This window comes from Leucopleurus acutus, assembly GCF_964270905.1.
Source record: "Leucopleurus acutus genome assembly, chromosome: 11".
NCBI lineage: Eukaryota > Metazoa > Chordata > Mammalia > Artiodactyla > Delphinidae > Leucopleurus > Leucopleurus acutus.
In genome coordinates this window covers 27,366,647-27,510,825 of record NC_139152.1, presented here as the reverse complement: position 1 = coordinate 27,510,825, position 144,179 = coordinate 27,366,647, and the positions used below count along the sequence as shown (strand labels likewise).

At 38.1% G+C, this 144,179-nt stretch overlaps 2 protein-coding genes and 1 pseudogene across 6 annotated transcripts; 1 reads left to right on the top strand and 2 right to left on the bottom strand.

Annotated features, from left to right (window-relative positions):
• The first annotated feature begins 47,062 nt into the window (after window positions 1-47,062).
• Window positions 47,063-55,633, top strand: YARS2 (tyrosyl-tRNA synthetase 2). Its single transcript, XM_082851105.1, has 5 exons — window positions 47,063-47,853; window positions 48,706-48,873; window positions 54,218-54,373; window positions 54,684-54,854; window positions 55,464-55,633. The coding sequence occupies exons 1-5, from the start codon at window positions 47,072-47,074 to the stop codon at window positions 55,621-55,623; spliced, it is 1,437 nt and encodes a 478-aa protein (XP_082707231.1). The 5' UTR covers window positions 47,063-47,071; the 3' UTR covers window positions 55,624-55,633.
• A 2,942-nt stretch (window positions 55,634-58,575) lies between these two features.
• On the bottom strand, window positions 58,576-119,844 carry DNM1L (dynamin 1 like). Of its 4 annotated transcripts, XM_082851101.1 has the most exons (20): window positions 119,702-119,844; window positions 89,800-89,947; window positions 84,466-84,512; window positions 83,986-84,057; window positions 82,657-82,743; window positions 76,708-76,870; window positions 74,177-74,297; window positions 72,656-72,787; window positions 71,522-71,728; window positions 67,895-68,015; window positions 67,508-67,663; window positions 67,171-67,260; window positions 65,691-65,783; window positions 62,948-63,004; window positions 62,198-62,275; window positions 61,870-61,902; window positions 59,558-59,734; window positions 59,290-59,399; window positions 59,002-59,161; window positions 58,576-58,708 (listed from the first exon to the last, which is right to left on the bottom strand). In XM_082851101.1, the coding sequence occupies exons 1-20, from the start codon at window positions 119,801-119,803 to the stop codon at window positions 58,652-58,654; spliced, it is 2,211 nt and encodes a 736-aa protein (XP_082707227.1). In that variant the 5' UTR covers window positions 119,804-119,844; the 3' UTR covers window positions 58,576-58,651. The 4 variants fall into 4 exon arrangements, with proteins under 4 accessions (XP_082707227.1, XP_082707228.1, XP_082707226.1 ...); XM_082851102.1 differs by lacking the exon at window positions 61,870-61,902; XM_082851100.1 differs by lacking the exon at window positions 62,198-62,275.
• Window positions 119,845-137,125: 17,281 nt separating this feature from the next.
• LOC309968483 (large ribosomal subunit protein uL1-like) lies at window positions 137,126-137,772 on the bottom strand (annotated as a pseudogene). The gene has a single exon. The product of its transcript is annotated as a large ribosomal subunit protein uL1-like (transcript).
• Between the last annotated feature and the right edge of the window lie 6,407 nt (window positions 137,773-144,179).

Genomic DNA, 144,179 nt, shown 5'->3' with positions numbered 1-144,179 from the left:
GTTCTTGGATTGGAAGAATCAACATTGTGAAAATGACTCTACTACCCAAAGCAATCAATAGATTCAATGCAATCCCGATCAAACTACCACTGGCATTTTTCACAGAACTAGAACAAAAAATTTTGCAATTTGTATGGAAACACAAAAGACCCCGAATAGCCAAAGCAATCCTGAGAACGAAAAAAGGAGCTGGAGGAATCAGGCTCCCTGACTTCAGACTACACTATAAAGCTACAGTAATCAAGACAGTATGGTACTGGCACAAAAACAGAAAGATAGATCAATGGAACAGGATAGAAAGCCCAGAGATAAGCCCACACACATATGGACACCTTATCTTTGATAAAGGTGGCAGGAATGTATGGTGGAGAAATGACAGCCTCTTCAATAAGTGGTGCTGGGAAAACTGGACAGGTACATGTAAAAGTATGAGTTTAGATCACTCCCTAACACCATACACAAAAATAAGCTCAAAATGGATTAAAGACCTAAATGTAAGGCCAGAGACTATCAAACTCTTAGAGGAAAACATAGGCAGAACACTCTATGACATAAATCACAGCAAGATCCTTTCTGACCCACCTCCTAGTGTAATGGAAATAAAAACAAAAATAAACAAATGGGACCTAATGAAACTTCAAAGCTTTTGCACAGCAAAGGAAACCATAAACAAGACCAAAAGACAACCCTCAGAATGGGAGAAAATATTTGCAAATGAAGCAACTGACAAAGTATTAATCTCCAAAATTTACAAGCAGCTCATGCAGCTCAATAACAGAAAAACAAACAACCCAATCCAAAAATGGGCAGAATACCTAAATAGACATTTCTCCAAAGAAGATATACAGACTGCCAACAAATACATGAAAGAATGCTCAACATCATTAATCATTAGAGAAATGCAAATCAAAACTACAATGAGATATCAGCTCACACCAGTCAGAATGGCCATCATCAAAATATCTAGAAACAATAAATGCTGGAGAGGGTGTGGAGAAAAGGGAACACTCTTGCACTGCTGGTGGGAATGTGAATTGGTTCAGCCACTATGGAGAACAGTATGGAGGTTCCTTAAAAAACTACAAATAGAACGACCATATGACCCAGCAATCCCACTACTGGGCATATACCCTGAGAAAACCAAAATTCAAAAAGAGTCATGTACCAAAATGTTCATTGCAGCTCTATTTACAATAGCCCGGAGATGGAAACAACCTAAGCGCCCATCATTGGATGAATGGATAAAGAAGATGTGACACATATATACAATGGAATATTACTCAGCCATAAAAAGAAACGAAATTGAGCTATTTGTCATGAGGTGGATAGACCTAGAGTCTGTCATACAGAGTGAAGTAAGTCAGAAAGAAAAAGACAAATACCGTATGCTAACACATATATATGGAATTTAAGAAAAAAAATGTCATGAAGAACCTAGGAGTAAGGCAGGAATAAAGATGCAGACCTACTAGAGAACGGACTTGAGGTTATGGGGGGGGGGGAGGGTGAGCTGTGACAGGGCGAGAGAGAGTCATGGACATATACACACTAACAAACGTAATAAGGTAGATAGCTAGTGGGAAGCAGCCGCATGGCACAGGGATATTGGCTCAGTGCTTTGTGACAGCCTGGAGGGGTGGGATAGGGAGGGTGGGAGGGAGGGAGACGCAAGAGGGAAGACATATGGGAACATATGTATATGTATAACTGATTCACTTTGTTATAAAGCAGAAACTAACACACCATTGTAAAACAATTATACCCCAATAAAGATGTTTAAAAAAAAATACCAATGGCATTTTTCACAGAACTAGAACAAATAATTCTGAAATTTGTATGGAAACACAAAAGACCCCCAACAGTCAAAATGATCTTGAGAATGAAGAACGAAGCTGGAGGTATCATGCTCCCTGGCTTCAGACTATACTGCAAAGCTACTGTAATCAAAATAGTATGATACTGGCACAAAAACAGACACATTGATCAATGGAACAAAATAGAGAGCCCAGAAAGAACCCACAATTAGATGGGCAATTAACCTACATCACAGGAGGCAAGACAATACAATGGAGAAAAGACAGTTTCTTCAATAAATGGGGTTGGGAAAACTGAACACCTACATGAAAAAGAGTCAAATTGACTACTCTCTCACACCATGCAGAAAAATAAACTCAAAATGGATTAAAGACTTAATGTAAGACCTGAAACCATAATACAATACTCCTAGAAGAAAACATAGGCAGTATATTCTTTGACCTTGATCTCAGCAATATTTTGGGGGTATGTCTTGGGGGAATATTTTGGGGGTATATTTTGGGGGAAACAAAATCAAAAATATACAAATGAGACTACATCAAACTAAAATGTCTTTGTACAGTGAAGGAAACTACCAACAAAATGAAAGGGCCACATGCTGAATGGAAGAAGATATTTGCAAACAATATATCCAGTAAGGGGTTATATCCAAAATATACATAGACTCAACATTTTATCTTCATGTTGTTTGTGGAGGGGAATATATGTAATGCTGTGGAGTATGTGAGTCGTATGTAGAAGTACAGGTTAAGTAGTGCTGTGGTGGCTATAACGTAGGTAAGATAGTAGCATTGCTTTTTGTTATTTCTTGAATAATCATTCATTTAGGCATGAATCCTGATAGTGGCGGGAGTCCTCCTGTTAAGAGTAGGGTGATTATGGTGAGGGTTGTGATGACATGTGTTTTGTTCCATGTGTGTCATAGTGATAGTGTGGTGGTGGCTGAGCTGTGAATAAATAGTATGAATATAGTGAGGTTATTATGATATAAATTACTAGGTTGCAGAAGGTTATAGTTGGATTATACAGTAAGATGGTTGTCATTCATCCTATGAGGGAGATTGGTGAGTAGACCATAATTTTTTTTTTTTTTTGACCATGATTTTTTGGAGTTGTGTTTGAGTTAATCCTCCTCAACCACTGACTAGAATAGAAAGTATGGATAGAGATAGTATTAGGCTTAAATTAATTGATGGTGAGATTTGATAGAGGATTGATAGGGGTGCCAAGTTTTCATCATGTTAATAGGATTAGACCTGCTGGGTTTTTTTTATTAGTTATCCATTTTATACATATTAGTGTATATATATATATATCAATCGCAATCTCCCAAATCATCACACCACCATGACCCCCTACCACTTTCCCCCCTTGGTGTTCCTACGTTTGTTCTCTACATCTGTGTCTCAATTTCTGCCCTGCAAACCGGTTCATCTGTACCATTTTTCTAGGTTCCACATATATGCGTTAATATACGATATTTATTTTTCTCTTTCTGACTTACTTCACTCTATATGACAGACTCTAGATCCATCCACATTTCTAAAAATGGCCCAATTTCATTCCTTTTTTATGGCTGAGTAATATTGCACTGTATATATGTGCACATCTTCTTTATCCATTCGTCTGTTGATGGGCATTTAGGTTGCTTCCTTGACCTGGCTATTGTAAATAGTGCTGCAATGAACATTGGGGTGCATGTGTCCTTTTGAATTATGGTTTTCTCTGGGTATATGTCCGGTAGTGGATTGCTGGGTCATATGGTAATCCTATTTTTAGTTTTTTAAGGAACCTCCATACTGTTCTCCATAGTGGCTGTATCAATTTACATTCCCACCAATGGTGCATGAGGGTTCCCTTTTCTCCACACCCTCTCCAGCATTGGTTGTTTGTAGATTTTCTGATGATGCCCATTCTAACTGGTGTGAGGTGATACCTCATTGTAGTTTTGATTTGCATTTCTCTAATAATTAGTGATGTTGAGCAGCTTTTCATGTGCTTCTGGGCCATCTGTATATCTTCTTTGGAGAAATGTCTATTTAGATCTTCTGCCCATTTTTGGATTGGGTTGTTTGTTTTTTTAATATTGAGCTGCATGAGCTGCTTGTTTATTTTGGAAATTAATCCTTTGTCAGTTGCTTTGTTTGAAAATATTTTCTGCCATTCTGAGAGTTGTCTTTTCGTCTTGTTTATGGTTTCCTTTTTTGTGCAAAAGCTTTTAAGTTTCATTAGGCCCCATTTGTTTATTTCTGTTTTTAATTCCATCTCTCTAGGAGGTGGGTCAAAACTGATCTTGCTGTGATTTATGTCATAGAGTGTTCTGCTTATGTTTTCCTCTAAGCGTTTTATAGTGTCTGGACTTAAATTTGGGTCTCTAATCCATTTTGAATTTATTTTTATGTATGGTGTTAGGGAGTGTTGTAATTTCATTCTTTTACATGTAGCTGTCCAGTTTTCCCAGCACCACTTATTTAAGAGACTGTCTTTTCTCCATTGTATATCCTTGCCTCCTTTGTCATAGATTAGTTGACCATAGGTGCGTGGGTTTATCTCTGGGCTGTCTATCCTGTTCCATTGATCTATATTTCTGTTTTTGTGCCAGTACCATATTGTCCTGATTACTGTAGCTTTGTAGTATAGTCTGAAGTCAGGGAGTCTGATTCCATCAGCTGCATTTTTTTCTCCTCAAGACTGCTTTGGCTATTCGGGGTCTTTTTTGTCTCCATACACATTTTAAGATTTTTTGTTCTAGTTCAGTAAAAAATGCCATTGATAACTTGATAGGGATTGCATTGAGTCTGTAGATTGATTTGGGTAATATAGTCATTTTCACAATATTGATTCTTCCAATCCAAGAACATGGCTTATCTCTCCATCTGTTGGTATCATCTTTAATTTCTTTCATCAGTTTCTTATAATTTTCTGCATACAGCTCTTTTGTCTCCCTAGGTAAGTTTATTCTGAGGTATTTTATTCTTTTTGTTGCATTGGTAAATGGGATTGTTTCCTTAATTTCCCTTTCAGATTTTTCATCAGTGTATAGGAATGCAAGGGATTTCTGTGCATTAATTTTGTATCCTGCAACTTTACCAAATTCATTGATTAGCTCTAGTAGTTTTCTGGTGGTATATTTAGGATTCTCTATGTATAGTATCATGTCATCTGCAAACAGTGACAGTTTTACTTCTTCTTTTCTGATTTGTATTCCTTTTATTTCTTTTCCTTCTCTCATTGCCATGGTTAGGACTTGCAAAACTATGTTGAATAATAGTGGTGAGACTGAACATCCTTGTCTTGTTTCTGATCTTAGAGGAAATGCTTTCAGTTTTTCACCATTGAGAATGATGTTTGCTGTGGGCTTGTCATATATGGCCTTTATGATGTTGAGGTAAATTCCCTCTATGCCCACTTTCTGGAGAGCTTTTACCATAACTGGGTGTTGAATTTTGGTTTTTCTTCTTCAATTTTTTAATATGGTGTATCACATTGATTGATTTGTATATATTGAAGAATCCTTGCATCCCTGGGGTAAATCCCACTTGATCATGGGGTATGATCCTATTAATGTGTTGTTGGATTCTGTTTGCTAATATTTTATTGAGGATTTTTGCATGTATATTCATCAGTGATACTGGTCTGTAATTTTCTGTTTTTGTAGTGTCTTTGTCTGGTTTTGGTATAAGGGTGATGGTAGCCTTGTAGAATGAGTTTGGGAGTATTTCTTCCTCTGCAATTTTTTGGAAGAGTTTGAGAAGGATGAGTGTTAGCTCTTCTCTAAATGTTTGATAGAATTCACCTGTGATGCCATCTGGTCCTGGACTTTTGTTTGTTTGAAGATTTTTTTTTTTTTTTTTTGTGGTACATGGGCCTCTCACCATTGTGGCCCCTCCTGTTGCAGAGCACAGGCTCTGGACGCGCAGGCTCAGCGTCCATGGCTCACGGGCCCAACTGCTCTGTGGCATGTGGGATATTCCTGGACCGGGGCACGAACCCGTGTCCTCTGCATCAGCAGGCGGACTCTCAACCACTGCAACAACAGGGAAGCCTCTGTTTGAAGATTTTAAATGACAGTTTCAATTTCATTACTTATGATTGGTCTGTTCATATTTTCTATTTCTTCCTGGTTCAGTCTTGGAAGGTTATGCCTTTCTAAGAATTTGTCCATTTCTTCCAGGTTGTCCATTTTATTGGCATAGAGTTTCTTGTAGTAGTCTCTTAGGGTGCTTTGTATTTCTGCGGTGTCTGTTGTAACTCTCCTTTTTCATTTCTAATTTTATTGATTTAAGTCCTCTCCCTCTTTTTCTTGATGAGTCTGGCTAATTTTTTATCAATTTTGTTTATCTTCTCAAAGAACCAGCTTTTAGTTTTATTGATCTTTACTATTGTTTTCTTTGTTTCTATTTCATTTATTTCTGCTCTGATCTTTATGATTTCTTCCCTTCTGCTAACTTTGGGTTTTGTTTGTTCTTCTTTCTCTAGTTCCTTTAGGTGTAAGGTTAGATTGTTTATTTGAGATTTTTCTTGTTTCTTGAGGTAGGCTTGTATAGCTATAAACTTCCCTCTTAGAACTGCTTTTGCTGCATCCCATAGGTTATGGATCATCATATTTTGTTGTCATTTGTCTCTAGGTATTTTTTGATTTCCTCTTTGATTTCTTCAGTGATCTCTTGGTTATTTAGTAACGTATTGTTTAGCCTCCATGTGTTTGTGTTTTTTACCTTTTTTTCCCCATAATTCATTTCTAATCTCATAGTGTTTTGGTCAGAAAAGATGGTTGATATGATTTCAATTTTCTTAAATTTACTGAGGCTTGATTTGTGACCCAAGATGTGGTCTATCCTGGAGAAAGTTCTGTGCGCACTTGAGAAGAAAGTGTAATCTGCTGTTTTTGCATGGAATGTCCTACAAATATCAATTAAAACTATCTGCTCTATTGTGTCATTTAAAGCTTGTGTTTCCTTATTAACTTTCTGTTTGGATGATCTGTCCACTGGTGTAAGTGAGGTGTCAAAGTCCCCCACTATTTTTGTGTTGCTGTCGATTTCCTCTTTATAGCTGTTAGCAGTTGCCTTATGTATTGAGGTGCTCCTATGTTTGGTGCACATATATTTATAATTGTTATATCTTCTTCTTCGATTGATCCCTTGATTATTATTATTATGTAGTGTCCTTCCTTGTCTCTTGTAACATTATGTATTTTAAAGTCTATTTTATCTTATATGAGTATTGCTACTCCAGCTTTATTTTGATTTCCATTTGTATGGAATATCTTTTTCTATCCCCTCACTCTCAGTCTGTATATGTCCCTAGGTCTGAAGTGGGTCTCTTGTAGACAGCATATATATGGGTCTTGTTTTTGTATCCATTCAGCAAGCCTGTGTCATTTGCTTGGAGCATTTCATCCATTCACGTTTAAGGTATTATCTATATGTATCTTCCTGTTACCATTTTCTTAATCGTTTTGGTTTCTTTTTGTAGGTCCTTTTCTTTTCTTGTGTTTCCCACTTAAGGAAGTTCCTTTAGCATTTGTTGTAGAGCTGGTTTGGTGGCACTGAATTCTCTTAGCTTTTGCTTGTCTGTAATCTTTTGATTTCTCCATCAAATCTGAATGAGATCCCTGCTGGGTAGAGTAATTCTGGTTGTAGGTTCTTCCCTTTCATCACTTTAAATATGCCATGCCACTCCCTTGTGGCTGTGGAGCTTCTGCTGAGAAATCAGCTGTTAACCTTATGGGAGTTCCCTCATATGTTATTTGTCGTTTTTCCCTTGTTGCTTTCAATAATTTTTGTTTGTTTTTAATTTTTCCAATTTGATTACTGTGTGTCTTGGCATGTTTCTCCTTGGGTTTATCCTGTATGGGACTCTCTGTGCTTCCTGGACTTGGGTGGCTATTTCTTTTCCCATGTTAGGGAAGTTTTTGACTATAATCTCTTCAAATGTTTTTTCAGGTCCTTTCTCTCTCTCTTCTCCTTCTGGGATCCTTATAATGTGAATGTTGTTGCGTTTAAGGTTGTCCCAGAGGTCTCTTTGGTTGTCTTCATTTCTTTTCATTCCTTTTTCTTTATTCTGTTCTGCAACATTGAATTCCACCATTCTGTCTTCCAGGTCACTTATCTGTTCTTCTATCTCAGTTATTCTACTATTGATTCCTTCTAGTGTAGTTTTCATTTCAGTTATTGTACTGTTAATCTTTGTTTGTTTGTTGTTTAATTTTTCTAGGTCTTTGTTAAACATTTCTTGCATCTTCTTGATCTTTGCCTCCATTCTTTTTCCGAGGTCCTGGATCATCTTCACTATCATTATTCTGAATTCTTCTTCTGGAAGGTTGCCTATCTCCACTTCATTTCATTGTTTTTCTGGGGTTTTATCTTGTTCCTTCATCTGGTACATAGCCCTTTGCCTTTTCATCTTGTCTATCTTTCTGTGAATATGTTTTTTGTTCCACAGGCTTCAGGATTGTAGTTCTTGCTTCTGCTGTCTGCCCTCTGGTGGATGAGGCTATCTAAGAGGCTTGACTGGTGGTGGGTAGAGCTGGCTGTTGCTTTGGTGGGCAGAGCTCAGTAAAACTTTGATCCACTTGTCTGCTGATGGGTGGGGATGGGTTCCCTCCCTGTTGCTTGTTTGGCCTAGGGAACCCAACACTGGAGCCAACCTGGGCTCTTTGGTGGGGCTAATAGCAGACTCTGGGAGGGCTCACACCAAGGAGTACTTCCCAGAACTTCTGCTGCCAGTGTCCTTGTCCTCATGGTGAGACACAGCCACCACCACTCCCACCTCTGCAGGAGACCCTACAACACTAGAAGGTATGTCTGGTTCAGTCTCCAATGGGGTCACTGTTCTTTCCCCTGTGTCCTGATGCACAACTACTCTGTGTGTGCCCTCCAAGAGTGGAGTCTCTGTTTCCCCAGTCCTGTCGAAGTCCTGCAATCAAATCCCGCTAGCCTTCAAAGTCTGATTTTCTAGGAATTCCTCTTCCCGTTGCCAGACCCCCAGGTTGGGAGCCTGACATGGGACTCAGAACCTTCACTCCAGTGGGTGGACTTCTCTTGTATAAGTGTTCTCTAGTTTGTGAGTCATCCACCCAGCAGTTATGGGATTTGATTTTACTGTGATTGTGCCCCTCCTACTGTCTCATTGTGGCTTCTCCTTTGTCTTTGGATGGGGGGTATCTTTTTTGGTGAGTTCATGTCTTCCTGTTGATGATTGTTCAGCACTTAGTTGTGATTCTAATGGTCTCACACGAAGGAGTGAGAGCACGTCCTTCTACTCTGCCATCTTGATCCAAAAACAGACCTGCTGTTAATGGTGCCTTGTGTTACTTCGGGCACTCAAAAGTGAAAAGGGGATAGTCCTAGTTTTATGGCTAGGGCTATCATTATTATGGTCGATGCTGTTGGGTTGAATAGTTTTGTGATAGTCCACTGGCCAGAGTGTAATAAGTAATGATGACTGCTATTATAAGTAGTATTATTGTGGTAGCTTGTGTTAGAAAATATTTAGTGGAGGCTTTTATGGCTCATGGGTTAAAGTTTTTTATTATAATAGGGATGATGGCTATTATATTTATTTCAAATCCAATTCAGGCTAGTAGTCAGTGAGAGCTGGTTATTACGATTATAGTTCCTAAAATGACAGTTGTTAGGATAATGACGGAGATGATGGGGTTTATTAGTACCGGAAGGATGTAAACCAACATTTTCGGGCTATGGGCCCAATAGCTTGTTTAGCTGACCCTACTGCAGAATGTAGTGTACTATGGTAGCATGGAGAATATTGAATTCTTAAGGGTACATTCAATTCCTATAATTCTAGAAACAAGAGGGCTTGAACCTCTATTATTTACTCTATCAAAATAATTATTTTGTCAGACATATTTCTTATGTTTGTGGGGGGATGCTTGCCATTATGATGGGTAGTGATATGTGTCATATGCATAGGACTAGTGTTAGAGGCAGGAAGCTTTTTCAGAGTAGGTGTATTAATTGCTCATATCAGAATCGAGGGTAGGATGCTCGAATCCATAGGAAAGATATTGTTAGTAATAATGTTTTAATGGTGAAATTGATTGTGTATAGTTCTGGTGTATAGGGGTTGTGGAATTCTCCTAGAAATAAGATTGTTGTGAACATATTTATTATAATGATGTTGACGTATTCTGCTAGGAAGAACATGGCGAAGGGGTCTGCTGTGTATTCTACATTGAAGCCAGACATGAGTTCAGATTCTCCTTCTGTTAAATCAAAAGGGGCTCGGTTGTTTTCTGCTAGGGTGGAAATAAATCATATTATGGCTAGTGGTCACGATGGGAAGATCAGTCATAGTTGTTCTTGTGTTGTGGTTAGTGTTGATAGGGTGAAGGACCCATTTATTAAGAGCTCTGATAAGAGGATGATTGCTAGCGTTACTTCGTATGAGATTGTTTGTGCTACTGCTCATAGGGCCCCAATTAGTGTGTATTTTGAGTTGGAGGCCCATCTAGATCATAGGATAGAGTATACGGCTAGACTTGTTATTGCTAGTATGAATAACACTCCTAGGTTTATGTTGATGAGGGGGTATGTCATGGGTAGGGGGATTCATATTGTTAGGGCTAGGGTTAGGGCTAAGATGGGTGTAATGATAAATATGGAGGTGGAGGACGTGGCTGGTCATAGGGGTTCTTTAGTGGATAGTTTGATTGCATCGGCAATAGGTTGGAGTAGGCCGTGTGGTCCTACAACGTTTGGCCCTTTTTGGAGTTGTATGTAGACTAGGATTTTTCATTCTATTAATGTTAGGAATGCCACAGCTAGGAGAATAGGAACGACGAGCATTAGAATGTTAATTATAAACATTCGTTAGAAAGAGGATTTGAACTTCTGGGCATAAAGGTTCAAGTTTTACACAATTCCAAGCTCTGTCACCCTAACTAAACCCTGGTCTCGGGTGATTGTTTTGTGCTTGTTTATTAAGTTGAGGTTAGATCATTAATTGTTTTGAAGGTGCTTGTTTAAAGTGGGCCTTATTTCTCTTGTTCTTTCGTACTGGGAGAAATGCATAATAGATAGAAACCAACCTTGATTACTCAGGTCTGAGCTCAGATCACGTAGGACTTTAATCATTGAACAAACGAACTCTTAATAGCAGTTACACGATTGGGATGTCCTGATCCAACATAGAGGTCGTAAACCCTATTGTCGATATGGACTCTAGAGTAGGGTTGTGCTGTCATCCCTAGGGTAACTGTTCCGTTGATCAATTTTTTGGATCAATAAGTGATATTATGCTTCGGCTAGTGGGTCTAGGCTTTAATCACTAGGAGGGTTTTTTTGTGCTCTGAGGTCACCCCAACTGAAATTGTCAACTCATGTGAAATTTTGTTATTCCTTGGTGGTTTAAGATTATGATTTTGGGGGGTTGATTAATTGAAGCTCCATAGGGTCATCTCGTCTAATTTTGTCATCCCCACATCTTCATGGGGAGGTCAATTTCACTGATTAAAAGTAAGAGACAGGGCTTCCCTGGTGGCGCAGTGGTTGAGTCCGCCTGCCGATGCAGGGGACACGGGTTCGTGCCCCGGTCCGGGAAGATCCCACATGCCGCGGAGCGGCTGGGCCCATGAGCCATGGCCACTGGGCCTGCACGTCCGGAGCCTGTGCTCCGCAATGGGAGAGACCACAACAGTGAGATGCCCACGTACCGCAAAAAAAAAAAAAAAAAAAGTAAGAGACAGTAAAACCCACGTGTAGCCATTCATACAAGTCCTTATTTAGAGAACAAATGATTATGCTACCTTTGCAAGGTCAGGATACCACGGCCGTTTAACGGTTGTCAGTGGGCAGGCGGTGCCTTTAATACTGGTGATGCTAGAGGTGATGTTTTTGGTAAACAGGCGGGGTTTATATTTGCCAAGTTCCTTTTACTTTTTTTAATCTTTCCTTGGGTGCACACCTGTGTTGGATTAACAGTGTATTTAATTAATAGTTTAGTGTTGGATTGTATTCATTTACTGTTAATTATCAGTATATTATTAGTTGCTGATGTAAACTTGTGCAAGGAGAAATATTTCTTGTTACTCATATTAGCAGTATTGCTTCTATAATTTTATAGATTAGTCCAGTAGTATAACTAGGAGTTGATTTACTTAATATTGGAATTGAGATGTGTTTTGTTGTTGGGCTGGAACACTTTCTTAATTGGTGGCTGCTTTTAGGCCAACTATGGTGTTGTTTTTACTCTCTAGTTAAGGTTGTATCCATTTCTAAAAAGCTGCACCTTTTTAGACTAACATTTAAATATAAGTTGAAGCTTATTATGGGTTTTAGTATTATTTAACGTTGAACTGAATTCTTTTCCTGGTCAACCAACTATCACCAGGGTCGTTAGGCTTGTCACCTCTACTTATAAATCTTCTATTTTGCCACATAGAGGAGTTTGTTCTAGTAACTGTTCATAAGTAGCTCATCCGGTTTTGGGTAGTTTAGCTTAAGTTCTCTTTGTTAAGTTGTTGCTAGTTAAGTCATTATGCAAAAGGTACAAGGGATAAGCTTTGCCTTTTAATACTTTTAATGTTTCTTTCATCATTCCATTATGGTACTTTCTCTATAGCACCATCAATGTCTAAATTTCTATCTTCTATACTTTAGATGTCTGATGAATGTTTTATTTGACTAGCTTGTGTTAGTATGATGGGAAGAGTGTGGGCTAGGCTTAGTTCAAGACATACATAGGTTATGAAATCTTCTAGGTGTAAACCAGGTGCTTTATTTAAGCTATGCCTTGGTTTATCCAAGCACACTTTCCTGTATGCTTACCCTGTTACGACTTATCTCCTCTCATATAATTGTTTAGCTTATGTTAATGAACTGTGGCTTTGTCATAGCACTTGAGGAGGGTGACAGGAAGTGTGTGCATGCTTCATGGCCTTATTCAATTAAGCGCTCTATTCTTACTTTACTACTAAATCCTCCTTTTGTTTTTAGGTTTCATAAAAACTTTCATATAAAGGGTATTCTTGGTGTAGAAAATGTAGCCCATTTCTTCCCACCGCATAGGTTACACATTGACCTAACATTTTTATGCATTATAATTGTGCTTACTTTTGCTTCTTTTTAGGATTTGCTGAAGATGGCGGTATATAGACTGGATTAGCAAGGGTTGGTGAGGTTTATCGGGGTTTATCGATTATAGAACAGGCTCCTCTAGAGGGGTGTGAAGCACCGCCAAGTCCTTTGAGTTTTAAGCTGTTGCTAGTAGTACTCTGGCGAATAGTCTAGTTCTTATGATTATTTGGGTTTAGGGCTAAGCATAGTGGGGTATCTAATCCCAGTTTGGGTCTTAGCTATCGTGTGATCAGGATACGTTAAAGTCACTTTCGTAGTTTATTTTTACTTTAATTATGGCTTTTTACAGCTTAATTAAGGTTTAACTTTATCTTGTATAATTCTTTAACATGCTTTATGCCATAATTCTATTAATTCGGGTCAATCGTATGGCCGCGGTGGCTGGCATGAAATTTACCAACCCTGATTAATATGACTTAGTCAAACTTTCATTTATGGCTTAATTCTTGTCGCTGTTGTCTCCCGTGAGGGTGTGATTGAGCAAGATGCTGTGAGCTGCTGGTGCGGCATGCTTGTTACCTGCTCCTTTGAATCTCAGTGATTTAGAGGGCATTCTCACGGGAGTGCGTATACTTGCATGTGTAATTCTATTAAAAACTAATAGAGGGCTTCCCTGGTGGCACAGTGGTTGAGAGTCCACCTGCCGATGCAGGGGACGCGGGTTCGTGCCCCGGTCCGGGAAGATCCCACATGCCGCGGAACGGCTGGGCCCGTGAGCTATGGCCGCTGAGCCTGCGCATCCGGAGCCTGTGCTCCGCAACGGGAGAGGCCACAACAGAGAGAGGCCCGCGTACCGCAAAAAAAAAAAACTAATAGAAAGGCTGGGACGAAAACTTTATTTTCATGGGGACAGTGAGCCCATCTAGACATTTTCAGTGTCCTGCTTTAAGAAGTGTTTAAGCTACATTAACTTGTTATATATAGGTGGTATTTGTATGGTTGTGTTGTGTGGTTTATGTCAGGTTTAGTATTAAATTTTTGATAAAATGGCTGGCGAATCTATTTGTCTGTCTATATGGGTGGTGAATATCTAAGTAGCTCATTGGTAATGATGGGGGGGGGGTTAAAGGTTAATTTATGCTGATAGGTAAATATTTTAAATCAGGGGGAGAATGGAGTGCTATATCCTGAGACCACTGAATTGCACAATGAAGGTTGTTCATGCTAGTAAATAATTTTAATTAAGTCCAGCTACCGTTTGCTTGACTGTGTTAAGAACTTTTAAGGTCATAGCTGAGCCCAAGCATCACCCCTCCCAAATTAAAAAATACCAAATGCATGAAGCCATAGTTATGTGTGAGCATGGGCTGATTAGTCATTAGTCCATTGAGATGTCTTATTTAAGGGGAAAGAGTGGGAGATTTTAGGTGAGATGGCCCTGAAGTAAGAACCAGATGTTTGATAAAGCTCACCAATAGAAATTCCCACAAGTTATGGGTCTGGAGCAAGAAGAGGGACATCAACCCACTCAGCAGGGTTGATGGTTTCATGCAGCCTGGTGATCAAGCTCATGGTCCAATGGACAGGATTATAGGTACATTGGTTGAGACTGATTTAACCTAATGTATTATGTATGACCAATAAATTATATGTACGATGCAATATCAATGATTTAATGTACATGCTTATTAGGCATGTGGTGAATAATGTAATGCACGGTTATACATACAATTTATATATGTATGTATGGAACGCATGTATTTATTGATGTGACAGTGCAGGCATGCACAAAATATATGACATGTATGTGATAAAATGGGTTGTTTTAGTACTGACATTGTACTGTAGTTTTATGAATGTCTTATAACATATTTCAGGGAATAGTTTATATAGAATTTCAGCTTTGGGTGCTGGTGGTGAAGTTTAGGGCTTCTTCCTTGAGTCTTAGGGAGGTGTGTCATTCTCCTTTTCTGGTTTACAAGACCAGGGTATTGTGTTATACTACAACTCTTCACTTTAGAAATTTGTTTTCAATGATAGTAGTTACTGGTATTAACACTAGGATTAAAAAAAAGTATAAAATAGATGCAAGTTGTCCGATAATGTATGGATGTTCTACCGGTTGTCCTCCAATTCATGTTAGTGTTAGTAAGTCTGCTACTAACATTCAAAATAAGAGTTGGCTGAAAGGTCGGAATATCATGCTTCACTGTTTGTATGTGTGGAGTATTGGAATAAATGCCAGGGTTAGGACTGAGAGTAATAGGGCTAAGACTCCAACTAGTTTGTTAAGGATTGATCGTAGGATTGTATACATGAATAGAAAGTACCATTCTGGCTTGATATGAGGTGGTGTATTGAGTGTGTTTCCTGGGGTGTAGTTGTCAGGGTCTCCTAACAAGTCAGGTGAGAATAGGGCTAGTATTAGTGAGGCTAGAATTAGTAGTAGGGCGCCTAGGATATCTGCTTGTGTAATAGGGGTGGAATGGGATTTTGTCTGTGTTGAATGGGATTCCTGTGGGGTTGTTGGATCCTGTTTCATGAAGAAATAGTAGGTGGACGGCTGCTAGCACTGTGATGATGAAAGGGAGAATGAAGTGGAAGGCAAAGAACCGTGTGAGTGTTGCTTTATCTACAGAAAAGCCACCTCAAATTCATTTGACAAGGGTGGTGCCAACATATGGGATTGCTGAGAGTAGGTTTGTGATGACTGTTGCGTCTCAGAATATTTGTCCTCAAGGTAGTGCGTAACTTATGAATGCGGTAGATATGACTCTAAGTAGTAGGATGATTCTAATGTTTCATGTTTCTTGAAAGGTGTAGGACCCATAGTATAGGCCACGTCCTACGTGAGTGTAGAGGCAGGTAGAGAATATGGAAGCTCCGTTTGCATGTATATATCGAATATTTCATCCATAGTTGACGTCTCGGCAGATGTGTGTTACTGATGAGAAGGCAGTTGTTGTGTCTGGTGTGTAGTGTATTGCTAGGAATAGGCCTGTTAGGATTTGTAGGATCAGGCAGATGCCTAGTAAAGAGCCAAAGTTTCATCATGACGAGATGTTTGACAGGGTTGGGAGGTCAATGAATGTGCTGTTGACGATCTTCATCAGCGGGTAGTTTTTTCGAATGTTGGCCATTGGTGTTCTTATAGTTGAATGACCATGATTATTCTTCATGTCATTGGTCATGGTTGGAGTCCATGTGAGAATAATAATGACATACATTGTATTTATTTTAAGTATTATTTTTGTGATTAGTTCTGTGGGGGTTTCTTCAAAACCTTTGCCTATTTATGGGGGTTTAGGGTTGATTGTGAGTGGTGGTGTTGGGTGTGGGATTGTGTTGAATTTTGGTGGCTCACTTTTAGGTCTGATAGTGTTTTTGATTTATATAGGGGGAATGTTAGTCGTGTTTGGTTATACAACAGCTGTAGCCACTGAGTATCCTGAGGTTTGAGTTTCTAATAAGGTTGTCTTGGGGGCATTTCTTTTAGGGTTAATAGTAGAGTTTTTAATGGTATTTTATATTTTGAAGGATGAGGAGGTGGGAATTGTGTTTAAGTTCAATGGGTTGGGGGACTGAGTTATTTATGATACTGGTGATTCTGGTTTTCTAAGTGAGAAGGCTATAGGGATTGCAGCCTTATATAGTTATGGTACTTAGTGATTGTTACTGTGGTTGGTCATTGTTTATTGGTGTTGTGGTTATTATGGAGATTACTTGGGGTAATTAAATAAGGGTATGCTAAGGGTGAGGGTGATGAGAAATGATGGGAAGTATAGTTTAATAAGGTCTTTGTGGTTTGAGATTAGCGTGGAGGATTTTAGTTGAATGAGGGATGTGGTTTTTAGTAAGATAGTTTCTAATCCGATTAAATATAGAAGAGAGGATGCTAATTTTTGGCTCATTAATAAGTTTAGATAAGGGGGTAGGTGGTGTATAATGGTGGGGGAATATCCTAGGAGAGTCGAGAATTTAAAGGAGTTTGAGGGGTAGGTATATTTTAAGTTTTGTGTGTTGAGGTTAATTTCGAGTGCTAGCACGAAGCCCAGAGTTGTTACTATAAAGGCAGTTAGTTTTACGTGCAGAGGTATGGTTATTAGGGGGATGGCTGTTGGGGGAATGTTGTTGGAGATGATGAATCCAGCAAAGATACCTCCGATTAGTAGGCGTTTGATAGAGTTAATTAGGAGGGGGTTGTTTTCATTGATAGGAGCTGAGGGGGAAAAGCGGGGTTGTCCCAGTAGTGAGAAGAAGATAATGTGAGTGCTATAAGATGGCTGTGAGGGAGGTGGCAGTTAGAGTTATTAATAGGGCTCAGGCCTTGTTATAAGACGTGTTGGCGGTTTCAATGATCAGGTCTTTAGAATAAAAACTGGTGAGGAAAAGCATTCCTGTCAGTGCTAGGCATCCAATGATAAGGGCTGTTGCAGTAAAAGGTAAGGTCTTGAATAGGCCTCCTATTTTTCGAATATCTTGTTTGTTGTTTAAGCTGTGGATAATAGATCCAGAGCACATGAATAGTGTGGCTTTGAAGAAAGCATGTGTACAAATATGCAAGAAGGTTAGATAGGGCTGGTTGATGCTGATTGTTACCATCATTAGGCCTAATTGGCTTGAGGCAGAGAAAGCAATAATTTTTTTAATATCATTTTGGGTGAGAGCGCATATAGCTGTGAATAGAGTGGTAAGGGCTCCTAAGCATAACGTTATTGTTTGAATAAGTTTATTGTTTTCTGTTAGGGGGTAAAATCGGATAAGTAGGAAGACCCCTGCTATGACTATTGTGCCTCAGTGGAGTAGGGCTGATACGGTCATGGGACCTTCTATTGCTGAGGGGAGTCAGGGGTGAAGTCCAAGTTGAGCTGATTTTCCGGCTGCGGCTAATACAAGTCCTGTAAGGGGGAGGTTGAAAGAGTAGGTCGAGTATAAAACTTTGTTGTAGGTCTCATGCGTTTGAGTTAGATAGAAATCATGCTATTGATATAGTGAATCCGATAACCCTGATGCAGTTATATAAGATTGCTTGGAGGGCAGCTGTGTTTGCGTCTGCTCGTCCATATCATCACCCGATGAGTAGGAAAGATATGATTCCGACTCCCTCTCACCCAGTGAAAAGCTGGAAGAGATTGTTGGCAGTAACAAAGATTAGTATGGGAATGAGGAAGAGGAGTAGGAAAGAGGAAGAGAGTAGAATTGATTAATGTAAGGATCTAAATGTATGTATCATATTGAGAATTCTATGATAGATCATGTAATAAACAATGCTACTAGTACATATATTATTGAGAAGTAATCTATTTTGAAGCTGAGCATTAATTTAAGGGTTTGGATGGTGATCCAATGTCAGTTTGAAATGATTATTTCTTGGCCTGTGTGAAGGAATATTATCATTGGGATTAGGCTTGTAATAAAAGCACATGAAACAGTATTTTTTACATATGATGGGTATTTATCACAGAATCAGGATAATTAGTACTCAACATCAAAAAAACAAACAACCTGATTAAAAATGGGAAAAGGACATGAATAGACATTTGTCCAAAGAAAACATACAGATGGCCAATAAACACATGAAAAGATGCTTAACATTGGTAATCATCAGAGCAATGCAAATTAAAACCACAACGAGATATTATTCACACCTGTTAGAATGGCTATCATCAAAAAGAACACAAATAACAAATGTTGTCAAGGATGTGGAGAAAAGGGAACAGTGTACACTGTTGGTGGGAATGTAACTTGGTTCAGCCACTGTGGAAAACAGTATGGCAATTCCTAAATAAACTAAAACTAGAACTACCATATATACTGAGTATATGTCTGAAAAAAAAAGAAAACACTAATTCCAAAGGGTACTTGCACCCCAATGTTCATAGCAGCATTATTTACAGTTCCCAAGATATGGAAGCAAACTAAGTGTTCATCAACAGATGAATGGATAAAGAAGATGTGATATATACATAGAATGGAATACTACTCAGCCACTAAAAAGAATGAAATTTGCAGCAACATGGTTGAACTTGGAGGGTATTATTTCACTGAAATAAGTCAGACAGAGAAAGACAAATACTGTATGTTATCATTTATATTTGGAATCTAAAAAATAAAACTAACTAGTGAATATAACAACAAAGAAACAGATGCACAGATATAGAGAACAATTTTGTGGTTACCAGTGGGGAAGGGTGGGGGGGAAGGGCAAAATGGGGGTAGGGGATTAAGAGGTACAAACTACTATGTATAAAATAAATAAACTACAAGGATATATTGTACAGCACAGGGTTTATAGCCAATATTTTATGATAACTATAAATAGAGTATAATCTTTCAAAATTGTGAATCACTACGTTGTACCCTTGGAATTTATATCATAAGTCAACTATACCTCAATAAAAAATAAGACAATGAACAAACATAACAAAACAGAAATAGAGTCATAGATAACAGAGAACAAACGGGTGTTTGCCAGAGGGAATGCAGGTAGGGAGAATGAAAGAAATAAGTGAGTGAGATCAAGAGGTACAAACTTCCAGCTGCACAGGAAATGAGTCATGGGTATGAAATGTACAGTGTGGGGAATATTGGCAATAACTATATAATATCTTTGGTGACATTGTAACTAGACTTATTCTGGTGATCACTTTGAAATGTATAGAAATAACGAATCACTATGTTGTGTATCAGGAACTAACATAATGTTGTAGGTCAATTATGCTTCAAAACAAACATAGAAAAAGAGATCAGATTTGTAGTTACCAGAGGCGGGGGGGTGGGAGGAGGTGGAATTGGAGGAAGGTGGTCAAAAGGTACAAACTTCCAGATACAAGGTAAATAAGTGCTAGGGATATCATTTATAACATGATAAATGTAATTAACATTTCTGTATGTAAAATAAGAAAGTTGTTTAGAGAGTAAATCCTCAGTTCTCATCACAAGAATAAATTTTTTTTTCTATTTCTTTAATTTTCTACCTATATGAGATGATGGATGTTCATTAAACTTATTATGATAATCACTTCGTGATATATGTAAATCAAATTATTATTCTGTATACCTTAAACTTATACAGTGCTGTATGTCAATTATACTTCAATAAAACTGGAAGAAAAAGAAATCAGGGGACTTCCCTGGTGGCACAGTTGTTAAGAATCTTCCTGCCAGTGTAGGGAACACAGGTTTGAGCCCTGGTCCAGGAAGATCCCACATGCCGCAGAGTAACTAACCCCGTGTGCCAGAACTACTGAACCTGCACTCTAAAGCCCAAGAGCCACAACTACTGAGACTGCGTGCTATAACTACTGAAACCCTTGCACCCTAGAGCCTGCACACCTCAACTACTGAGCCCATGTGCCACTACCACTGTAATGTCCATGCACTCTAAGGCTAACGTGCCACAACTACTTAGCCCACGTGGTGCAACTACTAAAGCCCATGCACCTAGAGGCCATGCTCCACAAGAGAAGCCACTGCAATGAGAAACCTGTGCTCCACAACGAAGAGAAGCCCCCACTCGCCACAGCTAGAGAAAGCCCATGCACAGCAACGAAGACCCAAGGCAGCCAAAAAAAAAAAAAAAAAAAAACGAACTGTCTTGAGGGGAGCTGGTTTTAAAAAAAGAAAAAGAAATCAGTATGAGATGTCACCTCATGGCTGTTAGAATGACCATCATCAAAAGACAAGGGATAAGAATTTCTTGTGTGAATGTGGAGAAAAGGGAACATTTGTGCACTGTTGGTGGGAATGTAAATTGGTATAGCTCATATGGAAAACAGTATGGAGGCTCCTCAAAAAATTAAAAACAGAACTACTGTATGATCCAGCAATTCTACTTCTGGGAATATATCCAAAGAAAATGAAAACATTAGCTCAAAAATATATCTGCACCCCATGTTCATAGCAGCATTATGTACAATAGCCAAGACAGGTAAACAATCTAATGTCTACCAATGGACCAATGGATAAAGAAGTCATGATATATAGATATATACTATAGATAGATAGTATATATATATATATATATATATATATATATATATAGTATGAAATATTATTCAGCCATGAAAATGAGGAAGTCCTACCATTTGCAACAACATGGACAGATGGTGAAGGCACTATACTGAGCAAAATAAGTCAGACAGAGAAAGACAAATAGTGTATGATCTCACTTGTATGTGGAATCTTTTTATATTTTATATATTCATTATATATATATTTTATATATATAAAAAAACAAACTCATAGAAAAAAGGAATCAGACTTGTGGTTACCATAGGCAGAGGTTCAAGGGAGAGAAACTGTAGGAAGGTGGTAGAAAGGTATAAACTTCCAGTTATAAGATAAATAGGTACTAGGATGTAATGTACAACATGATGCCTATAGTTAACACTGCTGTGTGATGTATAGGAAAGTTGTTAAGAGTATATCCTATGAGTTCTCATTACAAAAAGAAAATATTCCCCTTTCTCTTTTTTTTTCTTTCTTTTCTTTTATTGTATCTTTATGAGAAGATGGATATTCACTAAACCTATTGTAGTAATCATATTACAATATATGTAAATCAAACTATCATGCTCTATGCCTAAAACTTATACAGTGATGTATGTCAATTATTTCTCAATAAAACTGGAAAAAATTACAATCATTTAGCTTTGTAAGAAATGGCAGAATGTAGCCTTAATAATGGTCTTCAGACTTGAAACGTTTTTGCCAAAACAGTAACAATTTTGAATCTCTCTTGGGTACAGAACAAGAAATGTTTTTGAATGCTCAGTGTTAGCAAATACACCCGCCACTTTTCCTTGTGACCCTTTGCACAAAATAGTCTGATGTTCTTATCTGTAGTTTTCTTGGTCTGTATATTAACTGATGCTTATTGGCCTTCTCAATGTAAGGATATTCATGAAGAAAAAGTGATTTCTAATCTGCTTCCCCCTTATACTACTGTATTATGGAATACAAAAGATAATGATAAGGAATGTTGGTGTGTGAGCTCCATGCTGAAAGCCTGCATTTTGACAGCCAGGAAGAACCTTGTTAAAGGCTATTTCTAGCACTAAAAAGAAAACTCAGGCTGAGACCTCCCATAGAAGACCTTCTCTCTTGACTTATGAGAGGACTGACTGGGCCACACCCCAACAGGGGGCTTGAGAAAACTTTTGTCTTTTTACTCAGGATCATGAAGAGAAAGAGTCCACACAGCTGCCATATTGGAAGAGAAAAAAAGGAATGCTTCCGTTGATGACTTGTATGTCTCTTTACAGGCATACATGTCATCAAGACTGCCCACAGCCCTCATAGATTGGAGGGGAAAAGCAGTCTCTGGTCAAATGTGGCTGCATAAGATAATAAAGTGCATAAAATAATCGAGTCCATAAAATGTGTCAGTCTTTCACCAAAAGTGTAATGCACATTATTGCTTCCGGTCCTGTCAATAAAACCTCAGGAAGTAGAACCTACTCCCACTTTATTACGGGTGAGAAAGCTGAAACTCAAAATAGCTAATTAACTTAAAGTCACAGCCAGAAAGAATTTAAACTGAGATTTAAGAACATGATTGTCTTCTTAACCACACTATATGGCTCCCCTGATTCACAGGGACTCTAATCAGAACACTCCGCCAGGAAAGCTGCTAGAGCAGGACACAGGCTACAGGGTCAGCATGCACCAGCTCTCATGGAAAGGAAGCACAAGGTTACCTTGACTTCCAACAGCAAAGCAGAGATTAAAAAGTAAGTATTGAGCTTCCCCTGGCCTGAGGCCCCTGCAAAATTCAAACCCTGTGTAAGGCCAGAGTGAAGAATTAAAGCCCCTAGGACTACGATCATGGATAAGAAATCAGCATGCAGCAGCCTAAGTTAAGTATTGTGGAGTGAAATGTCCAGGCTGACATAAGGCTTAAGCCAACTCTGAAAAAACAGGAATAGAACTGAGTTTAGACCTGTTTGGATCAGCATCACAGACTCTTTAAAAATAGAGGGTATCCACAGAAGAGTAACATTGGTCAGGACCTCACTACCCCAAGGACAGGGCCTTTCTGTCCTATGCTCTCACTTTAAGTTGCTATATGTGGGTGAATACAGCCAAGTCAGTGTGTTTAGCTATCAAATCAAGGCAAGGTTCTGTGTATTCCCTTTAGAGAAGAAGATTTGGTCTTCTGCAGAGCCGTCTTAGTTCTAATGGAGCTGATGTAAACATAAAAGAGATGACATTTATAATAATCTGCACCATTTGGAGTAAAGGTACAAATATTGCAAATTAACATATATATATGCAAACCCAAATGCAAGAGCACCAGTTTTCTTACCCAACAGTTTTTTTTTTAACATCTTTATTTGTTTACAATCTTGTGTTAGTTTCTGCTGTAGAACAAAGTGAATCAGCTATACATATACGTATATCCCCTTATCCCCTCCCTCTTGCGTCTCTCTCCCACCCTCCCTATCCCACTCCTTTAGGTGGTCACAAAGCCTGAGCTGATCTCCCTGTGCTATGCAGCTTCTTCCCAAGAGCTATCTTTTTTACATTTGGTAGTGTATATATTTCAATGCTACTCTCTCACTTCGTCCCAGCTTACACGTCCCCTTCCCCGTGTCCTTAAGTCCATTCCCTACGTCTGCATCTTTATTCCCATCATGCCCTTAGGTTCGTCAGAACTTTTTTTTTTTCTGGATTCCATATATATGTGTTAGCATACGGTACTTGCTTTTCTCTTTAGGACTTACTTCACTCTGTATGACAGACTCTAGGTCCATCCACCTCACTACAAATAACTCAATTTCGTTTCTTTTTTATTTTTAACATCTTTATTGGAGTATAATTGCTTTACAATGGTGTGTTAGTTTCTGTTGTATAACAAAGTGAATCAATTATACATATACATATGTCCCCATATCTCTACCTTCTTGCATCTCCCTCCCTCCCACACTCCCTATCCCACCCCTCTGGTGTCACAAAGCACCGAGCTGATCTCCCTGTGTTATGCGGCGTCTTCCCACTAGCTACCTATTTTACATTTGGTAGTGTATATATGTCCATGCCACTGTCTCACTTTGTGCCAGCTTACTCTTCCCCCTCCCCGTATCCTCAAGTCCATTCTCTAGTAGGTCTGCATCTTTATTCCCGTCTTGCCCCTAGGTTCTTCTGACCACTGTTTTTTCTTTTTCCTTTTTTTAGATTCCATATATATGTGTTAGCATACGGTATTTGTTTTTCTCTTTCGGATTTATTTCACTCTGTATGACAATCTCTAGGTCCATCCACCTCACTACAAATAACTCAGTTTCGTTCCTTTTTATGGCTGAGTAATATTCCATTTTATATATGTGCCACATCTTCTTTCTCCATTCATCTGTCGATGGACACTTAGGTTGCTTCCACGTCCTGGCTATTGTAAATAGTGCTGCAATGAATATTGTGGTACATGTCTCTTTTTGAATTATGGTTTTATCAGGGTATATGCCCAGTAGTGGGATTGCTGGGTCATATGGTAGTTCTATTTTTAGTTTTTTAAGGAACTTCCATACTGTTCTCCATAGTGGCTGTATCAATTTACATTCCCACCAACAGTGCAAGGGAGTTCCCTTTTTGCCACACCCTCTCCAGCATTTATTGTTGTAGAATTTTTGATGATGGCCATTCTGACCGGTGTGAGGTGACACCTCATTGTACTTTTGATTTTCATTTCTCTAATGATTAGTGAGGTTGAGCGTCCTTTCACGTGTTTGTTGGCAATCTGTATATCTTCTTAGAGAAATGTCTATTTAGGTCTTCTGCCCATTTTTGGATTGGGGTGTGTGTTTTTTTTGATATTGGCCGCATGAGCTGCTTGTATATTTTGGAGATTAATCCTTTGTCAGTTGCTTTGTTTGCAAATATTTTCTCCCATTCTGAGAGTTGTCTTTTTGTCTTGTTTATGGTTTCCTTTGCTGTGCAAAAGCTTTTAAGTTTCATTAGGTCCCATTTGTTTATTTTTGTTTATAATTCCATTTCTCTAGGAGGTGGCTCAAAAGGGATCTTGCTGTGATTTATGTCATAGAGTTTTCTGCCTATGTTTCCTCTAAGAGTTTTATAGTGTTTGGGCTTACACTTAGATCTTTTTTTTTTTGTGGTACGCGGGCCTCTCACTGCTGTGGCCTCTCCCGCTGCGGGGCACAGGCTCCGGACACGCAGGCTCAGCAGCCACGGCTCACGGGCCCAGCCACTTTGCGGCATGTGGGATCTCCCCAGACTGGGGCACGAACCCGAGTCCCCCACATCGGCAGGCAGACTCTCAACCACTGTGCCACCAGGGATGCCCACATTTAGATCTTTAACCCATTGTGGGTTTATTTTTGTACACAGTGTTAGGGAGTGTTCTAATTTCATTCTTTTACATGTAGCTGTCCAGTTTTCACAGCACCACTTATTGAAGAGGCTGTCTTTTCTCAATTGTATACTCTTGCCCCCTTTGACAAAGATAAGGTGACCATATGTGTGTGGGTTTATCTCTGGGCTTTCTATCCTGTTCCACTGATCTATATTTCTGTTTTTGTGCCAGTACTATACTGTCTTGATTACTGTAGCTTTGTAGTATAGTCTGAAGTCTGGGAGCCTGATTCCTCCAGCTCTGTTTTTCGTTCTCAAGATAGCTTTGGCTATTCAGGGTCTTTTGCGTTTCCATAGAAACTGTGAAATTTTTGTTCTAGTTCTGTGAAAAATGCCATTACTAGTTTGATAGGGATAGCATTGAATTTGCTTTGGGTAGTATAGTCATTTTCACAATGTTGATTTTTCCAATCCAAGAACATGGTATATCACTCCATATATTTGTGTCATCTTTAATTTCTTTCATCAGTGTGTTACAGTTTTCTGCATACAGGTCTTTTGTCTCCTTATGTAGGATTATTCCTAAGTATTTTATTCTTTTAGTTTCAGTGGTAAATGGGAGTGTTTCCTTAATTTCTCTTTCAGAATTTTCATCGTTAGTGTATAGGAACGCAAGAGATTTCTGTGCATGAATTTTGAATGCTACTACTTTACCAAATTCATTGATTAGCTCTAGTAGTTTTCTGGTAGCATCTTTAGGATTCTCTATGTATGGTATCAAGTCATCTGCAAACAATGACAGTTTTACTTCTTCTTTTCTGATTTGTTTTCCTTTTATTTCTTTTACTTGCCTGATTGCTGTGGCTAAAAATCCCAAAACTATGTTGAATAATAGCGGTGAGAGTGGGCAACCCTGTCTTGTTCCTGATCTTAGAGGAAATGGTTTAAGTTTTTCACCATTGAGAGCGACGTTGGCTGTGGGTTTGTCATATATGGCTTTTAATATGTTGATGTATGTTCCTTCTATGCCTACTTTCTAGAGAGTTTTTATCATAAATGGGTGTTGAATTTTGTCAAAAGCTTTTTCTCATCTATTGAGATTATCATATGGTTTTTGTCCTTCAAGTTGTTAATATGATGTATCACATTGATTAATTTGCATATACTGAAGAATCTTTGCATCCCTGGAATAAACCCAACTTGATCATGGTGTATGATACTTTTAATGTGCTATTGGATTCTGTTTGGTAGTATTTTGTTGAGGATTTTTGCATCTATGTTCTTCAGTGATATTGGCCTGTAGTTTTCTTTTCTTGTGACACCTTTGTCTGGTTTTGGTATCAGGGTGATGGTGGCCTCGTAGAATGAGTTTGAGAGTGTTCCTCCCTCTGCTATATTTTGGAAGAGCTTGAGAAGGATAGGTGTTAGCTCTTCTCTAAATGTTAGATACAATTCATCTGTGAAGCCATCTGGTCCTGGACTATTGTTTGTTGGAATGTGATTTTTAATCACAGTTTCAATTTCATTGTTCGTGATTGGTCTGTTTGTATTTTCTATTTCTTCCTGGTTCAGTCTCAGAAGGTTGTGCTTTTCTAAGAATTTATCCATTTCTTCCAGGTTGTCCATTTTATTGGCATATAGTTGCTTGTAGTAATCTCTCATGATCCTTTGTATTTCTTCATTGTCAGTTGTTACTTCTCCTTTTTCATTTCTAATTCTGTTGCTTTGAGTCTTTTCCCATTTTTTTTGATGAGTCTGGCTAATGGTTTATCAATTTTGTTTATCTTCTCAAAGAACCAGCTTTCAGTTTTATTGATCTTTGCTATTGTTTCCTTCATTTCTTTTTCATTTATTTCTGATCTGATCTTTATGATTTCTTTCCTTCTGCTAATTTTTGGGGGTTTTTTGTTCTTTTTTCTCTAATTGCTTTAGGTGTAAGGTTAGATTGTTTATTTGAGATTCTTCTTGTTTCTTGAGGTAGGCTTGTATTCCTATAAACTTCCCTCTTAGAACTCCTTTTACTGCATCCCATAGGTTTTGGATCATTGTGTTTTCATTGTCATTTGTCTCTAGGTATTTTTTGATTTCCTCTTTGAATTCTTCAGTGATATCCTGGTTATTTAGTAGTGTATTGCTTAGCCTACATTTGTTTCTATTTTTTACAGTTTTTTCCTGTAACTGATAGCTAGTCTCATAGAATTGTGGTCAGAAAAGATATTTGATAATGGTTTCAATTTTCTTAAATTAACCAACACTTGATTTGTGACCCAAGATATGATCTATCTTGGAGAATGTTCCATGAGCACATGATAAGAAAGTGTATTCTGTTGTTTTTCGATGGAATATTCTATAAATATCAATTAAGTTCATCTTGTCTAATGTGTCATTTAAAGCTTGTGTTTTCTTATTTATTTTCATTTTGGATGATCTGTGCATTGGTGAAAGGGGTGTGTTGAAGTTCCCTAGTGTTATTGTGTTACTGTTGATTTCCCTTTTATGGCTGTTAGCATTTGCCTTATGTATTGAGGTGCTCTTATGTTGGGTGCATAAATATTTACAATTGTCGTATCTTTTTCTTGGATTGATCATAATGTAGTGTCCTTCTTTGTCTCTTGTAATAGTCTTTATTTTAAAGTCTATTTTGTCTGATATAAGAATTGCTACTCCAGCTTTCTTTTGATTTCCATTTGCATGGAATATCTTTTTCCATCACCTCACTTTCAGTCTGTATGTGTCCTTAGGTGTGAAGTGGGTCTCTTGAAGATAGCATATATATGGGTCTTGTTTTTGTATCCATTCAGCCAGTCTATGTCTTTTGGTTGGAGCATTTAATCCATTTATATTTAAGGTAATTATCGATATGTATGCTCCTATTACCATTTTCTTAATTGTTTTGGGTTTGTTATTGTATGTCTTTTCTTTCTCTTTGTTTCCTGCCTAGAGAAGTTCCTTTAGCATTTGTTTTAAAGCTGGTTTGGTGGTGCTGAATTCTCTTAACTTTTGCTTGTCTGTAAAACTTTTAATTTCTCCTTCAAATCTGAATGAGATCCTTGCTGGTTGAGTAATCTTGGTTGTAGGTTTTTCCCTTTCATCACTTTAGATATGTCCTGCCACTCCCTTCAGGGTTGCAGAGTTTCTGCTGAAAGATCTGCTGTTAACCTAATGGGGATTCCCTTGTATGTTATTTGCTGCTTTTCCCTTGCTGCTTTTAATATTTTTTCTTCATTTTTAATTTTTGATAGTTTGATTAATACGTGTCCAGGTGTGTTTCTCCTTGGCTTTATCCTGTATGGGACTCTGTGCTTCCTGGACTTGATTGACTATTTCCTTTCCTATGTCAGGGATGTTTTCAACTATAATCTCTTCAAATATTTTCTCAGTCCCTTTCTTTTTCTCTTCTTCTTCTGGGACCCCTATAATTTGAATGTTGGTGTGTTTAATGTTTTCCCAGAGGTCTCTGAGACTGTCCTCGATTCTTTTAATTCTTTTTTCTTTATTCTGCTCTGCAGTAGTTATTTCCACTCTTTTATCTTCCAGGTCACTTATCCATTCTTCTGCATCAGTTATTCTGCTATTGATTCCTTCTAGAGAATTTTCAGTTTCATTTATTGTGTTGTTCATCATTGTTTGCTGTTTAGTTCTTCTAGGTCCTTGTTAAACATTTCTTGTATTTTTTCCATTCTATTTCCAAGATTTTGGATCATCTTTATTATCATTACTCTGAATTCTTTCTCAGGTAGACTGCCTATTTCCTCTTCATTTGTTTGGTCTGGTGCGTTTTTACCTTGTTCCTTCAACTACTGCGTATTTCTCTGTCTTCTCTTTTTGTTTAACTTACTGTGTTTGGGGTCTCCTTTTCGCAGGCTGTGCGTTCGTAGTTCCTATTGTTTTTGGTGTCTGTCCCCAGTGGGTGAGGTTGGTTCAGTGGCTTGTGTATGTTTCCTGGTGGAGGGGACTGTGCCTGTGTTCTGGTGGGTGGGGCTGGATCTTGTCTTTCTGCTGGGCAGGGCCATGTCCGGTGGTGTGTTTTGGAGTATCTGTGAACTTAGTATGATTTTATGCAGCCTCTCTGCTAGTGGAGGGGGGTTGTGTTCCTGTCTTGCTAGTTGTTTGGCATAGGGTGTCCAGCACTGGAGCTTCCTGACCACGGATTGGAGCTGGGTGTTAGCATTGAGGCAGAGATATCTGGGAGAACTCTCATCGTTTGATATTATGTGGGGCTGGGAAGTCTTTGGTGGTCCAATGTCCTGAACTTAGCTGTCCTACCTCAGAGGCTCAGGCTTGACACCAGGCCGGAGCACCAAGACCCTGTCAGCCACACAGCAACAACAACTCTGTCAATATGTTTTCATCCACCAAATGAGCAATGCCAATGTGGGACCCAGGACCACTCACTCAGTGCAAGAATCCCAGGTTCAGGCAGGGGACAGGCAGAGTGCAGGTAATATCTGGATATTGCTTGATATCACTCCTTCATTCATTCAGTCAGTATTTGTTGAGAACAAAGTGTTGGATGCTTTTCTAGGACGTTTACAGACTGTTCTCAGTGGATTTACCTTCTTTGCTGAGCTTCAAAGCTTCCACGATCTTGGCAGCTGGGAAGTGAAAGGCAGAGGGAGGGAATGCAGGGCAGGAGCAACTCCTGGCCCTGTGCCCACAGGGGTGGCTGCCTGAGGGACCCTCTTGCCCTTGCAATAGTTGCAACCACCGTCCACTCTTTAGCCTTTGTATATTTTCAGTTCAGAGCTCTGGACATACTGTTGCCATCTTCCCTGCCAATAGGACTTCATTTACACCCTAAATGTTTTCAACTGGAGAGAACACTGAACTATATCTTTGCTCAGTAGGGTGACTTCATTTGAGGCATTAACAGGAATATCTTTTTATCCAAAGAAGCACACCTGGAAGCTTTGTTCTTCATCTGAACAAATAAGTCCTATGAAAATGACTTATTCTTGCTTTTTGGTTTATAAAACCTAACATTACTCTTCTATCTTAAAGTGAATATATTTTGAAGCCAAAGCCATTGCAGTTAGTATGATGCAAGTTTATAGGCTTAGGGTGAAGTTTAGATGGAAGGCTCACTTCTGTCATCTCACTGTGCCCAGGCCAGGACAAGGAAGCAATAAACCCATAAACTCATTTGTCTAATAGGAGCTGATTTTGAATTTATTATTGAGAATAATCATAATGCTTTAGTCTTAAAAATTATATATTTCACATTTCCACCACATATATTGCTTTATGTGATTTTACAAAGGTTAATTGGAGGTTAATTGAATCAACAAATGAATACGTGAGTTCCTCCTAACTATAAAGCACAATACCCAGTATTATTAAGGACACATTATTCACTCTCATATTCCTGGCAAAAATTGCCAATACCTATAAAACTTAAAATTACATATCTTTTGATCAGCAATTGAATTCCTAGGAATTCATACTACAGATGCATTAGTACATATATCAAATAGCATGTGTAAGATGATTCATGCAGCAGGATTTGTACTAGCTAAAGATTAGTGCTATTGATCATCAGTAAGTATTGGTTATACAAATTAAACAAAAGACAAGACATGGAAGCAACCTAAGTGTCTATCAATAGATGAATGGATAAAGAAAATGTGGTATATATACACAATAGGATATTATTCAGCCATAAGAAAAAGAATGAGGGACTTCCCTGGTGGTCCAGTGGTTAAGACTCCATGCTTCCACTGCAGGGAGCACAGGTTCAATCCCTGGTCAGGTAACTAAGATCCCACATGCCACACAGTGCGGCCAAATAAAAAAAAAATAATAATAATAAAATAAAATAAATAAGTCATGGGAATGTAATGTTCAGCAAATGACTATAGTTAATAATACTGTATTGTGGGGACTTCCCTGGTGGTCCAGTGGTAAAGAATCCACCTTCCAATGCAGGGGATGCAGGTTCAATCCCTGGTCAGGGAACTAGATCCCACATGCCACGGGGCAACTAAGCCTGAGCACCACAACTGCTGAGCTCGTGCACCTCAACAAGAAAGCTCATGTGCCACTAACTGCAGACCCCACGTGCCCTGAAGCCCATGCAACCACAACTAGAGAGAAGCCCACGCACCGAAACAAAAAAGATCCCACGTGCCTCAACGAAGATCCCACGTGCCTCAACTAAGACCTGGTGCAGCCAAAAAAAAAGAAAATAAATAAATAACATTTAAAAAAGAAAAAAGAAAAACTATCACAAACAATTTTTTTAATTAAAAAAAATACTGTATTGCATATTTGAAATTTGCTAAGTAAGTAGATCTTGAGTTCTCATCACAAGAAAATAACTTTGTAACTATGGTGACGGATGCTAACTAAACTTATTGTGGTAATCACTTCACAATATACAAATATCAAAACATTATGTGTACACCTGAAACTAATATAAAGTTATATGTCAATTATATTTCAACTAAAACAGAAAATAAAGTTACAGCTTTCATGAGATTATAAAAAAGAATGAGGGTGCTCTTCCCGTACTGACTAGTAACTTTGCCAAGATATAATGTTAAATAAGAAAGAAAGATGCAGAACAGTCTGTATAGCATGTCATTATTAGTGTTATATATGATGTATTTGAAAAGATACAAAAGAAACTTATAGCAATGGTTGTCTTCTGGAAAAAAACTGGACCTATCTAAATGCCTCAAATTTGATCCATAGGCTTTTGATGTTGATCCTGGGATATGATGGCCAAATGGCTGAGGTCAGAGGTCTCATTATGTATTAAAGATTTACCTTTCTCATTCTCAGAGTTCCTGGTACATGCCTCTTCCCTTGGGTGGATTCTTGGCTTTTCTCTCAGCATGGTCCCCAAACACCAGTCTTCACTTCCACCCCAAGCAAAGAAACCGAGACTGACTCCTGCCTCCAGGCCAGAGGAAACGTCTGCTTCTCTGAACTTGCTGAAGGAAGAAAAAGAACTGCAAGAAGCAATTGAACGTATTGATGAAGTACAAAATGAAACAGACAGACTTAACGAACAAGCTAGTGAGGAGATTTTGAAAGTAGAACAGTAATATAACATACTCTACCAACCATTTTTTCAGAAGAGGTCAAAATTGATTGGCAAAATCCCAAATTTGGGGGTAATGACATTTGTTAACCATCCACAAGTGTCTGCACTGCTTGGGAAGGAGGATGAAGTTTAAAATAACACTTTTAAAAAAAATTCTCTCCTAGTGAAAAAATTAAAAATAATAGTTATGTTTCTAGTGAAAAGTAATTGATGTCTTATTTCTATTCATGCCTCTTTAATATTTTTTACATGTGGGAAATCCCAATTTACTTTCCAATGTTCCAGCCAATTGGCAATTTAACCAGTCTTTGAATGGCTTCCAGGTCCTTTCCATCTTGTGCTGAATCCCAGTGGTGTCTAAAAGAAATCATTCCCTTCTTGCTTGCATGTGCATCCTGTCAATTTTTCTGGGAACAATATTTTGTAAAACCAATGTAAGTGCAGGAATTCCTTGGCTGTCCAGTGGTTAGGACTCCATGCTTTCACTGCCAAGGGCCCGGGTTCAATCCCTGGTCAGGGAACTAAGATTCTGCAAGCGATGGGGCATGGTCAAAAAAAAATTCAATGTAAATACATGTCTTTAAATGTTAAAATGTGATGGAAAATAGACTGCCTGAGAGAAAATAAGACTGCAAATAAGAAGACATACAGATGGCCAACAAACACATGAAAGGATGCTCAACGTCACTAATCATTAGAGAAATGAAAATCAAAACTACAATGAGGTATCACTTCACACCAGTCAGAATGGCCATCATCAAAATATCTACAAACAATAAATGCTGGAGAGGGTGTGGAGAAAAGCGAACCCTCTTGCACTGTTGGTGGGAATGTAAATTAATACGGCCACTATGGAGAACAGTATGGAAGTTCCTTAAAAAACTAAAAATAGAACTACCATACGATCCAGCAATCCCACTACTGGGCATATACCCCGAAAAAACCATAATTCAAAAAGAGTCATGTACCACAATGTTCACTGCAGCTCTATTCACAATAGCCAGGACATGGAAGCAACCTAAGTGTCCATCGACAGAGGAATGGATAAAGATGTGGCACATATATACAATGGAATATTACTCAGCCATAAAAGGAAATGAAATTGAGTTATTTGTAGTGAGGTGGATAGACCTAGAGTCAGTCATACAGAGTGAAGTAAGTCAGAAAGAGGAAAACAAATAACGTATGCTAATACATATATATGGAATCTAAGAATATGTATAAATAAAAAGGTTATGAAGAACCTAGGAGCAGGACAGGAATAAATATGCAGGCATAAAGAATGGACTTGAGGACATGGGGAGGGGGAAGGGTAAGCTGGGACGAAGTGAAAGAGTGGCATGGACTTTTATATACTACCAAATGTAAAATAGATAGCTAGTGGGAAGCAGCCACATAGCACAGGGAGATCAGCTCAGTGCTTTGTGACCACCTAGAGGGGTGGGATAGGAAGGGTGGGAGGGAGACGCAAGAGGGAGGAGATATGGGAACATATGTATATGTATAGCTGACTCACTGTGTTATAAAGCAGAAACTAACACACCACTGTAAAGCAATTATACTCCAATAAAGAAAAAAGTAGACTGCTAATAAGAAGAGTGAGCAAAAGAAGTCAAAAAAGAATGAGAAAAATCAAGGATTAAGTTAGTTAAGGCTTGAAGTAAGAAGGATTACATGTATGCCTTAAGAAACTAAAATGCCATTAAAAACTACTATGTGTGGTAAATTTAAAATTGTTTTTTATCCTAAGAAACTTAGTGTCATCCTGGTGGTGATTTGGGATCCAAGACCTGCAGGGAAAAGATCAAAGGGACAAGAATTATAATCTTGACATTTTAGACTCAAAGGAAGAGCCATCTTCAGTGCCTGAGGAGCCACAAAAGAAATTTGGTAGAAGAACAGAGATTATGTTCTAATAATTCCTCTCACATTTTATGATTCAATCAAAAATATTTATAGAGGCACTTCTACTTCCACCAAGATGAAGCAACTGGTAGCAGACTTGTCTTTCCACTGTAAACAACTAGAAAACTAAACAAAAATATGTGAAACAACTGGCTTTAGACCTGAGACAACAGACACTCCAGGACTTTGATCACTGAGAGAAGAGAATAAAATGAAGCAAGCCCTACAATCCCCTCTGCTTTCTGCCTGTATACATTTTCCAGTCCACAGCATAGTGAGGGGGGTCCAACCAGAGAACAGCAGTTGTCACCAGGTAAAGAGAGAAAATTATTCAGGAAAGTTGAGAAAATATCATAATCAGTTGAGCAGTTAGAAAATGGAAATGTATAAAAGTTTGTGAATCATTTTGCTTTTATTTAACAAATTATAGCAGAAATTACAAATACATATATACATAGATGTATTGCAATAACAATGTCATTTTTGCTCATGGTGAATTCTAACATGCTTTCTGGAATGAGAGGTAAAAGCAAAGGTCATGTGGTTTTCATGCATGTGAATGTCACCCATTATGTATGTTGTGGAAAATTGTTCTAAAAATTATTTTAACGACTACAAAATATATCATCTTACAGATATATAGTAACAGTGATGTCTAAGAACAGGGCTTTGATTAGGTCATGTCCTCTGCTTTGAGAGTCCAAAGAAAGTGTGTGAAAGTCAGACACATATTAGTAATATCAATAACAATAACTATAGGAATAACACAACTGTCATTTATCAACTTTTATTATGTACAAAGCACTTATACAAGGTGGCATTTAATCTCCGTGACAACCCTGTGAGGTACATTAGCATCACTATTAATATTTTACAGTAAGGAAACTGAGACTCCTAAAGGTTAAGTGACTTGCCTATGATCATTGTAGAAGAGCTGATCCCAAATCTGATTCCAGAGGTTAGACTTAGACATTACACAGACTGCCTATCAAATCATGATAGGATGGCTGCTTAGGGAGCATGAAACTAGAACCAGGAGAGTGAAGTGAGTCAAATGAGAATTGACATGTCAGTCAATATTCAGTGCAGGAAACAAACAACTCCAGGTATTTAAGACAAGGGATTTAATAAGGAATCATGACTGTTGGAAGGAACAAAGGGGTAAGAGTAAAGGGGCTGCCACTGGAGCTTCTGTGGTTCAGTAATAGGGGGATCAGAAAGCTGGAACCAGCAAACCATAGCTGCTTCTACTACTTCCATAACTGCCTCTCAGCACTAGACACCAGAACACTGAGTCTGGCCCCTACAGTCACCCTTTTCACCTCTTGACACATTTCCATGGCTTGTTTGCCAGCAGAAACAGCACCAGAAAGATGGCTTCAAAGAATAGACAATGGGGAAAGGATAATCTCTTTAATAAATGGTATTGGGAAAACTGGACAGCCACATGCACAAGAACTAAACTGGACCACTATCTTACACCATACACAAAAATCAACTTAAAATGGATTAAAGACTTTTTTATGAATTAAAGCTCTATAAGGACAAGAGTCATCTGTCTTCCCCTCTGTTAAGTTCTCATGAACCTAATACAGGTCTAATACATATCTCTTGAGTGAAAAACTACTTAAAAATCTTATATGTTCTTTGTTGTCAGAAAGATCTGGATTCAAGTACTGATGTCTCTTCATCTGTGAACTAAATACAAATAATGAAATTTCTCTCAAGAGTTTTTGGTGAGAATTAAAAAATGCATGTAAAGCGCTTACCACAAGGCCTAGTACATAGCATTCAATGTTTGTTGTTATTATTGGTATATCATTATTATTATTCCTGCCCCTTTTATCTAACTCTACATTATGGATCAACTTGCCAGTCATCATCATGGATGTACTCCAAGTCAGAAGGCTCTATCTCCATGTCTTCCCTGGACAGTGGCTGAGTGAGCATTACCAAGGCTCTCCTTGTGGATCTTCTACTCTGTGCTTGCAAGGCTGCCCAATCTCTCATCTGAGTAGTACTGTAGACTTATTTATATAGAGATATGCTTTAAATCTTCTATATCTTTAGTTTTATAAGATCAACTCCTGCTGCCTTATAAGTCAGTCAGTCACTTCAAACACCAAAACATTTTATATGAGGAAAATATGGCTTTAAACTACAGTTCTTTAATAACTGGTGAGCCTGAGCATTTTCTAAAATTATTTTATTGGCCACTGGGCTTTGTGTGTATGTGTGTTGTGATTTCCTTATTCATTTACCTATTAGAGTATTAGCCTTCTTCTCATTAATTACTAAGTACTCTTTACATATCTGAGATATGTTTAATAAGTTAGATGTTTCTTGTATGCATTATATTTTTATTTTTATCATTGTATTTTTTTACAAACATAAATTCTTAATCTCTTCATGTATGTTCCCACCATTATTTTTAATCTTAGAGAATTCTTTCCCACCTTAATATGAAATATGTATACTTTTTTTTTGTTTGCACCACGCATGGCATGCAGGATCTTAGTTCCCCGACAAAGGATCAAACCCATGTCCCCTGCAGAGGAAGCGCAGAGTCTTAACCACTGGACCTCCAGGGAAGTCCCAAAATAGGTATACTTTTGTTTCTGATTTTACTTAACATTTTATAACCATAATTTTAGTGGCTACAAAACATACCAGTAGGGTTTATGCTGTAATATAATTAATATAATTAATCAGTCCTCTATCTTTAGATATTTCATTTTCTCCCAACAGTTCACTATTAAAATAATAACCTGATTCAATCCTTGTGCCCATCCTCCTGTATTCCATATGAACAAGACCAAAATACATAAACATTCCATTATTCTTTAATATTTATTTATTTATTTATTTATTTTATTTATTTGGCCATGCCGGATCTTAGTTGTGGCACGCGGGATCTTCATGGCCATGTGTGGGATCTTCTTTGCAGCATGTGGGACCTTTTTTTAGTTGTGGCATGCAAACTCTTAGTTGCAGCCTGTGGGATCTAGTTCCCTGACCAGGGATTGAACCCTGGCCCCCTGTTGGGAGCACGGAGTCTTAGTCACTGGACTGCCAGGGAAGTCCCTCATTATTCTTTATACATGTTGCCATTTCAGTATTGTAGGACTAACCTACTAACCAGTTCTGTATGCCCATTCACCCTACCATTTTTTTTTTTTTTTGTGGTATGTGGGCCTCTCACTGTTGTGGCCTCTCCCATTGTGGAGCACAGGCTCTGGACATGCAGGCTTAGCGGCCATGGCTCACAGGCCCAGCCACTCTGCAGCATGTGGGATCTTCCTGGACCGGGGCACGAACCCGTGTCCCCTGCATCGGCAGACGAACTCTCAACCACTGCGCCACCAGGGAAGCCCCACCCTACTATTTTGACTATTAAAAACTCATATTAATATGGAGAATAAATTCATATCCAAGAATCCTCCAAAAAATATATTAAAAACTCCTAACTAATAAAATAAATTTGGATTAACTGTTTTCCAGGGTAGAAACTTTAGATAGAAATACCATATAATTTATTGTCAAAACAGCACACTTTTGAGAGTAAAAGGGACATATTAAGAATTAGTCTGAGGTGGCCAAGATGGCAGAGTAGGAAGACTTCCTCCTATGGGCACTCCAAAATTACAACTATTTACAGAGCAAGTATCAATGAGAACAACCTAAAGACTAGCAGGAACAAAATTTCCACACCTAAACACATAAAGAAGGAACCACAACAAGACAGGTAGGAAGGGCAGAGACATGGTATAGTTAAGACTCACACCCTCAGAGTAAGTGACTTACAAACGAGAGGATAATCACAAGTGCATACGTTCTCCCTAAGGTGCAAGGGGTTCAGACTCCGTATCAGGCTCCCCAACCTGGGGGTTTTGCACCAGGAGGATGAGCCCCCTGGGAAAGCTGGCTTTGAAGGCTGGAAGGTGGGGTGGGGGGCGCTACATACAGGAGAGCTGGAGGGCTATAGAAAACAGAGACTCCATTTTTTTTTCAATTTTTATTGGAGTATAGTTGATTTACAATGTTGTGTTAGTTTCAGGTGTACAGCAAAGTGAAGCAGTTGCACATACACATATATCCACTCTCTCTCTTTTTCCTTTTTTTTTAGATTCTTTCCCCACATAGGCCATTACAGAGTATTGAGTAGAGTTCCCTGTGCTATCAGAGACTCCACTCTTAAAGGCATACGCAAAACCTCACATGAAATTCTCACACACTCAAGACCCAGCACAGAGGGAATAATTTGAAAAAAGATTAGATGATAGTTGATTAGATGATACAGAGGAACAGATCAGCAAACTGGAAGACAGAGTTGTGGAACTCATCCAAGCTGATGAGAAAAACTAAAAAAGATTTTTTAAAAAATAAGGACATGGCGCTTCCCTGGTGGCGCAGTGGTTGGGGGTCCACCTGCCAATGCAGGGGACACGGGTTCATGCCCCGGTCCGGGAAGATCCCACATGCCGTGGAGTGGCTGGGCCCATGAGCCATGGCCACTGAGCCTGTGCATCCGGAGCCTGTGCTCCGCAACGGGAGAGGCCACAGCAGTGAGAGGCCCGCATAACGCAAAAAAATAAAAAATAAAAAAAAATAAGGACAGTTTAAGAGACCTCTGGGACAACATCAAGCATACTAATATTCACATTGTAAGGGTCAGAAGGTGAAGAGAAAAAGGGGCAGCTAACTTACTTTAAGAAATATTAGCTGAAAACTTACTTAACCTGGGAAAGGAAACAGACATCCAGGTCTAGGAAGTACAGAAAGACTCATTTACAAAACAATCCCAGTTATAATTGCATTGAAAAGAATAAAATACTTAGGAATAAATCATATAAGACATTGAGAAAAGAAATTGAAGATGACACAAAGAAATGGAAAGATAAACTGTGCTCATGGATTTGGAATAATTAATAGAGTTAAAATGACCCTACTACTCAAGGCAATCTACAGATTCAATGACATCCCTATCAAAATACCAATGGCATTTTTCACAGAACTAGAACAAATAATCCTGAAATTTGTATGGAAACACAAAAGACCCCCAATAGTCAAAACAATATAGAGAAAGAAGAACAAAGCTGGAGGTGTCATGCTCCTTGACTTCAAACTATTCTACAAAGCTACAGGAATCAAAACAGTATGATCCTGGCACAAAAACAGACACATAGATCAATGGAAAAGAATAGAGAGCCCAGAAATGAACCCACACTTAGACTGGCAATTAACCTACATCAAACGAGGCAAGAAAATACAATGCAGAAAAGACAACTTCTTCAATAAATGGGGTTGGGAAAACTGGACATCTACATGCAAAAGAATCAAATTGACTACTCTCTCCCACCATGCAGAAAAACACACTTAAAGTGGATTAAAGACTTAATGTAAAACCTGAAACCAGAAAACTCCTGGAAGAAAACATAGGCTGTAAGCTCCCTGACATTGATCTTGGTGATGATTTTTTGAAAATGTCTCCTCAGGCAAGGGAAACAAAAGCACAAATAAACAAATGGGACTAAATCAAACTAAAAAGCTTTTGCACAGTAAAGGAAACTAAATTAAAAGGCTGCCTACTAAATGGGAGAAGATATTTGCAAACCATATATCTGATAAGAGGTTAATATCCAAAATTATACAACTCAACATTAAAAAAAAACTTGATTAAAAAATGGGAAAAGGACATGAATAGACATTTTTTCAAAGAAAACATACAGATGGCCAGTAAACACATGAAAAGATGTTCGATATCACTAATCATCAGGGAAATGCAAAACAAAACCACAGTGAGATACCACCTCACATCTGTCAGAATGGCTATTATCCAAAAGACAAGAAATAACAAGTGTTGGTGAGGATGTGGAGAAAAAGGAACACTTGTACACTGTTGGTGGGAATGTAAGTTGGTGCAACCACTATGGAAAACAGCATGGAAGTTTCTGAAAAAATTAAAAATTGTACTATCATATGATCCAAGAATTCCACTCCTGGGTATTTTTCCGAATAAAAGGAGAACAGTAATTCAAAAAGATATACCCACCCCTATGTTCATTGCAGCACTATTTACAATAGCCAACATTTGGAAGCAACCTAAGTACACATTGATAGATGAATGGATAAAGAAACTGTGGAATGTGTGTGTGTGTGTGTGTGTGTGTGTGTGTGTGTGTGATGGAATCTTAAAAAAGAATAAAATCTTGCCATTTGCAACAACATGGATGGACCTAGAAGGTATTATGCTAAGTGAAATAAATCAGACAAAGACAAATACCATATGATTTCACTTTTATGTGGAATCTAAAAAAACAAGGGAACAAATATAACAAACAGAAACAGACTCACATAGAAAACAAACAAGTAGTTGGCAGAGGAGAGGGGAGTGGGGGATGAATGAAATAGGTGAGGGAAATTAAGAGGTGCAAAATTCCATTTACAAAATAAATGAGTCACAGGGATGAAATGTACAGTGTGAGGAATATAGTCAATAATGTTGTAATAACTTTGTATGGTAACAAATGGTAACTAGACTTATTGTGGTGATAATTTTGAAATGTATAGACATATCAAATCACTATGTTGTGCACCAGGAACTAACACAGTGTTGTAGGTCAATTGTACTTCAATAAGAAAGAGAGAGAAAGAGAAAGAATTAGGCTGAGACAAGAGGCCTCGAAACCAGGGCTTATGGTCACCTACTTACAGGATGCAATCTCAAGTGTGTAGTATAAAGTAATAATTAGGAGTTCATAGGGAAGGTGTCTCAATTAGTATATGTATTTGGTCACAATCTGACACCAACAAAAGTGTCCCTGATTCCCGCTACCTTAAATCTTCCTTAAACTCCATGCTTGGAGAAAAGTTTCATAAAATGCATAATGAAGAGGGGCATGGGTACCTAAGATTTCCTCTGGTTTCAGAAAAAATAGCTCTGAGCATATAGAGGAGTCATTCTCATTTGCCTTCTCTGTTAGTGAGACCCTTCCAGTTTGATTTCTCATCCATGGACAGCTCTGAATGAGATCACTGTGGACTAAAACTAAACATTTCTGCAAATATGATCCATGTTTCATTGGTTAATTGTCACTTTCTAAATCTTCATTTTTCAAATGTTATCATAAAACAATTTGACTCTAATTACAGCCATGTAGACATTGACTTAAACTTGCTTCTACTACTTCAGTAAATCAATAGGGGAGGAGACAGATGAACACACTTTTGACGTCCTCTCTTGTGTGGCAGCTTAAATAATGAAGATAAAGTTAAGAAACAATAAACTAGAACTTTGACTAATCTAATAGCAAACAGGCATCTCAGAATTTTAGAGCTGGATGGGATTTTAGAGATAACCTACTCTAGCCCTTTTATCTGTAAAATGAGGACACTAAGGCCTATAGTGTTAAGTGGCTTATCTAAGGAGTACAACTAGTGGAGGCTGAGCTGAGACAACTACCCAGTTCTATGGCTCCTAGTCCTTTGTACCACAAATCAGAACTACGTTTTCTTGTTGTTCTGAGGATAAAGGAAGTGATGTTTGACTTTTCTGTTTGAGACAAGTAAATGTAAGGTATTTGTTCTCATTATAGAATAGTTAGAAGATGTTTCCTGACTTGCTTCTTATTCGATAATTGGACATAGTGCTTACACAGAAGCACATAAAGCCTATACGGAAGACACTAAAAAGAAAAATACAAAAATAGATTGAATCAAAATGGAAATGCTCTACAAAACATAGACTGATTGCTTATTGTATTACTTCTTCTCTCATGGAGACATAAATTCAGTTGGCCATGATGGAAAGACAATGATGAGTTGATTGTCTCATTTGTACACTATGTCGAAGAGACAGAAAATTACTAAGGTAAATTGAGAAATAGGAAAATTCAAAAATTATCTTGCCTGAAGACATTATTTTTTTGCACTAATCTTTTCAAAATACAATCAAAACTGGTGTCTCCAAGATTCCATCACATTGTCAAACAAATAAGTAGCTCCCGTGGCTTGACAATAACCCCTGAAGCATGATCCTGTGAAACAAAATGTTGGTGTGGACTGCAGCAGCTATCACCAAACTCAGAGCAGAAAAGAAGGTGTTGGGGAAAGAGTTACTTTAGGAAAAAAAATTCAATGCTGCAATATTGAAGGAAGACATAACTGCAGATCGAAAGGGGAAGATCAGTTTGAATTCTTTGGCCCAGGATCCCTTTAACTCTACATCACTCTTCCACAAGGGGTGTCCTTCTCTTGTCATATTCTCCACAATGCTTCTCTCCCATAGCCCCATCCTAACTTGCATGTTCCTGGAACAATAACCTTGGAGTCATTCCCTCTCTCTGCTCCAAGGCCTAGGGGTGGAAAAGGACCCTGGGTCAGAAAAAGGAAGTTGGTGAAGAATAGGACCACTCAGCGAAACATAACTTCATAAGCAATTTCATCTCCACTAGGGCTGGGATCTTTCTTTGGTTGAATGTGTCTGAGACATTAGAACAGTGCCTGATTCATTGAATACTTTTAATAAAAATTTGTTAAGTGAATGAACAAACTTCTGAGTCCTTAACAACTAGAATGGTGGAAAATTGCTTCTCCATCATCATTGGGCTTCTTTCTCTCCCCTTCCAGGTTTTCATCAAAATTTGATCATCCTTCATGAGTCCCAGGAAATAATAATCTCCAACCTATTCTGATCACTCTAGCCATCTTTGTTGGTCAAGCCCACGGCAGTTCTCTGAGGCCTCCAGTTAGTGCTGAGGCACTACCCTGTCTCAAATGGAGCAGAGGCATCTTTGGTGAGGCCAGGAACCCCAGGCCTGAGGTACATCAGGACTATCTCCTTGAGGCCAGGCAGCACTGCATAGCTCCTCTTGCAAACAGGGCCAACAGCCCAGGCTCTCCTGCCCAGGATTAGGGCCCTCCTTAACAAGGAGAATCCTGTCACTTTCTCCAAGCTTATTTCCTCAAACTTTAGCCTGTCCCTAGGTTTTTGACTTTTGGAAATAAAAGCCACAAAAATTCCAGACTTATTCTGCATTCCTCCCTGACTTCCCCCAGGCACTGACACATGGAACTTTCTGTCAGCTTAAATGGATAGAATAGAAAGGGGAAAATGAAGGATTAAAAAAAAAACCCATAAATGTCTCAAAATATTATCCAGCCACATCAGTATGGGATCAGGTGCATATACTTAAAGCCACTGTGAACCCTATAGGTTATTCCACTGACTACAAAAGTAGCATAACAAAGAATGAACACCTGTTTGTGTCCTTTAAACTCCAGTACAGAAAGAAAATTCACATTTAGTAACAGGTTTTGGGGGGGTTTGTTTTTTGGTCTAATATGCTTCTGCAACCAACAGCTTCAAAGAACTAATCTCTTCTGAAAAATGTTTGGATGTTAAGATGACCACCAACTCAAAAAGCATCAGAGCCACTTCAATAAAAGGATGTAGACTAGGTTTCAAGGCACTTGATCTGCATAAATTTATACTTTTAACCAAATTTAATGGACTTTCTTGTGAGAAGGGTGAGCATTATTAATTTCACATTTTAATATATTTTAGGGACATGAAAACTTGGATAGTGAAAACATCCCACCTAATGCAAAGGAAACTTCCTAGAAGGAATTTGTTTGGAATGAAATGGGAAGGGTTGGCTTACAGGTAAGGGTGGACAGGGTGGGAGGATTCTTTAGGATTTATGGTGTTTCAAGAATATTTGCAACAGTGAAGCCATGAGAGAAGATGAAATTATGAGGCAGACTGACATTAATTATTATACAAAGGCTCAAAACCAGCCTTTAGAAATTATTTTTTTCTTTTCTCAGGTAGTAGGAAATAGAAATATCATGGAAATACTTTATCTGGAAGGAAGGCCATCACTAAATACAATTTCTATTCCTTATTCCTAGCCACTTCTTTCTGCATCCTATGTCACCACTTATGTTCCAGAACAAACGTATACTTGCAGTCTCCAGGAGAAAAAAGGAAACACAAGTAAGAACAATATTTTATAGTAATTATAATGATCAGAATTCCTCATCCTCCTTTCTGCTGTCATTTTGCTGTGACCTTTAGATAAGCTCATATTTCAGCCCCAGGCAGATCTCTGCTATAGTCTGAATATGTACCATGTTACAGATAAACACTTCAGAATTAAGTAGGAGTGCCTAACTTTAAACTGTAGGGCATAACTTGTGAGAGGCCAGTTAAAACACTATTAATTTTTACTCTTTTTATGCTTTTTAAATGCTATTATATTTATAATTGTTTACATTTTGAAAATCAAACCATATAAAATATAGATTCCTTCAAAATGAATATTTATATGGCATTTTGTTTCAGGAAAGAGTAATTATGAAATACATGTCCCCCTAATTCAAGGTTAGCTAACCTCAAGTTATCACAGTTGAGATAAACCATATTTTCTAAAATACATTTTAACATTGTTCATTCACTTCTGAAGCCAAAAAACCCAGCAAGAATCAACTGTGCCCCTTTACTTACCCCAGGCTCAAATCAAGTTCCAGCATCATAAAATTTCAGCCATGTATATAATTCCAAAGATTTTAAAGTCCCACCTTCTTCAGTTGCTTCCATTTTTTAGACAAAGCTGCACTCTTCCTATTACACCAAGACAAATTATTAAAAGGAAATAACTTGCTGTTATTGAGCCACTGTCAAGTCTCACATAGCACCTGTTCTGATATTACCTTCTGTACCAGAGTTCACTACCGGTTCATGAAATACAACTAAGTTTAAGAAGACACCAAGCAGAACTCAAATCTATAAAGACCTTATAATAAGTTCTAATGTCAGATAAAATTTTTCTATTTTTCATTGTTCACAAAAGTTCTTCTCCATTAAGCACAGGCAATCAAGGAATGGTGAAACAGGTAGAGTTCTATAAGAAGTATGATCTCCTGAAGTGACTAAGTAACTAAACCACAATATGAAGTCATAGATTCTGGTATAAAATTACTAACATACCTGTAAAAGTCACAGATAGTTACTTGTCATATTAACCAGAAACCTCAAGAATGAAAGATACTCCTTTGAAAATGTTCAAATCTTCCTGTGTGTTAGGTACTAAATAGGAAGCACCATCTGCTGTGTGCTCAGGAGACTTTCCTGCTACACATACTGAAATATGTCCCTGATCAAAGTGGTGTGAAACAAGACTGCAGCTAAACTGGTTATGATGGCAAATTTTAAGATATTTTGAATAGCAACATGAGAGTTAGAACATGCCCTGCTTAGTTCCTTCAGGAGCAGAAGGAACTGTAAATATTTTTTAAGCTAGCATCTTTTAAACTGAGGCAGGAAGATAATGATAGACATTCAATGAATTACATTCAATGCAGTTTAAAATATCACTTTAATTCACAGAATCAAAATATAAATACAAAACCTTGTTGCAAGAGGCTGTCTTTTACAAATAAACTTTTTTTAAAGAAATGTTTCTTCCTTCAAATGTTCATTTTCTGGAGGAAAATATTGCTGTGTCTTCATTTTCATTATCAAGATTCAGTTTGGCTCTTGCTGATATTAAATTAAATTATTCAGTTTATGTGCTTTGGGGAAAAAAATTATGGGATTTGGGATACAAATACATAGCCTGATGAATAAGTATCTAAAATTCCTACTGAAGTTACTGTTTGGCAATGAGAAACTCACTGATAATCACATATACAAAGAAACTAATTTTTAAAAATAATATTTCATTCTGTTAAGTCACTTTATAATGTTAAGAAATGGAAAAGATCCTTTAGGGAACAGTTTGGAGCATGGCCCAGATGCCGGCTTCAGGACCAATGCACTTAATCTCCCAGCCGCTGAGAGTACTGGTTGCCGATGACTCACAGCGGGGCATTCCACATTTAAGGACAGGTCAATAACAGGGTACAAAGGCATGCCCCCTTGCCTCTAATCAGGATGACTCTGAAAGGAAATCCCAGCTCCAGAGCCCCCTATGGAGTTGCCTGAAGAAAGTGTTCATAGAGCAACCCCTCCCTCTGCCCAACCCTGCTTCCATCACTTCAGTACAGGTGTCGTTTCCAAGGGCACACCCCAATAATTCTGCACACAAATCTCCCACTCGAGTCTCTTTCCCAGGAAACTCTATCTAAGACAGTTAGCATTGCAAGTGATTCCAGAAATGAGACTTTAAAATGGAGTTTTGGAGTTGGATCCCTGCCAGCCAGCTGCCAGACAGACCCCCATCCCTAGTGCTTGGAGAACTGTTAGCACCTGGTTATTGCTGTACCAATGTGATTACTAATTTGAATCCACTTATGCCAAAGCTGTGTCCCACCTGGTTACCTGCAATTGAAATAAATTAATAAAACTGGGCTTTCTGCATTTATTGAATTTTATCTCGTTATAGCTTGGACAAGACTGCCACCTCCTGGAGAGGCTAATGAATACTGGGGGCTGAGGTGTTCTCATCCATTTGGAAATCAGTATTACGAAATTGCGTCTCGACGCCAACCCCGTATCTCTCCATGAGGTTAAACCAATTCCTGACCCCTCACAACTTCTGTGAACAATTTTTTGCATAGGACTGAGATTTCAAACAACTTGCGCAACACAACTTATTTTTACGTGAAAGTTTAAACAAAAGCTAATATTTTAGAATGCTCAATATGTGCCAGGTGCCTTCTTAATTCTCACAACATTCATCTGAGATAGGAACTATTATCATAAACATAGCCAAGTTACGGATGAGGAAATTAAGTTTTAGTGTACTTACGGTGACCAGACTTTAAGCGGTAACTACACCCAGGTAGTCAGAACTCCAAGGCTGCGGAGCTCCGTAACTAACCGCCCCGCCCTACGTGGGCATGCGCAGAAAAAAAGCACAAGTAAATTCCGTAGGAATTGTAGGAGGCGGGCACTGAGGGTTGTGGTGGGCCTCTAAGATCCCAGCATTCCCTTCGTGCCGCCGCTAACATGGCGGCGCCCATCTTGCGGTGCATTTCCCGTGGCCAGGGGCTTGGTACCCCAGGCCTGTCAGGAGTTTTACCCCTGGGGCTGCGTGAGGCCCACTCGGGCGCTCAGGGGTTGCTGGCGATGCAGAAGGCTCGGGGTCTGTTCAAGGAGTTCTTCCCTGAGAGGGGTACGAAGACAGAGCTCCCAGAGCTCTTCGACCGTGGCACGGCGGGCAGTTTTCCCCAGACCATCTACTGCGGCTTCGACCCCACGGCCGACTCGCTTCATGTGGGGCATCTGCTGGCACTATTGGGCCTGTTTCATTTCCAGCGAGCGGGCCACAACGTGATCGCCCTGGTGGGCGGCGCCACGGCGCGCCTGGGAGACCCGAGCGGCCGTACCAAGGAGCGCGAGGCGCTGGAAGCAGAGCGCGTGCAAAGCAACGCGCGCGCCCTGCGCCAAGGCCTCAAAGCCTTGGCGGCTAATCACCAGCAGCTCTTCGCTAATGGGCGGACCTGGGGCAGCTTCACCGTGCTGGACAACTCGGCGTGGTACCAGAAGCAGGACCTGGTGGACTTCCTAGCGACAGTGGGCGGCCATTTCCGCATGGGCACGCTGCTAAGCCGGCTGAGCGTGCAGACTCGGCTCAAGAGCTCCGAAGGCATGAGTTTGGCCGAGTTTCTATACCAGGTGCTCCAGGCCTATGATTTCTACTACCTGTTCCAGCATTATAGATGCCGGGTCCAGCTGGGTGGATCTGATCAGCTGGGCAATATCATGTCCGGATACGAGTTCATCCATAAGTAAGCGACTTTAGACCTGGAGAAATCCTAGACCAAATAATTTACACACGAAAAGCCTGTGTTGCATTGTTAGCATTGTGGAATGACGCCCTTCGTTCCTGCCCTTGTTGGTTCTATCTCCATTAAGGGTCCGTAATGGGATTAATTTCATATCACTGGCTAATGAGAACTAAAGGGCTGAAGTAATGGTATTAGGTATGGGACATATTATAGAGCTCTGCAGGAAATAGACCCTCCTAGTCAGGATTCGGATTGTATGTGTTTGCTGCTTTTAAGAAGCTTTTTCTGTGTTTCTGATTTGAAAGACTGCTTGTCTTCATTTATAACCTGAACGTGACTGGGCCTCTTTGAGAAGTCTCTGCTTTGCTCTGCACCTTCCGTGAAGCTAAGTGTTAGTCATTGGTTGGCATCTCAAAAAAATTTTTTTCAGCACCAAATATTTGGCGAATAATGTAGATTTCAGTGGCACTTGCTTGAGGGAGATGAACTACAGGACTAGCTCATGTGCTACTGATGTTTAAAATCCCTTTAAGACACCTCTTTTGGTGTCTCTACCTGACTCCTCTTTACCCAGTTTTCTCTCCCCTTCCTACCCAACCTTTAAAAATGTCTAGGCCCCAGTTATGCAGCACTTCCCTTTGGCTTGCCCAGAGTCACTGGTTCAATTGCAGCTCAGAATGACAAATGTCACAATAGAGTGCTGTGAAAGCAGTAAGATGGACAGGAATCCAGGTTTAGGAGGTCAAGGAGGTTTTCTTAGATCAAGAAACCAGACTGAAATCTGAGAATGATTAGCAGAACCTACCACCACTTGAGCTTAAAGCACATAATAAAGTTCTTCTTTATGCATAGGTTGACTGGAGAAGATGTATTTGGAATCTCTGTTCCTCTAATTACAAGTACAACTGGAGCAAAACTGGGAAAGTCTGCTGGCAATGCTGTGTGGCTAAACAGAGATAAGACATCTCCTTTTGAATTGTATCAATTTTTTGTCAGGCAGCAAGATGATTTGGTAGAAAGGTGAGTTCTTAATTGTGTGCTGAGAAAAATTAAGTTCATTAAAACTCATGATAAATTTTAGCCATTGAATCTCCCTGTACCCTTCATAGTTTTTTTGTTTTGTTTTAACGTAGATTCTATTTAAGGCTAGTACATCACAGAACATTGTAGTTAAACACTTTTTGTTGGTTAAAGCAGAAAACCACTGTGAGTGCTAGAAAACTTAGAGCCAAGTTTGTCATCTACATCTAGCAGGTTCTTAGGACATTATTGCTTGCATATTCTAGTTTTTTACTCCTTTCATCTTGACTTTTATTTCACCTTTGTCTCTAAAGTTCCTTTTCTTTAACATAAAAGAAGATCCTTTTGAAGGTCCTTTTTTAAAGTGATTTTCTTATTAATTCACAATATCTTAAACTCTTAGAAAAATATAAATTAATGAGAAATACACCTGCAACAAAGGAGTGAATTTTTCAAAAAAATATCATTTGACATAACTATCATCAAAATAACTTAGGAATAATTCTTAAAAATTTTTAAATGTATAATACTTGCCTGCAGAACATTGCAAACCACTATTGAGCAAAAATAAAGAACGCTACATGAATGGAGAGTTCTCTTGGAGGGTAAACGCTTGAGGATTGCCAGAGGTGACCAAAAGTGGGATTTGGATGTGTGCATAACAGTTGGTATATAGGGTAGGAAGGCCCAGGAGGCAAGAATTAAACAAGATGAGGGCCTGGAGTGAGAGTTCAGTCCATTTGGGGGACCACTTGCCTAAAACTAATTTCAGGAGTGTCTCTTTAAGGAGGCCAGTGATGCTCAGTGAGGCCAGCTGCCTGGGGCTATAGCCTAGATGGAAATTCCAAAGAATATTATGTTGGAGAGCCCTTTGTTTAATCTCTGGAGAGGTAAAGTGGGTCAGAGTCAGTAATGTCTGGCGATCCAAAGGGAACGAGAATAAATTTAGTGAGGAAAGAGATTTGGGAGTTGCCCAAAGGAGTCCCGTGTAAGTATTAATGACTGTGAAGGCGTATCTGGAGGCCCCAGGAGAAGGGGGCAGTGGCCAGTGAAATCAGCCTGCCAGTGGGAGCATGGTTGGTCTCCCCAGGGGATATGTCCCCATCTGGATATCCTCCATTGTTTGGTTTGGGAGCAGAGAATAGTCGTCTATCACAACTTTGGCTGCTGCTGAGGAGATGGGAAGTCCCCTCAATTAAGCCCAAACTGTTAAGGCATTAATTCCTTGGTGACCCAAGGTTGTGTGGGCCCATTTTTCAAGCTGGTAGGAAGGATCTGTGCTGGGCAGGGTGGTGGCTTAGTGAGGGAATCTGCAGTACTGTTGAAAATGGCTTCCAGCATAGAGCAGGTAGTCTGAGCGGAAACATAAGACTTAACAATGATAGGAACTGGGGACTCCTTCCATGTCTGGGCCAAATGGGCTTGTCTTATATGAGAAAATTGTCCCTTAGCCATTGGCCAGACGAAACCGCGAGGCCATTAGCAATAACCCAGGAGTCTGTGAAAATGTGGATCTGCCAGAGGCCTCTTTATGGCTCTCTAAGGGCTAAGTGAACAGCTACAAGTTCTGCCAATGGGGCTGAGCCGGGACTGCCTTCTTCAATTAGAGAGGTGCCTGAGACCGGGGGAATGCTACAGCCCTCCAGCAAGCTGCAGTGCATACATGGTGGTGCTGCCATTGGTGAAGAATATGGATTCCCTGTCCGTCTCAGACAGTTGGTTCCAACGGGCTCCCCAAGCAGCCAGAGGAAGAGGAAGGAGCTGATCATGAGGGAAGCTACACCCTCCTATAATTTTTTTTTGATTTTTCAGATATATAATTATAACTCTGAATCATAATATACTTTTCCCTACTTTTTATTTATTTATTTATTTTTGGCTGTGTTGGGTCTTTGTTGCTGTGCATGGGCTTTCTGTAGTTGTGGCGAGCAGGGGATACTCTTCGTTGCGGTGCATGGGCTTCTCATTGTGGTGGCTTCTCTTGTTGTGGAGCACGGGCTCTAGGCGCACGGGCTTCAGTAGTTGTGGCACGTGGGCTCAGTAGTTGTGGCTCCCGGGCTCTAGAGCGCAGTCTCAGTAGTTGTGGTGCACAGGCTTAGCTGCTCCCTGGCATGTGGGATCTTCCCAGACCAGGGCTCAAACCCGTGTCCCCTGCATTGGCAGGTGGATTCTTAACCACTGCGCCACCAGGGAAGCCCCCTCCTGTAATATTTAAAGGCTTTGACATCAAGGTTAGCCCTCTCCTGAAGGTACCATTTTCATTTTACCAAGGAGGCATCAGTTGTGGTGTTAAGCTTCTGCCAGAGGCATCTCTAACCCAGGGCGTTAGGGAGTAGTATTGATTGGGGGCCAGTTAGGACCTCAGTTTCTAAAAGAACCCTGTAGAATCCTTTGGGGTTAGGCACTTAATCCAAAACCCCATAGGAAATCAGGTAGACTTATGTTTGGTCCAGAGACTCCAAGGGGGCATAGTCAGATATGGTCAAGCACTGACTTGGAATGTGGAGCCAGGTGGGACTAAAGGTAGGGCTCCTTGGACTGCCTGCTGGGCAGCTTCCAAAACACATTGTTGTGCCTCGCCCCAGTGGAAGGTGGCAGACTTGCATGTGATTGTGATTGTGGCAAAGAATTAGTGAGCAGTGAGGGCGTTGCCTGCAGAACATGAAAAGGCCTGTTACCTGTTATATCTGAGTACAGTGGTGGTTTAATGAGTAATTTCCTCCATGTATAGGAACACTGTCAGTGCTCTCCAGTGCCTTTTGAATGGTTTTGACAGTCCCAGTAAGATGTAGGAGCACTACCCCGTGATTAGAGGAAGCACTTTGTAAAAAGAATTCTCTGGACTCAGGGTCAAATGGGACTTCTTCAGGGTTAGAATGAAGAGGGGGTCACTTGAGTGAGTCTGGTCATAGAAGTGATAAACCCACTGGACCGTGCCACTTTTGCACAGCAGGAGACAGGCCTAATCTCATGTTTTCCATTCACTGTGAGCCTTGGAATGTTGGTACTCAGCGACACTAAGCAACATCCAGGAAGCATCCATAGGGGTTCTGTATTATCGAGGAGCTGGTGTACCTCCTCAGGGGTCTTACGAGGCATTGGCACAAGATGTTCAGGACATTTATATTTGTCCATTGTTTAGCAACATCATACCAGGTACTGGACCCACGATATCCCATCGAGTTTGGGGGACAGAGAGTGACAGCAAGCCTCGACTGTATTTCCCCTTTTGCTCTGCCAATAGTTTCCTGATACAAGGCTGTTCCATTCATCCAGGTTAGGAAGTGTAATCCCATTAAGACACACCAGTCCCAGGGGGGAGGTCTCCCTCCTTCTTACCTGTGGGAATTATTCTTTCCTCTTGCCTTTAGCTCAGAGCCTCAGCTTGGGCAGTGATAGTAGCCTTGGGGTCCATTCCACCCTCATTAGCTTTCCTTGGCCTTGAGATGTGGAGGACCTTCATGTACTCATGTACTCAGTCAACGTCTGTATAATTTGTGGTCTGATCATCTCATTAGACCATATGGCCTTGATCACTGATCACACTGCTCTGCGGAGATCATTGAATTATGGCAGCAGTGACGTTTGGGGATGGATACCGCTGGCAGCACAGCAGAGGCAATATGCAAAAGGCATAGAATGATAGACCTCCAAGCATGCATTGCTGTCCTCCCAAATGGTGTTGCCCACCTGGGTTAGCCAGTTAGTAAACTAGTCAAAGCTAAAGGGCAATCATGCAGTCCTGCCGACTATGCCATTGCCAGTTGTTGTGTGGGCCTCAGCCTGTTGGTAGTGATACCATGAGCTAGAAATGCCTGGGGGTGCTCACCTCGGTCCATACTGTGTAGGAGCCCTCACAGACATTTCCTGGGCCAGAGCCAACCTTGTGGCTGGACCAGTGCTGTGGTCCTTATGATTGTAAGAGACAGCTCAGCAATAATCATCAGGGAACTTTAAAAAAAGATTTGTTACTTACAGTTTCTGGAGGGCACATGGCACTACAGGGGCCACACAGTGAGTCAAGGATGGGGAAGGAGGGAGCATGGGCCCGGAGCTCTGTCCTTATTGGGGTGCCTAGGATTTCGCAGGTTCACTCTTCACTGGCTAATTTAAAACATAGAGTGAGAATTAGGGAGTGGGAAAGGTGAAGAGGGGTCACTCAAGCAGTCAGTTATCTCGGCTACCCAGGGCTTTCTGAAAGGGGACTTTCATGAGTGGCGGCAGCCTGGTTCCTTATCTGGTTGGTTTGGTACTAGCTGTGTCATACATTTGGCAGTATGCTTATTCGAGATCGATGTCTTTGAAATGGATACCTTGGCATTAAGCAATCAAAAGCTTAATGTCAAGCACTTACATTACAGGTATAGAACCACTTGGAAAAATATGTGGCTCTGCCTACTCAGGTCAAATACTCATGACTTGTGATCAGCAGTCCCTCCCCCTGGGCACATCCCTAACGGATGAGTGCACATGTGCACACCATCAACCACTGTCCAAGAGTAGGAACAACACAAATATCCACACTAGAATAAATACATTACGAAGCATTCATAACATGGAATGTGTACTCAGCAGCTGTACACACAGCAACATGGGTGAATCACCAACATAATGGTGTGCCAGAGTAACCAAAAGATATATATTCTGTATGATTCTGTTTATATAAAGTCTAAAAAGAGGCAAAACTAAGTGATGCTGTTTAGGGAGGCATATTGAGATGGTAAAAATATAAAAACAAGGAAGTAATTACCATGAAAAGTCCAAAGAGCGGTTACCTTGGAGGGGTGAGGGGATTTGGGTAGGAGCAGTGTTGTATACCTAGACAGGTGATAGTTACACAGCTATTTGCTTTATGATTCATTAAACTATGTCTGTTGTTTGTGTATTTCTCTGTGCTTTTCACCAAAGATAAGATTTTAAAAGTTGATACATATAAAATATTTGTCAGTTTTTAAATTACAGTTTTTATTTATGAGTACATACACAGAAAACAAAAATATAAAAACATGCTTGGGAAGGATGCCTACAAATTTAGATTAGTGGTTGTCTCTGGGGCAAGAAAGAGAATATATCTGAGGTGGATGGGGCCCTCATCTATATCTATACTATTTTATGACTTTTTTAAAAAGGAAGGATTTGAAACAAAGATGGCAAAATAGTAACATCTTCAGTCAGGGTGGTGTGTGTATTATTGTCATTTTCAGTACATTTCTGTATGTTATATTTCATAATTAAAAATAAGTTCTAAAGTAAGCAGGATGTTCTTTAAAGGGTAAGGGAGCTGGAGATAAAAATTAGGTATGTTATATAAATCTAACGGGATTTTTTTTTTTTTGTCCCAAAGGTACCTGAAGCTCTTCACTTTTCTGCCCCTTCCAGAGATTGACCACATAATGCAGCTGCATGTCAAAGAGCCAGAAAAGCGGGGTCCTCAGAAACGACTTGCTACAGAAGTAACAAAGCTTGTTCATGGACAAGAAGGGCTGGACTCTGCTAAAAGGTGGCCTCTTAGAATAATGAACACTTGATTAATTAGTTAAGAGACTGGAGGACATTTGGAGCCAATGTTTTAGTCATCTTTTACCACTAACAAGGACTGTCAGCGTTAACTGCTTTAAAGTACTAGCCTACATTTACTAGAAAGAAAGATTATCCTGAATTAAGCTTATAAATTATACAAGATCAATGTTGCTGTTTGAAAAACTTTCCATCTGGAACATAATGGGTACTTCATAACTGGTTTTTGGGTGTTAGAACACATGTCTAAGTAAGCACTCAACATGATGTGGCTCTCAAAATGTGTTTTTCAGGTGTACACAAGCCCTTTATCATAGCAGCATAGAGGCACTGGAGGTCATGTCTGATCAAGAGTTAAAAGAATTGTTTAAAGAAGCTTCATTTTCTGAATTAGTTCTTGACCCTGGAACAAGTGTCCTAGATACGTGCCGCAAAGCAAATGCCATTCCAGGTGGTCCCCGAGGGTAAGATTGTTTAACTTTTAGGTTCACAGTTATAATTCACAACCTGTGTTTCTAGAGGTGGTGTTTTTCCTGATAATGGCATCTCATTCCTTGTAGAAGTTAAGTTAGTCTGAGAATCAAGTGAAAACTGAGTACTTACTGCTGAAAATACCTTAAATTTTCTTTAAAATCTAGTATTACTATACTCTCTCTAATTAGTCTAACCTGGTCAGTTTTTTCTCCAGCATTGGAAAAGGCTTACGTTTAAGTGACCACTATTGTATAAATACACTGGGATCAGTCAGCTTAGGGATTGTCACAATTTGAGAGGATCACAGGAACAGAGGCCCTAAGTAAACAGATTCACACACCCCTCTCACATTCAGTCTGTATCCTCTTTATTCTGGGGAGTAGTGGGGTTGCCCAACCTATTTAAAATATTAGTTGAATTTCTCCTTTAGAACGTTAAAGGGGAGGCAGAATCTAATAAACATGAAGATAACAATTCAGTGCTAAATGGTTTCAATAGGAGAGCCTTTGAAATTAAATGAAATAATGATGTATCTGTATTATTGGGAGCGGTCAACAGTGATTAGATTTATCTAATTACTGAACATTTTTATTTTTCAGGTATCGGATGATAACAGAAGGTGGAGTCAGTATAAATCACAGACAAGTAACAAATCCTGAGAGTGTTTTAGTTGTTGGACAACATATTCTTAAGAATGGGCTTTCGTTACTTAAAATAGGAAAAAGGAACTTCTACATTATAAAATGGCTTCAGCTATGATGAAAACTCCTTCCAGTGGTTCAAACTTATCCATCATTCATTCTCAAGATGTACGAATTTATACCTTCACTTATGCAACTCAAAGACAAAGAATGGAGTGTACTCTAGGCCTCACAGTGTGAGTAATTTCATTATTTATATAGGTTGGATAAGTTTGTGTAATAGTGGGATATTTTATTTCCTGATCCTTAAACATTAAGGACTACCACAGAAAAGCATGATTTCTAGGGTTAATCTCTATTTTAATAATTACGCTTTATGAAAAACTAAATGCTGTCTTTCCTATCCTGTCCTTGCTGTTTTGGAGATAAGGAGGAACAATGAAAAAGAGGTAGTATAAGTAATCGTGGATACTTTTATATCAGGTGTGTATCTCATTAGAGGTTTTTTGTTGTTTAGGAAGCAAATACAGCTCTCCGTAAAAAGGGAGAAAAGTTAGAGGAAGCTGTAGCTGGCATTAGAAATTACAGTAGAAATAGTTTCTTTTCAAGGAAAAGAAAAGTCAGTACTTGACTTTTCATAAAGTTTCTAATTCAGTTTTCCAGTCCCTTGACTGTGTTTCCATAAAATTAAATTTACTCATAGCCTTGTTTTCTAAAATTCAGTAAAAAAAAGGTAGCAATGTCTTATAAATTTATCAACTTTTAAATTAGTTTTAAGTTTCAACTTATGTCCCCAAGCAGATTGCAGCTTGAGATGAACTGAAAAGTTAAGTAACCAACAAGATAAAATAGAGGCAAAATATATACACTAAATATCTAATCATTTGAGAATATCAAAAGACATTCCAGTAAGGGAAGTTTTCAGGTCAAATTTAAAGGATTTGGAATCAAGACTTAGTTAAATTAAGCTCTACATTCTTTAGGCAAGTTGATTCTCCAGAACTATTTCCAACATCTGAAATACTGAAGGTAATAGCACCCCTATTTGCCCTGAGCATCAAGTGAAGCACAAACATAAACACAAAATGGCTTGCAATCAGATGTGTTCTGGAAAAATCTTACAGGCAGCAAAGCATGGCTTTAGAGTTCAAATTCTAGCTATTTACTACCTGGATTACTTGGAGCAAGTCATTATCTTCATATGCAAAACATGGAGATGTAATAATACCTCAGTCAATTATGAAAATCTAAAAAGAAGAAAGTCATAAAACTTTCATACAGTGTAAGCTGTATTGCTATGTTCCAAAGTAGATTTATATGTTAAAAAAGCTATAGTTTATCTAAACCTTCTTCTGGGAGTAAAGTTAGGAAGAATTCATTTATTGACAAACTTTAATGTCACTTCATACCAGCAAGTTTATTTACATAGTAAGAACATACAGGTATCCATTATAAATGTCAGAGATCATCTCTGCATTTCAGAACTTTACTCAGTTTAAGTGTCAACAAAAGGAGGTTTTCTCTTTGCATACCTCTTGTCTCTGTTTTTCTTTGTACACGGTGTATAGTACTAGCAAGTGCATTATCATAGCAGGTAATGTTTTCAATTTGAAATTTGCTGGAGAAAGGTGCATTGTAAGTTTTCTTCCCCTCTTACAAATTAAAAAAGCTAGACTAGAATGGAAGTCATCTGATCTATCTGAAATAAGTAAATCATGGATGGCTATAATTTCAAAACTGAGGTTTAATAATGGCAGAGTGATTTTAAAGTATGCTAATAAACATTCTGGAAGCATGTATTCTATGAAGATGGTACTGCTAAGTATAAGTAGTACCATATCATATCAGACTGAATCTGTTTTTTTATGTTTGAGATCAGTTGCTGAGTCTCTTGTGTCTTAGTACAGTAAATGGGTGCCATTAGCCAAGAGTAACAGACATATTCATATGTTCCTGCCAATAGTCCTTCATAAATGTCGTAACTTAAAAATAGACTTTAATATCTGTAATATGTAATTTATCATTTTAAAACTTATAATGTAATTCATATCAAGAATCACCTGGGGAATTTTGGTAAAATGTATATATGTTCTAAACCTTACTCCCAACCCCTGAAAGCCTTTAGGAGTATGTGTGTGTGTCAGGATGTTTTTCCTTAAATAATAAAGCCCCACCATTACTTTCTATTCTAATGTACTTTGTTGGTGTGAAGCAAAAGTAACTATTAACAACTAATAGGAAGAAGATACACTTAAAATCGCCACAGTATTTGGTTTTAAGTCCCACCTCCAAGTGAATCTTGAAGCATGGTCTGAGGGCTCCAATTTAAAAATGTATCTGAATTATTACTATTATATTTGAAAACCAAGGGGAATTTATTAGGACTTCTGAAAACTAAAAGGAAAGATGGTCATTACCAAGTCTTACTAGATAATCAAGGCTAGATGTTCTTAATGCAGGAAAACATAACTCATGCTTCCAGGTTTAAGTAAGATCAAAGATGATATTGTAATTTTTAACGCACCAGGGGAATGTGGATCCAGAAGTGGAAGGACTAGCTACACATTATGCACATCACATCATTGTCAATGTTACAGATCCTCTCGTGTGTTCAGCTTTCTTACAAACACATCAAAGGTTTCAGAGAAGCTCAATAAAACTAAATCAAAGAACAGGTGGAATAGTGACTGACTACTGAGTAACTTGTCAACCCACCTCTTTCAAAGCCAGTTCGGTTTAAATAATAGTGCATGCATTATAGTCGTATGACATGGTGTCTTGGTGCATTCTTCTTGAAGGGCTATGGCAGCAGCTTTAAGACTACTAGCAGATTACACAGGTCATCTTATCCACAGACAAACTGCTTGTACAACTAGAATTATTAACAGTTCTTTTTAAGTTCAGATGAAACTGTCACAAGATAGACGATGTATTTTATATATACTAGGAAATTTTAGAAACAGCCATTTATTATTTGGATTAAATGTGTGATTCGTTCTGCAATACAGAGTATAATTTTCAGTTTATAGCCAGTCTTCACATGAGCAGATTCATACCATTGCAATACACAGGAGTTCATAAATAAAATTCTACTCAAGTAGGCAGTAACTAGCAAGTCAGTGAGTCTCAGTATTACATAGTTCTCTTCACCAAAGATGAGTCTCTCGGATTTCAGCAATAATTTGACTGGCTCCTTGTAATGCCTGCATTAAAGAAAATTATAAAAATTATAAATGCTTAAGTTATAGTAACAAGGAATATCAAAGAAAGAATCTGAATTAATGTGGGATAACCTCTCCACTTTATATGTGGTTGATTTATACTAACCAGTGTCTTCTCTGAAATTTGAATCTAATCAAGTGCCAAAAGAAAAAAAGATTAGCCATCATACAAAGACTATATATATGTATCTCCAAGGATCAGAATGCATTTTAAACAATAAATGTTTATACCTACAACCCAAGTAAGAAAATTCAAAGAAATTCACAGTAATTACCTTCAGCATATCAGCTGCTTCTTTCCTGCGCTGTGCCATGTCCTCGGATTCAGTCAGAAGATCATCCAATAAGGATGATTTATACAGCTGTCCTACTAACTCACTCTGAAGAGTATCTTTTACATGATTAACCAAAAAATGCATTACTGCCTTTGGCACACTGCAAAACATCAGATAATCCATTTGATTTAGAATAAAAACGTAAATTTTTAAAAATATTTGTATTTTCAAAACAGATTATGAAATCATCTCGCAGTATTCTAGTCTGATTTATATAACAGTACTAACCTGTCTTGAATATTCTTTCTGACAATAAGAAAATAAGATTTGATGAGTCTTTCAATAACTTCACAGTCTCGCTGTTCACGGGCAGATAGTTTTCGTGCAACAGGTACTGGCTAAATGGGGTGAGGGGGAGAAAAAAGTTACTTTTGTGCCATTTTGAAATGACAACATTTAACATTCAATAAGTTTTTGAGACTTCAGTTCCTTTTGTCTTTTAAAGTGTTTTCCTGGTAATTTGGTTATTTGTCCTCAAGCAAATTCTGCAGCTTACCACATCCAGCAAATTCACAGCATGGCCTTTTTGTGGACTGGCTGGCATAATTGGAATTGGTTTTGATTTTTCCTCAGCTAGTAACTCCTCAGCTTTTGAAGTTTTCAGCATTCCTCTCCAGTTGCCTGTTGTTGGTTCTTGAACACCATCTCCAACCCCACCACCTCCAGATGCAACCTGAAAAAACATATTCCAAAACCTATACCAACCATATCAAACTGATACTAACTAAACAAAGTTAATTTAATTTCCTTTGACAGCAGTCAAGGAGAATACACATCCAGTAACCACCTGGAGTTTAATCTATTCAGAGAGATGGCAGGGTCAGAAAGAGATGATGGGTGGCACGTATAACTGGAACCCTGAGCTGTGTAAATAAGAGGTTTGGACTTCCCTGGTGGTGCAATGGTTAAGAATCCACCTGCCAATGCAGGGGACACGGGTTCGAGCCCTGGTCCAGGAAGATCCCACATGCTGCAAAGCAACTAAGCCTGTGCGCCACAACTACTGAGCCTGAGCTCTAGAGCCCGCAAGCCACAACTACTGAGACCTCGTGCCACAACTACTGAAGCCCATGATGCCTAGAGCCTGTGCTCCACAACAAAGAGAAGCCACCGCAGTGAGAAGGCCGTGCACTGCAACGAAGAGTAGCCCCCACTCGCTGCAACTAGAGAAAGCCCACACGCAGCAACGAAGACACAACACAGCCCCAAAAAAGTGTATTTGTAAAGAAAATAAAGAATGGCAGAAGTAACACTGTGGTTTATAAATAAATAAATAAGAGGTTCTGTTGTAAACTGTTTGCAAGGCCTCAGCCAGTATATTTTAAATTCCTTTTTTATTATTTGCTAACTTCTCAAAATTTTTCCTCTTCTCCAACTCCTCTAACATTAGAGATTGTGGAAAATGTAGAAGCTGCCCTTTAAAATAGGACTGCTCATTAAAAGCACAAGAAAAACCAGAACTGCTATTCACATTATTTCTTCGAAGTAACTTTAAACACTGTTGAACTATGATCTCTCTGAAAGGTCAATGAACTCATTCTCCAAAACTTAAGACTTTATATATTTCTCAAATCACTTTATGTTCCTAATAGTCAATACCATAGGATAAAAGTAGAAATCCTTTACTTGAGAAAGGATCTACTGAAAAAAATCTAGTGCTACCATTAATCACAAGTGCTCTTGCACCTTCTTTTTTAGGATATCTGTTAGTCTTGATTTCTAAAAGAAAAATAACTGTTTAGGATAATGGGGAAAACAGTAATTCATCAACATTTAAGAGATGTTTTTAGATGTTCTTTAAGGTTTTACAATCTAAAATGGAGATAAAATGGCATCCAGAATTATAGATAGAAATAAAAATGGCTTATATAAATTTAACAGAGGAGTGTTACAGCAATTGTTAAAAAATGTTTGGGGTATCATTCTGAATCAAAACACTGGACAAAATTTGTCTCTAAAATGTAGTTAAGATAATGTATATCAATATACAAGTAGTATATTTATACATTACTTTTAAAATGAGTGTATTTTTAAATGCGTGTTAACTATACATGAATGATAGATCATATGAAATCTTAAGGAAAGTGAGCAAATTCAGAGTGATACCAGGAGTTAAATAAAAAGCAGTGATTTAGATGGTTCTCTTAAGACCTTAGCACAGTGGGCTGAGAGAAGATAAGACATTTATAAGGTTTTATTTGAGGTTCAGAATCTTAAACCTGGACAATAAGTAAGGAAAGGAGCTAAATGGCAAAAAAAAAAGCTAAAAATAAGAATGGATCTGAATAACTTACAGATTAATTTTTTTAAAGGTTATCAAGAATTGGCAACAGTCTCAAACTCTCACAGTCCCCCTGTTTGTTCTGAATTTGCTTAAGCTGTTGAGGCACATGTTAAACTACTAAATATATTTAGGGTGAAAAGAGCAAACTGAATGAAAGCATAAGAAAGAAGCCTTAGAGGATTCTCCATTAGCACTGGACAGATCGCAGAACCTTTAAAGAGGAAAAGTCCAAAAGTACAGTTTCCATCTCCAGAATTTTAATTCCCTACCAAAATATTAAATTCAACACTATTCTTGAAGGTAATAGAAAACAGTGGGAAAGGCTGTTGTTACTATTTAAAACAATATTGAAACTAGAATTAATACCATCTTAGAAGTTAGTTAGATAAGAGAAACATTAAAAACATAACACAGACAACAAGAGATAGATGCCACTGTTACAAACAAGTTCTTTAGTGGTTTTGAAGACAGTGTTTTGGTGAGAACCAAAGGTACCAACGTTTTCATTCTGAAGCAAGACTCACATTTTTAGTTTCTCTTCTGCTGTCCTGAATTAACTGTTAAAAGATACGTTAAAACATGCAGTTTAACAAGCAAAATTTAAATACCAATGGCTTGAAAATTTCCTCTTTAAATTCTTTTTCTGTGTGCATTGTCTATATTGCAAGCAAAAGCATGTCAACAATAATTTATGAAGTATACATTGTTAAATGATTTTAAATTTCTGTTAGACTAAAATTTGACCTTAGCACAATATCCCATATTAATATTCTGCTGTTCCGTGTATTGTTTCCAGATGATTATGTTGCACCAAACTAGGCATGCAGGCTTAGATTAAGAATCAGAACAGACCTTGCCATCAGCCTCAGCAGAAGCAGCAGGGGAGGGCTCCTGGGAGGCAGGTGCCAAAGCACTTGGAACTTTAGAAGACTAAAGGCAAAAAATGCAGGGAAAAAAATCAAGGATGCCAAAAATGCATTCAGAAACATTCTGTAAATATGAATTTTCCCCTCTGTATAATAACATGAAAAACAAAAGTAATGGGACATAAAATTAATGTTTATTTTGCCTTATTTCCTGTACTATTGTCACCTTTGTTTAAGGCTTTCTTCAGATGAATTCCTAAGAAAAATCCAAATCCAAAAACTTCATTTTGATTTTTGGAAGTTGATAAAATCTTTTCTGGTAAAGAATTCAAGGTAACAGATTTTTACACAAAAATTTTAATATCTGCAACTATTACAGGTAACTAAAACCTGGTATGTACATAATGTCATCTTCCCTCTCCAAAAAAACCTTGTTATAATAAAGTCATTAGTCATTTCAACTAGTTTTACAAAGTTGATAAAGTCATTGAATTTCTGTTAAAGCCTTGATACTTAAAATCCACCTTTAAGCATTTATTCCTATGTATTCAAAATATTTTATCTTTAAATTACTCAAAGCCTATTTTTAAACTTGCGTACCTTTACTCAAACAATGAAATAGTGCCAATGGAATATTAAAGTGAGAAGAAAAAATTACTCCTAGAACTGAGTAATATTCTGAGGCTTACCAGTCCATCTTTGCATATTGGGAATATGCTTTAAAAACATTTTTTACCTTGTCTCGTGATACAGCTGAAGGTAATTCTCTTGCAAGCCTGTTTCTCCTTTGTTCCTATAAATCACAACCAAGCAGAAGATTCATGATTATCAGAACACAGAGATGTAAGCCTACTTTAAAAAAATGTTCAGCTTAATTGAAAAGTGTGAATAACTTACAGTATATCCTCTCACTGTTCGGACTCATGCCATAATTATATTTTAAAACAAACAAATCATTTAACCCAATGCTTCTCAATCTTTTTTTCTGCCCCAACACACCTGAGGGATATAATACAACGTCAGTAACATTGGCTTCCTGTACCAGGGGTTCTCAAGCGGACCAACATCATCTCTGCCTTTCCCACCAAGTTAAGAATCACTGATTTAAACTGTTCCCATATCAAAGTGTACATAAGCCTTCAGCATACCATATAGAATTTGAAGTACACAGATCACAGAAAAATTAAGTAAGCAAAACCTTTAAAAATCATTCTAACCTGCACACATTTGTGTTAAATTCACACACAAAACCATAAGAAATATCTATAAGAGTGTTCTGTTTTCTTTATCCTTAACTATCTCCAGGAAATAAATGTAATGTTGAAAACTGACAGTCCTTTCTGTAACCTGGCTAATTTTACAGACTGATCACCTGCCCACTCTTCTAATCTGCTAATATTAGCAATGTAATTCTGATACTGAGCTAAAGCAACTGTAAATTCAAATTAATAGGTACTGAACACCTACTGTATGTCAAGCACCATGATAGGTGCAAGACTATGAAAATATAGAAAGATGTAGGTATTAATAGTGGCTCTCTCAAGAGCCAATAGTGGCTCTTCAGGCAGCATCAAATACAGTAGGAAAGTATTTACATTAAATGAAGTCAAAATGCTCCTGAGCAGAAAGCATTTCATGAACACTCAAACTTGCAAAAAGGTGTAAAATTAACAAAGCTTCACTATGATGTTTCTGGGTAAGAAAATTTTTTAACAGAAATTTTACCCACTTTTCATTTATCCAGTGATAAAAAAATATAGCAGATAATAAAAATATATGGATTTTAACAATCTTCAGAATAAAAAGTTAGCATTTAAATATACATTTTGAAGAAGGACACAAAGGAATCTAGAGACTAGAAATTCTCACCCTAGTCTGTTACCAACCATTTATGACCTTAGCTGGCCCTGAAGACCTGGCTTACTTGCTTTGTTAACTGTATGGGTTACCAACTCTTAACCCCCAGTTTCCTAGTCTATTAACATTACCCTCATAGGGTTGCTATAAAGATTAAATGAGAATATCCGCATAAAGTTCTTTGACACAGTCTTAAAACCAGAGACATTCATTTGTACGAAAAATACTGATCTGAAATCATATCATAAATGACCTTGTCAGTATTAGAAAAACTGTTCCAGACACAAATTTTCCATGAAGGCTTCAATGTTACAAGAACTAACTCCTATCTTAAGATAGTGTCTGCATGCTAATTTTTAACATAATAACTATTATCTAGTCCACTTTCTGAGTGTTTTAAAGTGCCTTACTTATATGCATTTTGGAATTTTTTCTTTCTTGTTTTTTCTGGCCGTGCCACACAGCTTGCAAGATCTTAGTTCCCCAGCCAGAGACTGAACCTGGGCCATGGCAATTCCCTGGAATTTTTTCTGACAGTAGGAGTCACCTCAACTATGTAGCTAAAAAACAGTTCCCTGTACCTGTTACAAAGCAGATGCCCAGCAAAATAAGCACTAAAGTAACAGCTGTTATCATCTGTGGATCTCAGGTTCCTCATCTGTTTAACCAAAGGGTCCCTTCCAGTTTAAACCCAGGGTCCCTTCCAGTTCCCAAATTCCACGTTTACAATATTCTCCCCACCCATATGCATAAGAGGAAATTTGATACAGAAGGGACTCAGGTCTTACTGGACTATGGAATTGCAGAAAATTTTACTGTTTTGGATAAAAGTGGCAGAGAAAAAACTGCATCCAGATAAATCACTCTATCCACCAGCCTTCGCTCCAGCTGAGCTATTATGCAACCTACAACGTTAGCCTCAAATGGAAAAAAAAAAAAGGATCCATGAAATGCAGGAACCACAGTAATGGTGAAACAGTACTGTCTTTCCAAATTTACTATAATTTAGGTAATTCTTGGAATGTTTCCTTCACAGCTTTCAGAGTCAAATGAAAACAATTTTAAACATCCACTTTGGGCTTCCCTGGTGGCGCAGTGGTTGAGAGTCCGCCTGCCGATGCAGGGTTCATGCCCCGGTCCGGGAAGATCCCACATGCCGCGGAGCGGCTGGGCCCGTGAGCCATGGCCGCTGAGCCTGCGCGTCCGGAGCCTGTGCTCCGCAACGGGAGAAGCCACAGCGGTGAGAGGCCCACGTACCGCAGAAAAACAACAGCAACAACAAAAAAAACATCCACTTTGTTTTACATACTTCAGTCTAATAAACTGCAACAATAGTTACTGAAATGGAGCCAGGCAGTCCTTCAACACTAAAACAATGAGTCCCAGATCATTTCCGAGTTACAGTTTCACAAGCAGAAAATGAGAACAATGCCTCCAGGTGGTTTTGAGAATTAAATTTAAGAAAACAATGTAATGCCCTCAGCATACTTCTTAGCATATAACAGACAATAATATGGTGCATATATGTCTTATAGTTAGTTATTCCTTGCCCAGTAAATTTGATATAACTGAGCTAAAACAGATTTTCTCTCAAAAAAAAGACAAATTCGAATTGTATTTACCTCTATATTATTGTTCATTAACCCACAAGCATCAGCAAAGTCTGGATGTTTTGTGTTGATATAAGCCAATTCAATTGCCACTAAGTTATGGACCTAGAAAAAAATAAAATTAGGCTATATACAAAATATGCCAACCTAATTTTACTTAAGGAAACATATAAACTTATTAAACAGATAATTCTAAAAGACAGTACAGGAAACTGATGCCTAAATAAATACTTGATAATTATACTCCAACTGACAGAGTTTATACCAAATAACAATTTGCTCTATCTTTTGAATTATCTATATTTTAGCATCTAAGATTGCATTTCTGACACTGAAGTAGTTAGAAGTATTTGTTAGGGAAAAAAAAGTTATCTACCTGATGCATATCTAACTTCCAAGCAACTTTGCTATTAAAACCTTAGATCATCCACTATTCCATGTCAAAAGTTCAGGTTCAACAATAAGAAAACATTTCATAATCAGATGTAAGTTAAAGATTTTAACTTTATTTGGGTAAAGGATACATTTAACGACCTGAGATAATGATTGATTAGCCTTAATTATGAAGCACCCAGTTTAAATATATGTGGTTCAATTGGGACAATTGGGACAATAATCAAAAAGGAAAGTTGAAATTAATTTCTCTAGCGTTGTAGAGAGATTAAACTAACTCCTTCATTTGCACTGTCCTTACAAATCTTAGGTATCAGAACAGCACTAAAAGATCAAGAACCAGTGAAAATTATTTATTTAAATGAAATTCCAATGATTCTGATATCAGTAGGTAGAGTCTGAGATCAGGCTAACCATGTTCTTACTCATTTCAATCTGGTGGTTATGCTTGCTAGGGAAACAACTAAGCAGCAGCACTTACATTCTATACTTCCAAGGATGGTTTTGTACTCTTTAAGTAAATGTCCATTGGGGCTCACCATCCGGAGCCAAAGACCCAAATGCACTTTTAGAGACCAGAAAGGAAAAAAAGAAACCAGCCAACAATTAGAGGCATACGGACAATTTCAAATGCTTATTCCATATTTCTGCCAATTTCAGGATTTTTATTTTTAAGGATAGCAACCATGATATTATGGTATTAGGTCATCAAACAAGGAAACTGTACAAATGGCCAAATTACCCTGATGTACATCAGAGTTAAAAAAAAAAGAGCTTGCTATATGAAGGCTCAGTTTACTGAGGCTAAAGATAAAACTAACTTTCCATTAAATCAGTGCTGCTATATAATAAAGCAAAACTACTCACAATCCTCAGCAATAACTCCATTTTCAGGAAAATCTGTGGCTGCAGGCTAACAATGATTAAAATATGGAGAAAAATGCATTTTATACCAGAATTACTGAAGTTTCCTTTGAAATAAGACAAACTTGCTTCTTTTTCTTTTCAATACACTGGGAATCATTATGCCTAAATTCATAAAGCTGTACAAAATAACTTATTAACAGTGATTACAATGATTTATGAAATAATAGCTCACCATTTCATTTGTAACAGGCAACCGTTTACGAAGAAGACAAGTCACTACTTCAACTATGGCATCATGAAGTTTAGGGAACCGCAACAACTCCTACATGTGGTGGAAGAAACAGTCTGTTTTGTTTAAAGGAAAATTAAATAATCTCTGAAGTACTGCATCAGATTTGGACTGAATCAGATTTGGAAGCTACATTTAACTATACTATTTCAAATCACTTTTAGATAAGGGAACTACATTTTAACTTTTAGCCCATCTTCTATATTTCCTCCTTCCCCTTGAAACCACCACCTCATGTCTTTTACTACTTAATCTGAAACCTGTTACATTTCTCAATTACCTGTGTACTGTAATTGCTACAGTGCTGAATGATCCTTTGCATTTCTTCATGAACCAGTTCCACACAACGGAGGCTGGGCTCTTCCAGACGTTTGATTTGCCGTTTGACCAGCAACTCAAATGAAACTTCAGGCACAAACAAAGCAGGACGAGGACCCTAAAAAAATAAAACTATGAGCTCTTATTATAGCCACATATAATTTTGGTTCTTCCTTAAGTTTAAAATAAATCACGTTTTTGGTATTTTTCATAAAAAAGCACTTCGTAATTTCAAGAATGAGAGCAAAATAACAAAGTGTACAATTCATTAAAAAAAATAAGAGTTATATGGATTAAAAAATAATCTTTAACCTCATTTCAAAAAATTCTAAAAGTTAAGCATACTTACAGTTGCATTTCTAATGGCAGTCAAAATGTCAATAGTGTTAAGGCCACCTAGTGGGTCAACAGATTCTAAGGTTCGCCCAAAAGTCTCATGGAAAATATAACATATTCTAGCACCACCGCATCTGAAAGGCAATGAAGTATATGACTTCTAGTATTACTAAAAGGGAGGAAGCTACAAGTTAGAAGTCTCACTGTAAGCTTTAAGACTGTCTCAGATGAACAATCACACTTAGACCATTTCCATGTGTTCTCAAATCCATTATGAACCAGTTTCTCTAATTTTTTTAATGGGGAAAGGAGTCATTTCACAAAAGGCATTCACATATGGACATGCACACTGAGTAACTGTTCTTTCAGAAAACATCAGTTATCTAAGAACTACTAAACATTTTTCTCTGCCCTAGTTTTCTTCAACTAGACTATGAGCTCCTTAAAGATAAGAAACAATGTCTTATTTCTATTTATTCACAATCTGGAGATCAGCAAACTTTTTCTGTAAAAGGCCAGATAATAAATACTTTAGACTTTTCACAACTCTGTCACAACTCGCCAATTCTGCCATTGAGCACAAAAGCAACTACAGACAGTATGTAAACAAATAAGCACAGCTATGTTCCAATAAAACTTATGCCCACTAAAATTTGAATTTTATATAATTTTTGCATTACAAAATATTCTTCTTTGAATTTTTTTCAACCACTTAAAAGTGCAAAAGTCATTCTTAGTCAATGGGCTATATATAGTTTGCCTATCCCTGCTTTAAACAAATTAAATCTCTGGGCCTACATACTGGACACCTTGTGTTTCCTATCTTAATGACTAGAAACCCTGGTTATTATCTTTTATTTTTTTCATTCAAGTCTAGTTGAAAATTTACAAATACATTTACATCTCCCCAAATCATCCCATCTTCTCTGTTTTCACCATCACTATTCACTACTTTCTTACAGTGATCTAGGCAGAAGATACCAGCATAATAACATTATGCTAAGTGAAATAAGCCAGACACAAACGGACAAATATTGTATGATTCTCCTTATATGAAATATCTAGAACAAGGAAATTCATAGACAGAAAGTAAGTCAGAGGTTACCATGGGCTGGGGGAAGAGGGGAACACAGAGATATTGCTTATTTGGATACAAAGTTTCTGTTGGGATAATAAAAAATTTTGTAAATAGATACTATTTGATGGTTGTACAATACTGTGAATATACTTAGTGCTACGTATTATACTTTAAAATAGTTAAAATTACCAATAACTGGTCTCTCTGCCTCCAACTTTTCCCTTCTCCAAATAGTTTCCATAATGACCAGAATATCTTTCTAAAATGGGTTACTCCTGTGACCAAAAGTGTTTTATTTTTTTATAGTAGGAAGTTCTTCAAATTCTGAAGATACTAGACTTTCCACAGTCTTGTTCTTAGACACCTTTCCTGCCTTACCTCCTGTTACATCCCGTCATTGTATATGCCATTCTCCAAATTCGCCCTGCGTTAATCTTTTTTGTTCCAAAGCCTAAAATACCCTTCTACTTACTGCCTTCCCATATTCTATTCAGAACCCAACCCAAATGCATTCCTAACTATGGAGCTCTCCCAATCCTTGAAAGAAATGAAAGTGGTCTCTCTTCAATGTTCTAATAAGGTTTGATTAGGTAATTACAAAGATATTGCTTAATTAACTACTTATAAAACTGTCCATATGTTATATGCACTTTTCTGGTTATGTATTATATTTAATAAGAAGTATTTAATTAAAAATTATACTCCTTTTGCCACCTAATCAACCCTTGTGTTACCGTGACCTACCTTACCCACTGAACTCTTTAAAGGTTTATCTTAGTAATCTTTACTTCCCTTAATATGCATACATTTAAAACCATTCAGTAATTAGTTTGTTAAATATTCTACAGTATTAACTCACATAGAAGGCTACCTGGGTCACACGAAAGTACATAGAACTTTATATACATACATACAAACACACAGACATGAAGTATGTGTATAATTGGAGAAATCTGAATAAGCTGTGTGGATTGCACCAATGTCCATTTTCTTGCTTTTTATTGTACTACAGATATGCAAGATGTCAACGCTGGGGGAGATGGGGTGAAAGGTGAATGGGACCTCCCTGTACATTTAGTTGCAACTTCCTATAAGTCTATAATTATTTTTCAAAATTAAAAGATTTTTTTAAAGGTGAGAGTTTAGAGAAATGGATATTCTTTTATATTGCTAGTAGTACAACAATACAATCGGGGCTTCCCTGGTGGTGCAGTGGTTGAGAGTCCGCCTGCCGATGCAGGGGACACGGGTTCGTGCTCCGGTCTGGGAAGATCCCACATGCCGCGGAGCGGCTAGGCCCATGAGCCATGGCCGCTGGGCCTGCGCGTCCGAAGCCTGTGCTCCGCAACGGGAGAGGCCACAACAGAGAGAGGCCCGCGTACCGCAAAAAAACACAAAAACAAAACAACAAAAAAAATACAATCGGGCTTCCCCGCGTAGTGCAGTCGTTAAGAATCCGCCTGCCAATGCAGGGGACACGGGTTCAAGCCCCGGTCCGGGAAGATCCCACATGCTGCGGAGCAACTAAGCCCATGCACCACAACTACTGAGCCTGCACTTTAGAGCTCGTGAGCCACAACTACTGAAGCCCACGCACCTAGAGCCCGTACTCTGCAACAAGAGAAGCCACGGCAATGAGAAGCCCACACACTGCAATGAAGAGAAGCCCCCGCTCGCCATAACTAGAGAAAGCCTGCACGCAGCAATGAAGACCCAACATAGCCAAAAATAAACAAATAAAATCAATAAATTTATTTTAAAAAATACAATCTACTAATAGTATAGCAATAATAAGAGACTTTGAGGATGTCATATACCCTTTCATCTAGTAATTCCACTTCTAGAAATTTAACCTAAGGGTTTACTTGGATACATGGCCCAAGGATAGTCCATCACAACATTGTTTATATTTGTGTATAACTGAAAGCAAACTATCAATAGTAGGGGACTGGTTGAACAAATAAGAGTGTATGTCTAAAAAGTAAAATACTATGTAAATCTTAAGACTGAGAGTACAAATATACAATTACTACTAGTTGTTTGTGACATGTTGATTTAAAGAAATGATTCCATAGCATCTGATTTCTAAAGATGTGTATTACAGGCAGTTATATGTTTTATAGAAGCATAGAAAAATGTCTAGATTAATGCCAAAGTAACAGGGATTATTTCTTAATGATGGAATTAAAAGCAATTTTGTCCTTATGTTTTACTCTTTTTACTTATATGCATTTTTGTATTTTTTCATGAACAATTATATTGTGTGTATTAAAGAAACAACAAACATATTTTAATTATGAAAATTTTATAAATGCTTATCAATTAAAGTCTTGTTTTAAAGAAAGCCCTGAAACTTTTACCGTGCTTTACATAATTTATAAAGCATTTTACATACATATGAGACATTATCATTTCTACAAAATGATATTCCTGTTTTACAGATAATAAATTACAATCAGATAATCTCAGAGTTAAGTCACTGTAACTAAAGATCTTTATCTTTTATCTTTATCTAACCTATCAATCCAGGTAACCAAATCCATAGAGAAATTTCTTACTTACAGCTCTGAAGTTTCAATATATTTCGCAGTTCCTTCAATAGTATTACAATATTCTGTGGCAAATTTGGTAATAAGCTGGAGTAAAGTAGCACTTTTATCATCCACAGGTTCACCATAGCTATTTAGAAGAGACTGATATTGAGCAGCTAGAACATTTATTCTTGTTTTCAACTCTGGCAAGCAATCTCTGATGTGATGCATCAGTAGCCTAACAAAGGTGAGAAAGGAAGAATTTTAAAGTAATTGTGTATTTTAAAGACCCAGGCAGGTCAAATTTTAAAATGCAAATAATAGGGAAACCTGTCAATTTGCCCTGGTAGGAAATAATGCAATCTTAGACTAGAAGGTAAATATGTAGCCTGAAAAAAATGACATGAAGGAAACCATCTTAGTAAATGCTTTTTAAATGTGCCTTCAACCCATCAAATTGTAGCAACTGCTAGAGAATCAAATATAAATTTAAAAAAAATTTTTATATTATTGCAGTTACCTCAAAGAATGTAAGCTACTAAATCCAATTCCACCTACATTATTTTGGTTTCCGACTTATCTTTTACAATGGATACTCAGCATAGTGAAAATCAATCTTGTTAAGCTACATATCCATCAGCCTTTAATTTATTTGGGGAATAAGCCAAAAGTAAAAGAAAATAGCTTTTACTTCAGTCATTTATAAATTATTTAGAAAGGCCTTCTAATCCCTCTACCATCAGTGCATACTCAGAATTCAAGGTGTATAGTTTACATTCTTTTTATGAATAGGAACAGAAGACATCCTAAATTAAGAATAGGTTATGTGAAAATTATAAATCTTAATTCAGTTCCTGAAATACAAAATGGAAATGAAGTCATCTGCCATCTAGTTCTATCATCAAAAGTAAAATGACTGTCAAGAATTTCATGATTAAGGTATTTTAAAATTCACTTGAGCATTCCTAGACTACACGATGATTTAATGCCAACCACCTCAATAAAAATAAATATCTACATTATAAGAACCTACTATACAAGAAACAAAAAGTGAAATTTTACAGACAAGGACACTATAAAAATGTAAGGAACTGATAATCAAAGGTCTCAGACACCTATTGGCAACCCAGAAACATCTCATTTTCCAAAAGGTAAAAAATGTTACCTGTTTAAAGTCCTGGCAAGATACTTTGTTCCATTTCTATTGGCCAGAGATGGGTATTTCTTTTGAAGGAAAGCATATTCATCACGGATTGAATCAGTTACACTCTTCTTATTATTAATATCTAGCTGGCTCCTAAGGTTGAAAAATAACAAAACTGTTCAACTAAAGTCAACTGTGGTACTAAGTACTCTGGATAATGAGGATGATGATAATGATGATAATGATGATGGCACGAGGCACTGTCTATAATGCCTGACATGAATTGTTAATTCTCACAATCAGTCTATGCAATAGGTATTATCCCATTTTATAGCAAAGTAACTAAGGCCCAGGGAGATTAACTAACTTACCCAAAGTCACATATTAAGTAGTTCAGCCAAGATTCAAACTGTGTGACTTTTAAGTAAGCAATGCCTGAATAATTTAGGCCTCATTATTACCATTACATTATTACCATTACCATTAACTACAGTCAAAAGCAGTACTCTTAAGTAACAGGGATAAACAGGTGAAAATATATGTGTGTCTTAATCAACTGTATATTTTATCCATGGACAGGCAACTAAATTGAGTAGCCATCTACAAATACAACAAATAGTTTTATACCACCTGCTTGCATGAAAAGAGATAATAGGAATTTTTAAAAAAAAGAGTAGGGGTGAGGGAGAAGGACATGTGATTAGAAGCAGACAACTGTAAAGACATCACTTAGTAACACTTTCATTTTAAAAGGTCTGAGACCAAAGATGTTAGGAGCCATTTAAACCCACATTATATCTAGTTTGTAGATGAACTAGGAGTAGAACCCAGATCTCATGACAATTTCAGTGCTTCCTATTTTATAAAGGCTTTGGACTAAGATCTCCATTTGAATCTGGCTCTGCTTTCACCAGCCATGTGACTTTGGTAAATGTATAACAAGTTTTCTGATTATAAAACAGACCAATATACATATCTCACAGGGACGTTGTAAGGGTTCAAAGAGATACCCTTAAACATTTTTCACAGTAGAGCATCTAAAACTTAAGTAGACACTCAACTGTAGTTAGTTTCCTTTCCACAATTTTTTATTTCACCTACTTATAATTAGGATACGTTTAATAAAATTTCTCCAAGTCACTTCCTGGCAGTTATGTAGAATCACTAATGCTAGGGGTTAAATCGATCTATTAAAATACTACCACCCTAAGAACACTTGACTGGTGTAAACTAAATAATACGTTTTTTTATCCAGTGCCCTCCTCATACATAATGTAATGGACAGGGACTTTTTAAGCCTAGCCATTAAATTTTCTTCCATTTTGTGGCACTGCTTACTTTAGAAACACTTTCTATTTAAAAATATCTACAGGAGGCTTTAGTGAATCTATTCCTTTACAGCAATGAATTCTTTAGCAATACCAAGATTATAGTAAAAGGGGAAAAAGTAGGGACACTATCACATTTCAGACTGATTCAAAAAATTCAGATTTGCTTTGAAATGAGAATGCTGCAATTCTTATCCCATTCTTGATTGCTAACCTGTTAACTATTCCAATTATTCCCAGTTTGACTGGTATAACCCTTCCCATCAATACATCCATGGCATCAGTACCCGCATCCATGAGATCAAGTTTAGTGATTACAGCTAGGGTTCTGCGACCTGGTAAATGCAAAAAAGAAAAGAAATGACCCATTAAATTAAGCTATTAAGTATTAATAAAGGAAAATCCTAATCTATAATCCCACCTAACATTACCGTTGACATCATTTTGGTAATGTTTTTCTAACCTTTGCTTACAAATACTTTTTAAAAACTACTTTTAATCATCATGTTTAATTTTAAAAATTTTTCACATATAATTTTTTATTAGCTCTTCGGGCTAACTTTTTTATTAGCATTTAAAAAATTTGTTTAAAATTCACTCATGCCTAGTGAGTGAATTTTTTTTTTTTTTTTTTGCTCATTACAATTTATTCTTTCTTTCTGCCCACCCCTCGGCATCTCTTGCCACATAACCAGCCCACCCAACACTGTCTTGGGTTCAGGGCTGCTTCACAGAGGTACACAGTTCCACTGGTTCCAATCACAGGGCATGGGATATGATGCAGACTGTGACTAATTTTCTGTATGACTTTGTTGGCTCTGTATGGTTATATACGGGGAAGCCGAGTTTGTCCAGAGCCTGGGTGTGGACAAACAACATATGGGAGACGAGACCCTGGCCCCGGTACTCAGGCAAGGTGACCCCCAACTGCACTTCTCCTGTCTAGTCCATCAGGGACCAGGACACAGGGGAACCCTCTGGCCCCAGCAGGCAGAAGGTAGGGAAGGCCCGGATACAGTGCTCAATGAATCGCTGGCTCCTCTCATTGCCACTAAAATGCCAGAATTTATTCACCATGCCAGCGTGGACAGGATCCAGGGATGAGAGTTTAAACATCTCTTGGTTAATGGCTTTTTTTCAGTTCTATGAGTTTTGACAAATGCAATGTCACCACTACCTCAAAACAAAACAGTTCCATTGCCCTCCAACCCCCACCAAAATTTCCTTGTACTATCCCATTCCTAGTTTTGTCTCTTCCAGAATGCTATATAAATGGAATCATATATATAGCCTTTTGAGTCTGGCTTCTTTCACTTGGCATAATGCTTGTGAGAGTCATCTATTTTGTTGAACGTATCAATAGTTCATTCCTTTTTATTGCTGAGTAGTATTCCACAGTATGGACACACTATAGTCTAGTTATTCATTCCCCATTTGAGAAACATCTGTGTTGTTCTCAGTTTTAGGAGATTAAGAATAAAGCTACTATAGATATTTGCATACAGGTTCTTTATATGAACATAGGTTTTCATTTAACATCGGTAAATAACCTAGGAGTGGAATTACAGATTTAACTGTTTAAGAAACTGAGAAACTTTTTCCCAAAGTGGCTATACCATTCCCACCAGCAATGTATGAGAGTTCCAGCTGCTCTGCATAATGTCCAATTTTACATATGGCATTTTTCAATTAGAAGCATTTTTGTATTTTGGTCCAAATCTATAAAATCATCCTTTTTAATGATTCCATATTCTATTATTATCTTATCATTCCTACTGTGGGCCATATATTGATTCTTATTTTTTATAAATAATACTGGATTGGATTATTTCCTTATACTATATTGCTAGATTAAGATCACTAGATCAAAAGTACGATTATATTTATGGCTCAAGGGTCAGTTTAAAATAGAATTAATGTATATAAAATGCCTAACAGTTTATATAATAAAAGTAAAATTTAGATAAACATTTTGATATAGTTTATCTTTTAATCTAAAATGAACATTAATTACTCATATAATAAAAGTTTCTTAAAAACTTGAAATAAAAAATTTTAAGAAATGACGCCGTTTATAGGAATTTTAATTAGCAGTCTTAGCATTAACATTTCCTACCAAATTTTTATTTTAAATTTTTATTCAAAGTAGGAAATAAGAAACATGACACTGCCCACAGACCCTCAATACTCAGATGAAAAAAAAATGGCTCCTGTATACAGCAAAGCATACATTTATTAGCAGCAATAATAACTTACAGTCTGGCATCTTATATAAGATGCACACTGCAGCATTAGTCAGGTATCATATACTGACTCACAGCATGAACTATATTTCGAAGAATCCCCTCTGCCTTGAACCTCTGCAGAATGTAGATACCATAATTACCTACTATACTATAATAGTCTACAATGATTATCTACCATGACAGTTATTCTTAGAAATCAGCCATTCAAAAACCTAAATCATTTTATTTATACAAAACAAACTTTTTGCAAAGCCATCTTCTTATTTTAAAATCATTAGGTAATCATTACAAATATGGACATCATGTGAAGTATTTTTGCCTAGCCTGTACAGCAATTTATCCATTTCCACCAAAATTTCTAGTTGATAATATAAGTAAAATAGAAAAGCATTATTTTTAAAATAGCTAGAGATATTCTTTTTAAAAATAAAAACTCCTCTCGAGGGTAGATTTACCATGTTAACCAAGTATCTCATTAAAAATTAACATCTGTCCTTACCATCTGGATCTACCTCCCTTGAAATTTTAAGTGCCTCTGATGTTGCCATATCCGTATTAGCAGCAGTGACAGCGAGGATAATGGAATTTGGATTACTGATGAACCGAAGAATGAGCTCTCTGATTTGAAGTTCAATATCCTTAGGTTGATCACCTACAGGCACCTGGACCAAAAAGAGATGATCAAGGAACTAGTAATAAAAATCAACTCTGCTTTTTTTTTTCCTCCATTTAATCCAAAGAATATAGGTATTACTCCATTTACAGATAATTAAAATGAAATTATATACTACAGTATATATGAATTTGGTAATATGTAAAAGTCTCAAAATGTAATCTTGCAAATATCAAAAGTCTACCATGTTAAGGATTGGTCAATATTAATTGCCTAGAGACAAATTCATTCATTCACTCAATTAGCAAGTATTTATTGGCAACCTTTATTTCAGGCACTGTTCTGCATACCAGATTATATCACAGTAGTGAATAAGAGAAAGACCAAAATTCCTGCCTTCACTGAGCTTTAGTGGTGAGAAGCAGATAATAAACTCATATATACATAGTATCTAGGTGGTGGTAGGGCTATGGAAAAAATAAAGGCGAACAGGAGGCTAAGGAATACTTAGTTATAGCTTATACTTTTAGGGACTTCCCTGGTGGTCCAGTGGCTAAGACTCTGCGCTCCCAATGCAGGAGACCCGGATTTGATCCCTGGTCAGGGAACTAGGTCCCACAGGCCGCAACTAGAAGATCCTGCATGCCACAACTAAGACCCGATGCAGCCAAATAAATAAATATTAAAGAAAAAAAGCTTATACTTTTAAATCATTATTTTAAACGGGATTATGCTTTTAAATTGAGTAATCAGGGGAGACCTCACCCAGATAATGACATTTGAGAGAATGACCACAAACTGAAAGAGATAAGGGAGAGGTACAAGAAGATACCTGGGGGAAGAACATTCCAGTAAAGTGAACAAAATAGCAGAAGGCTGGAGCAGAAGAAGCTAGAAGAGTAATAGAGACAGATCAAGTAGATACTTTAGATCTCTTTAAGAACTTAAGCTTTTACTCTGAGTGAAGTGGGAAGCCACTACAAAGATTCTGAGCCAAGGAATGACACAATCTAATTTTCACTTTAATAATATCACTCTGGCTGCTTAGTTAATAAATTATGAGGAAGACCTCTTAGGAGACTATGGTGGTAATCCAGCTGAGATGATAGTGGCTAGCTCAGGATGGTAGCTATGCGTTGGTAAGACGTGACAGAGTTCCAGATATACAGGCACACCTTGTTTTATTGCACTTTGCAGATATTGCATTTTTTACAAATTGAAGGTTCGTGCCAACCCTGTGAGAAGGAAGTCTATTGGCACTAATTTTTCCAAGAGCATTTGCTCGCTCTGTGTCTCTATATCACATTTTAATAATTCTTGAAATATTTCAAACCCTCCACCAGCAGAAAGATGACATACGACTCACTGAACATTCAGATAATGGTTAGCATTTTTCAGCAATAAAGTATTTTTAATTAAGGTATGTACATCACTTTTTTACATAGTGCTATTACACGCCTAACAGACCAAAGTACAGTTGACCCTTGAAAAACAGTGTTGGGGCACTGACCCCCTCAGGTAGTCGAAAATATGCTTTTGACTTCCCCAAAATTTAACTACAAATAGCCTCCTGTTGAGTGGAAGCCTTACCAACAACAGGCAATTAACACATATTTTATATGTTATATGTATTATATACTGTATTCTTACAATAAGTAAGCTAAAGAAAATGTTAATAAGAAAATCGTAAGGAAGAGAAAATACATTTACAATACTGTATTTATCGATATTTTATGTCATCCGTTTACAAGATAAATCTTCTGTCAGTACCAACATCAATAGTCTTATATGATAACAAAACACTGTAGATGTTATTACTGACACTAGATATCAAAAATGAAAAGATAACGTAAAAAAGAAATTCATATTTATTTACATATATAACAATTCACACATTGATAACAAAGAAGCAGCAATACGATTGCTTTATGGTAGCCTAGTGTAATCGATATGATTGCTTCACAGTAGCCTAGCCTATACACTAACGAGTGAATCGTTATAAAATTTTTATAGCATACAGTGTTAAAGTCATATTCATAATACAGTATGGAAACCACTTATCTGTGATGACAGGCTGATACACAGTTTCTCCAATTACAAAAGAAAGGCATACTGCATGGTAATATAATTCTTTGAAAGCAAAGTTATAAAACAGTAAGAAAACACATTATTAATTTTACATTAAATATCATTCACCATATACCTATATAAAGACAGGCTATCCATTTCAATACAAGTCTTGTACATGGTGTTCTACATAATGAGTACTTAGGCAATGATGACAAAAGACACGAAAACATCTCACACAGTTCTTTTTTAATTTTTTTTAAAGGAACTAATTTTTTTTTTAAATTTATTTATTTTGGGCTGCATTGGGTCTTTGTTGCTTCACGCGGGCTTTCTCTAGTTGTGGCGAGCAGGGACTACTCTGCGTTGCCGTGCACAGGCTTCTCATTGCGGTCGCTTCTCTTGTTGCGGAGCATGGGCTCTAGGCACACAGGCTTCAGTAGTTGTGGCACGCAGGCTCAGTAGTTGTGGCTCGCAGGCTCTAGAGTGCAGTCTCAGTAGTTGTGGCGCATGGGCTTAGTTGCTCCACGGCATGTGGGATTTTCCCGGACCAGGGCTCGAACCCATGTCCCCTGCATTGGCAGGTGGATTCTTAACTACTGCGCCACCAGGGAAGCCCTCTCATACAGTTCTTGCCATACAGTTACTAGATTTCACAAGAAGACACACACATATACAACAGAACTCTATGGCATGATGATTATTTGCTATTCAATAAGTGGAAGTGGATCATCCTCATCGTTGTTCATGTGAAGTAGATGGAAGAAGAGGCGGATCTGGTCTTGCTGTGTCAGGAGTGGTAGAGGCAGAAAAAGCAGAGGAGGCAGAAGGGAAGGCAGGAGAGGCAGGCACACTCAGTGTAGCTTGACAGAAATACATCATAATTTCTGTCTGACTCTTGTTTTTTCACTCTAAAAATGTTTCTATATGGTGCCAATCCTTCTTCCACCAAGTCAAAATCAGTCTTGAATAATTGGAACTCTTTGACAGATCGTGTAATGTCAATTTGTTTTCGGGCACTGCTTCTTTTACATCTTCTTCCTCATCATCTGGCACTGTTTCAGAAGTACTCATTTCCATCAAGTCATCTTCTGTTAATTCCTCCCATGCACTGTCTACTTTAGCTCTTGAATTTCTACAAGATTCATATCTTGAAACCCTTCACCCACCCACCCACTTTTTTTTGGACATGTCCACAGTCTCTTTCATGATTTCCTTGATTGGCTCTGTCATAAATCCTGAAGTCTTACACAACATCTGGACACAGCTTTCTCCAGCAGGAATTTATTATTTCAGACTTAATGCCTTTCATGGCTTTTTCAATAACAACATCTTCAATAGTGTAATCCTCCCAGACTTTCATGATGTCCTCTCTAACAGGGTTCTCCTCCGTAGTATTGACAATCATTTCCATAGAGTTCCATGTGTAATAAGCCTTAAAGGTCCATATGACCCCCTGATTTAGAGGGTGAATAAGGGACATTGGGTTTGGAGACAAGTAGACCACTTCAACACCTGTGGCCAGGGGCACTGTCTAATACCAAAAGAACTTTAAAAGGCAGTCCCTTACTGGAAAGGTACTTCCTGCTTCAGGGACAAAGCATTGATGGAACCAGTCCAGGAAAAGGGTTCTCTTTGTCCAGGCCTTCTTTTGGGGCAACCAAAAGACTGACAGCTGACTCTTTTGCCTTCAAGGCTTGGGGGTTAGCAGCTTAATAGATAAGGGAAGTCCTGATCATGAACCCAACTGCATTTGCACAAAACGGTAGAGCTGGCCTATCCCTTCCTTCCTTACATCCTTGTGCCTGCTTCTCTTCCTTACTAATAAATGTCCTTTGTGGCATTCTTTTCCAGAATAGGGCACTTTCATCTGCATTAAAAACCTGTTCAGGCAGATATCCTTTCTCCTTAATGATTTTCTTAATAGCATCTGAGAACTTGTCTGCTGCCTCCTGTTACCTTGATATTTTTTAAGCCAAACCTCTTTCTGAAATTATCAAACTATCCTTTGTTGGCAATAAATTATACAGCTTTAGATCCTTCACCTTCCTTTTGCTTTAAGTTGTCATATGTTGACTTTGCTTTTTCTCAAATAACGTTATAGTCTATAGGTATGCCTTTCCTACAGCAATCCAGCACACACATAAAAGTTGAAATTTCAATACAAGATATAAAGGCATTGCACATAAAGTGCAAAGTTTTCATGCCTTCTGGCATAGCTGCAGCACTGCTTTCATGAATTTCCTTTTCTTTTTTTTTACAATGGTTCTTAAGTTGGATTCATTTATCTTGAAATGGTGGGCAACTGCAGACCTCAATCTACAGTGCATATTAAGCAATTCAACTTTTTCTTGTAACATCATGACTTTTCACTGCTTCTTGGGAGCACTTCCAGCATCACTAGTGGCACTTCATATGGGTCTCATGGTGTTAATTCAAGGTTTACGGTATTACACTAAACATGATGAAAAATATGCAAGAACCACAGAGATCACCTTTACCATGATTTACTGGAGAGATGAACTGCTCAAGCAGAGATGATTAGCATCACACGGCATTTTAACAGGCTATTCACAATACTTGAGCTCAGCACAACAGCAACAGAAGGTGGCTATGAAATTATTACAGTAGTACAGTATGTACTACAGTTCATCTTACGCAGTTATGATTAAATACTGCATCTTTACATTTGTTTACATTTCTTTCTGCTTCAAACGGCACCATGTACAGTCTGTGTGTGCATAGGTTTTGATAAATTTTAACTTTTTATAATAGATTTGTTAAGTTAATTTTTATTAATTTTTTCAGTATTTCTAGGCTATGCAGTTGTCTGCAAGTTTTTTCAAATTGTCACAAATCTCCAGAAGAATTTTCCAATATATTTATTGAAAAAAATCCACATATAAGTGGACCCATGCAGTTCAAACCCTTGTTCAAGGGTTGACTGTATAGTGTAAACATAACTTTTATATGCACTGGATAAACAAAAAATTTGTGTGATTTGCTTTATTGCGATATTCACTTTATTGCAATATTCACTTTATTGTCGTGGTCTGGAACCAAACCTGCAATATCTCCAAGGTATGCCTGTATTTTAAAGGTAAGGAGAGCTAGAGGATTTGCTGACAGAGAAAGTAGGGTGTAGGATAAGAAGTATCAAGGATGACTACAAACTTTTTGGCTAAGCAACTGGCAGAACAGAGTTGCCATTTACTACGATGGAGGAGACTGTAGAAAGATCAAGTCAGGTTGAGGGACAGATCAGGCATTTGGTATTAGACACATCAAGTTTGAAATGCCTATTAGACATCTGAAGTGTGTATGTCAAGTAGACAGTGGATATACAAGATGAATATACAAGTCTGGAGATATTTGAGTGTTGTCAGCATACAGACACTCATATTTAAAGTCATAAGACTGGATGAAATCATCAAGAGGTTAGGTGTACCCCTTTGACAAGAGGTCCAAAAACTTAGCTTTGGGGCACTCACTGTTTAGACACTGGGAAGACAAGAAACCAGCAAAAGAGACTGAGAAGGAGTGACCAGTAAGATCAGAAATAATCCTCTAGAGTGTGGTATCCTGGAAGCAGAGTAAAGAAAGTGTTTCAAGGAGAAAGAAGGGCTCAACTATGTCAAATGCTGCTAATAGATCAAGGTAGTTGCAAAAAAAAAGCTGATTAATCTATATGAGGTTAAGGAAAAACTACATTTGTTCAAGTGAAAACAAACATGACCATACCCACAATGAGTAACAACTATTCTTTACCTTAGTCATTCCTGGCAAATCCACAAGTGTCAGATTGACAACATTGGGTGAAAAAATCTTAAGATGAATTGGTTCAGGGCTTACTCCCTAAAAATAAGTTTTAAAATATCATATTAAAATCACATTAAAACTTCAATGAATAAAAATGCTAAAGTAAACCTCATTTTAAGTATTATACATTAGATGCCTTTAAATATTAAATAAACCATGATTTCTAAAACATTTCAACAATCAAAACCCGATGAAACATATAGGAAATAAGGCAGCTAGCCATAGGTTATAATCCCATCCAACCTTATACTATTAATATACATAATTTATTTCCCCTATATTATTTCACATTCTTTTCTCTGGATTCTCAGCAGATAACGTTTCTTAAATATGTTTAATAGACTTAGTGCTGAACAAAAGAATAATGTATCACTATCCAAATTTATGAAGTTCTTGAGTTCAGGGAGTGAGACATAGGTAACAAGTTATCCAAATCAGGGAAGTATGGCGGCAGCAGCAGTAACTAAAAGGTAACCTGCCCAGAGACCAATAATAAACAAAGCTTAGTCAATCACTAAAACAGAGACAAATATCCTGAATAGGCATAAAGAAATTAACATGGCTCCAAAAATGCCTTTTTGTCAGGAAAAACCTCTCCAGCACAGCATCCGGCAGATAAAAGGACTCAATAAGTATTTTTTAATATTAATACTTAGCTAAGGCCCACTTGTGGGATTAAACGTACCCATACAAGAATGTAGGTAACAACAAAAGAGAAGGGAACAGAAAAGTAATAAGAATAAAGAAAGAAGAGAGAGAAAACAGAAGCATTTAAGGGAGTCAGTGATAGTGCCTCGTGTCAAAATTAATCGTATCTTAGACACCTAATTTACTTTAAATTCTCAGAATCTGAGAAGACAATTCAGCTGTTAACATTACTTTTCATTTTCATTGAAAAAAAACCCCTTAATTTCCCGTTTGCTTTCATAAGTAAATCTAGCCTTACTCAGGTAAGAAAAAGAGCTCTTCAAAATACATGGATCTTGTAAGTTATATATTGCTTCTTAAATTAGAATACAGTCAATCCAGCAGAAAAAGATAACACTGTAGGAAGTATTAAATTAAAAAGTTACATAATAAAGTGATATATACATCTCAAGATCAAGAATAAACACCTAAATGAAATATCTGATAGCATATTAAAACTCTAAGAAACAAAAGGTATTAAATAAAGCTTTTATATATTTGGGAAAATACTCCATTAGTTTCAAAGACCAGAATACTCTTGATGATATATTTATCAATGGGTATAATTTCCAGCTCTAAAGAGATGCCTACCTTATTATTTCCTGAAATCCTTTCTGTTTCATTTTCAATTTCTTGTCGAATTTCATCAAAATCTGTGTAAAGCTAAAAATTATTGAAACAAAAAACACGGTATTCAAAATAAGATTAAAAGTTCCTAAGCAGGGTTTGATAAATTTCAAGGATGTCTATGGATCTGCTTCAGAGAATTAGTAAACAAACTCTAATATACACATATATTTTTTCTGAGCCAAAGAGTCATAGTTTATATCAGTTTTTCAAAGCTGCCTGAGCCCACAACAGTTAAGAGTCTCAGAGAGAACAGGGCTCAACTTAAATGTTTTCCAAATAAACTACTATGGTTAGAAATGTTAAGATTTATTTTATAAGGAACAGCTGCTTCAAGATAACAATGCTACATTGCCAATCATAAGAAACTAAATTATCAACTACTTGTACCCCCAAAAAATGTTTTCAACATGTTACTTCTTCACCATATTCTTCTACAATTACCTTATTTTTGGTGTGAAGAAATTTACCCCATTCTTCTGCTTCAACCCCTGGAAAAAGAAAAACTCCATTTATTGGAAACTATGGAAATTACTTTTTATCTTTATTTAGGAATTCAAAAAGGCAGTACAATATTATTTTTTCCTATTTTGCCATTAACTACAAGTTAACGTATATTTTAAGATCTGCTAAATTATACTCTCACATTTTAAGAATTGTACCAGGTATTTCAGAAACGACTAATTTCAGAGTTGCTCACAGGTCTTCCCACTATTTGAAATCTAGATTTTAACAAATAAAATTGTTTACCTCTCCTCATATTATAGTAAAATATGTATACTTTATTTTTAAATATCTTACACATAAAAAGCAGTTTATCTGATGAAAATACTCAAGCTAATGGCTAAAAGAAGAAAACTTATGAGTCATACTGAATAATAATGCAAAAAGCATATATAATAGATTTACATGTAACTCATAAAAATTTGCAATATGTGAATGAAACAGCTAACTTTTCATTCTGTTTTGTCGTTTTTATTTTAATTTGGTTTCTTGTTGGTAACCCATAAAGTCACAATTTGTCGTTACTTTAAAGAGCTCTCTCAGTAGTGTGAAGCTACTCCATAATTTATATGCATTTTCAATGTGATTTTTCCCCCCAGGAACAAGATTATGTTCTCCCTTGGAATTGAAGGTAGGTAAGAAATGAAATGGCATGGGGTGTGGGGAACCTGGCATATGCCCTGTATGGAGTTGCTACTCGCCAGTAGTTTCCAATAATAGGTCTGCTCCTCTTGCACTTGCTGAAAAAAGGAAAAATTATTCACTGCAGGTACTGTTTTGAGTGATCTGAGACTTGGAGAGCAAATTTTGTTCTGATTTTCCCAGAAAAGCTAGAAATGCTTAATTGTAGAAAGGTAAACTAACTTTGCCTCCCCGAAGCACAGCTATTCTGTTTTTGCCAAATTCAGAGTTTCAAACGTCTTAATGATTAAGTTTATGAATAACACATACCAGCCACCTGAGATCAAATTAAAATGACTGTAAGATATTCAAATAAATATTTACTGAGGAAAAGGTGGATCAATTTCTTTGGTGGGATAAAGGTAAAGAAACTGGATCCTTTTTGCAAGTAAAATGCTCACCTACTTGAAGCTTAGTACCTTCTTCCAAGAAGTCTCATTGGAGAACTGGAGTAATCTAGATGAATAGAACTCAGAGGCAGGTACTATATACCAAAGGGGTGTTCTTAATTTACCTTATCATATAGAAGAGGCCTGGCTTCACAAGCATGTTTTTAAAAATAAAAATAAAATAAATTACATTCACCACCAAAAAAAGCCTGCATTCTGATGCAATGCCAAAAGGTAACAAGAACCACTAACACCTGCAATCAATCAATGTGGATAGGCAAATAAAAATGGAAGAAAAAAAATGCACACAGCCTGTAAGAGTACAAAAGCACACATGCAGGCACAATAGGAAAAGAAGGGCCAAAAACAAATGGATAAAGGAAACCTTTAGAAAGGTGTCTTGAGTTTTTCCATGTAGCAGGGTCTGTAGTTAAAGAGAAACAGCACAGAATGATAAGTTTAGTGCTTATCCCTAATATTTGAAACCTTTCTAAAAAATCAAGTGTGCAAAAAACCTGAACACATTTCAAATGCCATTTCAAATGCATTCAATTATTCCAAATTTACAACTATAAAACTTCCATTACAATTAGTTATAATTAGAGGGATTATATAATATTTTAAATGACACAAATGAAGTATATAGTGTGCCATAATTTATTTTTTATTTTCCATTACACCTAATTATATCACCTCTGGTTTCTAATTCTAACAAAGTGGATTAAAATTAATTTACTATTCAAAAATTTGTCTTAGACATCTGATAACTATGGGTAAAGATAAATTACCTAGTGGAAAAAAATCTACAAAACATATCAAACACATCTTTCAAAACCTTTAAAGTAAATATGAACGTATTTACCAATTGAGCTTTCTAAGGGATTATTTTCTTTGAAATATATATTGAATTTAACAGAACACCACAGAAACAATTTTGGTCTTTAGTCAGCATGATACTTTTGGATTTAGTCTACAAGGAGATCTGAGGAAAACTTAATTTATTTCTTATAAATATATAAAAGGTAATCATAGAGTTCAAACTAAATCACCATCTCACTTGAAAACAGTTTTTGTTTTTAATAAGATTTTATCAGAAAATTCTTTTACATTGGCAGAAGTGGGGGGGCAAGATGAGAAATACTATAAATCTATATATTGACACCTCAATTATCCTATGTAGTTGGCAGAATGAGGGATCTCATGTTATATAAATTTTCCTGATAATTGAATTATACATAGTAATACTTAAATAGTTTAGCCAGTTTTGATGGACCTATATTTAAAATGGATTATACTGCTCCATGTCATGTTAGAATCCACTGCTCTTAAACTTACCTATTAATGGTAACTTATGCCTTTGTTACATAATAGAGCCCTTTGAGGCTACAAATCCCTATACAAAATGGTTAGACACTGATTTTTTCTTTTTTTGAAGTTCTCCTGTCTTTATGTTTTCCTCCCCTTTCTCCTGTATGGTTGCCAGGCTGTCAGGTAGTTCATACTCTTCTGGCTGTCTCCTGCTTCACTGTTCTAATTTCCTCTAGGGTAGAATGATTTGTGGTAAGGTAGAACTGTTTATCCTAAGGATAAATGGGCTCTGATGAGAAGTTAAAGAACTATTCTAGTTATTAATAATATATATGACATTTAGTACTCAAAATTTACAAAATCTATTTTGTGTTCTGGGTGGCTGAGTTGTCATTTGAAGTGAGGTTTTATGTTTTTTAATATAAAAAATAAGCACTAAGCTTGGGGAAAAAAAAATATATATATAGGTAAAGATATGCAGATTTACTGACCAACCACCAAGAAGAGACATCAACAAAACAGAGTGGACATACAAACAAAGAGATACCAAGGAACTGACACTTCTATAGCTGAAATGTACACCCCTTCCAGAAACACTGCCCACATCTGCAAATAGTTTCTGAGAGACAGGATATCATCTGCCCTTTTCAAGGTGACTGAAGAAAATGAAGAGTTAAAAGCAACAGACTTAACACCATACAGTTTCTTGAAGTCTTAGTTTAAGGTATTTGGTAAAATTGATGATGTTAGTGAGAATGAAATTTTTAAAGAGTTATTCTATACATTTGAAGCTGGACCATAAATTAGTCCAAAATGATTAAATTCAAGGTTCAGAATTTCAATAATAAAGAAATATTACAGAAAAGCAAAGCGATGAATAATATACCAAGAAGCTACCTAATATAATTAAAAGACTCCTACATATCCTCTGGCAGTCTATCCAAAAATATTTATCATTATATCATTATATGTTAACATCTACAACTTCATTAACTTGCTTTAGCGATTAACTTTCTGTAGTCATTGTAGATGCTCATGACAGGTCTTTTATTTTTCCCCTTTAAAAAAAAAAATCAAACTATCACAACAATGCTCCTATAATAAGTAAAGGAAAAGATCAGATACAGAAATTAAAGTAACTCCAATTGCATCAAATTATCATCCCATCTTAGATTAGAATATAAGAAACAGAATGAAACTTCACTGAAAACAGATCTCTGCAGAATGAGAAACAAACATGGTACTCTGCTGCAAATGCAATTTAATACTTAGAACATTTTATAGACTTTTATAAATAAGACAAAATGTGAACCAAACACTGAAGATTAAACATATTACTCTCATCAAATATTCCAAACCTCACTAATGTAAAAGTATGATTAATAGAGGATACATATTTAATAGGCAATTTAAAACATGCTAATAAAGATAGTGTGTCTTAGGGCTTCCCTGGTGGTGCAGTGGTTGAGAGTCCGCCTGCCGATGAAGGGGACGCGGGTTCGTGCCCCGGTCCAGGAAGATCCCACATGCCGCGGAGCGGCTGGGCCCGTGAGCCATGGCCACTGAGCCTGCGCGTCCGGAGCCTGTGCTCCGCAACGGGGGAGGCCACAACAGTGAGAGGCTCACATACCGCAAAAAAAAAAAAAAAAAGATAGTGTGTCTTAAAATATTTTCAGTTTAACCAAAGAAGAACTGCTATAAAGGATGGTGCATATTTTCTTATCATGATACTCCACGTTTGCTATTTGGGTGAGGGAGGACTCTAAAAAGTATGTGCTATATAGGTAAGCCTTAGCAAGAGAAGGATAGTAAAAAAAATAATAATAATTAGGGACCTCCCTGGCAGTCTGGTGGTTAAGACACCATGCTTCCACTGCAGGGAGTGTAGGTTCAATCCCCGGTCGGGGAACTAAGATACCTCATGCTACGTGGAGTGGCAAAAATAATAATAATTTTTTTAAAAAAAACTCTTTCTAAAAATAATATTCATCTTAGGGCTTCCCTGGTGGCGCAGTGGTTTAGAGTCCACTTGCCAATGCAGGGGACACGGGTTTGTGCCCTGGTCCGGGAAGATCCCACATACCGTGGAGCGGCCGGGCCCGTGAGCCATGGCCGCTGAGCCTGCGCGTCCAGAGCCTGTGCTCCGCAACGGGATAGGCCACAACAGTGAGAGGCCCACATACTGCAAAATAAATAAATAAATAAATAAATAAATAAATAATAATATTCATCTTAGATTGAAGGGCCAAAGATTCAAAATTAGCAGACACATGGCAAGACCAGAAAAGGGAAGGTAGGATAACATTGTCATGCTGAAAAGCTAAATCATTTTAATTTTATTTAAAAGTAAATATTTAAACTAGAATCTAAAATATTTAAATTCTAGGGACTTCCCTGGTGGTCCAGTGGTTAAGACTCTGCGCTTCCACTACAGGGGGCACAGGTTCGATCCCTGGTCGGGGAACTAAGATCCCGTGTGCCGCGTGGCATGGCAAAAAAAAGAAAATATTTAAATTCTAAAACAAAGTGAAAAAGCAAAAACATTGTTTTAAACACAAGGAAAAAAAGTTTAAAACACTCCAAAAGACACAAAAACTTTTAAAAATAACTGATTCTCGTTTACCAAGTAGCTCACTAGATCCCCCACTAAATAGCATTAACAACAGTTTACTAAACTGAATTATCAAAAAGGTTCTTTTTCAAACAAGTTGACTCACGGTCCTCAAAAACAACAAAAATTACTCTTTTTTAACATGAGAAAAGACGCATACCACTTTTCTTCACAAGACTCCTGATTTTGCTACAGCCACTAATTTCTAATTAGCTCATATCTTTTGAAGATTGGACCAAAAATGAAGAATTTTTAAATAATTTATATTCCAATTCTAAAATTTACCATTTTCTTCTCCTGTTGTTTTTCGTTTATCTTCGGGTGAAACATGGACTAGCTGCAGAATGAGAGGTCTCCGGGTGACAATACCAGTGCCTCTGGGAAGCAGGTCCCTCCCCACTAGGCTTTCTAGCACTGAGCTCTTTCCACTGCTCTGAAAACGGAATACACAAGAGCAAAATGAGTTTCTTAACAGGTTTTTTTCTAACTCAGTAAAACTATGCTATATAATTACTTTAAAAAAAATTATTGCCAAGTCTTTTAAAATGAAAGTTTAAAATGAAGTTTATTATCTATTATATGATCTTTATTTCTTTAAAATAAAAAAGTACAAAAAGAGAAAATATATACCCTAGTGCAAAATCAATTAGTTATGTGGTAACAATATCTATGATTATTTCATGGGATATATAAAAATTTATAACTCAAAACAAAAGAGAGTGACAATATGAAAGCCCCAATTCCCCATAATTTTCCTACCTTTTCTGATACTCTCAACCATATAATATTAGGTATTTTCAAAACCTATATAATATTGGTATACATAAAATTATGCCCAGAATATGTAGATATTTTACTTTAAATGGGATAGTAGTACTATGTGTATTTTTCTCTAACCCACTTTTATTTTTAATATAACAATCAGGGATATCATTCCATATCAATATATTTACTTCTGTGCTTAATAGTTAAATAGTATTCTGTATGTAAAACCAAACCCCAACTGATGGACATTTAAATGGTCTTTGCCACTATTAACAATGCTGCAATAAACATACTTTGTACATATAACCTTACTCACTTATCCTATTACCTCATTAGATTTACTTAGTTCATTAAATGAAATTGCTGTGATTAAAGAGCATACAGATTTTATGCATTCAGATACTACCAGACTGCACACTACAAGATGGGGGGCACCAAGCTATGCTTTATGTTCAATCTGCTGCATCCCCATCAGCATTGGGCATTACCACTTTTTTGAGTCTTTGCTACTTTTTTTTGATAGATAAACACTGACAGTTCATTTAAATTTGCATTTCTTTATTATTCAGCCTAGTATCACTTTGTTTAAGGGCCTTCTGTATTTCTCCTTCAGTGATTTGCTTGTTCAAATGCTGGTGTATTATGTGTCTTATTAGTTTATAAAGATCTTTATCCATATAAGTATTTATTTTTTGTTGTTTTGAATATTTTCCCCAAACTTTTTATTTTGAAAATTTCAAAGCCACAAGAGTTGCAAGAATATTAACAGTGAATACCCATATACTGCAACAAAAGTACCATATACCTTAACTAATTATTAGTATTTTGACACATTTGCTTTATGTCTCTTCTTACACACACACATCTTTTCTTTTGCTGTCCCTTTTGAGAGCAGGTTAATATGTCATGACATTTCATCCCTAAATATAGTGGCATATCTCTAAGAATAAGGGCATTCTACTATATAACCACACTACAATGATCACAGTGAGGAAATTTAACATAGACACAATACTAATAAACAGTACATAATCAAATAATATATAAACTTGTCTCTATTATGCATTTTTATATTATACATAAATGTTTACAAATTTTCTATTTTTTCAACTTTGTAATTCATATTTTTCTGTAACAGAATGTTTTCCTTACTGTATTTTTTCTTAGTCAAAACTAGTACATCTTCTAATTTCATACTTCTACAAAAGCAAACACCCTAAACTCATCTACTGTATCAGAAAGGGTCTACAAGAAACAGATGGCCCATTCAAGTTAGAATAATTTAAGGAAAGTTTATTTACAAGTGGACTATTTACAAAGTTTTGGAAGAGGGGGATCACAAGGGATAGTGCAATAACGTGGGCTGGTAATGACAGAGCAGCTCTTATCACTCACAAGCTCCAAAAGATGGATGAGAACTTTTAGAGAGCCAGCCAAAGGCACCTACACATAGGAAGTAAGCCAGGGGAATAAATACCCAGACTTTAGTCTCCTCCTTTCTCTAAGTCCCGCCAAGGCTCCCCATTTCCAAACCCAATAGGCAGAGGACATTCCTATTGTCCAGAAAGGTCCCCTATGATGGAGAAAACTAATGTTGAGTGGATAAGGAGTGTCAAATTTAAGATTATGTGGCACATCCGGTTTTGCTACGTTTTGGAGTCCAGGTTTGCCGCTCTCATAAGTAAAATGGGTGCTTCCCCCATTTCTTTTCTGTACTCTAAAATAATTTAAACAACACGCAATGGGGACCTTCAAGATGGCAGAGGAGTAAGACATGGAGATCAGCTACTGCCCCACAGATACATCAAAAATACATCTACAGGGGCTTCCCTGGTGGCACAGTGGCTGAGAGTCTGCCTGCCGATGCAGGGGACACGGGTTCGTGCCCCAGTCTGGGAGGATCCCACATGCCGTGGAGCGGCTAGGCCCATGAGCTGTGGCCGCTGGGCCTGTGCGTCCAGAGCCTGTGCTCCTCAACGGGAGAGGCCACAGCAGTGAGAGGCCCGCGTACCGCATAAAATAATAATAATAATACATCTACAGGGCTTCCCTGGTGGTGCAGTGGTTGAGAGTCCACCTGCCGATTCAGGGGACACGGGTTCCTTCCCTGGTCCGGGAAGATCCCATATGCCGCGGAGCAGCTGGGCCCGTGAGCCATGGCCACTGAGCCTGCACATCCGGAGCCTGTGCTCCTCAACGGGAGAGGCCACAACAATGAGAGGCCCGCATACCACAAAAAAAAAAAAAAAAAAAATACATCTACATGTGGAACAACTCCTATAGAACACCTACTGAACACTGGCAGAGGACCTCAGACTTCCCAAAAGGCAAGAAAATCTCCACGTACCTGGCCATGTGGCTGACAGGGTCTTGGTGCTCCAGCCTAGTGTCAGGCCTGAGCCTCCGAAGTGGGAGACCGAGTTCAGGACATTGGACCAACAGAGACCACCCAGCCCCGTGCAATATCAATCTGTGAGAGCTCTCCCAGAGATCTCTGTCTCAACACAAAGACCCAGCTCCACCCAAAGGCCAGCAAGCTCCAATGCTGGACGCCCCATGACGAACAACTACCAAGACAAGAACACAACCCCACCCATTAGCACAGAGGCTGCCTAATATCATACTAAGTTCACAGACATCCCAAAACACACCACCAGACATGGCCCTGCCCACTAGAAAGACAAGATCCAGCCCCACCCACCAGAACACAGGCACCAGTCCCCTCCACCAGAAAGCCTAAACAAGCCACTAAACCAACCTCACCCAAAGAAGGCAGACACCAAAAACAACGGGCACTATGAACCTGCAGCCTGCGATAAGGAGACCACAAACACAGTAAGCTAAGCAAAATGAGACGACAAAGAAACACAGAGCAGATTAAGGAGCAAGGTAAAAACCCAGCAGACCAAACAAAGGAAGAGGAAATAGGCACTATACCTAAAAAAGAATTCAGAGAATAATGGTAAAGATATCCAAAATCTTGGAAATAGAATGGAAAAAATAAAAGAAACTTTTAACAAGGACCTAGAAGAACTAAAGAGCAAACAAATAATGATGAACAACACAATAAATGGAATTGAAAATTCTCTAGAAGGAATCAATAGCAGAATAACTGAGGCAGAAGAACAGATAAGTGACCAGGAAAATAAAATAGTGGAAATAACTACCGCAGAGCAGAATAAAGAAAAAAGAATGAAAAGAATCAAGGACAGTCTCAGCGACCTCTGGGACAACATTAAATGCACCAACATTCAAATTATAGGGGTCCCAGAAGAAGAAGAGAAAAAGAAAGGGTCTGAGAAAATATTTGAAGGATTTTAATTGAAAACTTCCCTAACATGGGAAAGGAAATAGTCAATCAAGTTTAGGAGGCACAGAGAGTTCCATACAGGATAAATCCCAGGAGAAACACACCAAGACACATATTAATCAAACTATCAAAAATTAGGTACAAAGAAAAAATATTAAAAGCAGCAAGGGAAAAGCAAAAAATAACATACAAGGGAATCCCCATAAGGTTAACAGCTGATCTTTCAGCAGATACTCTGCAAGCCAGAAGGGAGTGGCAGGACATATTTAAAGCGATGAAAGGGAAAAACCTACAACCAAGATTACTCTACACAGCAAGGATCTCATTCAGATTCCACGGAGAAATTAAAAACCTTACAGACAAGCAAAATTTAAGAGAATTCAGCACCACCAAACCAGCTTTACAACAAATGCTAAAGGAACTTCTCTAGGCAGGAAACACAAGAAAAGGAAAAGACCTACAATTACAAACCCAAAACAATTAAGAAAATGGTAATAGGAACATACATATCGATAATTACCTTTAATGTAAACGGATTAAATGTTCCAACCCAAAGACATAGACTGGCTGAATAGATACAAAAACAAGACCTGTATATATGCTGTCTACAAGAGACCCACTTCAGACCTAGAGACATATACAGACTGAAAGTGAGGGAATGGAAAAAGATATTTCATGCAAATGGAAATCAGAAGAAAGCTGGAGTTGCAATTCTCATATCAGACAAAATGCACTTTAAAATAAAGACTATTACAAGACACAAAGAAGGACACTACATAATGATCAAGGGATCAATCCAAGAAGAAGATATAACAATTGTAAATATTTATGCACCCAACATAGGAGCACCTCGATACATAAGGCAAATGCTAACAGCCACAAAACGGGAAATAGACAGTAAGACAATCATAGTAGGGGACTTTAACACTTCACTTTCACCAATGGACAGATCAACCAAAATGAAAACAAATAAGGAAACACAAGCTTTAAATTACACATTAAACAAGATGGACTTAATTGATATTTATAGGACATTCCATCCAAAAATAACAGAATACACTTTCTTCTCAAGTGCTCATGGAACATTCTCCAGACTAGATCATATGTTGGGTCACAAATCAAGCCTTGGTAAATTTAAGAAAAATGAAATCGTATCAAGTGTCTTTTCCAACAACAACGCTTTGAGACTAGATATCAATTACAGGAAAAAAACTTTAAAAAAAAACAAACACACGGAGGCTAAACAATACACTACTTAATAACCAAGAGAGCACTGAAGAAATAAAGAGGAAATCAAAAAATACCTAGAAACAAATGACAACGAAAACATCATGACCCAAAACCTATGGGATGCAGCAAAAGCAGTTCTAAGAGGGAAGTTTATAGCAATACAATCCTACCTCAAGAAACAAGAAAAATCTCAAATAAACCACCTAATCTTACACCTAAAGCAATTAGAGAAAGAACAAAAAAAAACCCCAAAGTTAGCAAAAGGAAAGAAATCATAAAGATTAGATCAGAAATAAATGAAAAAGAGATGAAGGAAATAATAGCAAAGATCAATAAAACTAAAAGCTGGTTCTTTGAGAAGATAAACTAAATTGATCAACCATTAGCCAGACTCATCAAGAAGAAAAGGGAGAAGACTCAAATCAACAGAATTAGAAATGAAAATGGAGAAGCAACAACAGACACTACAGAAATACAAAGGATCATGAGAGATTACTACAAGCAACTATGTGCCAATAAAATGGACAACCTGGAAGAAATGGACAAATTCTTAGAAAAGCACAACCTTCCGAGACTGAACCAGGAAGAAATAGAAAATATAAACAGACCAATCACAAGCACTGAAATTGAAACTGTGATTCAAAATCTTCCAACAAACAAAAGCCCAGGACCTGATGGCTTCACAGGTGAATTCTATCAAACATTTCGAGAAGAACTAACATCTATCCTTCTCAAACTCTTCCAAAAAATTGCAGAGGAAGGAACACTCCCAAACTCATTCTACGAGGCCACCATCACCCTGATACCAAAACGAGACAAAGATGTCACAATAAAAGAACAGTACAGGCCAATATCACTGATGAACATGGAGGCAAATATCCTCAACAAAATACTAGCAAACAGAATCCAACAGCACATTTAAAGAATCACACACCATGATCAAATGGGGTTTACCCCAGGAATGCAAGGATTCTTCAATATATGCAAATCAATCAATGCAATATACCATATTAACAAATTGAAGGATAAAAACCATATGATCATCTCAATAGATGCAGAAAAAGCTTTCAAAAAAATTCAACACCCATTTATGATAAAAACTCTCCAGAAAGTAGTCATAGAGGGAACCTACCTCAATATAATAAAGGCCATATATGACAAACCCACAGCCAACATCATCCTCAATGGTGAAAAACTGAAACTATTTCCTATAAGATCAGGAACAAGACACAGTTGCCCACTCTCACCACTATTATTCAACATACTTTTGGAAGTTTTAGCCACAGCAATCAAAGAAGAAAAAGAAATAAAAGGAATCCAAGATTGAGTTATTTGTAGTGAGGTAGATAGACTAAGAGTGAAGTAAGTCAGAAGGAGAAAAACAAGTACCATATGCTAACACATATATATATGGAGTCTAGAAAAAACAATGGTTCTGAAGAACCTAGGGTCAGGGCAGGAATAAAGACACAGACATAGAGAATGGACTTGAGGGCACAGGGAGGGGGAAGGGTATGCTGGATCAAAGTGAGAGAGTGGCATTGACGTAGCTAGTGGGAAGCAGCTGCATAGCACAGGGAGATCAGCTCCGTGCTTTGTGACCTCCTAGAGGGGTGGGATAGGGAGGGTGGGAGGGAGACACAAGAGGGAGGAGATATGGGGTATATGTATATGTATAGCTGATTCACTTAGTTATAAAGCAGAAACTAACACACCATTGTAAAGCAATTATACTCCAATAAAGGTGTTAAAAAATAAAAATAAAAAAGAGACCTGTACCACAATGTTCATTACAACACTATTTACAATAGCCAGGACATGGAAGCAACCTAAGTGTCCATTGACAGATGAAGGGATAAAGAAGATGTGGCACATATATACAATGGAATATTACTCAACCATAAAAAGAAACGAAATTGAGTTATTTGTAGTGAGGTGGATGGACCTAGAGTCTGTCATACAGAGTGAAGTAAGTCAGAAAGAGAAAAATACTGTATGCTAACACACATATATGGAATCTAAAAAAAAAAGGGTTCTGATGAACCTGGGGCAAGACAGGAATAAAGATGCAGACGTAGAGAATGGACTTGAGGACACAGGGATGGGGAGGGGTAAGCTAGGTGCTTTGTGACCACCTAGAGGGGTGGGATAGGGAGAGTGAGAGGGAGACGCAAGAGGGCGGAGATATGGGGATATATGTATACATATAGCTGATTCACTGTTATACAGCAGAAACTAACATACCATTGTAAAGCAATTATACTCCAATAAAGATGTTAAAAAAAAACACGGAAATTTCCTGTTCTTTATGTGTTTGATTAAAAATCTATCCAGAAAAGTCAAGTAATTCTCATGGATTTTCAAATTTATAAGCATAAATACTTATAATATTCTTAGAAATTGTTCACTTTTCTTATTTCTAGTATTTATCTTTTTTCCCCCATTTAAAAAAAATTTTTTTTTAATTGGGGTATAGTTGCTTTACAATGTTGTGCAAGCTCCTGCTGCACAGCAAAGTGAACCAGCCATATGTATACACATGTCCCCTCCTTTTTGGATTTCCTTCCCATTTAGGTCACCACAGAGCACTGAGTAGAGTTCCCCATGCTATACAGCAGGTCCTTATTAGTTATTTTATACCTAGGCGTATATATATGTCAATCCCAATCTCCCAAGTCATCCCACCCACCCACCCCTTTTCCCCCTGGTGTCCACACGTTTGTTCTCTACATCTATGTCTCTATTTTGGCTTTGCAAATAGGTTCATCTTCACCATTTTTTTTGTTTGTTTGTTTTTGTTTTTGTTTTTCCTGTACGCAGGCCTCTCACTGTTGTGGAGCACAGGCTCCGGAAGCGCAGGCTCAGCGGCCATGGCTCACGGGCCCAGCCGCTCCGCGGCATGTGGGATCTTCCCGGACCGCGGCACGAACCCGTGTCCCCTGCATTGGCAGGCGGACTCTCAACCACTGCGCCACCAGGGAAGCCCCATCTTCACCATTTTTATAGATTCCACATATATGCATTAATATATGATATTTGTTTTTCTCTTTCTGGCTTACTTCAATCTATATGACAGTCTCTAGGTCCTCTAATATTTTATCTTTATGTTCTTTTTTCTGACCAGATTTCCCAATTGACTATTATATTGATTTTATTGGTCAAATCTGTATTTTATTGATTTCATTTTGTAATTATTTATTTTTAATACTGTTAATTTCTTCTTGCTGGATTTGTTTTCTGGGGAAGAGGGTTATTTGGCCCATCCACCCTACACACACACATACATCTCTCAGTATGAGTCATCTCTATCTTCTTTCTTCTATACTGAGAATCTTGGTTCTCAAGGACACAATTTGTGGCCAAATTAAAAGAAAACACTCATTTGCTTTTTATTTCACATTACACACAGTCTCCAAATCATAATACCAATACTACTACCACCAATATGATTACTGAAAATAGTTTTTTAAATATTTTGCACATGATTCCTCTATTCTCCTTCTCATCTGTTTACAGACTGTACTTCCTCCTTTTTTTTACCCCACTAAGTCTTGGTTCTACAAGTATATGTATAGTACTGTCAGTCCTTATATTAATGTCTCTCTAGGCATTTTGATTCTCTTCCTGAAGATTCCTCAGGAAGAGCCAATGGGAACAATATTCTTCAGTTCTAGCACACTGATAACAGTTTGTGACTTTTGTACTTGAGAAACAGTTTGGTTATATGTAAAATATTGGGCTCGTGCTTTCTTGAGTATCTTAAATATGGAATTCCATAATAAATTGTGTCTTTTCTCATAAATTCTCTCATAATAAGAACAGATCTTCTCTCATAAATTTTTACTGTTGAAAAATATAATAATCTGATTTTCCTTCCCTGATTTTGCTTAGAAGCCTGAAGAATTTTTATTTTTCCTTTAAAGTTCAATAATTTTACTAGACTGTGTCTTAGTGTTGGTCTTGCTGTGTCAATGTTCTCAGGCATGTGCTGAGCTCTTTCAAAATGGAGTTCCAAGTCTGTTTTTAATTCAGTTAAATTGTAAGTTTTCGTATCTGTTCTGCTCCCTTGCCATCATTTTTTTCTTCTTTGGGGATTCCTATTATACATATGTTGGATCTTCCTTGCCTGTTTTCAATATGTCAATTTCTATCAAATTCTTTTTACAGCTCCTTTTTATCCCACCTTTAAAAATGTCTTCCTCCTTTTCAATATCTTTCTCTTTCAAAGGTATTATCTGTTATGTTTATATGCCCTGGTGTTTTTCTTCTAATTTGTCATTTCTAAAATAAATTTTCTTTCAATTCTAATATTTCACAAAGTTCTACCACCTAGCATTTAAAAAAAATTTTTCTTATGCAAACTTTGTTTTTTGAAATGCCTTATTCTGATTATAATGTCTTTTGTCTTGCCTTTTGTCTTAATATCTAATGGTTTTCATCTGTTTTGTGGACGTCTTTCTGGTGTGCTTTCATTGTCTATAGGAATGCTATTTAGAGTCCCATTTTTCTTCAGATACTTTGTAAACTTTTGACAACAATCATTTCATATTGCTGATATTTAAATGAAGTTCATTTTCCTGAAGTTTCAGAAGGAGTTTTGGCCTAGAATAGCTATTCTAACTTCACTCTAAAACTCCCTCTTGTTTTTGTACGGTGTTTGGAAATAAAGTTCTTTGTTTTCTAAGATATCTTGATTCTGTTCCTCTCTACCACTTTTATCTGGACCTTCTCTTTTCTTTGTATTCTTCAGGGGATGTTTAATTGTAATGTCAATTCCTTCTCATGTGCAGATTGGTCCTGGAAGGTAGCTTTGGTTGGTTTTAGAAGTTTCAAGGTCCTCCAGTCCCTTAAGGGTTTACAAAAGACCTCTTTCACTCACCCATTATCAGTGTGTGCAAAACTCCTCCTAGTTTCAGCTGGTATTCGTAAACTGGCCCTCCAGGCTTTCCAGTGATTGCCTTTTGGCTATTTTTCAATTCTCACATTCATTTGAAGTTCCATTGCTTCCTTAGTCTTCTTTCATACACAATAATACACAGGTCTTGGAGCTGTTAGTGGTCTATCCCCAAACTACTGGTGTTTGAGTGTTTGTAGAGAGAAACATGCTCAACTAATTTTCTTCTAAATGTTCTTCATGGATTTTGAGTTTTCCTATTTTATTTGTTCTGTTTTTATGGGAAAGTCATACAAGGATTAGGAAACTATTCTACCACTGCTGTCATCTTCCCAGAATCCCCAACAAAGAAATTTAACCCACTTTGAAATACTCAGACTAATGTTTAGCTTTATGTAAGTTTTTTAATATTATTCAGTCATAAAAAGGAATAAAGTACTGATACATGCTATAATATGGAACATTATACTATGTGAAAGAAGTCAGTCACAAAATACCACATATTATTTGATTCTGTTTATATGAAATGTCCAGAAGAAGCAAGAAAGTAGATTAAGTGGCTGCCTAACATTGGGGGCAGAGGAGAGTAGGGAGTGACTGCTAATGGATACAAGCTTTCCTTTGGGGATGATACAATATATAATTAGATCATGGTGATGGTTGCACAACTCTATGGACATGGTAAAAACCAGTTAACTATACATTTCACAAATTCCAGAACAATTATAAACAACTGTTAAAAATCATGACTTTATACATTAGAGAACATAAGAATATTTTCATGACTTTGAGATAGAAAGTACAAACTAGAGAAGAAAAGATTGTTAATTCAACTACTGCAAAATTAAAATTTATTTTACTCATACAAAATAACTGGGGGAAAATATTTCTTTTTTTAAAATATTTATTTATTTATTTTTTGGCTGCGTTGGGTCTTCCTTGCTGTGCACGGGCTTTCTCTCTAGTTGCGGTGAGCAGGGGCTACTCTGTTGTGGTGCACGGGCTTCTCATTGCAGTGGCTTCTCTAGAGCACGGGCTCTAGAGTGTGCAGGCTTCAGTAGATGTGGCACGTGGGCTCAGTAGTTGTGGCTCGTGGGCTCTAGAGTGCAGGCTCAGTAGTTGTGGTGCACGGGCTTAGTTGCTCTGCAGCATGTGGGATCTTCCCAGACCAGGGTTCGAACCTGTGTCGCCTGCATTGGCAGGTGGATTCCCAACCACTGCACCACCAGGGAAGCCCCAATAATTGGGGGAAAATATTTCTGACTCATGTAACTGACAAAGAATTAGCAACCAAAATGTAAAAGTGACTCTTACAAACCATTAAGAAAAAGATGAATACTATAATAAAAAATCATGTGCAGAGATATGAACAGAAACTCACAACAGAACCACAAAGAGCCAAGAAATAAGTTGCTCCAACTTATTAGTAATCGGGGAACTGCAATAAAAAGGACAATGAAATACCATAAATTTAAAATGTGACAATACAAAGTATAGGTATAAACAAATAAACAAACTCCACTCTGTACATGGGAATGTAAATGGTTACAAACATTCTGAGGAGCAAGTAAGAATATCAAGTAAAAATGAAAATACATATACCCTACAGTCTAGTAATTCCACTACTTGATACTTTAGAGAAATTCTCAAACGTGTACAATGAAGCATTCATAGGAATGTTTCCAGCACTGTTGTTTACTAAAACTGCTATAGCAAACAAGGGCAAACACTCAAATATTCAAGGAGAGGAGAAATTTTGATATATTCATATACTAGATTACAGCAGTATAAGTGAGCAAACTAGGAATATATATGTGTATGTATGGATAAATCTCACATGTATGATTGTGTAAAAATAACACTGAAGAGGAATATGTACTATTTGACGTCACTTACTTCAGGTAAGTGTAAAACATGTAAAACAATATATACTACTTATGTTATCTACATATGTACTATATGTAAAATGAAATGCATAGGTGTGATAAACACTAAATTCAGGAAATTGGTTATGTCTCTGTGGGAAGAAGGAAAATTCATCTAGATAGTTAATATTTTTTTTCTTAAACTGGGAAGTAGATACAATGGTGTCCTAATATTATCCTTTGTACCTTTTCGATGTTTTCAATATTTCAAAATAATTTTTAATGCCTCAAATGTGGTACGGGATTTCATATTGATGAGGTAATTAAAGAAGCTCCATTTCCACCACCCTCCCATACCCTAAGCAGACACCTGGTATAGCCACACACAGCTTGGATATAGGTTACGGACTAGTCCCTTTGTCCACCCTGGCCTTCTGTACAAGTGATTTATACTAGCTTAGGTGTCCAACTCTGCTAGAAAGTTCCAAGTACTATATTCAAGCTACAACAGAGATCTGGAAGCAATTCAGGTAATATTTCAATTTTATTTCACAATATCTTGGATGGGAAATGAAGGAATTTTTAAAAAAATTTTTTTCTGTTCTCTCTTGTTCAGTATGTTTCACTGCATTTAAATAATGGTTATAGTATAGATGAATACAGAATTTTATAATCACAATGAATCCCTCTGAGAACTCTAAATTTTAAATATTTCTCCATGGCATCTAACATTTGCTGTTGCAGATTGAAAGTCTGATGCCAGTCTGATTCTCTTTCCCTTTTAGGAAATCTTTTATTCCTCCTTCCTTCTATTTTGACACTTGGAGAATTCTGGGGTTTTGTAAAAGTTTGGATTTCAGAAATTTACCCAGGGTATGTCAATCCTTTCAATATTTGTGCCCAGCAATTGAAATCTGAAGATGTGGGGGACTTTGGCTCACTGTTTGATTATTCTTTGTCCATCCAAGTGTTCTTTCTCAATCAACTATGAAAGGATTTTGGCTCTCTTAGCTCTCACCATCAAGTCTCTCATCTCTAATAAATTTCATAACATACGGTTTTGATTTGTCTTTTAATAGAATTCCTCAAGTTGTTTTTCTATTTCATAAATTAGGTTTTCAACAATGTTAGTGTGACTGTTGTTCCCCATCACCCCCATCCACTATGCCGTTTTGTTCTTTCTTCTTAAATATGACAATACAAAGTATAGGTATAAACAAAAAATACTTTTTAAATTTTCTCTCCTAAATCCTGTATTAACCTCATTTTGTTACTGTGATTATCTACCTTAGTCTCCTTTATGGCTACTAATTTTCAGTTAGTTGTACGTTTTTATGTATCTACATATAGGTTTTTTTTGAAGACGTGTTATTGTGTACTGAACTGCGTCTCTCCAAAACTCATATGTTGAAGCTCTAACCCCCTTAGAAGGTGTACCTCATACCCCAATATGTGACCATATTTGGATACAACCTTCAAATAGGTGATTAAGTTAAAACAAGGTGATTAGGGTGGGCCCTAATCCAATCTGACTGGTGTCCTTACTAAAAAAGAAAATTTGGGGACAACAGAGAGACATTAGGGATGTGACACACAGATGAAAGAGCATGTGAGGACACAGAGAGAAGGCAGCCATCTGCAAGCCAAGGAGAGAGGCCTCAAAAGAAATCAAACCTTCCTACATCTTGATATTGGACTTCTAGTCTCCAGAACTGTAAGGAAATAAATTTCTGTTGCTTCTGTGCACATGTTGTTTATGTGCCACCCAGTCTTGTGTGGTATTTTGTTATGGCAGCCCTAGCAAACTAACAAACATGGGTTACAAACTCAATTGCCCCCACAAACAAAGCAGATAACCTGAATGGGTAAATCAACTCAGACTTCAGTCAAAATGACATCAGATTGTATTCTTCTGACATTCTGTTTGCGTATTAAAAATATAAGATCTCACATCTCACAAAATAAAAGACTGTCTCTCAGGAATAGTAAAAATATAAGAACATTTCCCAGGTAGTCTTTAACTTTCCCCTTTTTATAGAAACATGAAAACATGTTAACATTTCATTGCCGTCTTCAAACTATAAAAAAGAGCAACACATATATTATGATAAGGAAGAAAGGCTAACTAAATACAGCCTGACCCATCTAAAGCAGGCATTTTTCAAATCCATTGTAAATGTGGGTGTAGTGTTATCAGATTTTCTGATTTTTTTAAAGGAAAAACCAGAAACCTGGCCCTTTCCATTAAATCCACCAATTTTTAAACACTGGCAACTCTTTTTTTTTTTAAACATATTGTGTGTATCAGTTCCAGTTCAAGATGGCAACATAGGAGGATCCTGAACTCACCTCCTACCATGGACACACAGAATTTACAGCTAGAAATGGAACAATTCCCTCTGGAAGAAACTAAAAAATTAGCTGAGCAACTCCTACATATCAGGCAAATGACAAAAACCCATATCAAAACAGGCTGGAGACACAATCTCACCATAAACCTCACCCCAAATGTAGTGACCCACAATTACGAGGGAACTCACAACACCTACAAGACTTGGAGAGGTGGCTGTTTATTCTAATGCATACAAACCAACACAGAGAGTCAAGGAAAATAAAGAAACAGAGGAATCCATTCCAAACAAAAGAACAAGGTAAAACTTCAGGAAAAAACCTTAATGAAATGGAGATAATATATCTGACAAAGTTCAAATTAACAGTCATAAAAATGCTAAACAAGCTCAAAAAAATGAGTGAACAAAGAGAGACTTTCAACAGAAAGAAAATACAAGAAAGTACCAAACAGAGGTTCAACAGCACACTACATGAAGCAAAGGATCAGTGAACTTGAAAAGAGGGCACTGGAACTCATCTAATCAGCAGTAAAAAGACAGTTCAAGGGACTTATAGGACAACATCAAGTGGACCAACATTCACATTATAGGAGTTTCAGAAGAAGAAAAAGAGAAAGGGGTAGAAAACTTATTTGAAGAAATAACAGCTAAAAATGTCCCTAACCCAGGGAAAATAACATTCAGATCCAGGAAGTTCAGAGAGTTCCAAAAAAGATGAACCCAAAGAGACCCACACCATTTATAATTAAAATGTCAAAAGTTAAAGACAAGGAGAGAACTTTAAAAGCAACAGCAGAAAAACAACTTGTTATGTATAAGGAAAATCCCCCCTAAAATCATCAGCAATCAGCAGATTTTTGGATAGAAACATTGCAGTCCAGAAGGGAATGAGTGGCATGACATATTCAAAGTGCTGAAAGAAAAAAAACTGCCAACCAAGAAATCTCTACCCAGAAAAGTTTTCCTTCACTATGGAAGGAGACATAAGAGTTTTCCAGACAAGCAAAAGCTGAAGGAGTTCATCACCACTAGACTGGCCTTACAGGAAATGTTAAAGGGATTCCTTTAAGCTGAAACGAAAGAGAGCTAATTAGTAACAGGGAAACATTAAACTATAAATTTCACTAGTAAAGATAAATATGTAGGGCTTCTCTGGTGGCGCAGTGGTTAAGAATCTGCCTGCCAACGCAGGGGACACAGGTTTGAGCCCTGGTCTGGTAAGATCCCACATGCCGTGGAGAAACTGGGCCCGTGAGCCACAATTACTGAGCCTGCACGTCTGGAGCCTGTGCTCCTCAACAAGAGAGGCCATGATAGTGAGAGGCCCGCGCACCGCGATGAAGAGTGGCCCCCACTTGCCACAACTAGAGAAAGCCCTCGCATAAAAACAAAGACCCAATAAAGCCAAAAGTAAATAAATAAATAAATACATAAATAAGATAAATATTTAGTAAAATTCAGAATAATATAACATAAAGATGGTAGGTTAATCACTTATAAATCTAGTATGAAGAGTAAAAGACAAAAGTAGTCAAAATAATTATAACTGCAGTACTTATTAATAGATGCATAAGATTAGAAAGATGTAAAAAAAAATAAGATTAGAAAGATGTAAGTTATAACATCAAAAACATAAAATGTGCAAGGTAGGGGAGTAAAATGTAGAGCTTTAGAATGCACTGTACTGATGTTATCAACTTAAAATAGACTGTTATAAATAAAGGCTGGTTTAAGTAAGCCTCATGGTAACCACAAACCAAAAACCTATAGTAGAAATGTAAAAGATAAAGAAAAGGAATCTAAAAATACCACTACAGAAAATCATCAAATCACAAAGAAAAAGAATGAGAAGAAAAAAACAAAGGAATTACAAAACAGCCAGAAAAAAATTAACAAAGTGGCAATAAGCATTTACATACCTATCAAAAATTACTGCAACTGTAAATGGGCTAAATTCTCTAAATAAAAGATACAGAGTACCCTGAAAGGATTAAAAAAAAAAATACAAGAGCCATCTCTACACAGCCTACAAGAGACTCACTTCAGATGTAAGGAAACACACACACTGAAAGTGAAAGGACGGAAAAAGATATTCCCATTCAAATGGAAACCAAAGAAACCTGGGGTGGCCATACTTACATCAGACAAAATAGACTTTAAAACAAAGACTCCATTAAGAGAAAAAAAGGAATTATGTAATGAAAAAGGGGTCAATCTAACAAGAGGATATAACATTTGCAAATATTTGTGCACGCAATATAGGAGCACAAAATATATAAAGCAAATATTAATAGGCATGTAAGGAGAAGTACACAGCAATACAATAAGAGTAGGGGATCTTCATAGATCATACAGATAGAAAATCAATCAACATTGGCCTTAAATGACATGTTAGACCAGATGGACTTTACATATACAGAACATTCCACCCAAAAGCAACAGAGTACTCATTCTTCTCAAGCACAAATGGAACATTCTTCAGGATACATCACACGTTAGGCCACAGGACAAGGCTTAATAAATTTAAGAAGACTGAAATCGTATAAAGCACCTTTTCCAACCATCATGGTATGAAATTAGAAATCAATCATAAGAAGAAAACTGGAAAATTCACGGGACTAAACAATATGCTACTGAACAACCAATGGATGAAAGAAGAAGTCAAAACAGAAATCAAAAAATATCTTGAGACAAATAAAAATAGAAAAACCACATACCAGAACTTATGGAATGCAGCAAAAGTAGTTTTTAGAGGGAAGTTCACAGCAATAAATGTCTACATGTAGAAACAAGAAAGATCTCAAATAAACTAACTTTAGGTCTTCCCTGGTGGCACAGTGGTTGGGAGTCTGCCTGCCAATGCAGGGGACACAGGTTTGTGCCCCAGTCCAGGAGGATCCCATGTGCTGCAGAGCGGCTGGGCCCATGAGTCATGGCTGCTGAGCCTGCGCGTCCAAAGCCTGTGCTCTGCAGCGGGAGAGGCCACAGCAGTGAGAGGCCTGCGACCGCAAAAAAAAAAAATAAAGAAAGAAAAAGAAACTAACTTTACACCTCCAGGAACTATTAAAAAACAAACAAAGCAAGCCCAAAGTTAGTAGTAAAGGAAGGATATATCAAAGATCAGATCAGATAATAATGAGATAGAGACTTAAAAAAAAAAAACAATTAGAAAAGATCACTGAAACTAAGAGCTGGTTCTTTTTTTTTTCCCGGTATGCGGGCCTCTCACTGTTGTGGCCTCTCCCATTGCTCCAGACGCGCAGGCTCAGCGGCCATGGCTCACTGGCCCAGCCCCTCTGCGGCACGTGGGATCCTCCCAGACCGGGGCACAAACTCGTGTCCCCTGCATCGGCAGGCGGACTCTCAACCACTGCACCACCAGGGAAGCCCAAGAGCTGGTTCTTTAAAATGATAAAATGGACATACATTTAGCTAGACTCACCAAGGAAAACAGAGGACTCAAATAAGTAAAATGAGAAATGAAAGAGAGATCACAACGGATACCACAAAAATAGAAAAGATCATGAGAAACTAGCATGAAAAATTATACACCAAAAAGTTGGACAAAATAGACAAATTCCTATCATACAACCTACCAAGGCTGATTCATGAAGAAAAAGAAAATCTAAACATACCAATTACTGGCAAGGAGACTGAATCAGTAATTAAAACCACCCAACAAACAAAAGTCTAGGAGCAGACAACTTCACCAGTGAATCCAAACACTCAAAGAAGAATTAACACCACTCCTTCCCAAACTCTTCCAAAAAAGAAAAGGAGGGAACAATTCCAAACTCATTTTACAAGGCCAGCATTACCCTGATACCAAAACCAGACAAGGACACTACAAGAAAAGAAAATTACAGGCTGATATCCCTCACGAACATAGATGCAAAAATTCTCAACAAAATTATAGCAAACTGAATTCAACAATACATTAAAAGGATCACACACCATGATCGAGTGGGATTTATTCCAGGGATGCAAGGATAACTCAACATCTGCAAATGAATGTCATACACCACATTAACAAAATGAAGGGGACTTCCCTGGCGGCGCAGTGAAGAATCCACCTGCCAATGCAGGGGACACAGGTTCGATCCCTTGTCCGGGAAGATACCACATGCCATGGAGCAACTAAGCCTGTGCACCACAACTACTGAGCCTGTGCTCTAGAGCCCGTGAGCCACAACTACTGAGCCCACATGCCACAACAACTGAAGCCCGTGTGCCTAGAGACTGTGCTCGTCAACAAGAAAAGCCACTGCAATGAGAAGCCCATGTACCTCAATGAAGAGTAGCCCCCACTCGCCTCAACTAGAGAAAGCCCACATGCAGCAGTGAAGACCCAACACAGACAAAAAAAACAAACAAGCAAAATGAAGGATAAAAATCAGATGATTGGGCTTCCCTGGTGGCACAGTGGTTGAGAGTCCACCTGCCAATTCAGGGGACACAGGTTTGTGCCCCGGTGCAGGAAGATCCCACATGCTGTAGAGCAGCTGGGCCCGTGAGTCATGGCCACTGAGCCTGCACATCCGGAGCCTGTGCTCCGCAACGGGAGAGGCCGCAACAGTGAGAGGCCCGCGTACCGCAAAAAAAAAAAAAAAAAAAAAATCAGATGATTATCTTAATAGATGCAGGAAATTCATTTGACAAAATTCAACATCCATTCATGATTTAAAAAAAAAACTCTCAACAAAGTGAGTAAAAGAGGAGACATACCTCAACATGATAAAGGCCACATATGACAAGCCCACAACTACTCAATGGTGAAAAGCTGAAAGCTTTTCCTCTAAGATTAGAAAAAAACAAGGGCACCCACTCCTGCCACTTCTATTCAACATAATATTGGAAGTTCTAGCCAGAGCATTAGGTAAGAAAAAGAAAAGGCATCTAAGTCAGAAAGGAAAAGTAAAACTGCTACTTTTATCGATGACATGATATTATATGTAGAAAACCCTAAAGACTCCACAAAATGTTAGAACTAATCAACGAATTTAGTAAAGTTGTAGGATAGAAAATCAATATGCAAAAGTAGGTTGTGTTTCTATACTGTAATAACAAACTATCAGAAAGAGAAATTAAGAAAATGATCCCATTTAGATTGCATCAAAAGAATAAAATACCTAAGAATAAATTTAACCAAGAAGGTTAACCAAGACCTGTACACTGACAACTATAGAATACTAATGAAAGAAATTGAAGACACAAATAAATGGAAAGATATTCTGTGCTCATGGATTGAAAGAATCCAGATTGTTAGGGCTTCCCTGGTGGCGCAGTGGTTGAGAGTCCACCTGCCGATGCAGTGGACACGGGTTCGTGCCCCGGTCCGGGAGGATCCCACATGTCGTGGAGCAGCTGGGCCCGTGGGCCATGGCCGCTGAGCCTGCATGTCCGGAGCCTATGCTCCACAATGGGAGAGGCCACAACAGTGAGAGGCCTGCATACCACAAAAAAAAAAAAAAAAGATTGTTAAAATGTCCATATTAACCAAAGCAATCTACAAATTCAGTACAATTCCTATCAAAATTCCAATGGCATTTTTCAAAGAAACAGAGCAAATAATCCTAAAATTTGTATGGAACCACATAAATATATAAATAAATAGCCAAAGCAATCGTGAGAACGAAGAACAAAGCTAGAGGTATCATGCTTCCTGATTTCAAACTGTTAAAAAGCTATAATAATCTGGGAGTTTCCTGGTGGCCTAGTGGTTCGGATTCTGGGCTTTCACTGCCATGGCCCAGGTTCAATCCCTGGTCAGGGAATTGAGATCCCACAAGTCACGTGGCGCGGCCAAGAAAAAAAAAGCTAATAGTATGGCAATGGCATAAAAACAGACACATAAACCAATGGAACAGAGAGCTCAGAAATAAACCTACACATATACGGACAATTAATTTACAACAAAGGGGTCAAGAATATAAAATGGGGAAAGGACAGTCTCTTCAATAAATGGTGTTGGGAAACTGGACAGCCCACATGCAAAAGCATGACCTAGACCACTATCTTACACTATAACAAAAAAAAAAAAAAAAAAGTCAGCTGAAAATGCGTTAAAAACTTGAATATAAGCCCTGAAAATATAAAACTCCTAGAAGAAAAAAACATACGTTGTAAGCTCCTTGACATTGGTTTGGGTGATGATTTTTTGAATTTGACACCAAATCAAAGCCAACTAAAGTAAAAATAAACAAGGGGGAGTACATCAAACTAAAAAGCTTCTGCACTGCAAAGAAAACCATCAACAAAGTGAAAAAGCAACCCATGGAGTGGGAAAAAATATTTTCAAACCACTTATCCAATATGGGGCTAACATACAAAATATACAAAGAACTCACACAACTAAAGAGCAAAAAACAAAAAACAACACACATACAAATAACCGGATTTAAAAATGAAATTAAGGGAATTCCCTGGTAGTCCAGTGGTTAGAACTCCCAGCTTTCACTGCCGAGGGCCCAGGTTTGATCCCTGGTCGGGGAACTTAAGATCCCACAAGCTACACAGCCAAAATAAATAAATAAATAAAAATTAAAATAAAAATGAACTTAGGACCCAAGTAGCCATTTTTCCAAAGAAGACATACAAATGGCCAACAGGTGCATGAAAAGATGCTCAACATCACTAATCACCCGGGAAATGCAAATCAAGGCCACAATGAGATATCACCTCACACCTGTTATAATGGCTATTACTAAAAAGACAAGAAATAAGTGTTGCTGAGGATGTGGAGGAAAGGAAACCCTCATACACTTTTGGTGGGAATGTATATTGGTGCAGCCACTATAAAAAACAGTATGGAGGTTCCTCTAAAAATTAAAAATAGAGCTACCATATAATCCAGCAATTCCACCTCTGGGTATTTATTTGAAGGATACAAAAACACTAAATTGAAAAGATATATGCATCCCTATGTTCGTTCCAGCATTATTTCAAAAAGCCAAGAAATGGAAATAACCTAAAAGTTCACCAGTGGATGAATAAAGTAAATGTGGTGTGTACATCACACACACACACACACACACACACACACACACACACACACACACACACACACAGGAATATCATTCAGCCATAAAAAAAGAAGGAAATCCTGCTATTTACAACAACATAAATGGACCTTGCTAAGTAAAATGAGTCAGAGAAAAGCAAATACCACATGATCTCATTTATATGTGGAATCTAAAACAAAAACAAAACAAACAGCAAAAAAAACAAACTTATAAATACAGAGAACATACTGGTGGTTGCCAGAGGTGGGGGGTGGGTGAAATGGGTAAAAGTGGCCAAAAGGTACAATCTTCCAATTATAAAGTAAGTCCTGGGGAGGTAATGTATAGCATAGTGACTGGAGATAATAATACTGTGGTGTATATTTTAAAGTTACTAAGAGAGTAAATCTTAATAGTTCTCATCATAAGAAAAAGAACTTTGGGACTTCCCTGGTGGTCCAGGGGTAAAGAATCCACCTTCCAACGCAGGGGATGCGGGTTTGATCCCTGGTCAGGGAACTAAGATCCCACATTCCACAGGTCAACTAAGCCCACACGCCACAACTACCGAGCTCACACATCTCAGCTAGAGAGCCTGTGTGCCACAAACTACAGAGCTCACACACTATGGAACCCACGCACCACAACTATACAGCCCTTGTGCCCTAAAGCCTGTGCACCACAACTAGAGAGAGAAAACCCGCACGCCACAACTAGAGAGAAGCCCATGCACTGCAACCAAAAAAATATTAAAATAAAAGAATTGTAACTATGTGTGGTGATGGACTACTAGACTTATTGGTACTCTAGACTTATTGGCATTCTAGACTTATTGTGGTGATTGTTTCCCAATGTTTAGACTTGTCAATCGTTATGTTATACAACTGAAACTAACATAATGTCAATTATATCACAAGTTTTTAAAAATTTTATGTGTCAACACACATAGACCAAACAAAACATGTCTGTGCACTCCCAATTTTCACCTCAGTATTCTAAATGGCCATAGGTTTCTTCAACAATTGTTTAGATCAGTGCTTGTTTCTCCCTGGTGATTTAAACACTCCATGTCTGCACTCTTTCCAGGAAGGTGAGTGGCTACAGCAGTTCCAAAGTGGCAAAAGTCACAGCCAGCATGCTCTGAAAATAGGGCTCTCTTGGCACTGCAACGTCTTCTGCTTTTTTCATCTCTACATACTCCCCAAATCAATTCAATATCCTGTATATTTAGGGGCTAAAAGTTTGTGTGTATGCTTTCAGTGTCATCTTTTAGTTTCTTCCAAATTGCACTGTACTGAGATTTATAGTGTTTTGAATTTATATTTTGAGATGGAGCCTTAATGTTTTGTCATATTTTTAGCTCTTTGTGATACCTAACATCAACTGGGAGCAGGGAGTTGTATTCTTTTGATGCAATTGAAAATGGGATCATTGTAAATATTCATGGATGCCACATTAACCAAGGCTGATTCAGTTTTTCACTTCTAAATTTTTACTTTTCATTGTATAAAGCAGACCTCTCAATTATTTATTTGATATTAATATAACAGATAAATATGTACATTTCCTAATTTTTTAACTTTTTATTTTGAAGTAGTTTTAGATTTACGGTTTCTTTAATATTTGTCTTTTTTTAAATTTATTTAATTTATTTATTTTTGGCTGCGTTGGGTCTTTGCTGCTGCACATGGGTTTTCTCTAGTTGCGGCGAGCAGGGGCTACTCTTCGTGTGGTGCGTGGGCTTCTCACTGTGGTGGCTTCTCTTATTGTGGAGCACAGGCTCTAGGCACATGGGCTCAGTAGTTGTGGCACGCGGGCTCTAGAGCGCAGGCTCAGTAGTTGTGGTGCACAGGCTTAGCTGCTCCGTGGCATGTGGGATCTTCCCAGACCAGGGATCGTACCCATGTCCCCTGTATATTAAGGGGCTAAAAATTTGTGTGTATTGGCAGGCGGATTCTTAACCACTGTGCCACCAGGAAGTCCCTGTTTTATTTATTTTAAATAAAATATTTCTGAGTATCCTTAGAAATATTAACTTAATGGTATTTTAAATAAATAAACTAACAAGTTTTTACTGCAGAGCTCAAACACTCCACCTATTGGCAAAATATAAATCTAAAATTTAAACCACTTCAATTATCCAGGATCGAAACTTGCTAAAATGCTAGAGACCTAACAGTCCTTAGGGAGGAATTTTTTTCTTGGTTATAAAATACAGGCCCAGTTCTATCTGGAACATAAATTAAAAGAGTGAGATCTGGATAACTGAAAAGCAAAAGTAATATCCATAAAAATTCCCACTTTTTCCATAAAAGCAGGAAAACATGGGGAAAGTGACATGAATCTACATATTAAAGAACTCAACTCCACCATTCAGGATAAACACAAAGAGATCCACATGGAGACAAATAATAATCAAACTGTTAAAAGACAAACACAAACACTGAAAGCAGCAAGGGATAAGCAGAGAATCAATTCAAATACAAGAGATCCTCAATAAGACCAATAATAACACAATAGATTTCTCACCAGAAATCTTGGAAGCCAGAGGCAATAGCATGACTTAAAGATCGGAAAGAAAAAAACCTATCAACCTAGAATTCTAGATCTGATTTAATATTTAGATGGCAATACTCCCCAAAGCAATGTACAGATTCAATAAAATCCCTACCAAAATCCCAACAACCTCATTTGCAGAAATGGAAATACCAATTCTAAAACTGCTATGGAATGAATGGCAGGGGACTCCTAACTGCAAAAACAATCTTGAAAAAAAAGAACAAAGTTGGGAGACTCATACTTTCTGGTTTCAAAATATACTACAAAGCTACAATAATCAAAACTATGTGTGGTACTGGCATAATAACAGACCTATAGACCAATGGAAAATAACTGAGAGTCCAGAAATAAACCTATACATCTATAGTCAACTGATTTTCAACAATAGAGCCAAGACCATTCAATGGGGGAAAGAATAGTCTCCAACAAATAGTCCTGGATCAACTGCACAGGCAGTTGGAAAAGAATGAAGGTGAACCCCTACTTCACACCAAAGACAAAAATTTACTCAAAATGGATCAAAACCCTAAATGTAAGAGCTGAAACTAGAAGAAAACACAAAATAATAATAAATTTTCATGACCTTGGATTTGATAATGTGTTAGATATGATACTAAAATCACAAGCAACAAAAGAAAAAAATAGATAAATTGGACTTTATCAAAATTTAAAACTTTTGTGCATCAAAGGACATGATCATGAAAGTAAAAAGACAACCTACAGAATGGGAGAAAATATGTGCAAATCATATACTGATAATGGTCTGGTATCCAAAATATATAAAAAACTCTTACAACTCAACAATTAGAAGACAAATAACCCCAACAAGCACCTAAAAAGGTATTCACATCATTAGTCATTAGGGAAATACAAATCAAAATCATAATGAGATACCACTTCACACTCTCATCAGGATAGCTATAATAAAAGACACAATGACAAGTTTTGACAAGGATATAAAGAACTGGAGCCCTAGTATGTTGCTGGGGGAATGTAAAATGGTACAGCCACTGTGAAAAAGTTTGGTGGTTCCTCAAAAAGTTAAACATAGAATTACCATATGACCCAGCATTTTACTTGTAGGTATATACCCGAAAGAACTGAAAAGAGGTATTCAAATACTTGTACACAAATATTCACAGCAGCACTACTCACAACAACCAAAATATAGAAACAATCCAAATATCCATCAATAGATGAATGATAAAACATGGTATGTATATACAATAGAATATTAATCAGCAATTAAAAGGAAGTCCTGGTACATGCTACAATATGAATGAACCATGTTATACTAAGTGAAAGAAGTCAAACATAAATGGCCACATACTGTATGATTCTGTTTCTGTAAAATATTCAGAATAGGTAAATCTATAAAGAAGGAAAGAAGATTGGTGGTTGCCAGGGACTGGGGGGGAAAGGAGAATTACAAAATGACTGCTTAATGGATACAGAGTTTTCTTTTGGGGTGATGAAAATGTTTTGGACCTAGAAAGAGGTGGTGGTTGCACAACATTATGAATGTACTAAATGCCACGGAATTGTACCCTTTAAAATGACTAATTTTTATGTTATATCAGTTTCACTTCAATGCTTTAAAAAAAATTTTTTTTAAGTAAGAAGCACATGATCTACACAGAGAAAACTAGTAAAAAAGAAAAGGAAAGGGAAAAACATAAGTTTATTTAAGAGTACTCACAAGAAAACACTGAAGGAATGAAACTAAGATCAATATTTGGCACCAAATTGCTAAACTTAATGAAGCCATCACCTCTACAAACACAAGACAAATGTAGGCATATCAGGCAGGACAGAGCAAGATTTCAGAAGGAGCTAATAAAATGTAGATAACAGTGCTGCAGAATGCAGGAGGAGGGGATGGGGGGGGGGCTTTTTTTAAAATAAAGAATTCCAGAATGATTTAGCACTTTCTAAAAAAGACAATAACAAGAGTTGGTGAGGGTGTATAGAAACTGAAACCCTCATATACCAGATAAAGGTTTGTAAAATGGTGCAGCCACTGTGGAAAAGTGTGCAGTTCTTTAAAAAGTTAAATAAGAGTTACCAAATGAACCAGCAATTCTACTCCTAGGTACAGATGACCCCTGAACAGCACAGGTGGTTAGAGGCACTGACTCCAGGGTGGTCAAAAATCTGCATATAATTATACAGTTGGCCCTCTGGAGCCACAGTTCCACATCCACAGATTCAACCAACCACAGATCATGTAGTAGTGCAGTATTCATTGAAAACAATCTTCATAAGTTGGTAGTACTGTAGTATCTGCATGTAAAAAAAAATCTGCATGTAAGTGGACCTGCGCAGTTCAAACCTATGTAGCTCAAGTGTCAACTATACATATCCAAGAGAATTGAAAACATATGTTCACACAAAAACTTGTTAACGAATGTTCATGACAGCATCATTCAATATAGCTAAAAAGTGGAAATAACCCAAATGTCCATCAACTAATGAATGGATAAACAAACTGTGGCATATCTATACAAGGGAATATTATTCATCCATAAAAAGTAATAAAGTATTAATACATGCCACAACATGGATGACCCTAAAAAACAGAGCAAAAGTAGCCAGACACAAAAGGCCACATACTGTATGATTCCATTTATATGAAATGTCCAGAATAGGCAAATCCATAGAGACAGAAATCAGTGGTTGCCAGGCGAGAGGAGCGGTGGCGGGGGGGCATAAAATGGGGAGTGACTTCTAATGGATACAGAGTTTCTTTCTGGGGTAATGAAAACGCTCTGGAATTAGATAGTGGCAATGGTTGCATAACCTTGTGAATATACTAAAAACCACTGAATTGAACACTTTATAATGTTAGGGTTTATGTTATATGAATTATATTTTAATTTTTTAAATGTTAAATTTGAACAGTTGGTTTGCAGATTGGTCATTTAAAATCCAAGATTCCTTTTCCTTCCGTATTTGTCTGAATTACTGAAAGTAGAGTGCTGAAATTACCAAAATAAAAGGCAAAGTGAAAAGCACAGGGCTTCCCTGGTGGCGCAGTGGTTAAGAATCCGCCTGCCAATGCAGGGGACACAGGTTCGAGCCCTAGTCTGGGAAGATCCCACATGCCATGGAGCAACTAAGCCCGTGTGCCACAACTACTGAGGCTGAGCTCTAGAGCCCGCAAGCCACAACTACTGAGCCCGCACGCCTAGAGCCTGTGCTCTGCAACAAGAGAAGCCACCGCAATGAGAAGCCCAAGCACCACAACGAAGAGTAGTCCCCACTTACCTCAAATAGAGAAAAGCCCGTGCACAGCAACAAAGACCCAGTGCAGCCAAAAATAAAATAAATAAACAAATTTTAAAAAAAAAAAGCACAATACTAGCAGCACTGAGCCAGAGTCTCAGGTTAATGTCATCTGTATTGAGATTCCTATATTAGGTTGTGGTTTGGATTACATACCTGGAGGGCTCCCCCTTCCAATTCTCAACTTAAGAAACAGTGATTAAATTTCCCAAGTTGAGTCACAAATGTCATTGAAATCTTATCTCCTTCTCCACCTGCAAAGTACACCAAGGTCTAAAAGTATCAACCTTCTCTCTCCCCATTTTCTGTTCTTTCCACACAGAGGATCTTGGCTAGAGAAAAAGGAAAGCAATTTATTCAGCTAAATCATAAAAACTGTGAATGATCGACAGCTGTAAACATCTCTCTCCTCAACTACTCCAACTCTCTGGGCCCCAAAACAGTATTACTTGGGCAATTTAAGAAATCAAAGTTTAAAATATTTAGGGGTCAGCAAAGGTTGCCTGGAAGTTGATACTTTGGAGCAAGAATGCCACCAAAACCAACCTACTACTTAACAGCAGTATGCCCTTAGACTAGGCTTCCCTGCTTTTTCCAGTTTCATGCGCTATAAAATCAAAGACTCACTAATATACTATATACATCTATGAACCATCTGCATCAGAATTGGCTATGGTGCCTGGAGCACCCCAGACTTATAAAATCAAAATCTTTGCGGATGGGGTCCAGGAAACTTATTTTCAAAGTCATTCTTATATACACCCAAGTTTGAGAATCACTGTTATAAAAAGTTCCCCAAAATGCGACCTGTAGCCATTTAAAGTACAGGTAAAGCGTAAGACAGAGACATGATCACTGCCACTGAGAAATTTACCAGTTGAACTACATACAGAACATTTACTACATCTGGAACTCACTCACTGTACACTACTCCATTAAATATGAATGTGAGGTGCTGTATATATACATGTTACACAACATTAACTAGCCTAGATGACAAAGTAGTGGTGTACTTGTATTCAAATCAAGAAGAGGTTTTTTTCCAACATATTGAGGAAACTATGGGAGAAAAGACATTGCTTCTATTCTTATTTCTTCTGTACCTGAATAATAAAGGACTGAATTTCAGCTAATAAGGACACGAATGGAGATAACCCTCATTAAATCAAGTCTAAAAACTGAATATTTCCCTTCAGAGTAATTCCAAACATCAACATGCAAAAGTGGCATATAATTATCACTACTAGGATGGTTTTTGCTGGCATATGTTAATGGTTTTCACAATGGTGAAATCTTTACTTTTCTACCCTGTCCCCTCCCCAATTTTGCGAACAGGTGTACTCACTGAAATAAATTCTATTTCATGTAAGAAAAAACCTTCTTGATTTTAAACTATTTATACTGACACACTATAGCTCTGATTCTTTTACTGCTTCATGCTTAAAAAGCACTGAGACTCTCTTAAAAGTATATGGAAAGTTTCTGGTCTACAGCTAGGAAACACTTCCAAATTACTACCCAAGAAGATTTAATTTATATCATCTCTAATTTTATTTACAAAAACAGATCGGTTTTGATGATAAAAGCCCCAGTGTTTTAAAAATACTATCTAGTAACTCATTCAAGGTATTTATGGAGCATCTCCTACATACCCCAGACTGTTCCAAGAGCTAGGATTAGGAACACAACAGTAAACAAAATATACCAAAAAAGTATATTTCTCATAATTTATTATGTTGATGATCCAGAGTCTCTAGTCATTACAAATATTAAGGGAGGATTGGGCAGAATCTATACCAATCCCATGGCCAACAAAGGAAATGTGTTTCTGAAATAATTTCTATTGCTTTAACTATTGAAAAGTCCCTCCCGCCCACCTTAGGATATCTATGGTTTCCAAGGTTTCCAGTGTCTGGACATACTCTATTATACTTTTAACATTAAGTTCCCTCTCAAAATAGTTACACCCTACACATCAATTTTGTAGCAAGATGTAGCGATGAACCTCGTGGAAAGTGAGGAAACCGTCCCCTTTCCAACAAAAAACATCATTAAAAAAGGAAAGCACCTAAAATCAATATACTAAGTAATCTCTAAAATGCGTTTCTCTGAACTCTAATAAAAAAAAGGCCTATGGTTGATTACTCTTCAACCAAGAAAAGCAGCAGGCAGAAAAAATGAAACTTATACTTCTCTGTCACTTCTAGAAATAACATTTATTTCTTCAATATTTCCGCATATAAAAATGTGTTATATATAAGAAATGCCAACATGAAAGGATCAGAGACCCTTGATGCCCAATTTAGATGGACGACAAAAACCACAGCCTACGCAGAAAAATTGGATACCCCTCCTAACACTCACAAACTCCAAGTACAAGTTGGTTTGGGTTTTTTTTGTTTTTAACTGCTTCGGCGTTCTCGAAACCTGGATTACACTGCAGGAAAACACTCAGGTGCACACAGTAGCGGCCTTCTCGGCCCCGACTCCGCAGTTCCAAAACTGACTCCGCAGCCCCTGAGCAAGGCAACGAGGGAAACAAAACACCCCGCTGCCCTGAAACCAATCAAGAAGGGGCTACCCGCCCCGCAGTGCGGCCCCAAGTGCCCCGCGCGTCCCCCAGGCGCCCTTGGAAGCAGCGGCCCGCGAGCGAAGCCGCGCCCGGTCCCGACGGACTCCAGTTAGGCCCGCCCGCCCGTCCGTCCCGCCCCCGGGACCCGCCGGACCGCCGCGCCGGCTCCGCCCCTCGCCTCCGGGCCGGGCCCTGGACTCCAAGCCCCAGTGGAACGCAGCCCCGGGCGCCCAGGCGCAACAGCGCCCTCCTTCCACAGGCCGCGACGGCCAGTCCGGGAGCAAGCGCTGCCGCAGTCCCGTCCAGGCCCGCGCCCCGGGCTCTGGCCTGGGCGGAAGCCACCCTCGTCTCTCACCTGCGTTCCCACCACCACGATCTGAGGCAACTGGATGATGTCGGCGCCCACCGTGTTGAATACGTCCTGGAGCTTGTTGATTACAGGAATTAGCGCCTCCATAACTCGGAAAATACCGAACCCCCGCCCGGCCGGCCGCGGCAATGAATGGGGCCGCGGCCCAGAGCCCGCCTCCTTCCTCCTCTCCTCCGCCCTCTCCTCGGGAGCCAGCACCCATTGGACTCCGCCCCCCCGCTACCTGCCCCCTCCCGACAGGCCATGCGCCAAGAGGGAGGTGTGGGGAAACAAAAGCTGCCGGGAGTTGTAGTTCTGACGCGGAGGACCTCTGGGACCTACAGCTTCCAGAAGGCTGCGCGGCGCGGGCGAGTGGCCTATGAGGAGAGAGGGGTTCTTGGGGCGAGGAGGCTTCCTTGGCTCCTGTTTAAAGATTAGGGAGCGAAGCCCAGAGAGTCGGAAGAAAGAGGTACATTTATGCCTATCCTCGAGGCAAAACCAGTGTGAAAATTCCGGATATGTGTTAAGTATAACGGAGTCTCTTGGTATCCAGGACGTCATTTCCTGATAAGGACACTTTTTCAAGTAGGGTGGGTTAGAAAGGCTTAAAGAAGAGCTCCATAGCCTCAGACACCCTAGCCACGTACGAAAGGTCTGTAGGCTGATACTAAAAGATGTGAGGTGCTGTTTTGCAACAATGCAAAATCAGCTCAGGTTAGAACACGAGGGTTCTCCAGGATATTTGTTAAAAATATGTATAGAAAGAATCTGAAAGTGTCAGAGTTTTAGAGGGGAAAGGCTGGGCCCTCATTCTCTATATTCTATATAAGTCTTTATTCACTGTGACCTGATTCCTGGCAAAGTGGAGAGCTGATAACTGCCTTACTAGTTGTTTGCTAAGTGTGCTTACTGTTCTATTCCTAAATGTTTTTCTTTTTAGACAGATAGTATCTCTCCTCTACTGTGAACCTCCAAAGGTTTCCTCTCTCAAAATAAAAAAAGGTGACATCTGAGCAAAGATCCAAAGTAAGAGAGGAGAAAGACCCCTTCCCTACTTGATTTTTTTCCATAGTGTGTATCTCCATCTAACATGCTATATACTGAACTTGTTTACTCTCTCTCTCTTCTAGATTATCAGCTCCTAGATGCCAGGGATTTTTTGACTGTTTAATTCACTGATGCATCCCTAGCCCCTGGAAAGGGACAAACAAGATAGTCCCAAACTCAGTACCCTCTGAGCTTACAATGTAACAGAGGATGACACCATTATAGACAAATGGATAAAGTGCTATGACTGGGTTTATTATGGAGTGCTTTTTCTAGTCTGAGAGGGGAGTGAAAGTTCAAGCAAGACTTCCTAGAAGTCACTGGATATAATCTCCGTGAGAGTGAGGACTACCTCCAGTAGTGGAAGTTGTGCCCTGCACAACTTCACTGGGTACCATTAACCTGCACAGCCATACACAGTGGCCCTGGGGAATATGCTTGATTTGTTCAACAGAACACATGATAGACACTCAATAAATACTTTTTTTAAAATTTATTTATTTTATTTATTTATTTTTGACTGTGTTGGGTTTTGTTGCTGTGCACGGGCTTCCTCTAGTTGTGGTGAGCGGGGGCTACTCTTCGTTGCAGTGTGCGGGCTTCTCATTGCGGTGGCTTCTCTTGTTGCGGAGCACGGGTTCTAGGTGTGCGGGCTTCAGTAGTTGTGGCACGTGGGCTCAGTAGTTGTGGCACATGGGCTTAGCTTCTCTGTGGCATGTGAGATCTTCCCAGACCAGGGATTGAATCTGTGTCCCCTGCATTGGCAGGTGGATTCCTAACCACTGAGCCACCAGGGGAGTCCCTCAATAAATACTTTTGAACAAATGATTTAAATGTCATCTAAGCTAAGACCTGAAGGTCCACTAGTGGTGTTTTGGCATCAAGTTTTATGAACATTTCATTCTCTCTAATTCTTTTGTTTGTTTGTTTTAATTTCAGAGACAAAAATGAGACAAGAACTTCAGAACTCCAAAAACAGAAAGCAGACCAAAGAGATTTATTCCAAGTCCTTTTATTTTCTACCAAAGATAATATTATATAACAGTCAGATGTTACCCACTTTGTTTCTCAGCCCTCCATTGCTGGAACTTTTGTTCTCTTCTTTTTCTCTGAGCAGTCTATATTCCTTCCAAGAAGAAAAGGCAGACAAAAGGAGAGGGTGGGTTCACAGTGAAGCTCCATGGGCATAACCAGTAACTGCTTCATAGGGGCAAGGTGCCCTGGGGCAACAACGATGCAACTGCTTTTCCTTTATTTGTGGCACCAAAGGACATAGTCTTTTTTTAATTTGCTAATGGCAACGTTTAAAGAGCAAGCATACATATATTTCAAAAAGCGAAATGTCATGAATTTTGGATGGCATTATATATTTCCATTTAAATTATAAAATATCTGTTGGGATGGAGCATAAAAAGCCTTGTATTAACATGCCTTAGGAACAATAGGGACTGCTTTTTAATTCTCTTTTTTTAGGAGAAGGAAGAATGATCAAATGGCCAGTGCTCAAAAGTCCTCCTGTCACCCCCACCATCACTTAGGTTAAAGCAGGATTGTCCAGTACTTGTCTAGACTCTAGAGCATTGAGTTCATCACTCACAGAGGAAAGAAAAGTGTTTGAGGCTGCAGAAGCAGGAAGCGGCGAGGCCTTGAAGAAGAGTGTCTCTAATTTGATAACTTTTTTTAACATAAGGCAGGACACACTAAGTGCAATGTGTTTCATTGGAAGCAAACAAAGCAAACCTATTTGGATTTTCACATTTTAATTTCAGAACACTCTTGCTTGTGGGAAAGCCACTTAGCCAATTAGTAGGTCTTTCCTCATCTAAAGTAGAATAATGTGTTTTTGAGTGGGTTGCTATGAAATCACGTTAAGCTGTTATCAGATTCTGTCTCCAAAGTCTTTATTTGTTTGGTTGCACTGGGTCTTAGTTGTGGCACGGGGGCTCCTTAGTTGTGGTATGTGAACTCTTAGTTGCGGCATGCATGTGGGGTCTAGTTTTGTGACCAGGGATTGAACCTGAGTCCCCTGCATTGGGAGCACAGAGTCTTATCCACTGTGCCACCAGAGAAATCCCTCCAAAGGCTTTTTAAAAACTTCTTCTCCTTCAGCCATCCCTCCCTCACTTTAGGTTTATGATTTAGGAAAGACAGTTTAGTTTCAAGTCACAGAAATTTAACTCAAACTAACTAATTTAACTCAAAAAGAGGAATTAACTAACTTGTATAACCATAGTGCTGACATGGCCTTGGCCTCAAAAAATAACTGGAACCAGGGGCTCAGTTAGCATCAGAACTCTCTACCTCTTATCTCTGCTTCTCTCTGCATCATCTACCTCATTATCTCAAACCCCTGTATTCTTGTGAATGAGGAGGGTGGGCAGTGGGTGAGGCTGTTGGGAGATCTCACTGAGCAAGCTTCCTCAGGGCAGATGAGGTTGAGGGAATCTGGGGAGGAACTGACACTAAGTTTCCACCCTATTTCCCTGGCATAGGAGTTTCCTATTGTTGTTTTAACAAATTACCACAAACTTCGTGGCTTAAAACAACAAAAATGTATTATCTTACATCTCTGTAGGTCAGAAGTCCAACATGGATCTCACTGGGCTAAAATCATAGTATCATCAGGGTTGCATTCCTTTCTGGAGCCTCTATGGAAGAGTCAATACCCTTGCCCTTTCCAGATTTCAGACCTCTCACATTCCTAGCTCTTGACCCCCTACCGACATCTTCAAAGCTAACAATGTCACATCTCTTTGACCCTGACCCTTCTTCTGGTCATCAAATGTCTCTCTAACCACAGCAAAGATAGGTTCTCTGCTTTTTAAGGACTCATGATTAGATTGTCCCACCTGGATAACCCAGGACAATCTCCCCATAGCAAGGTCTGTACCTTTAGTCCTATCTACAAATCCTATCTTTTGCCATGTAAAATTCACAGGTTCCAGGGATTAGGGTATGGACATGTCTGAGGGGCCATTATTCTGCCTGCCACACCACGTTAAGATGATTGGTCTAGGGATGGACCTGACCCAAATAGGGCCTTTGACCTGACCCAAAGAGGGCCTTCTCTGAGAATTTTTTAACTTGAGTTAGCCAGATAATTTTCTCTCTCTCTGGTTATGGAACTGTAAGTATGTGAGTCACTGACTCCAGAGATCATTTTTCCTACCACTTGGTTTTAGAGAATAAAGTAGAATCCTCATTCAGCATAAAAAAATTCCCCAAATCCAACAATTGTTCCGTACTTCTAAATGTACATATATAGTACATAATCTTAGATTCTAATCTCCATAGTTAATCACTCCCTCTTTTCCTTGTTGCCCTTTTCACACGATATTATTAAACTATTATTTATTGAGTACTTGCTGTATGTGAGGCACTGTGCTAAGCATTTTATGATGTAGAAACTAAGGCTCAAGGGGTTTAAGTAAAGTAGTACATTTACATAGCTAGTATGTGGCAGAGCTGGGATCAAAACAGGCTATTTGGCAAACTCTTAACCTATACACATATGTTTGTTCATTCATTCCCTCATTTATTCAACACATATTCATCAAGTACCATTAGGCATATGGATCTTAGCCAGACACTCTATTTGCTAAAGGGAGGGGGTACTGTGGACATGACAGTAACATGCCTTTCCCCCTTAGCCAACACTGAGCTCACTGAAGGTAGTAGTGGTGTCTTATGTAGCTAGTTATCTCTACAACCTAGTCTGATGCTTGTTACATAGTACCACTCTAGTGGACTTGGAGTTTCCTTTTCTTCCACTTGGAAAAGCTGGAATAGCAAGGATTTAACCAGCTCTGAATAGGTACAATTGCAATTAGGATTTGCAGTCAAACCCAACAAAAACATAATGCAGCTGGCCTGGCATAGGACTCCTCATCATGATAGCTGCCAAGTTACTTTGCTAGGGAGCAGGCTGGCTTTGCTCTAACTTATAAAATCCCTAATGAGAGAGTTTATTTTGAATTAAATTAATAACTGGAAATTATTTTAATAGTTCTTGCAAAATATCATTCAAACTATTTTTAATAGCATAAGCATCCAATATCATTTTATGCCAACATTTTGATCATCAATCGTAGCAAAGCTGCCATCATTAGTGCCGTCAAATCATAGTGGAATGTGCAGATCTAATGTTAATATAAAATACACAACTCTGATGGGGAAGCTTCTTTGTCATATTTTGGAAACTGTCCATATTTTGCAAAGACAATAAGGTAAGCAGCTTTAATCAATTTGCGCTATTCCCCAGGCCTCAAGCTTAAGACAAACTTTGTCAACAAGTGCGGGGAAACTGTCGGCAGATGGCGGAGTCAGGTGGTTCAGAAGCCAGCAGTTGAATCTGGCAAGATACTGACAGCCCGTTAGAGGGCAGTGTGACAACACAATTAATAGTAAAGTCTTGTTTCTTCTTCCTATACTGTTTTCTTCCCTTTACTCCACACCCACACACCAGTGGAACTTAGCCCTTCCTTTAATCCTCCCACCCCCAAAACATGTGGCATATTTTACTAACTGTTTGAGATAATAGAGTGATTTTACATCACAATAATGCCAACAACAAAATAGTACATGTTAGGCATCCCTGTTCTTAAATACTTCACCTACCCTGTCTCTGGGAATTTCTCATTAGCCTCTTTTACATGTGCACTTCAGGTTCCCAAAATGTTGTTTGGCATTCTTAGAAACTCTTCAAACCTCCTTTCTCCTCTGTTTTTCAGGATTCCTTTTCATCTCCCCTATACCAGCTCAGAGCCCACACTTTATGACGAAGAGAAATATAGCTTTTCAGCCCTTGGTTAGCTGCCTTTGCATATCCAAAGGCTCACTGGTACACTGTGGTAAACAGAAGGGACACCTATTCAGGATTTCTTCCTTCAGCAGCCAGGCCTAGGAGAGACTTTGAACATCTCTCCTTTCTAATTCCCAACCAGTCCATCTAACCAGTAGTGGGCAGCATGAGTCATTTTGAGTTTTAAGAACCAGTTTTGGGGCTTCCCTGGTGGCGCAGTGGTTGAGAGTCCGCCTGCTGATGCAGGGGACACGAGTTCGTGCCCTGGTCTGGGAAGATCCCACATGCCGCGGAGCGGCTAGGCCCGTGAGCCGTGACCGCTGAGCCTGCACGTCTGGAGCCTGTGCTCCGCAACAGGAGAGGCCACAACAGTGAGAGGCCCGCGTACCACAAAAAACAACAACAACAAAAAAAAAGAACCAGGTTTCTAGAAATGCTATACAGTTGTGATGGATGATAAGACTTACACATCAATGACACAGCAAAATTAGTGAATAAGGCAGCATATCATAAACTACTAAGTATATTATATATAATATGTATAAAGGTTTATCCAACAGTTGACTTTTTGTTTCTTTCTGATGGCTTTTATTTATTCTCATTCCTCTTCAGTTACTGAATGTTTGACTAAATGGATAAATGTATGTATGAATGAATGAATGAATAAATGTTTTGCATATTAAATATACTTCATCTGGGCTAGTCAGGAACTAAGAAGTGTTGTTTTAGACTTAGTATAACATGAGGGAAGAAGTTCTGAATTAATTATCCTCTTTAAGAAGCTGTGACCTTACTCCCAACTTCAATCTATGAAATAGGAATAGTAACATAACTACTAAGGATGTGACCTACTACCAAAACAAAAGTAAGTTTTTAAGCAGCATTAGCAGTACTAGTAAACTAATGCAAAGGCAGAAAATTATATACATCCAAATCCCTACAGCAGTCTTAAATGTGTGCCTCTGTTCACACCACTGGCAAAAACAAAAGCAAACAGAACAAAAATGAAAACAAAAGAATTAATTACTATATTAAATACTAAAGATAGAAAGGTGATCAAAACACATTCATTGCCATTCCTCAAAACTCCTCAAATCTATTCCCTTCTCATTCTTTCCTCTCAAGAAGAAAATCATCAAGTAACCAGAATTAATATGGAAGTCAGCACATAGGAGATGAACCTAGCCTGGGCTTCCTAGATTAAACGATGAATAGGAGCTGACCTGTCAAAAAGAAGGGAAAGAACTTCCAGACCAGACAGAGGGAGCAGCCTGTGCAAAAGTGAAGAGAAAGGAAAGGACATGAGACATTCTGGATGCTTTAAACAGTTTCGTGTGTCTAAGTATAGGGCATGAGGTCTGTGAGGAAATGGTGAGTGACAAGGCTAATAGCCGGTCAGACCGAGGTGAACTCTTAAGAGTGAGGAGCTAGAGATGTATCCTGAAGGTAATGAAGAAAATCAGAAGAGTGACCAAAGAGAGACATAATCTTATGAATTTTACAAAGATCACCCCCATCCCACTGAGTTGGGATGAAGTAAGGGAGAACAGGAAACCACATAGGGAGTACTGCAGTAATTCAAGTCAGAGATGATCATAATATATCCTAGGGTGGTAATGACGGAGATGGAGACACCTGAACAAATGTAGGATAGATGCACTTGTCCGGAGAACATAAAGAAGAAGAAAAACTACCAAGGGCAGAATGGGCAATAGTATTATTTAAGAGGAGACAGAAGAAGGATGTTAAAGAAGTAAATCATAAAATAGTGACCAAAAAGATAAAAGGAAAAGTAAAAGAGAATAGCTTGTTCAAAATGTATTTCAACCTCTTTCTCGTGGGCTTTTTCTTTAATTTTTTTCTTTTGCTTCAGAAGCTAAAAACTAAAGGCTACATTTCCCAATATATTTGCAACAAAGTGCTCCAGATTAATTTTAGTTCCATAAAACAGATGTATTCACTCACGGCTTAAATTCTGAACTAAATTGTGAGAGGATGGAGTTACACAAGGCATCCATTTTGCTTGTGCAGATCCTGGGAAGCATGACGTGGCTCTGGAGCTGATGGTTCTGATAATGCTTTCCTGATTCTCAGATACTGGCTGAAGTGAAGAGATCCTGAGAGCCAGCTCCTGATTGTGGTACATATATCAGTAACCCTAGGTGTCCCAATTGTTCTGGGAGTAATTCCTGGATGTCTAGACTAGAGCCTGTTTTTCCAGTCATTCTAACAGATTCTTAAGCGTCTAATTCCATGTATTAAGTCTCTTTCTGCATCAATTTGATAGATAAGTGTATTCATTCCCTAGGGCTGTTGTGGCAAAGTACCACAAACTGGTTGCTTTATGACAATAGAAATTTATTGTCTCACAGTTCTGGAAGCTAGAGTCCAAATCAAGATGTCAGCAGGATTGGTCTCTTGTAAGGGTTGTGAGGGAGAATCTGTTCCATGCCTCTCCACTAGCTTTTAGCGACCCGAAGCATTTCTTGTTTTGTGGCAGCATAACTCCAATCTCTGCCTCCATCTTCACATGGCAATCTGCTCCCTGCATGTGTTCTCATCATCTCCCTTCTGTTCATGTCTGTCTCTGTGTCCAAATGTCCTCCTTTTATAAAAGCACCAGCCTTGGGCTTCTCTGGTTTCACAGTGGTTAAGAATCTGCCTGCCAATGCAGGGGACACAGGTTCAAGCCCTAGTCCAGGAAGATCCCACATGCCGTGGAGCAACTAAGCCTGTGCGCCACAACTACTGAGCCTGTGCTTTAGAGCCTGTGAGCCACAGCTACTGAGCCCACATGCCACAACTACTGAATCCTGCACACCTAGAGCCCGTGCTCCGCAACAAGAGAAGCCACTGCAATGAAAAGCCCGTGCACCACAAGGAAGAGTAGCCCCCACTCACTGCAACTAGAGAAAGCCCATGCGCAGCAACAAAGACCCAACGCAGCCAAAAATAAATAAATAAATAAATTTATTTTTTAAAAAGAAAAAGTACCAGTCTTATTGAATTAGGGCTCGCTCTAATGCCCTCATTTTAAGAGGAGACAGAAGAAGGATTTTAACTTGAAGGCATTTTTAACTTAACTACCTCTGTAAACATTCAATTTCCAAATAAAATTATTTTCTGAGGTACTGGTGGAATATCGTTCAATCCATAACAAGGAGTATGACAGAAATATTTGGTATTCTTTAAATGTTCATGTAGTTCTCATAGTTCCCAGCTTCCTTTGCAACTTGGTTGGGGTCACGTGACTAGTTCTGCAATAACTATGAGCAGAGGTGTTGTGTATTTCTTCTGAGCTGGTACCCTGAACATGGAATTCTTGCCTCCAGAACTGTGAGAAAATAAATGTCTGTTGCTCAAGCCAACCAGTCTGTGGTATCTTGTCATAGCAGCTTGAGCTGGTTTCTGGTAAGACCCCTCTTTCTACCTTGCAGATAGCTGTCTTCTTCGTCGTCTTTTTGTGTGTGTGTTTAAGTGTTGATCTTGTTTTAAAAAATATGCAACGTTTCACAAATTTGTGTGTTATCCTTATGCAGGGGCCAGGCTAATCTCTGTATCATTCCAATTTTAGTATATTACTGCCAAAGTGAGCACAATAGCTGTTTTCTCAGTGTGTTCTCACATAGCCTTTCCTCTGTACACATGTGGAAGGAGAGAGCTCTCTGGTGTCCCTTCCTCTTCTTATAAGGATACCAGTCCTATCGGATAAGGGCCCCACAAGTATGACCATTTAACTTTAATCAACTCTTTATAGGCCCTATCTCCAATTACAGTCACACTGGGGGTTAGGGTTTCAATATATGAATTTAGAGGAGGCACAGTTCAACCCATAACAATGTCATTAAATGAATGATATAAAATGTAAAAAAGCTCACTGCAGAACGTACTCTCCAGATGAGAACCACAGTTAATAGCTTCTTTCTGTTCATACTTTTCACTGTCCAGATGCAAACATATAATATAAATTAGATCATACTATACATACAGTTCTATTTTTTCACTTAGAGTGAAAAAGTTCCTTTTATTATAGTTTTTCTTCACTTATTACTGTATTACAGATGTTTTCCATACCAGTGCATAAAAATATCAAAATATTCTTCCCAATGGCTGCATAGTAGTCTCTTATAAGGAATATTATAATTTATTTAACAGTTTTTCTCTTGGTAGATGATAGATCACTTAGAATTTTTTATTATGGACAATGTTGCAGAAAATATCCCTATACATTTGTGTATTCATAATTATGTTAATATTTCTGCAAAGTAGACTCCTAGAAATGAAATTGCTAATTCAAAGGCTATGCATCTTTAAAATCTAAATAGATATTGTGTGCTAGTTTAAGTATGTAGGAGTACCCATTTCCTCATACCCACCCTTGGGTAGTATCAATAATTTTACTTTTGCTAATTTAATCAGGTTAAAAAGGATTAATCTCCAAAATATACAGGCAGCTCATGCAGCTCAATATCAAAAAACCAAACAACCAAAGAAGATGTGGCACATATATACAATGGAATATTACTCAGCCATAAAAAGAAACGAAATTGAGTTATTTGTAGTGAGGTGGATGGACCTAGAGACTGTCATACAGAGTGAAGTGAGTCAGAAAGAGAAAAACAAATACCATATGCTAACACATATATATGGAATCTAAAAAAATAAAATAAAAAGGTTCTGAAGAACCTAGGGGCAGGACAGGAATAAAGATGCAGATGTAGAGAATGGACTTGAGGACACGGGGAGGGGGAAGGGTAAGCTGGGACGAAGTGAGAGAATGGCATTGACATATATACACTACCAAATGTAAAATAGATAGCTATTGGGAAGCAGCCACATAGCACAGGGAGATCATCTCGGTGCTTTGTTTCTACCTAGAGGGGTGGGATAGGGAGGGTGGGAAGGAGACGCAAGAGGGAGGAGATATGGGGATATATGTTTATGTATAGCTGATTCACTTTGTTATAAAGCAAAAACTAACATACCATTGTAAAGCAGTTATACTCCAATAAAGATGTTAAAAAAAAAAACACGGAAATTTCCTGTTCTTTATGTGTTTGATTAAAAATGTATCCAAAAAAGTCTTGATGCCAGTAACACTATCTCCATCCCAGTTGTGACAAAATGTCTCCAGACTTTGCCAAATGTCCCTGGGGAGGGAGGAGAAAGGAGATAAAAAACCAGGTTGAGAACCACTGTTCTGGAGTGTGTGTAGGCAAAGAATAGGAATACACCCTGGCCACCCCCCAATTTCCTTTCTCCTTTACAAATATTTTGCTGCTTTGGAAAGGCTTTTTATGGATACCTTAATTCCTTTCTCTCTTCCAACTGGATAGCTGTTTCTGTTTTCATTCTAGTCACCCCAGGACAGGCTGAAGACATACCCTAGAGACACTTGGTGAAGTCTGCAGCTGAGAGGAGAGCAGGAGGGTGTGAGGTCATGGGAGCAGCCCAGAGACGGAGGTCTCCTCTAGACAGGGCTTGTGGTGTCTGGCCTGAGCACAACACTGAAGACTAATGTTCTTCCCTCAGTTTTGACGGTTACAATGGTTCATAAAAGGGTGGTGGGCAGGTACAGGAAGAAAGGGAAGAATCAGAATCATTTGGGAGAAAATTATACATCCTTGTCCACCTTCCGGCACGTAGAATCAGGCACATCAAAATTGCAGCAAGGTGTGGGATAGGTATGCATGTTTTCAACTCCACACAGAGTAACAGTCAGGTGTTACTTCCTCCCACTCTCTCCTTCCAGTTGAACCACCTGCCTAAGAGGTTTTCTGTGATAGATGAATGGATAAAGAAGATGTGGTACATATATACAATCGAATATTACTCAGCCATAAAAAGGAACGAAATTGGGTCATTTGTTGAGACATGGATGGATCTAGAGACTGCCATACAGAGTGAAGTAAGTCAGAAAGAGAAAAACAAATACTGTATTTTAAATTTTTATTTAAAAATAATTTTATTTAAATTTTATTTAAATTTATTTAAATTTTAAATTTTATTTAAAATGGTACAGATGAACCAGTTTGCAGGGCAGAAATAGAGACACAGATGTAGAGAACAAACGTATGGACACCAAGCGGGGAAAGTAGCCGGGGGGGTGGGGGTGGGGGGGTGATGAATTGGGCGATTGAGATTGACATGTATACACTGATGTGTATAAAATTGATGACTAATAAGAGCCTGTTGTATATATATAAAAAAAGAAGTTTTCTGTGATATTTAACCTATTGAGGTGTAGCCCTCAATAACAAGTTAAAGATTTTTTTGAAGCATTATTCAAACTAGTGAAAAATGATGAAAACACTAATTTGAAAAGATATAGGCACCTCTATGTTCATTGCAACATGATTTATTATAGCCAAAATATGGAAGCAACCTAAGTGCCCACTGATAAATGAATGGGTAAAGAAGGTGTGGTATGATATAGATAATGGAATATTAGTCATATATGCCAGTGCTTAGAGCATGATGTTAAATGAAACTAATAAAACCTCAGACTACAAACAGTGGGTCCCTATTTTATAAACAGATACCTATAATTTGGGGATCAAGAATGAGCTGTGAAGGTCTATACCTTGGATTCAGGGTGGACATATTTGAGGAATTTACTCTGGTGTTTTTAAGGGAAGGAGAATAAGGGGACAGAATTGAGGGGGCAAAGGCAACTGGGAGGACCATAGAGCAGCTGCACTGTTAACTGTTATTTCCAGTAGAGCTGGATTAAGGGGTGGACCAGCAGGGGAGCTGTCCATGTTGCCATTGTAGGGGATGTTAAGGTATCAGTGAGCACTGTTGTGGTGGAAAACAGTGATATGGAGAAAATTGTATTTACCAGAATTCCTTAGGAATTCTGGTAAATACAATCACTTGTCATAGTTCGAAACACCCAGGGGGCACTCTTTAACAACAGTACATGGTCTCTAAGCTGCTTTTAGTGAAACTGGGTCCAGCTGATTTCCATCTTTTTATTTTGTGAATAGTAAGTATTGGGTTGGCCAGAAAGTTTGTTCGGGTTTTCTGTAAGATGTTACGGAAAAACCTGAACGAACTTTTTGGCCAACCCAATATATACAACTCTCTTGCCAAAACTGAAGAACCCAGAATACAGTAGAAGAGTTTGCCAGCTGCCCCCAAAGTCTTATTACTCAGTTCTTCCTTCTCTAAGTAAATGTTAAACAAGCATTTCAGTAGCACTAATTTTAAGAGGCACGAAATTATTACTGTACCTGGGAACCTGTATATCCCATTGGTCCCTCATCCCTGGCCTCCTTCAGAGCTCATAAAGATCAGGATTATTGGCAGAAACTGGAAGAATTTTTCTTTGTTGTAAGCTGGTTGTTATGTTGGCCAAGGAAACTTTTGAATTCTAAGATCTAAGCAGCCTATGTTGTATAATTGGGGCTCAGGTGACAAATAGTGATGCAAAATGCAGGAGCTCGGGATGCTGTCTTCTGTGTGGAGCCAAGCTTAACTGCCAGATAATACCCTGCAGCTAAGAGGAAGTTTGAATCTGCCGTGCTGCCGCCACGACTAGTAAATGATGGCAGGTGGTGAATGTCAGTAGCTCCTTAATAATGTCATGTTTCTTCTTAACTTCTAAATATATTTTTTAGGCTTCAGAAAAAAATGAAAAATACAGAGCAGAAAAGTTAGGAAAAAAATCACCCAGGATTCCATTTTATTTTTAAATTTCAGACATTGATCTTTGCTTTGGCTGCTTGAAGTCTGATTTTCTGCTCTAATCTCATACTGGTTTCATGGTTTTCTTGCTTTGGGTTCTGAATTGTGAAATGTATAACTTGTTCTATTGCACCTTTTCTATTGTTGCTTGAAAACAGTAGCTCAGGTCCTCTGTGGAATTTAGGACTTTTAAAATAAATGAAGGTCTTCCCTGGTGGTGCAGTGATTAAGAATCCACCTGCCAATGAAGGGGACATGGGATCGAGCTCTGGTCCGGGAAGATCCCACATGCCGTGGAGCAACTAAGCCTGTGCACCACAACTACTGAGCCTGTGCTCTAGAGCCCGCAAGCTACAACTACTGAGTCCCGCGCACCTAGAGCCCATGCTCTGCAACAAGAGAAGCCACTGCAAAGAGAAGCTCGCGTACCGCAATGAAGAGTAGACCGCGCTCACCGCAACTAGAGAAAGACACAAAACAGCCAAAAATAAATTTAAAATATATAAATTAAAAAATAATAATAATAAAATAAATGAAAATACATTAATGAAGGTCACTGATGCAGCCCTTGGTCTCTCTGTGAGAACACCAAATGCATGAAGGAGCTCTAGAAGTTGGAAAGGTGAGAGATTTTATCAGCTTGTTATCTCTTTTATTCTCACATGATTTTTTCCTACTCGAATTCCATTAGCATTTCTTGGATCTCTTAAATAAACCAATCATTAATAAATATCAAAACAACAAGGAACAATCATAATTCCTTTAATAAGTTTGAAACAATGTGTAACTTTATAACGTTTTAGATATTGATTTGTTCAAATTTCCACTCTGATTAAAATAGGATGCTTCTCCTGTTTTTATTTCATTTTATAAATCTTACATTAGGTTGAATCACAGATGACAAGTGTGGGATGGGTCAGAAATTTTCCTCGTGAATGTTGACATACACATATTTTGTGACAGTATGGTTAATATATTTAAAAATATCCAGAGTATTTTGTTTACAAAGAACATATCTTCCGATTAGAGGAATGACAAAATATGGGGATAGAATTATTTGTATGCTAAGAGAAATTTTAAAAGAAATTTAAAAGGAAACCTACTGTCAGCATATTCAAAGTAATCCTAGACCTTAAATATTGACACAATAAGCAACTAGCGTATATACCCTGATACCAAAACCAGACAAAGATGTCACAAAAAAAGAACACTACAGGCCAATATCACTGATGAACACAGATGCAAAAATCCTCAACAAAATACTAGCAAACAGAATCCAACAGCACATTAAAAGGATCACGTGGGTTTATTCCAGGAATGCAAGGATTCTTCAATATATGCAAATCAATCAATGTGATACACCACATTAACAAATTGAAGGATAAAAACCAAATGATAATCTCAATAGATGCAGAAAAAGCTTTTTACACTCATTTATGATAAAAACCCTCTAGAAAGTAGGCATAGAGGGAACTTACCTCAACATAATAAAGGCCATATACGACAAACCCACAGCCAATGTCATTCTCAATAGTGAAAAACTGAAACCATTTCCACTAAGATCAGGAACAAAACAAGGTTGCCCACCCTTACCACTATTATTCAACATAGTTTTGGAAGTTTTAGCCTCAGCAATCAGAGAAGAAAAAGAAATAAAAGGAATCTAAATAGGAAAAGAAGTAAAACTGTCACTGTTTGCAGATGACGTGATACTGTATATAGAGAATCCTAAAGATGCTACCAGAAAACTACTAGAGCTAATCAGTGAATTTGGTAGAGTAGCAGGATACAAAATTAATGCACAGAAATATCTTGCATTCCTATACACTAATGATGAAAAATCTGAAAGAGAAATTAAGGAAACACTTCCATTTACCATTGCAACAAAAAGAATAAAATACCTAGGAATAAACCTACCTAAGGAGACAAAAGACCTGTATGCAGAAAACTATAAGACACTGATGAAAACATCAAAGATGATACAAACAGATGGAGAGATATACCACGTTCTTGGATTGCAATAATCAACACTGTGGAAATGACTATACTACCCAAAGCAATCTACAGATTCATTGCAATCCCTATCAAATTACCAACGGCATTTTTCACAGAACTAGAACGAAAAATTTCACAATTTGTATGGAAACTCAAAAGACCCCGAATAGCCAAAGCAATCTTGAGAAAGAAAGATGGAGCTGGAGGAATCAGGCTCCCTGACTTCAGACTATATTACAAAGCTACAGTAATCAAGACAGTATGGTACTGGCATAGGAACAGAAATATAGATGAAGGGAAGAAGGGAGAAAGCCCAGAGATAAACCCAGGCACATATGGTCACCTTATCTTTGATAAAGGAGGCAAAAATATACAATGGAGAAAAGACAGCCTCTTCAATAAGCGGTGCTGGGAAAACTGGACAACTACATGTAACAGAATGAAATTAGAACACTCCCTAACACCATACACAAAAATAAAATCAAAATGGATTAAAGACCTAAATGAAAGGCTAGACACTATAAAACTCTTATTGGAAAACATAGGCAAAACACTCTGTGACATAAATCACAGCAAGATCCTTTATGACCCACCTCCTAGAGAAATGGAAATAGAAACAAAAATAAACAAATGGGACCTTATGAAACTTAAAAGCTTCTGCACAGCAAAGGAAACCATAAACAAGACAAAAAGACAACCCTCAGAATGGGAGAAAATAAATGAAGCAACTGACAAAGGATTAATCTCCAAAATACAAAAGAAGCTCATGCAGCTCAATGTCAAAAGAACAAAAAACCCAATCCAAAAATGGGCAAAAGACCTAAATAGACATTTCTCCAAAGAAGATATACAGACTGCCAACAAACACATGAAAGGATGTTCAACATCACTAATCGTTAGAGAAATGCAAATCAAAACTACAATGAGGTATCACCTCACACCAGTCAGAATGGTTGTCATCAAAAAATCTACAAACAGTAAATGCTGGAGAGGGTGTGGAGAAGAGGAAACCCTCTCGCACTATTGGTGGGAATGTAAATTGATATAGCCACTAGGGAGAACAGTATGGAGGTTCCTTAAAAAACTAAAAATAGAACTACCATACGACCCAGCAATCCCACTACTGGGCATATACCCCACGAAAACCATAATTCAAAAAGAGACATATACCACAATGTTCACTGCAGCTCTATTTACAATAGCCAGGACATGGAAGCAACCTAAGTGTCCATCCACAGATGAATGGATAAAGAAGATGTGGCACATACATACAATGGAATATTACTCAGCCATAAAAAGAAACAAAATTGAGTTATTTGTAGTGAGGTGGGTGGGCCTAGAGTCTGTCATACAGACTGAAGTAAGTAAGAAAGAGAAAAACAAATACTGTATGCTAACACATATATATGGAATCTAAAAAAAAAAAAAAAAAAAACGGTTCTAAGGAACCTAGGGGCAGGACAGGAATAAAACCTGGGACGAAGTGAGATGGTGGCATTGACATAGCTAGTGGGAAGCAGCCTCATAGCACAGGGAGATCAGCTCCGTGCTTTGTGACTACCTTGAGGGGTGGGATAAAGAGGGTTGGAGGGAGACATATGAGGGAGGGGATATGGGGATATATGTATACGTATAGCTGATTCACTTTGTTATACAACAGAAACTAACACACCATTGTAAAGCAATTATACTCCAATAAAGATGTTAAAAATAAATAAATAAATAAATGCTGTAGTGCTTTACAATTTTCAAAAAAAGAAAGAAACCTACTGTCAGTATATTCAAAGTAATCATAGACCTTAAATATTGATACAATAAGCAACCAGCATATAAGAAACACTCAATATTTATTTATTTATTTATTTAAATGGTGGGAGTATGGCTTATTAAGCTGTTCCTTAGTAAAGGCACTGGGGCTTGCCCATGGTGCTCTTAATGTACAAAGCCTGGATGTTCCGCCAAATTTTTCTTGAGCAATGACACCAGGAAGTTGACAACTAAGTGGATGCTGTACACAAGCTCATATGTCATCTTCACGTGGCCAACAGCCACTGCCAGACACAGCACCTCCTTCATCTGGAGCTTGATCATGGACTTCATCAACTTTGACCACCATGTTCTCATTGTGGGTCAGCAAGGAAAGGAACTTGCCAGCCTTATTCAGGCCTGGGCCCAGTATTCGTGGTATCTGCTCGATCAGAGACTCTGAAGCCAAAGAGGCATTGTACTTCTTGGCCAGCTTCTTGACCAGTTTCTTATACTTGTTGAGTTTCTTCAGCGCCTCGATGTCCATGCGGGGGATATCCACAGCCTTGGCCTCATCACAATACTGCTGGTCCCGCAGAACACATACGGAGAACTTGGGGCAGGGAGTGGACTTAAGCCTGACAGTGCCTGAGAAGCGTTCCTCTTACTGAGAGTCACAGTTCTTCAGGCTGATTTGAAGGGCCACTGGCTCCAAAACCTTCCGGCGCTTGCACTGGTTCCCGTACAGGACTTCCAGCACCGCCTCGTAGAGGGTGTCGTGGGAGACTTTGCTGCTCATGGTGCCTTGTGCCACGATAACCGGAAAAGAGCAACACTCAATATTTAAATGTTGAATGAGTGAATGACTCAAGACAAACTATTTCTTTATACTATTGTTTTTTCCTGGGACAATTTAAGTTGCTTTTCTTTATATATTTTTATGAAATAATTTTTATTTGTATGAAGAGAGATGAAGTAAAGGAAAGTTGCAATTGGCTTACAAAACATCTCAGGAAAATAGCTGGGTTAAACTCCATAAAAACATTAAAAAATTTTATTTGAAATACCTGTACATGTTATGTGGGTTTTGTTTGTTTTGTTTTTCTCGGCCACGCTGAGCGGCATGCGGGAATCTTAGTTCCCCCACCAGGGATGGAACCAGTGCCCATTTCATTGGGAGCACAGATGTACATGTAGACCTAAACAAAAGTTAGAAATATATTACAAAAACTCTAGTTTACCCTTGTCTAGTTTCTCTATTAACATTTTACTTCATTAGCTTAATTATTCTCTCTCTCTCTTTCATCTCTGAACCATTTGACAGTAAATTGCAGACATGATGCATTTTTACCCTGAAATACTTGAATATTTTCAAGAACAAGGATATTCTCTTACATAACTACATTGCAACGTGCTGAAACAAGAAACTTAACAGATATAATGTGATGATCTAATCCAGATGTTATTAATTTCTCACCAATGGCCTCAATAAAAACTTTATAGTAGAAAAAAATATTCTGGCCTAGGTTCAATCCAGGATTACATACACATTGCATTTAGCTGTAATGTCTCTTTAGTCATTTATTCTGGAAAAGTTCCTCAGTCTGTCTTTGTATTTCATGACCTTAACATTTTTGAAGAATATAGACCAAGTATTCCGTAGAATATTTCTCAGTTTGGGTTTGTCTGTTATTTCCTCATGATTAGGTTGAGGTTCTGCACTTTTGGCAGGATTACCACAGAAGCGATGCTGTGTCCTTAGTGCTTCAGATCAAGAGGCCCATGATACCAGTTTGTCCTTACTGATGATATTAACTTGGTTAAGGTGCTGTCCACCAAGTTTTTCCATTGTAAAGTTTTTTTTTTCCCTTCTGTAATTAATAAGAATTTTGTGGGTACAACTTTGAGACTATGTAGATATACTTGTCTTCAAGAATTTGTTACCCGTTAGTTATAGTATCCATTGATGATTCTTACCTGAATTATTACAGTGTTTTGTCAAATGCTATTTTTTTAACTTTATTATTCCTTCTACATTTACTTGTTTGCATTCTATTATAGGGAAGAGTTTTTCTTTTTACATTTTTATTTACTTGTTGATTGACTGATTGACTGATTTTTGGCCACCCCATGCCGCATGTGGGATCTCAGTTCCCCAACCTGGGATCGAAGCCATGGCCTCTGCAGTGGAAGCACGGAGTCCTAACCACTGGACTGTCAGGAAATTCCAGGGAAGAGTTTTTCATTTTTCCTCATTCATTCATTCATTATCAGTTTGAATCCATGTGTTCCTATTTTATTCAATGGATTTTAATCAATTACCATCGTTCCTTCCCCTTCCCCCTCCCACTTCAATGACATGTTCAACTGTCCCAGATTTTGCCAGCTGGAGCCTCTTCAAGCTGACTCCTGGGTCTTTTGACATGTCCCCATCATTCTTTGGGTACTTTTTCACTTTCTGGCATTCTAGAGCTAGAGCAGAGAAAATTCAGTTTTCTCTGCTCTAGCTCTAGAATCAGCTAGTTTTTCAGGGAGTTCTGGTTCCTTTTAGTGGAAATGGTATTTAGAAACCAACATAGGTATGCTCATTGCTACAGGGTTGTTATTGCTTCTAGACCCTCACAGCAGTCAGCTAGGAAATATATGCTCATGAACACACACAAACACACACACATACACATATGTCTATAAATGTATTATAACTATCTATACCCAGTTAGCTAGCTAACTTTATAAAATCATGTGTTCATACTGATACCTGTAATTCTAGTCCAACAACACAGAATTTAGTATCACGTTCCTCCTTTTCCATATTGAAACTGCCTTCTCTGACACTGAGAAATTTGGCTCCCATTATGCTCAACCTATTATTTGCTCAGTTGAACTCAGTAAAAGTAATGTTAGAAATGCTAAGTCATACCACTGGGTAAAACAAACCAATGACCTAGAATTCAGTATTTATAATTCGATTTGCCTTTAGTTTAAGCATGTATAGTCAACATACTGTGTTCAAAAGTGTGTATTAGTTCTAATTTTTATCTTCAGAGTGGTTATGTTATTCATTTGCTATTATTTGACATATGTTCATTTGTATTTATATTCCATTTCAGATTTTTTTTTTTCTTTTTTTTTGCAGTACGCGGGCCTCTCACTGCTGTGGCCTCTCCCGTTGCGGAGCACAGGCTCCGGACGCGCAGGCTCAGCGGCCATGGCTCATGGGCCCAGCCGTTCCGCGGCATGCGGGATCTTCCCGGACTGGGGCACGAACCCATGTCCCCTGCATCGGCAGGCGGACTGTCAACCACTGCGCCACCAGGGAAACCCCCATTTCAGATTTTTTCATCATTTTTTATTATGTGTGTTTGTGTATATATAACACTAAGATGGCTCAAAAGTCAAAACTCAACAAAAAAGGTATACTCAGAAAAGTATCAAGATTTTTTAGCAAATATTTTTTCTTTATTGAGCGTTCCTTCTATATTTACAACTGTGAGCCTGAACCCTTTGGTTCATTCTCCCTGTAGTCTGTGCCTGCCTGCCTTCCACTCCCAAAGCACACACACAGACATACATATACACATACTGATGGAACAGATATTGAAAAACTACAAGATGATCTTTAGGATGAGGTATGTTTCTTCCACCTTTGGACATGATTCTATATAGAAACAATATACTTAATTTTGTTCAGTGTATGACAACCATATACGTAAGTGATCTAAAAATATTTTTTCTTGTGAAAACACCATAATGGACTACATGGTCCAATCTCACTGTATAAAAGCAGAGTTTCCTTTATTAAGACAAAGCAACCTGGATTTGTTTTTACTTAAATACAAGACCAAAACAACACATGAATCATTTCCTCTATAAGAGAGTGACTCCACACTGGGAGCTCATTATCCAAACCCTGTGTCAGGTCCACTCTGCCAGCCCCACTTCCTCAGGACATGTATCTTTCATCACCTCTGGCTCCTCTGGAACAGTAACCAGCTGCCTCTAATTGCCTCACAGACCAGGTGTGGTGGTGGTAGTGGTGGTGAGAGTGGGCTGAGACATTATTTAAAAAGCAAGAATCCGTCGTGCGAAGGTTAACTAAGATTTTCACCATTGTATTTTGAAGTCCTTGACTATGTTTTAAACACTATCAGGAATCTAGCTTTGTTATTAAAACAATTTAGCTATATAAAATGTTGATTTCTTTTCCTCTCAGCCTCTATTCCAAAGGTCTATACCCATAACAATTTGATGTTTTGGAAGAACAGTTCTGTTCATTTTTGTAATTTTATATAACCTAGCTTTTGTGCAGCATGCGGGATCTTAGTTCCCCGACCAGGGATGGAACCTGTGGCCCCTGCAGTGGGAGAGCAGAGTCTTAACCACTGGACTGCCTGGAAAGTCCCACCACGTAAGTATTTACTGAGTGCCTACAATGTGCCAAGCAACCCCAAGTACTGAGGATTGGGGACATCAGTGGTCAAAACAGATAAAAATCCTTACCTTTATGGAGCTTATGTTCTAGCAGGTGTAGACAGACAATAAAAAATAAACAGCTAATTATCTAATTTGTAACAAGATGTTAAGAGCTACGGGAAAAAAACAGATCAGATTAGGGCAGCATGGGGTGCTGTTGCAGCAGAGGCAGTTAAATGAGGTGGTGGTGAGATCCGAGCAGGCTTTAACTTGCAAAAGCTGTTCATTACGCAGACATCTGGGGAAGGAGCACTGCAGGAAGAAGGAACAGTGTCTGTGATGTAAGGCTGAAGTGTACTTGGGTTGCTTCAGTAAAAGCAAAATGTATGGTACGGGGTGGGAGAGTCGGGGGCGGCAGAGACATAGAACCATGTGAGGGCAAAGGACTTTGGCTTTTATTCTGAGTGAAATGGGAGCCCCTGGAGGGACTGGGGTAAAGAAGCAACATAATTTTTTTTTTTTTTTTGTCGGTACGCGGGCCTCTCACTGTTGTGGCCTCTTCCGTTGCGGAGCACAGGCTCCGGACGCGCAGGCTCAGCGGCCATGGCTCACGGGCCCAGCCGCTCCGCGGCATGCGGGATCCTCCCTGATCGACAGGTGGACTCTCAACCACTGCGCCACCAGAGAAGCCCGAAGCAACATAATTTGATTTGTGTTTTAACAGACTCCCTGGCTGCCTATTTAACAATGGAAGGGTGGAGAGAGGACTGGAAGACTTGAGACTAATTAGAAAGCTACTGAAATAATGTAGCAAGAGATGATGATGGTTTAGGCCAGAATGGTAGATAGCGGTGGAACTGGTGAAAGAGAATCTGAGTCTAGGTATATTCTGAAGGTGAGCTAATATAAATTCCTGATGTACTGGCTGTGTAGTCTCAGAAAAAGAGGAGTCAAAGATGAAAGCTTTTGGCCTAAGCAACTTGAAAAGCAGAGCTGCAATTAACCGAGATGGAGAAAATTATGGATAGAGTAGGTTTTATGGGGAAAGATCAGTTGTTCGGCCTGACTGGAGTACATTCAGGAAAGGATGGGAAAAGAGGAATTGGAAACAGATATAGAAAACTCAACTATTGCTCCAAAAGGGAGGGGAATATGGCAGCTGGCAGGGGAAGTAAAGTGAAGAGGTTTATTTAGGTTGGGAAAAATTATAACAGATGTGTTTGCTGATAGGCATATTCAGTTAAGAGGGAAAACTGATAACGTATAAGAAAAGGATAATGGCCGGAGCAGCATCCTTGAGAAGGTGCGTGGGGGTAGGATATGGCACTCAAGTAGAGACCAGATTTAAGCAAGAACATGGATGGGCAGGAAGATAGACTACGTGGAACCTGTGCTGGTAGATGGGTAGATTCGGTTGTGGGAGGCTGTGGAAGTTCCCTGACAATTTAATTTTCTGAGTAAAGTAGGGAAGAAGGTCATCAGCTGGGTGGAGGATGAGGGAGAAGGTGATGGAGGTTTGAGGAGAAAGGAGGTGTGAAATGGTAATCTAGTAATGAATTTAAAATGAGACCCATCAGTATAGCTGTTCATTTTGTTCAGCTGCATGGCTGTAGGCATGGAGAAGACAGAGTTGAGTCAACCAGGTTTTGGTTTTGCCAAACAAGTAAGACAAAGCTAGAGAGTGAACTGAATGCAAAGGAGTGACTGTAATGACTGAACTGTAAGGGAGGGTTAAGGGAGGAAGAGAGGACATCAAGAGCTGAGTGACAAATTACTTAACCTCTCTAAACCTGCTTACTTATATGAAAATGTTAAGAGTGCTGTTGTGAGGCTTACGTGGGATAATGTGTTTATAGAATGCTTAACATAGGACCAAGCACTGAGTAAATATGCAATCAGTTTCTCAAGTGAGGTTTCCCATCAGGATCACCTGGGGAATTTTTGAAAATACTCATGCCCACAGCCCAACCCCCACAAATAGAATTTCTGAGGGTGAGGCCGGAGCATGGCTTGGTTTAACTACTCCCTAGGTGATTCTAATGTATAGTCAGGGTGGCAAACTTCCCTGTTAACTAAATGATCTCTATTAATAATACTAACAATCACTTACTGAATGTCTCCTATGGGCCAGGCAATATACTATAGTATTATCTCATTTAAGGGCCACAACTTTTCAAGGAGGAGTTCGTGCCTGAAGTGACAAACAGTAAGTGACAGAGCCAGGGATTTCTAGCCAGTTGTCTATGACTAAGTCCCTTCCGCTATAAGCTTGCTACTCCAAGAACGGTTTGAGGAGCATCAACACCACCAGAGACCTTGTTAACAACAAATGCCTCATCACTGACCTTGCTAAATCAGAATCTGCATTTGAGTAAGATCTTCAGGTGATTTCTATGTATATTAAAGTTTGAGAAGCTCTGAAATAGGCCACACTGGCTCTCTCCGCCACAATTTCCATTCTGGTGTAAGGTGGACGCAAACAAGTCATATCGATGGACCAAGGGCAACAGCTGATGCCAACTGCTTGTAAGTATCAATAAATAGTTCTTCAAGGCCTGAAAAAGGTAATAAATGTCTAAAAAGGATTATCTCTGGAAATATTTTACTTATGAAATAATGCTGAATAATATTATTCTTGAAATATTTACACAGGTTTTGGTGGGATTGGAGGTGGAAAGGAACATCAGTACCTTAAGGAGTAACTTTTTTCTGAATCAACCAAAATTTCTGACAACCAAAATCATTGTGAACTGAACATATATAATCCTAGCTCAAATAACAGCTAAGTCTTTC

Coding starts and splice junctions, on each gene's coding strand:
- YARS2 (XM_082851105.1), top strand. CDS start 47,072: ATGGCGGCGCCCATCTTGCGGTGCATTTCCCGTGGCCAGGGGCTTGGT. Junction 47,854..48,705: donor GGATACGAGTTCATCCATAA/GTAAGCGACTTT, acceptor CTTTATGCATAG/GTTGACTGGAGAAGATGTAT. Junction 48,874..54,217: donor CAAGATGATTTGGTAGAAAG/GTGAGTTCTTAA, acceptor TTTGTCCCAAAG/GTACCTGAAGCTCTTCACTT.
- DNM1L (XM_082851101.1), bottom strand. CDS start 119,803: ATGGAGGCGCTAATTCCTGTAATCAACAAGCTCCAGGACGTATTCAAC. Junction 71,729..72,655: donor CTTGCCAGGACTTTAAACAG/GTAACATTTTTT, acceptor CACCTTTGTTAG/GCTACTGATGCATCACATCA. Junction 68,016..71,521: donor TATATTGAAACTTCAGAGCT/GTAAGTAAGAAA, acceptor ATTGCCTTTCAG/ATGCGGTGGTGCTAGAATAT.